This window comes from Polyodon spathula, chromosome 6 (genome assembly GCF_017654505.1).
Source record: "Polyodon spathula isolate WHYD16114869_AA chromosome 6, ASM1765450v1, whole genome shotgun sequence".
In the NCBI taxonomy this organism is placed as follows: domain Eukaryota; kingdom Metazoa; phylum Chordata; class Actinopteri; order Acipenseriformes; family Polyodontidae; genus Polyodon; species Polyodon spathula.
The window spans coordinates 1,468,588-1,612,766 of NC_054539.1; the positions used below are offsets into that span (position 1 = coordinate 1,468,588).

The 144,179-nt window shown below is 41.7% G+C and overlaps 3 protein-coding genes and 1 long non-coding RNA gene across 10 annotated transcripts in view; 2 read left to right on the forward strand and 2 right to left on the reverse strand.

Annotated features, from left to right (window-relative positions):
* Nucleotides 1–13,218: 13,218 nt before the first annotated feature.
* Nucleotides 13,219–65,938, forward strand: LOC121316675 (protein phosphatase 1B). 3 transcript variants are annotated; one of them, XM_041251724.1, is made up of 6 exons: nt 13,219–13,634; nt 50,307–51,167; nt 55,989–56,106; nt 60,109–60,220; nt 62,005–62,062; nt 63,205–64,734. In XM_041251724.1, the coding sequence occupies exons 2-6, from the start codon at nt 50,322–50,324 to the stop codon at nt 63,424–63,426; spliced, it is 1,356 nt and encodes a 451-aa protein (XP_041107658.1). In that variant the 5' UTR covers nt 13,219–13,634; nt 50,307–50,321; the 3' UTR covers nt 63,427–64,734. The 3 variants fall into 3 exon arrangements, with proteins under 3 accessions (XP_041107658.1, XP_041107659.1, XP_041107660.1); XM_041251725.1 differs by lacking the exon at nt 63,205–64,734 and adding an exon at nt 65,151–65,938 and having other exon boundaries at nt 13,221–13,634; XM_041251726.1 differs by lacking the exon at nt 63,205–64,734 and adding an exon at nt 62,525–63,040 and having other exon boundaries at nt 13,221–13,634.
* On the reverse strand, nt 54,385–55,019 carry LOC121316676. 3 transcript variants are annotated; one of them, XR_005950436.1, is made up of 4 exons: nt 54,959–55,019; nt 54,547–54,852; nt 54,473–54,511; nt 54,385–54,423 (listed from the first exon to the last, which is right to left on the reverse strand). It is a non-coding gene; the product is annotated as an uncharacterized LOC121316676 (long non-coding RNA). The 3 variants fall into 3 exon arrangements; XR_005950435.1 differs by having other exon boundaries at nt 54,920–55,002; XR_005950434.1 differs by lacking the exon at nt 54,959–55,019 and having other exon boundaries at nt 54,547–54,885.
* Nucleotides 65,939–80,618: 14,680 nt separating the features above from the next.
* prepl (prolyl endopeptidase like) lies at nt 80,619–101,186 on the reverse strand. Of its 3 annotated transcripts, XM_041251727.1 has the most exons (15): nt 101,102–101,186; nt 100,583–100,806; nt 99,415–99,543; nt 98,955–99,021; nt 96,118–96,330; nt 95,608–95,734; nt 94,122–94,338; nt 93,419–93,607; nt 86,670–86,876; nt 85,943–86,118; nt 85,400–85,616; nt 84,585–84,734; nt 84,187–84,313; nt 81,010–81,098; nt 80,619–80,911 (listed from the first exon to the last, which is right to left on the reverse strand). In XM_041251727.1, exons 2-15 carry the CDS (start codon nt 100,751–100,753, stop codon nt 80,837–80,839), a joined length of 2,154 nt encoding a protein of 717 aa, XP_041107661.1. In that variant the 5' UTR covers nt 100,754–100,806; nt 101,102–101,186; the 3' UTR covers nt 80,619–80,836. The 3 variants fall into 3 exon arrangements, with proteins under 3 accessions (XP_041107661.1, XP_041107662.1, XP_041107663.1); XM_041251728.1 differs by lacking the exon at nt 100,583–100,806 and having other exon boundaries at nt 101,102–101,180; XM_041251729.1 differs by lacking the exons at nt 80,619–80,911; nt 81,010–81,098; nt 84,187–84,313; nt 84,585–84,734; nt 101,102–101,186 and adding an exon at nt 84,928–85,038 and having other exon boundaries at nt 100,583–101,089.
* A 76-nt stretch (nt 101,187–101,262) lies between these two features.
* The window catches only part of camkmt (calmodulin-lysine N-methyltransferase), a 186,522-nt gene continuing 143,605 nt past the window's right edge, over nt 101,263–144,179 (forward strand). The window contains exons 1-3 of the mRNA XM_041251730.1: nt 101,263–101,644; nt 102,940–103,127; nt 105,678–105,742. Coding sequence (XP_041107664.1) covers nt 101,549–101,644; nt 102,940–103,127; nt 105,678–105,742 — 349 coding nt within the window. The 5' untranslated portion in view covers nt 101,263–101,548. The remainder of the gene's footprint in view (nt 101,645–102,939; nt 103,128–105,677; nt 105,743–144,179) is intronic.

Sequence of the window (144,179 nt, forward strand, 5' to 3'; positions counted from 1 at the left end):
GAGGTAAACGAGAGGCAGCTGCAAGTAATAAGGCAGCTGCAACCGTTTATCTCGATATCATGCGGGATTACATATAGGGGCCAGGGTAACGCTGGTCTTTTCCTTCGTTTGGGTAAATGTTCGGAGAGAGAAGGAGCGAGAGAGGAGCTCTCGTTGTTGCAGAGAATTACGTGTTGTGTTTTGTTGTGTTTGTTTTGTAATTGTCTGCGTTTTGCACCACCAGACAGTTAACTCACCTGTCCGGAGCTGTCGACCAGGGTCAGCACAATCCGGATCACCACTGCACGGAACCGTCACAAAATACAGTGTCTTCACCCACCACAAGCACGTCTGCACTCACCCAGGACTGGTGACCGTGTGTTCGTTTTGTTCGGGACTGTGTCTGTGTTATTGCTATCCCCGTGCTTTACACATTGTTGTGTATAGCCGGGGATTTATTATTTAACGGTCACCAGACCTGGATTATAAATAAAAGCACCTTTTCACTGGAAACTGTTGTCTGCCTGTCACTCCTGCATCGCATCACCGTTACACCTGTTCCCCTCCACTAGCCACTTTGCCACGGCCTCATAATCTCAGCTGAAACCATTCATTTGAAGCTTTTTGAATGCCGTTGAATAATTGTCCTGTCCCACGCTAATAGCAGGAACGACCCCCCCCTCCCCTCCCGTAATGCAGTCCTGCAAGTCAGTATATTTTCTTCTTCAACTCGCCACGTTTATTGTTATATTTTACTCTCCATTATTTTTCTTGACACGTGTTTGTTTATCTTTAATTGGATTTGCTCTCTCTTATCTGTAACATACGCACATTGAGCTGTGCTGAGTGCTGTGCCTTGCTTGCGACTGTATTCTGTGTCACTACCTCAGACCCAGGCCCGCTGTGGACAGATATTAATTTTTAAATAAATAGAAGTGGTAGCATCACTCTATATTGTCATGATTCTGATAATTGAACTGGGTGCTGAATTTGCAGTAGCAACAGGCAGTACATCACTAGTGTAGCGGCCACTGCTGAGCAATGCACTGCTGTACGAATTCTGACCCCTGCAGGTGAAATAAGGTTAAGAGCTCCATAACCGTGTGTGCAAAAGAGCCTGTTTTTTGTTATAATAATAGCTTAAGACCACCAAACCTATTCAGTTGCCACCAAAGCCATATTTAAACCTAGTGCACTGCTACACAGCTGTACTACCATTTTTAAATATACTGTGTACTGTAACCTAGGAGTGTGCTGCTACTCGTACTGTAACCTAGGAGTGTGCTGCTGCTCATACTCATACTGTAACCTGGGAGTGTGCTTCTACTCATACTGTAACCTAGGAGTGTGTTACTACTCATACTGTACCCTAGGAGTGTCCTGCTGCTCATACTCATACTGTAACCTAGGAGTGTGCAGCTACTCATACTCATACTGTAACCTAGGAGTGTGCAGCTACTCATACTCATACTGTACCCTAGGAGTGTGCTGCTGCTCATACTCATACTGTAACCTAGGAGTGTGCTTCTACTCATACTGTAACCTAGGAGTGTGCAGCTACTCATACTCATACTGTAACCTAGGAGTGTGCTGCTACTCATACTGTACCCTAGGAGTGTGCAGCTACTCATACTGTAACCTAGGAGTGTGCAGCTACTCATACTGTAACCTAGGAGTGTGCAGCTACTCATACTGTACCCTAGCAGTGTGCAGCTACTCATACTGTAACCTAGGAGTGTGCAGCTACTCATACACATACTGTAACCTAGGAGTGTGCAGCTACTCATACTGTAACCTAGCAGTGTGCAGCTACTCATACTCATACTGTAACCTAGGAGTGTGCAGCTACTCATACTCATACTGTAACCTAGGAGTGTGCAGCTAGTCATACTCATACTGTAAGCTAGGAGTGTGCAGCTACTCATACACATACTGTAACCTAGGAGTGTGCAGCTACTCATACTCATACTGTAACCTAGGAGTGTGCAGCTACTCATACTGTAACCTAGGAGTGTGCAGCTACTCATACTGTAACCTAGCAGTGTGCTGCTATTCATACTCATACTGTAACCTAGGAGTGTGCTTCTACTCATACTGTAACCTAGGAGTGTGCTGCTACTCATACTCATACTGTAACCTAGCAGTGTGCAGCTACTACTCATACTGTAACCTAGGAGTGTGCAGCTACTCATACTCATACTGTACCCTAGGAGTGTGCTGCTGCTCATACTCATACTGTAACCTAGGAGTGTGCAGCTACTCATACTGTAACCTAGGAGTGTGCAGCTACTCATACTGTAACCTAGCAGTGTGCTGCTATTCATACTCATACTGTAACCTAGGAGTGTGCTTCTACTCATACTGTAACCTAGGAGTGTGCAGCTACTCATACTCATACTGTACCCTAGGAGTGTGCTGCTACTCATACTCATACTGTAACCTAGCAGTGTGCAGCTACTCATACTGTAACCTAGGAGTGTGCAGCTACTCATACTCATACTGTACCCTAGGAGTGTGCTGCTGCTCATACTCATACTGTAACCTAGGAGTGTGCAGCTACTCATACTGTAACCTAGCAGTGTGCAGCTACTCATACACATACTGTAACCTAGGAGTGTGCTGCTACTCATACTGTACCCTAGGAGTGTGCTGCTACTCATACTCATACTGTAACCTAGGAGTGTGCAGCTACTCATACTCATACTGTAACCATGGAGTGTGCATCTACTCATACTCATAATGTAACCTAGCAGTGTGCAGCTACTCATACTCATACTGTAACCTAGGAGTGTGCTGCTGCTCATACTCATACTGTAACCTAGGAGTGTGCAGCTACTCATACTGTAACCTAGGAGTGTGCAGCTACTCATACTCATACTGTAACCTAGGAGTGTGCAGCTACTCATACTCATACTGTAACCTAGGAGTGTGCAGCTACTCATACTGTAACCTAGGAGTGTGCAGCTACTCATACTCATACTGTAACCTAGGAGTGTGCAGCTACTCATACTCATACTGTACCCTAGGAGTGTGCAGCTACTCATACTCATACTGTAACCTAGGAGTGTGCTTCTACTCATACTGTACCCTAGGAGTGTGCAGCTACTCATACTCATACTGTAACCTAGGAGTGTGCTGCTACTCATACTGTAACCTAGGAGTGTGCAGCTACTCATACTGTACCCTAGGAGTGTGCAGCTACTCATACTGTAACCTAGGAGTGTGCAGCTACTCATACTCATACTTGTAATTGCCTTTAATAAGTGTTTATTGGCACTAAAGAACGTGTTGACAAAAAAGCTGTTCTTCCCTCGTCTTAACAATTGATTACCGATCAAAGTCAATTAGCTTCTGCATTGTTTTAAAAGCCAATTAGAAGCAAATGTTCCTGTCACTGATATTAAAGTGAAGTGACTATAAAGTGACAATGAAATTATGAGTATGTGTATCCTGAGTTGTCCTTTTCTGCCTGTCATTCTTGTAAATGAGATGCTCTATCTCTGTTAGTCTGCCCGTGTTAATGTTAACACTTTAGTAAATACACCTTGCTTTGTAGGAATCTTCATTTATTAACACCTCTCTCTCTCAAATTCAAATTCAAATTCAAATTCAAAAAATCCTTTATTGGCATGACAAGTGAGCTCAGCTATTGCCAAAGCTTTTATAATACAAAACAGAAATAATAAAACAGAGATAAAATTACAGAACATAACAAACACAAAAAACATCCCCCCCCCCCCCTCATCAGCAGTAACCCATGGTCATGTATGCAGGGTGTCTACACACTGTCCCTCAGGTTGTGGCAGGCAGACACATATTGTGCTGCTAGATTTGTAACTGGCTCCTCTCCCAGAAGGATGGGGATTTTACATGGAGAGGAGGTTGAAATCTGCCATTTGGGTTTTAAATTGGGGGATATATCTCTCCTGTATCTCTGTGTATTTTGGGCTGGACAACAGGAAGTGCAGCTCTGTCTTGACCTCTCTCAGATCATAGTGACAGCACGGCCTTTTTTCGTTGGCGATCCAGGTTTTTTTTTTTGTGCTGGCCAGTTTCAATGGCCAGGCTGTGGTCACTGAGTCTGTACTTGGTCAGGATCTGTCTGTGTTTTGTGTTTTTGACCCTGACCAGATATTCTGCCTGGGCAAATTCTATTTTTAGGGCCAGATAACATTGTAATGTATTGTTAGATTCAATTTCATTATTCCAGTGTAGTTTGTAGTTGTTTTCCAGATTTAGATGAGTTTGTTTCATTTTTTGTGCTGGGAGTTTGTAGTTGGTGGTGTTCTGAAGCTCGCTGGTGTTTATTTGGCTCAGGTGGCTGAGCTTCAGTACCACTCTACGCAGGGGATTCTCTTGTGGGGGCTGTGTGCAGCTCCGTAGTGCAGTGTGGTGGTAGGAATGCGGATCAGCCTGCTGTAGATGGACCCAGTAGTTGAGCGCTCATTTCTGTATGGAGTGGAGTAAAGGGAACCGGCCCAATTCAGCCCTGCAGGCGATGCTGGCTGCACTCCTGTGAACCTGCAGGAGGTATTTACAGAATTCCAGATAGAAATTCTCTATGGGACTTTGATTCCATTTTTTATAATGGGGGTTCATAAGGGGATCCCAGACTTCACTACCATGCAGAAGGATTGGCTTTATTATGCTGTCGAAAATTCGTAGCCAAATTTTTATTGGTAGTTTTATTTTGTATAGCCGATTCTTTATTGCATTTATTGCACGTGCTATCTCTTAATGCATTTCTATCCAGGTTGAAGTTCAAGAGACTCACTGATTTTTAGACCCAGGTAGTTGTAACTGGTGCTGTGCGCCATGGTGTTGTTTCCCAGGGTGAAGCGGTACCTGTTTCCCAGAGATCTGGCTTTCTTCTGGAATACCATGACTCTGGTCTTGTTCATGTTTACTGTCAGTGCCCAGGTGTGACAGTACTGCTGTAGCAGTGCCAGGCTGTGCTGCAGACCCCGCCCTGTGGGGACAGCGGGACCAGGTCATCTGCTTAGAGCAGGAGTTTCATTTCTGTGTCATGTAGAGAGAGGCCAGGGGCTGCAGACTGCTCCAACACTGTGGCCAACTTGTTGATGTGGATGTTGAACAGTGTTGGGCTCAGACTGCAGCCCTGTCTCACTCCACGCCCTTGGGTGAAAAACCTTGAACTTTGGTTTCCAATTTTCACACCACACTTGTTCTCTGTATACATTGACTTAATGATGTCATAGACTTAACCCCCTCACTGCTCTCAAGAATTCTAAGGAATAGACCTGGATGCCAAATTGAATCAAATGCTTTTTTAAGTCTATAAAACAAGCAAAGATTTTCCTTTTATTTTTTTGGTGGACATGTTTATTTAGAAGGGTGTGTAGGGTGTAAACATGGTCAGAGGTGCAATAATTCGGTAAAAATCCAATCCGACTCAAGACACTGTGTTTCGTAAGGAAGGCCAGTATCTGAGTGTTAATGATACTGCGGAACACCTTCCCCAGGTTACTGCTCACACAGATGCCTCAGTAGTTATTGGGGTCGAATTTGTCTCCACTTTTATATATGGGTGTTTAAGCCTGTGGTTCCAGGTCTCAGAGAAATACCCAGCTCTCAGTACGAGATTGAGGAGTTTGAGTCAGGCCTCCTGCAGCTCGGGGCTGCTGCGTTTCAGCATCTCAGCATTGGTGCTGTCGGGCCTGCTTGCTTTTCTTGTTATGAGGACCTTGAGTTTATCATGCAGCTCCTCTGCAGTGATTGGGGTGTCTAGGGGGTTCTTATTGTCCTTAATACAGGATTCTAACTTTTTGTTTTTGTTTTTCACAAGTGGAATTTTGAGTTTTTGTTCTTTGTTTTGTATTTCTTTGTAAAGGTTTTTCAAAATGTTTTTGCCAAATGTTTCCATTTTGGATGGCCAATTCTTTAGTTTTTTTTTTTTTAATTTTAGGTTGTTCCAGTTTTCCCAAAAATGATTTTGCTTTATTGACTCCTCAATTTCGCTCCCCCCCCCCCCCCCTCTCTCTCTCTCTCGCTCTCTCTCTCTCTCACTCTCTCTCTCTCTCTCTCTCTGCTCTCTCTTTCTCTCTCTGTCTTCAGCTCAGGCAGCTCCAGTGCTTCTCACTTCAAACAGGGGGTATTTAAACCTGCTGTATCCTGTTAGGCCCAAAATAGCCAGACTCACCGGTCGGGGGTCTCGTGAAGTGACATTTAATAAAAGCAGCTCCCCTGTTCCAGTGCGGGCTGCCCCCGTGAGCTCTGGCATGCTGCCTATTGATCTGGGCCTCCCTTCGAGCCAGGCCAGGCTGTGACAATCATCATTAAAACAGTCCATTGATTGACTGCAGGCATGATGGGCAGCAGCCCCCAGAGTACTGATACACTTAGCAATCCGCGACAACTGCTAGCAGGGACAGGAAGAATGGGGCAGGCTATAGAGCATTAGCTCATCACAAGGCGTTTCATTAAACACTGTGCATTTTTAAAGAGGAAATAACTTTGAATTGCACTCTTTCTCTTTCCTTCGTATAGGGTTTATCATCATTCAGAGCAGTTGTAATCATGTTGACTCTGTGTGTGTTTTTTTTAGTTTACCAATTATTATTTTTATTTATTTTCACCTGAATTTGGAATGCCCAATTATGTTTTTTCTCCTCACAGCAGTGAGTCCCCACACAGCACAGACGTTCTGCGGGTGGGTGAGCTTCCTCCGATCTCACAAGCCTAAAGCCAGAATCGCTTTTATGCCGAGCAATCCAGAGCAGGGGTGGGCAGGCAGAGGTGGGAGATCAGCCCTGCCTCTTATACGCTCTGAACGTGCTCAGTGTCTGGGGTCGCTGTTGCACGATGAAGAGCCAATGTGAGACCCCTTTGGAGTCCCCAGCAAAGTTCGGCCTCTTTGCACAGCCTGGACGTGAATCATCCAAGCTGTGTGCCTCTTCCTGCGCTCCCAATAAGCCACTCTGGGATCCCTGTGTGTGTGTGTTTTTTATTGATGGTTTCAGTAATGAGGTAAATGCCCCTCTATAGATTTCTCCTTCAGCGTTTCAGGGTGTTGTAGAAAGCAGCTGAATACATTTAAGTCAATATCCTAGATTAGAGAAATGTATCCTTCAGTGTTGTACTTAAACGTAATATAGAAGGTGTATTATTCAACCAAACCCTGCTCTTCAGCAGGAAGCTACCTGCCATAGATATCTGTAACATCGGCTAGATCAGTATCTTCATAGTAAGAGCCATCACCATCTGTCACTTTGGATCAAGTTTCCTCTTGTTTTACTGGAAATATATTGGTATGAACTTTAGGGTGCTGGCACTAATATAAAGAATACATTACAGATCAACAGGCTTTCTTTACCTTTCCAGTCATGGTCTGGGGTCAGGTCTATAGTGTAACAGGATTCCAGGGTGTTCTATAGTGTAACAGGATTCCAGGGTGTTCTATAGTGTAACAGGATTCCAGAGTGTTCTACAGTGTAACAGGATTCCAGGGTGTTCCATAGTGTAACAGGATTCCAGGGTGTTCTATAGTGTAGCAGGATTCCAGGGTGTTCTATAGTGTAACAGGATTCCATGGTGTTCTATAGTGTAACAGGATTCCAGGGTGTTCTATAGTGTAACAGGATTCCAGGGTGTTCTATAGTGTAACAGGATTCCAGGGTGTTCTATAGTGTAACAGGATTCATAGGTGTTCTATAGTGTAACAGGATTCCAGGGTGTTCTATATTGTAACAGGATTCCAGGGTGTTCTATAGTGTAACAGGATTCCAGGGTGTTCTATAGTGTAACAGGATTCCAGGGTGTTCTATAGTGTAACAGGATTCCAGGGTGTTCTATAGTGTAACAGGATTCCAGGGTGTTCTATAGTGTAACAGGATTCATAGGTGTTCTATAGTGTAACAGGATTCCAGGGTGTTCTATAGTGTAACAGGATTCCATAGGTGTTCTATAGTGTAACAGGATTCCAGGGTGTTCTATAGTGTAACAGGATTCCAGGGTGTTCTATAGTGTAACAGGATTCATAGGTGTTCTATAGTGTAACAGGATTCCAAGGTGTTCTATAGTGTAACAGGATTCATAGGTGTTCTATAGTGTAACAGGATTCATAGGTGTTCTATAGTGTAACAGGATTCATAGGTGTTCTATATTGTAACAGGATTCATAGGTGTTCTATAGTGTAACAGGATTCCATAGGTGTTCTATAGTGTAACAGGATTCATAGGTGTTCTATAGTGTAACAGGATTCCTAGGTGTTCTATAGTGTAACAGGATTCCAGGGTGTTCTATAGTGTAACAGGATTCCAGGGTGTTCTATAGTGTAACAGGATTCCTAGGTGTTCTATAGTGTAACAGGATTCCAGGGTGTTCTATAGTGTAACAGGATTCCAGGGTGTTCTATAGTGTAACAGGATTCCAGGGTGTTCTATAGTGTAACAGGATTCCAGGGTGTTCTATAGTGTAACAGGATTCCAGGGTGTTCTATAGTGTAACAGGATTCCAGGGTGTTCTATAGTGTAACAGGATTCCAGGGTGTTCTATAGTGTAACAGGATTCCAGGGTGTTCTATAGTGTAACAGGATTCCAGGGTGTTCTATAGTGTAACAGGATTCCAGGGTGTTCTATAGTGTAACAGGATTCCAGGGTGTTCTATAGTGTAACAGGATTCCAGGGTGTTCTATAGTGTAACAGGATTCCAGGGTGTTCTATAGTGTAACAGGATTCCAGGGTGTTCTATATTATACTACTATTTTAAGCTGTTTTTAATAAAACTCAAATGACACCAATTTAGCTAATCGTGGCATACAGCGAAATACAGACAGCGTTTGGCACTAAAAGTAAGTAGTAGGGTTCTGAACAATATAACGCCCCACATCCCAACGTATTGCTACAACTGTTTAAATAACATACCTGTCATTTTTCTTTTCATTGTTAACATCTGACCATTTTTTACACTTTGAAGTATGATTCAAAGCTTTTTTCAAAATGCCCACCTTGTCAAACAGTTAGCACAGCAATAACTATTCCGTGATGCGGTACGGAACAGAAAAGCAAGAGAACTTGTCATGTTTGTTTTTTTTTAATTGCTATTCCTGCAGTGATTTGGAGGACAGATCTCAAACCCCACTACAGCAGTTTAGCGTTATAAGTGTAAAAAGTTGTCAGGATGTTGATGTTTTTTGGAACCCCGCTACTTACTCTTTAATGCAAACATAAATACAAAGTGACTGACTGAAAGAGAATTACTTCAAAAGTTTTCTTGTATGTCGGTTCATCGGTCTACATAGTCAAACTTTTATGTAAAGATGAGCAAGCTTTTTGAATAATAATAATAATAATTTTTAAGTACAACACAACCCTGAGAGATGTGCTTCAGGAATTGAGTCCTCACTGTACACAGGGGGAGCAGTGAAAATGATGCTGATGCCACTCAAGGGTTAAAGCTGTTCAGTATAGCACCCCTGCTAGCACTGGCTGTTAGAAGGGTCAGTGTAGAGTGAAGAGAGAGTGAAGAGGTTCAGCTATATAAAGCAGAGGGCTGCAGCCAATGTGGAACAAGGTGAAGCTGATCATTAATGTCATGCTCTGCTCAGCGGTGGAGACAGGAGTACAATGTCGGGCAGCCGTTCTATATTTACCAGGCAATTTCATGTATCTGCTGGCTGGCTGCCTCCCCGGTGACTCACGGTGACTCATCTGTGCAGATGCCTGGCTGCCTCGGCTGTAATTGCTATCAGAGAAATGTGATTTCGTCTCCCCACACACAGCAGGCTTCTTCTGCACACATTCTCTTTTATTTTTAAAAAGCTTTTCTCGATTTGTGCCAGTACAAAGGATCTGGATTGATAGCACTCGAGACTAAAGGAGACACTGTATTTATCCACAGAGAAGGTACACAAGCACCAAGCACTGTATTCCCTACCTGTGCAGTCCTCTGCTCCAAGCAGGCTCTGAAGGAAACATCCACTCAAGGGACCGTCACTATAGGCATTAAAGGCCTTTAGTACAGGTTTAGTCTGTGTTTATATCACCTACATAACGCCTTGAATCATCTTACACTGCACTTAAATTAAGTAAGAATGCGTGCAACTTGCAGCGCCTGCCTGCAAGTTTTTTAAATAGACAGTGAAACATTTGCAAAAGACCTTTTAAACGTGCACTTACAGTGGTTGTAGCAAACACAATAATTCCATAACTCAGATATAGGGTACACCACTAGATTAAAGAAAGCTTGCAGTTTGCTTGCTTTGCTTTCAGGAACTCTGCTACTCTTTCACTTCCCAGGTTAAAGCATGTTACTTACTGCAAAGCATGTCAGTCAACAGGGGAAGCTGCTGTTTATTTAATGACAAGAAAGAAGGCGTTGAAGGGGTAGAGACACGCTCACTTTCCAGGTGACAAGGGAAATGCAGGAGTTACAAAAACAAAGACTGCAGGAGTACTAGATATCATGTTTCCAAATGAAGATGCATACGAGCTATAACACGTATAGCAACAATACTATTTCTAGAATGATTGTGTTAGCAGCAAAGGTTAACGACGCTCATGATATAATGACTATTCTGTACCAGGATCTTATTAGCTGTGTATCTGAAGCAGCTTCCTGTGTTGCAGTATGTGAAAGTCCCTACACTTTCAGTTACACCGCAAGCTTCTGATGTGGAAGCTTTATGGGCAAATCCACATTCCTTGGGCCATGCGTATGCCAGATTTGGTTTAAAGGTGAGAATAAGCATTAGGCAGGCATCATAGTGGTATGTCTCTAACAGAACACAACTGTTTTAATTAAGAAATCATTAGGGCTGTTTTTGTTTTCTTGTTCTCAAATATACATATTTTAATGTTTTTACATGCTTATTAAACACATAGCTCATGTTCCCTTTTGCTGCCTAATTTGCAGGCATGAGTGTTTTCTGCTGTCCCTAATTAAGCTGAGATGGCCTGTGATTCTGCTCACTTGTGTGCTGATTTAAGAATCACATTTGCATGTGTTTATTGAAAGCTTCATTGGTTAGCATGACCTGCGCATTCTGTGTGGACCTTATTGATTGACCAGTTTGTTTACATCATACAGAGGTTGTTTCAGCTGCAAGGGCAGAAGCTTGATCCTTGCCCTGGAGCCTGCTTGTCACAATGTGAGCTGCACAGTTAAGCAGGGTGTTACCAATGGCATCTGCAGGCTTTTACAGAGCCACAATGCCATCACACTGTCATTACAGACATTCACTTTTTAACACACCACTTATAGCCATGCAATAGTTAATCCAGTGTTCCTCTGTCCACTTCCAGGAGGCTCTCCAGCTTAAGATAAATGAGTATATTTTTCAGTTGATATAAAGTACACGTTTTGGGTGGTTCCAGTATTGAAAAATATCTCTATCTTTTTTTTTTTTAAATCTAAAATCTAAAGATTCATATGATGCTAATTTCTAGCGGGACATGAGTTCCGGTTTATAAAATCAAATGGATTTCTGTAGGTATAATAAACTTTCCTTTTGGCAGTGTTATCTCTGCTTGTCCTGAGTCTGTCATGGGCACAGTTACCTCTGCTAGTCCTGAGTCTGTCATGGGCACAGTTATCGCTACTAGTCCTGAGTCTGTCATGGGCACAGTTATCTCTGCTAGTCCTGAGTCTGTCTGTCATGGGCACAGTTATTGCTAGTCCTGTGTTTGACTGTCATTTTGGATTCTTGTGCAGACAACCAGGGGTTGATGGGAATGTGGTAAAGAGTTAAAGATGTATCAGACCTCAGAGTAGGACTACCACATACATATCACACCATGATTATATATAATATATAACAGTATAGTTATGAGGTTCACCCTCTATCTCGCTATATATGCATGAGTACATGAAACAGTCTAGAGGCTCGGCTCAAACTGGCGATCCCACACACCACAAGGGATTGTCTTAACCACTGTGCAAAAGAGCTGGGCTCCTCTGCATTTGTGGTTTTACATTTTTTACCCACATCTCATCGCACCAAGATTACAATCCATAATGGCAAAGTGTAACACAACACTGCCTGTTATATAGTTAAGGTCATCATATGACTCCATGTACACTAGGACAGTTTGGGACAGTTCAGGCTTTTCAGCTAACATCGCAAATGCATTCTGGTAAGGGTAGTCCTGCTGTGAAAGTTACCTGAGACAGGTAAAACACAACTTTCACAACAGGACTACCCTTACCAGAATGCATTGGGGTGTGAGTTGAAAAGCCTGAACTGTCCCAGACTCCTAGTATACATGGAGTCACATGGTAACCCTGCATACAGCGAACCCAAAAACCAGACCATCATACATACTACCCCAGAGGTCCGTATTGTGTAGACTGGCATTTATCACATAAACAGGACTACCATATTATATCAAAAATAAAATTGGTGATATCACTAATTATATATGAATTAAATAATGCGCCCATCTGCCCCCAAACGTGTGGTACTGCACCACACACGACGCCTGCTAGCCAGTTTCGCTTACACTGACACAGCTTAAAAAACCCACTTGTTTTGGTTTTAGCGATGACGTAATGTGTTTGTTCGGATAGGCTGGCGATGACGTCACTGAGAGCTGTATCCGGGGGTTTCGTAGGAAAGGTTGTGCCTGTCCTTAAATTCTGTCTCACCGTTTCAAATCTTCGTAACGGTTCACTCAAACATATAGTTTCACAAAAATAAATATGAGTTGCTAAATCCTAACGGTACCGAAGCGGTTCGCGAGAGTCAATAAAGTTGTACGGTATATACTATCAGGGTTTAGCGAGCGAGGGGCGGTTAGACACAGTTTCCCTGTACTCGCCATTTTGGCTCCACATTTCTTACACTTATTACGCGATTCTGCTTCAACTGCTGAGCCACAATGTCGGCGTTTTCACCATGCCCGCAAATAACCCCTCTTCACTGCAATAAAACACACCACATACAGCTGGCTGCTTCGCCGCAGACAGCCCTGTTTCCAGGACTGGCAAGTCAAACAGCCAATGAAGTTTCGAAAATAAGACGAATGGGGCGAGGACTTTAAACCAACCAGCCAATAGAAGAAAAAGCACATGGGCGGGATCTTCGTTATCTCACCAACTGGTTTGTTTGACAGACGCTTTGACCAAATAGATTGAAGTATTTTGACAACCCAGCAACCAATCCAAACAGAATAAAGGCGGGCCGGCGTTAAATAATGACAGTCAGTCGAAATCGCCAATCAGAAATCCATCCCGTGTCTGCTTCTGACCACTGAACCGCGAGAAGGAGTAGAGCCCGCCCCGCTCCCTGTCGGTCGGGACACGCAGTGGAGTCGAGGAGGGAGAGCTGGAGGTATTCAATGGAGGAGAGAACGTCATCTGTATCTGATGTTTAATTCAACTTTTTATTTTTCTTTCTCATGCCTTATTTTTTGTTTTGTTACTTTTAGCGGTTCAGGCATATAAATTAAACCGTCAGATTGTATCGTCCAAGCGATTTAGCTACCAAAATGTTTAAAACCCCAGACCGCCAGAGCAGAGAACCATTGAAAGGGGAATTATTTGTGTGAAATGCAATCTTGATTGAATACAAAATAAATAAAAAAAGCAAAAGATAGAGCGATATAGAGAGTGAAAAGGGGACACATTACCGTCCAGAAAACACAGTCTCCGGGCAACCACCAGCTTGTCGTTGGAGGTGCAGTCTCCGTGTGAAGACGTAAGTATATTTATCGTGTTTTGCATTGTCGAAGATTTTTTTTAATGGAGTGCACCGTTATTAAAAAATATCGACAAATACATTGCTTTGAGGTACATTGTGCGACAGAATTGCGCGTTAAAATTGTATGCGGTTGTTTTGCAAATAAATATTGTTGAGCAGTTCCTTGTCGGAGACCAAATCGAGTGTGATCAAAAACACACAAAAACACCGCGACATCGGTTCTGGTGTGGTGGTCGTTTAATAGCTGGTTGTTATGTAATAATATTGCACAGTCTTTTGTACTGTAATATTGATGTACGTAATCTTTTTTTTTTCTTTGTTCTTGATTTTAATTAACACGCACAGAGAGAGAGACTCGGCGATGTGATGATAATAAACCCGTAGCTTTCACTGGGCACCATAGTGAATTCGTGTTTGCACTATTTGCACTATTTGGATTTGTGTATGCGGGTGATTTAGCATGGAAAACGTCACCCAGCAACCTAGCACGCTCGCTCTTCAGCTTAGTTTACCACCCTCCCCCAGTTCGCTATTTAAACGACAGTGGAGTAAGCATTTGGAAATCTTCACCAAGGATTATTACCATAAAGCCGACGTGTTTGTGTGTGTGTGTATATATGTATGTATGTATGTGTGTGTGTGTGTATATATATACACATTAGCAGAATGTAAACACTGTAAAACAATTATTTAGCAGGCTATAGTGGAAACAGGCAATGCATACGTTTTATTCATTTAAACCTCATTGCTTGTTCCATTTTGCCCGTTAGGATAATGTGTTTTTGAAGCGACAGCACATTTATTTTGCAACGATGTATTCATGTCTCATAGTTTGGCCGTGTTTTAACATGCCTCTTGAATGTGTGAACTATATTGATTGAATCAGACTATATTCAACTTTGTGTACACGTACTAACTTGTGTCGTTTTTACGTCATCGAATACATGGGTGCCTGCTAGTCCCCCGCCACCCCCTTCCCCCCCACAGCAGTACAGCATCTGCAGTGCCTGGAATGGGCACACACACACACACACACAAACAACCCCATTCAAAACAGACTCCAAGCCTCCATTTTGAAGAGATTCCTGAAACCCCCTGAATGGACAGGTGGCACTTGATGTACGGGTTATCAGTATGATTTAGGGGGAATTGGGGAGATGTAGCCTAGGTGCACTTTTTAGCGTTTCGTGTAACAGAGAAGGCAAGCCCATTTACAGTATGAATAAACTCTCGATTTACTGGTTAGGTCAGTCCTCCTAGGCCCAACATGCACTAGAAATGTGTTGCTAGGGGGCTGAAGTGTTAAAGCGATTTGTTTTGTTACAGGTATATAGTTACAGTATGAATGTTATAGTTATAATGCTTTTGTTTTATAGTTAACTGTTTTCCTTCTTTATTACAGTTCAACTAAAAAAATATGCGCTTACAGAACTTGTTAAATATAAGCTAGTTAACGAGAGCACTCTCTATGTTTGAAGTTACTTATTTTTACACTCCAGTGTGACAATGGCCCTGTTCTCTTTTCCTTGTCAAGACTGTCAATGGAGAATACTGTCACCACAAAGGCTTGAGATGATGGTGCAGCAGCCAGATCTTCAGCAACACACAAAATTGAAAAAATAATTAAATCATTTCTTTAGGATTTTATTTGTTATTTAGTTATCTTTTTACACAATTTTTATTTCTACAGTTACTATTAACGAGTATGATTTATTTCCATTAATAGATATGTTATAGTTAACTAAAAACACTGATAGGAACAATTAAATAGGACAATAATAATAATAATAGTAATAATAATAATATAATCTTAACCCACTACCGCATGGCATTTTTTATGTAAAAAAATGTTTACTTATGTTCAGTTTTTCAAATTGTCTGATTTGTTTTTCAGTGTATTTGACTTGTTTCTCTGGTATTACATATTTTACCATCTGGGTGTTTTTATAGTTATGGATAAAATAATTATAGTTATGGATAAAATAAGAAAAGAGTAAGTCACCCCTGGAGGGAAGGACTGGAATGGCTTTTATTCATTTTATAAATTCCATTCCTATATTACAGTGTTTATTGCCTCTGAGATGTCAAGTTGTAATAAAGAGTTGCACCTACAGCCTGGCATGTATTCACATAGTCTGTTCATTACCAAGGTCATAGCTTTCTGAAATACTAGCAGTACAGCCCTGGTGAGGCACATGTACTGTGGAACAGTAAGACAATCTCAAAGAAAAGCTGTGGAAAAAACAGTATTGCGTACAGTCTTCTTCACTGCACTTTTGGCTTTAAAAGAAAAAATTAAATGATGGGATTTGACCTCTTTGAATTGTTTTCAGAGGTAGAGATTGAGCAATATCCTCTTGCACATGGCTTAGTATAGCATGTTATATTGAGCGGTATCCTCTTGCACATGGCTTGGTATAGCATGTTATATTGAGCGGTATCCTCTTGCACATGGCTTGGTATAGCATGTTATATTGAGCGGTATCCTCTTGCACATGGCTTGGTATAGCATGTTATATTGAGCGGTATTCTCTTGCACATGGCTTGGTATAGCATGTTATATTGAGCGGTATCCTCTTGCACATGGCTTGGTATAGCATGTTATATTGAGCGGTATCCTCTTGCACATGGCTTGGTATAGCATGTTATATTGAGCGGTATCCTCTTGCACATGGCTTGGTATAGCATGTTATATTGAGCGGTATCCTCTTGCACATGGCTTGGTATAGCATGTTATATTGAGCGGTATTCTCTTGCACATGGCTTGGTATAGCATGTTATATTGAGCGGTATCCTCTTGCACATGGCTTGGTATAGCATGTTATATTGAGCGGTATTCTCTTGCACATGGCTTGGTATAGCATGTTATATTGAGCGGTATTCTCTTGCACATGGCTTGGTATAGCATGTTATATTGAGCGGTATCCTCTTGCACATGGCTTGGTATAGCATGTTATATTGAGCGGTATCCTCTTGCACATGGCTTGGTATAGCATGTTATATTGAGCGGTATTCTCTTGCACATGGCTTGGTATAGCATGTTATATTGAGCAGTATCCTCTTGCACATGGCTTGGTATAGCATGTTCTTTGTCTAAATGATCACAGTGTGCATTTGCAGTCTTGATCAGGTCTGCTCTTCTGTTGAGCTGGGTAGCTGTGGTTTTTATTTGGGCTCTTCCACTTCTATTCATGTTAAATGATCTCCACACTGTGCTTCCAGCTGTCTGAGACAGGTCCTGTGGTTTTAACCCTTTCACATATGGCAATCTCATATGGGGTCGGATACAAAAAACTGCTAGTCTTTATATGGGGACATATGGAAGACACAAATGCATGACAGACTCATATGAGTGCCATTTATTCCATATGTAAAGCAATCAGGGGAAAATTGTATACTTATATTTTATGTGTCCAAAACTACTTTTTTCAGCTATTTTAACTATTTCATTTATGAAAGGGTTAGATGTCAGTGTGAAAGGCAGGGGAATCTGCTCTCCTTGTGTGTCAGGAACCTAGATGACTTAAAGGTGCTGTTGTCTTCCTTCTTGGAGGGGTGTAAGGTTTGCAATGTTGATCAAACAGGTCAATTTGGTTCATGAATACTCATAAAAAGGTAAGGGACTATAGGACTGCTGGTACTTAATGCCGGGGTTTGAAAATGTGTTTGGACATTAACAGCTTTCCATTGCATTACAAGGCTAATTAAAACAGCAAAATGCAGCGTGTGGGTAAATGATTAACATTCATTTACAAGTGCAAGTATGACCTCGTAAGTTATTTAGTTGGCAGAGGTTGTGAAAATAGTCTTGTTTTTTTCCCTCCCACTAGTAATATTGACCCATCAGCATCCACAGTAATGTGTTATTTGTGAATACATTTCTGATGGAAAAGCACACAATGGGTAATTTATTTCTCTAAAGTAGTAGTTTGTAATATTGATCTCTGTGACTGTAAGTAGTTATGTTAAATGCCCGATTGATTTTTAGGGGTTGAGTTCTCAAATTCAGATACTACTGATAAGTATTATCCCAAAATATCTTAATACCTGACTTAGCTGCAAGTGGTAGTTCCCCAAGTTAATGTGAATCAAAATAAGTCAATATTCTTATTGTAATTAGTGTATCGGATGCACCAACAAAGTGGAATTGTATTTTAATCCAAGATCAGAAGGCAGCCCACGCTCACTTAAAATATCACAAATTTCCAACCTCAAAAAACAAGAAGACGGGTGCCTAAAAACGGGGGTGGTGCAAGGTGTTTTGCCCAACCACCCCCCCTGACTAACTGGTCAAGAGTATAGTATACCATTGACTTTTCATATCTCTGTCTTGCTTCATAACGACTATTTAATTGAGTTTTACATGCACGTACATCTTTACATATACAAGCATTGTCAATAGTCAGATAGCAAAATAAAGGGGCAGCTCAAATCTTGTGTAGTGTGTACGTGTTTTTTCATTGCCAGTCTGTTTGAACTGGTTAAGTTATGGTACAGAGCTAAGGACACCAAGGTCAAAGGTTTCTGTTTGTCCAGCACGGCTGTGTTGAGACGTTTCAACAGCTGCATCTGAACCCTGCACAAAGCGCCAGATGGCTGGCTTTAAAACATATGACCTATTAAAGCATCAAGGAAAGTAACTAATTTCAGGAGCTTTTCATTAGATTTGGAGGATTCCGAAGGTTGCGACCCGAAATTCCAATAGAAGGCAGTGTGTGGCTTCTAAATTTGAAGCAAACGTTTAGCCATGTGAGGACAAACTCGGCGTACAAATTCAATTCCGTATTCCCGGAAACTTTCATTTTTAAAGCTTCATCTTGAAATGGAGACCTTTTTATTTGTGGTGGATGGTTTGTGGAGTTAGGGGCTCAGCCTGATTAAGCTACAATGTTAATGTACATTGTGTACACATCACGTTCTTCACTAATGTCCCAATGTCTTACTGTAGCCCTCTGGGTGAAATTGTCAGCAGTCTGATTTATAGCTAGATCTCCGGTGAGGTCTTGGTGAACGTTAAGGGACAGCAGCTTGATTCAGCCTCGTCTCTCCCATTGATGGCTAGAGCTAGTTCTTAAGTCTTCTGAGGCTGGAGAATGAGCATTGTGCAACTCAGGATGAAACACTGCAGTCAGAAGGACTCTTAGATATTTGCAGTACTCGGGGTAGCATATTCCGCAAGTACTCATTTCTTTCAGTTTTTTAACCCTTAGTGGTCCGTTTATTCAGCGCCTGTCAGGCATGTCGGGTCCAATTTATTTTCACACGCGTGGTTTATTTTACACTCGCTGTTTAAAAGTAATTCAAAGTAAAACAGGTTTAAAAGGTACTGCATATCCTTTGTTTGCTGTATGTCACATACCTCTTAATAGCATACTGATAAATCATCTCCTAATCACTCGTTTTACCACCAAGCTCCTCAATAATGCGATCCAAGTCATTTATTTTATTACTATAACATCTTAAAAAGCTCTGCAGATGTCTGCTGGATGCGGAAGCAGCTGTCGTGTTTGTTTATGTCCGTGTTATGTCTGTAGTGCAGGGACTGTGTATTGCTCAAATCCGCCCCTTTTTTTCCTTCTGCTTCTCTCGACTCCTGTCGGTCTCGCTCGACCATTGAAACGTTTTCTCGGCTTTTTCCGTAGAAAATGACTAGAGACCTGTGCTTGACATCTTTTTTTTGATGTTGGACAGCCGAATGATGCCAAAAAAAAAAAGGTGCATCTGATAGCACCGTGCACCACAGAGATAACACGGACATAAACAAAGGAGATAGCTGCTTCTGCATCCAGCGCTCAGAGAATATCACAGACTTCTGCAGAGCTTTTTGAGATGTTACAATAATAAAATAAAGACTTGGATCGCATTATTTAGGAGTGCGGTGATCAAACGAGTGATCAGGAGAGGATTTATCAGTATGCATGTCTATAAAGAGGTATGTGAAAAATACAGCGAACAAGGGGTGGCGCTTGGTTGGAGATGCAGTACTGAGTGTACTTTTTCGATTCCGTGCCTTTTAAACCTGTTTTAAACAGCGCGTGAAAAATAAAAAAACACGTGTGAAAATAAATTGGACCTGACGCTTCTGACAAGTGCTGAATAAATGGACCGTAAGGGTTAAATGACATATTTGACATTTTAAGAATAATGCACACCTTGGTATATATGGTTCCAGGTGGTGACAAGCTTAGGAGAGCTATGCTTATAGCCTGGTGGTCTCCAAACACACAGCTTTGAGATTTCAGCTTTAGATGCAAAGCCTGCGCTTGCAATAGAATCGCTTGCTGATGAACGGCAGCAGTGCTGTTCTAGAATGTGACGGGACACATGGGGCAGCTGAGTGCTTCTCGTTAGTGAAGGGTTAACTGCGCTGTGTGTGGAAGAGATCTACACAACAGGAAGGGGGAGGCTGTGGGTTAACAGTTGTTCTCTTGCCCAATGAACAGTATCCAGGCTATGGCAGGAAACAGTGCATTTTCATGAATAGCCTGTACAGTGTCTTGCTGTAGGCACACAACTTTATGGATAAAACTGTCTTTGATAAAGATTATATCTGTTAAATGATTACATTTTAAATGATTACTTTGCTGAAGTAGAAAAGGAAAATTGCAGACTGTTATAACAGAGCGTCCCTTTCCCCTGTCTAAACACACCCATAACACATCAGGCTATTAACACAGCAGATCTATTTTAATCTCTGGTGAGTGCACATGATTATGATGGACACATGACTGGCTGTGTTAAGCAAACTCCGTTCTGGTCTGGTTCCCAGCCTTGTTGATTAGTGCAGTGTATGATGTTTTCTCTTTTTAACAGACTCCCAAGTTCAGTTTTAGATCCAGGTGAACTGTAACTATTGTAGAGCGATCCAAGGACAGGCTCATCCTGATTTGGTTTGGTAGAAAACCAGCTTTCTAGCCATAATGCCAGACTTGTCAATTGTGTGACAAAGCTGTCATCCACACCTCAGCTAGCTGGTATTGTGGACAGTACTCTACTGAGCTCCCGCTGTCTTGATTAGTGACTGGCCAAAATTAATTTCACATACGCTTTTGAAGGAGGCTGGGTGACTCAGCAGATTAATGCACGCCTTGTTTTGTTTCTGGGTCCAGCTTTTGTACCAAGACATCAGTGGTCTCAAACACCATTAAGATCCAGTCTGTGCACAGTTACAGTAGCTGTGTGTGCTTAGGAGGGAAAGCTGTGATAGCTGCTGTAAATAAGAGGTCAGGCTGTGCATTAGCATTAGTTGAGCTTTGCGTGCAGGTTTACACTGTAAAGCCAGTGTGTTCAGAAGCAACACTGTTCACTGAAATTGTGCCTAAGAGTTTATAGTTTCTGTGCATAGCTCTGATCTGCACTGGACCGCACCTACAGGAAGCGTTTACTGTAGGACCTTCAGCTGAGTCGGTGACCTTCACTGGGGAGCCAGGGCTTTGCTGCCTGTTCTGAGCTGACGGCCATGGTCATTTTTACATTCAAATTCACACCAAGGACGATCGTTTCAGAGAGAGTTTCAGAGCTCTGTGTCGAATCTAGCAGGGCGTGCTATTTACAGGAATGATGCCACGGCTTAGTTCTAACGTATTTGCCATTTGATACTTTTTGAACTGATTTGATCTTTCAGGCCAACAAGACAGGGCCGTCCATTGCCAATCCTTCCAGAAGGCAGAATTCCTTTGGTCTTTGTACAGTAACAAATCTGAAGGGTTTTTTTTTTTATGTATTTTTTTTAATATCTGTTTGTGTGCTACAGGGGGGTGCAATTTTTGAAAAAAAACCCCAAAAAAATATTTTTGTCCAAAGGACAAAATTCTAGAAAAATCTACTTGTCCTTCTTACAAATCTACTTGCTCCTCACCATCGCACAGAAAACACACACACACAAAAGTAGAATATCTATCACTCAATCAATCCATCTTTATTTTATATAGCGCCTTTCATATTGGACCACCGTCACAAAGCACTTTACAAGATGCAGTAACAAGAAAATCCATAATACTAAAATACAGAGAAATACATGATACATGCTATACAGTGAAAAATGCATAATACACAGTAGTATAATACGTGCAATAGTAGCAGCAACACAGCAGCTAATAGCAGATATCAGGCTTAAAGAGCACGGAGAGCAAGAGAGAACAGGTGGGTCCTGAGAGCTGATTTAAAACGAGCGATGGTGGGAGCATCACGAGCCAAAGCTGGGAGAGAATTCCACAGAGTCAGAGCCATGAAGCTAAATGAGCGTTCACCAGCTGTGCTGCACTTTTGCTTGGGGATAATGAGCAGACCAGGACCTTAGCTTGCGGGCAGGGATATAGCGGGTCAGCAGGTTGAGGAGGTACTCGGGACCTGTGTGATGAAGGGCATTGTAGGTGAGCAGGAGAGTTTAGACAATAATCCTGAACTTTACAGGTAGCCATTGCAGCTGAGCAAGACGGGGTGATGTGAGCACGTTTGTTTACATCTGAACTAACTGCAGTCGGTTTATGGTGTGTGCCAGGTGACCACAATATAGAGCAGTGTTCTTCATTGCAAGGCCCGCAGACCACTGGTGACCCCTGGTGGACTTCAGTGTGGCCCCCGACGACACACAAATGTGAAAAAGGCAGTGTGGTGGCCCTCACACTGATGTCTCATCGGCGAAGGTAGCTCTCCTCTGAAAATTAGTGAAGAACACTGACATATAGAGAGTTGCAGGAGTTGAGAGGAGACAAATGCATGACAAAGTATCTTCACATGCGTGAGGGATTGGTAGGGACAGACTGGAGATACTTTGAAGGTGGTAGAGGGAAGATTTGACCACCGAGGAGATGGGGCATCAAAGAACAGGTTGCTGTCAAGAAGTACTCCAAGGCTTCGTACTGTGGGTTGGAAGGCAGCAGCAGACAGTTTGAGGTTCAGGGCAGCTATATTTAGATTCTCAAGCTGAGTTTTAGATCCTACTAGGAGTTCAGATTTGCTAGTGTTCAGCTGAAGAAAATCGGCAGACATCCAGGCTTCGATGTCTTGAATGCAAGCTGAGAGCTGGACCATGGCAGAGGGGCTAGCAGGGTCGAGTTTTAAGGAGAGCTGGGTATCGTCAGCATTGGAGTGAAACATGAGGCTGTGTTGGCGGATGAGGTGACCCAAGGGAAGCATGTAGATATTGAAGAGAAGGGGCCCAAGAACAGATCCTTGGGGACGCCAAGTGACTGGGTTTACAACGGCACTGCATCCAGCATAGAAAACAGACTGCATGCGTCCAGATAGGTAAGAGGACATGCAGCAGACAGGTTCTAGAGATTCCAGCATACTTCTGAAGGCGGTCATTTAACAGTGAACACAATCAATCAGTTAGTGATTAACAGGGGTGGATCTAGCCTTGCAGCTTGACGGGTTCACTACATTCTTCAAGATACACAAAAGGGTCCCTGGGACCCCACCTCACCTCAACAACGTTATAGCATACTTTAAGGAAATGTGCCTTTCAGTGCAGTTTGGAACACATTTGCTTGTAAATGTAAGCAACATACTAAGAGTACAACTATAATAAGCAATATTTGAGAGTTATTCAAACATAAAAAAATAGCTTCTGCCTATTTTTCTCTATAAGCTGAATCCAATTCCTGATGTACAGGTGTTTTAGTTGTTGCATCACAGATTTGAAATGATTACTGCTGCTTTTTGTGGAATTCAGATTTTTCTTGACGTTCTTTTAATTTCAGCTGAGCCCTGTGTTTTTAAAGGATTTGTTTTATAACCTGTCTGCTTTCTCTGCATTTTGTACTGTTTTTCTATCAAAATGCACACAGTATTTACAATAGGCTCCATCAAATTCTGCAAAGACAAAATATGTTTTTTCTTTTGTTTATTTCTGTTATACAACATTTTACAGCTATTTTCCCTCATCTCGCATCTTGTCCCGTAATGGCTGACTGGAACACTGCTGCAGCAGAGGGATCCTGGTTTCACATCCCGATAGATTGGTTTTTTTTGGGAGACGACATTCTTTCCTTGCGCTACTCTCACTGAAAAATAAACACATAGATTAATTATACAGAACACATTGCCATGAGATTTACAGTATATTATTTTAAAATAATAATAAAGTATTGTACAGATCATCTCATTAGCATTTCATTTCTATCTTTATCAACATATTTGTCAATCTTCATGTTTTAATAGTTTCAAATTGATGGATTGCATGTCCAAAAAGTAACTCATATCATCACTTCTGTTCAAATCTAGTGTAAAAAAAGAAACAATGTAATAGTGTTTAAATCTAAAAAACAATGTGGCAAATAGCAAACTGCGTCAGCAACACCGAAACCGAAAGAAAAAAAATCCTTACGTTTTTTGCCAGAGAGTTTGTCTTGAAATGCTTCTAAACAGTAAACGCTGCTTTTTTTTTTTTTTTTAAACATCCCAACAAGTACAGTACACACTTGACCACAACATGATTTTTTTCTAATCTGCTAATACCTTAGTTTTAGAAGTTTTTTTTTTTTTTTTTGAAACTTTGCTAGATTGCTGCATTTAAATGTCAGGTCAGTGCATTAAGAAAGCAGTGTCACTTAATTTACAAAATATATACGTAATACCTTAAATGTTAAAGGCTCAGTCTGCATTTACCCACAGCTAGCCAATCAGAAGTGATAGGGGTGGGACGTAAACACTTTTTAAAATGTTTGTGTGTAGGTGCCAGACTTCCACATTTACATCTGTAAATATCCAGGATCATGAATCAGTGAAGTGCAGTTAATGTACGATTTTCTAGTCTGTGTTATCGGGGACTGACTGAATTTGTGAATTATTGCAATGCGAAGGAAGATTGAGCAGTGTTGCACAGTAATTGCTAGCTTGCATTTAAAAGAGCCACAGTTCTCTCAGATTGCAACAAGAGAAGACTTAATCAAGCTGTGGACTGTTTGTGGAAGTTGCTTTAAGGGTTAAATGTTACTATGACAGGCCATGCCTGGTTAGTAACACACAGCCTTTGAGAGCTGTTTCTCTCAAAACAAGACCTTGTTTTTTATGAGTCGTGCATGAGTTCTGTATATTGGTTCTGATTTGTGAGGTCCATAGGACACAGTAACTGATGCACAGCAAACTATGATTTTTCTAATACAGCTGTCAAATAACAGATGATGATGTTTTCATAAACCTTAATTTACAGTAAGTACTGTACAGCATGCATACATCAAAAACACTCACTCATAGTTCAGTGCACAGTAATAACTAACTTCAGTGTTTACCTACTTGACTTCGTTTCACATTTACATGTGCTGGCCTTTTTAAAATGTGAATTTCTAGTCCTGACAAAAAACATGACCGTTTTAATCAGCTTTTAATAATAGAATAATAATAACACTATGTAACACAATTTTTGTTCCTGGGTAGTAAGTGTTATTTCCTAATTGCTTATGCCTCAAAAGTATAGAAAATGGCTATTATTCCCCACAGACTTTGCTTTTGTGACCAGGACAGTGATATTTTGAAATTTACCTATTTCCAATGAGAAAACTGTCTTTTCGTTCACATAAAGTCAGAAAAAAACAACATATGAATCCAAATTAACATTAATTTATACTAAAGTAATACAAAAATGACTACAAAAGATTTAGAAGTGAGTAGTTTTTTGAGATTTATGATTATACTGTAAATCACTTTCACGAATCAGCCCCCAAATGTAGTCTCCCATCATGTTCTCGTTATACTGTCGTTGGTAGCAGCGTTCAAAGTCCAGTATATCCTGGTGGAAGCGCTCGCCTTGCTCCTCCGAGTATGCTCCCATGTTCTCCTTGAATTTATCAAGATGAGCATCAAGGATATGGACTTTGAGGGACATCCTACAGCCCATTGTGCCGTAGTTCTTCACCAGAGTCTCAACCAGCTCCACATAGTTTTCGGCCTTGTGATTGCCCAGGAAGTCCCGAACCACTGCGACAGAGCTGTTCCAAGCTGCTTTCTTCTTACTAGTGAGCTTCTTGGGGAATTCATTGCACTCCAGGATCTTCTTTATCTGTGGTCCGACAAAGACACCGGCTTTGACCTTTGCCTCAGACAGCTTAGGGAAGAAGTCTTGAAGGTACTTGAAGGCTGCCGACTCCTTATCTAGAGCTCTGACAAATTGTTTCATAAGGCCCAATTTGATGTGCAGTGGTAGCTAAGCACCTTCCGGGGGTCCACCAGTGGCTCCCACTTGACGTTGTTCCTCCCCACAGAGAACTCCGTCCGCTGTGGCCAGTCCCGCCTGTGTTAGTGCGCCTTGGTGTCCCTGCTGTCCCAAAGGCAAAGATAGCAGGGAAACTTGGTAAAACTGCCCTGGAGACCCATCAGGAATGCCACCATTGCAGCCTCTTGATGCCATCTCAGAAAAATGCAGATATGTATCCACTTAAGCAGCTGGAACTAAACTGAACTGGTGGGCTTAAGGCCCCTGTATTTATACTACTATTTATATTACTGGAAAGTTTTAGAAAGTTCTAGAAGTTACTCCAAGTTTACTCAGCACTGAATCTATCTGGAATGTTCTGGAAAATTGGTAAATTTCAAAATATCGCTGTCCTGTTCACAAAAGCAAAGTTTGTGGGGAATAATAGCCATTTTCTATACTTTTGAGGCATAAGCAATTAGGAAATAACACTTACTACCCAGGAACAAAAAAAAAAAAAATAATTTGTTACACGGTGTAATAATAATGATGATGGTGATGATGTACACATTTGTGAAATGTAAACAAACCGGACCGTCATCACTGTCTGTTTCCCATCCAATAGTTTTGATGGTATTTTAAAATCTCTTTATATTCTTTCCTTTCATTAGCACTTGTACTGGCAGAATTGAGTTTAATATGTTTTGGTTTTTCAGTTGTTTTCAACCTGACCCGAACCCACAACCCACAACCCGCTGGAACATGCAACCTGACCTGAACCTACAACCCGCTGCAACAACGTCTTCTTACCCGCGGTCCAACCCGCTTCAGTAAGAGCTGCAACCTGACCCGAACCCACAACCCGCTGCAACACCGTCTTCTTACCCGCGATCCAACCCGCTTTAATAAGAGATGCAACCTGACCTGAGCCCACAACCCGCTGGAACATGCAACCTGACCCGAACCCACAACCCGCTGGAGCACCGTCTTCTTACCTGCGATCCAACCCGCTTTAATAAGAGTTGCAACCTGACCCGAACCCACAACCCGCTGGAACACCGTCTTCTTACCCGCGATCCAACCCGCTTTAATAAGAGTTGCAACCTGACCCGAACCCACAACCCGCTGGAACATGCAACCTGACCCGAACCCACAACCCGCTGGAACACCGTCTTCTTACCCGCGATCCAACCCGCTTTAATAAGAGATGCAACCTGACCCGAACCCACAACCCGCTGGAACATGCAACCTGACCCGAGCCCACAACCCGCTGGAACACCGTCTTCTTACCCGCGATCCAACCCGCTTTAATAAGAGCTGCAACCTGACTCTAACCCACAACCCGCTGCAACACCGTCTTCTTACCCGCGATCCAACCCGCTTTAATAAGAGATGCAACCTGACCCGAACCCACAACCCGCTGGAACATGCAACCTGACCCGAACCCACAACCCGCTGGAGCACCGTCTTCTTACCCGCGATCCAACCCGCTTTAATAAGAGATGCAACCTGACCCGAACCCACAACCCGCTGCAACACCGTCTTCTTACCCGCGATCCAACCCGCTTTAATAAGAGCTGCAACCTGACCCGAACCCACAACCCGCTGCAACACCGTCTTCTTACCCGCGATCCAACCCGCTTTAATAAGAACTGCAACCTGACCCGAACCCACAACCCGCTGGAACATGCAACCTGACCCGAACCTGCAAGCGTTTGTCCCTTACCTATTGCCTGTGCCGACTGACGCTCTCACGCTCTGACGTTCACACACAGATATCTCTACCATTCTCCACAGATTGAGTTGACACAATAGGCTATACAGCGTGGCAGCTTACTCTAGTGGTCTGGATATATTTTAACATTGTAACATGTTAACTATCTGTACTCACGTTACTATAAAATACCTGTCTATTCCTTTCGTGCCACCAGTTGAAAGGGAGCTTCACCTGTGCTTTTATAAAGATGATGTACCAGTTTTGTGGCTGTCATTCACAAAAAACATAATGACAGGTTTTACAAGCAATGGATTCAGTCACGTTTGTTATTTTCAAAATAATTCCACACTTCTGATTTTCCTCTTGAACTACATTGTATAAACCCTCTTTTGTTTCACCTTGTTCACAAATATTTTTAATATCACCAAGCAGACGTGATAAAAGGATCTTGCGACGTATCAGACAAGCGAAAACAACACTGCTTAGTCAGCTGACTCCTTCGTAATCACCTGCTTTAGTGCAGGAAATACAGGTACATTTACCTTCGAGTACGTTATTATTAAATACAGGTACATTTACCTTCGAGTACGTTATTTGGGAAAGGGTTGCAGACAGGTACACAGATAACGTTTTTGGTGATTCAAATTCAGATCTGAAAATTATTATTTTTGACCCAAACGATGAAAAAATTCACATTCTGACCCGAACCCGCTTTGGCGGGTCATCCTCAGGCCCCGCAGGTATCCAGTCCTATGCAGAACTCTACCATACTTTAGTTTAGGATATACCTACAGCATATATAGAGACTTCCAAAAATGTTTTGAAGTTTAAATGCATCAAGCGGTGTGACCTGCTGTACAGAAAGCCACTCGGAAATGGTATGATTTTAATTATCAGATGTGTTCTTTTTAAACATCTCGGTTCATGCATTTTTAAAAGGATTGCTTAACTCTTCGCAGTCCATTTATTCAGCGATTGTCAGGCCCAGTTTATTTTCACACGTTCTGCTTATTTTACATGCACTGTTTAAAATATGTATTTCTTCAGAGTAAAACAGGTTTAAAAGGCATTGAATCTCCAAACGACACTCAGTTCTGTATCTCCAGCCAAGCCCCACCCCTTGTTCACTGTATTTTTCACATACCTCTGTATAAACGTGCATACTAATAAATTGTCTCCTGATCACTTGTTTTATCACCAAAAATAACTTGATACAAATGAAATCAGAACTGGGTTAAATTGGTGCATCATCAGGGATGGAAATAAGACTTCCATTTCTCACTGCAAGTGTAATGGCACCTGAGCTTGTTACCTATACACTGTGGCTAATCAAGCACATGTTCAAGCCTGGAATGGGTGAATCTGCTACGCAACAGGAGTCTTATTTGCATCCTGGAGTGGCAGTCATTGGGGGAAGCAGCTGGTTGGTTACTAACAGGAAAGGTGTTGAAGGGGTGAGACAATTCCACTCTCCAGGGGAAATGACCACGGGAGTCCAAGACAGAGACCAGTTTAACCCTTTGCAGTCCATTTATTTTAAAAGGTTTAAAAGGCACTGAATTGCAAAAGGACACTCAATACTTTGTCTCCAGCCAAGCCTCACCCCTTGTTCGCAGTATTTTTCACATACCTCTTTATAGACGTGCATACTGATAATCCTTTCCTGATCACTCGTTTTATCACCAAACTCCTCAATATTGCGATCCAAGTCATTATTTTATTTCTATAACATCTCAAAAACATCTGCAAATGTCTGTGATGTTCTTTGAGTGCCGGATGCAGAAGCCGCTACCTCCTTTGTTATGACCGCGTTATCTCTCTAGTCAGTGCATGTGGTTAAATGTTATTTTATGTGTCTTCACAAAAGATGATCTTGATTTGTTCTTCTTTCGGGGCCTGTGTGGTGCTGTGCGTGGTTTCAGATGCCAGCTGCTGCTGGATCCAGTTCATGGAAACAACAAGCTTTTGTTTGCCAGCACTACCTCAGGATCAGGGATTCACAGTGCTGCTTGCAAGTGGCATCACAGTTTGATAGTGGGCAGGACCAGAGCAAAAGTGAACTAAAACCAATACAAAAAGACAATTCCCTTAACCTGCATGTACTGTACTGTACTGGTTGTCTTTCAGTACTTGGGTGTTCATTTTTCATTGTATGAAATAGGAACAGTTTGGAGCTGAAAAGGTCAGTTTTACTTCACTGTTTTTGTAATGGAGTAATAAATGAATGTAGCATTATGTTGTGTGTTGTTTTTAATGGTATTTTTCTGCTGTAGCCGCTTCTAAGCGATGCAAAGTTAATAAACCAGTATGTCACGATGAATATTCCTGTCCTCCAGTTGATTTTCAGGACACACCCTCCTGCCCACATGCAGCACATGCAGTGCTGTAAACAGAAAACAATATTGAAACTCAGCTGCTGGACTAGTGATTTGTGATCCACTAGCTCCCCACCCTGCTGATTACTGAAGGAGAGCTGTCTAGCTGTCAGCAATCTTAAAATGGCTCCCGACAGCCTTTTCCAAAGTTTGCCTTCTGGCAAAGAGTGGCAGTTGCCGCTTTTGAACTTTAAAAGAGTTGTGCCTCATGCATTCTTTTGAAATGTGTAATTGTTATGATACAGTGAGTTGAATTTTTCACTTAAAAATCAGATCTGCAAGTGTTTCCTGTAAGAACAATTCCCCCTTTCCCTTTCTCTGCGTGCATTGTTTTCCTGAGCTGCAGTATGAAACAGCACTACTGGGAATGTATAACCCTCTCCTCCTGCTGCTGCTGCTGCTGCTGCTGCAGAGCTTGTGTGCCGGCACCCAGAAACTCTTTCATCAGTGCACTCAAACTAGACATCCAGCAAGGCTTTGTTTCTGGTGAGGCACTGTTTCGTGCACAAACACGTTCAGGATTTAAAGCAAGGCTGCTCAGTCACTGTGTACACAGTGGATAAGTTGAAAACAACCTGAATTGGCAGCTATTTTTATGAATCAATGTGAAACCACACACGTCTTCACAGCCAAAGAAACTCCCAAACCCTTTGGCGGCACTGAGCTGCACCGCATTGCTCCGCTGCTGTGCGTATCTAATTGTGTGTTCGTTAACCAATGGGTTAGCTTGTTAAAATGTTTCCGCTGTCTGTCTGTAGTACTGCACCGCACCTTGACGTTTAAGCCAAGGTTGAAGATGATGTCATCCATGGAGAACGCAGATATCCCCCCACCCCCATAGACACTTACACACAAGTAATCTGGGAAATACTGCAAAGACTTAAGGAAGGGCATATTGTAAACAGTCAGTTGACATAAAACTGCACATTTTCTATACGTTTCCTGGAACTTTTAATTTTCTAATCACATTTGAACAATGAAGGTTTGTTAATCAGTCTTGGTCTTGTGTCAGTATTTTTGCTGTCATTTCATTTGCCACAATTCTGGCACATAGACTGGTCATGTACTGTTTTTACTAGTGGTGGTATTTATTATTTATTTTCTAATTACAATAATTGTTACATTTAAAATATACTTTTTTTTTTTTTCTTTCTAATTCGGTCTTTTGCTATGAGATTGTAAACAACTCCCCACTAGTAGACTAATTGTGGGTGTCAGGATTACGAGAAGAGGAGTAATAATAGCAATGAAATCAGCCGCACTGTTTAAGGCATGCATGCCTGAGAGGAGTTTATTAGGCAGGATGCCTGGGAGTTGTACAGTGGAACAAGCAAGGGAACAGCTCTGAAATGGGCAGGTCTGAGTGCAGGACCCACAGAACAAGCAAGGGAACTGGAGCTCTGGAATGAGCAGGTCTGAGTGCAGGACCCACAGAACAAGCAAGGGAACAGCTCTGAAATGGGCAGGTCTGAGTGCAGGACCCACAGAACAAGCAAGGGAACTGGAGCTCTGGAATGCTCTGAGTGCAGGATCTGGGCAGGTCTGAGTGCAGGACCCACAGAACAAGCAAGGGAACTGGAGCTCTGGAATGGGCAGGTCTGAGTGCACAGGTCTGAGTGCAGGACACAGAACAAGCAAGGGAACAGGAAATGGGCAGGTCTGAGTGCAACAGGTCTGAGTGCAGGACCCACAGAACAAGCAAGGGAACAGCTCTGAAATGGGCAGGTCTGAGTGCAGGACCCACAGAACAAGCAGGGGAACTGGAGCTCTGGAATGAGCAGGTCTGAGTGCAGGATCCACAGAACAAGCAAGGGAACAGCTCTGAAATGGGCAGGTCTGAGTGCAGGACCCACAGAACAAGCAAGGGAACTGGAGCTCTGGAATGAGCAGGTCTGAGTGCAGGACCCACAGAACAAGCAAGGGAACTGGAGCTCTGGAATGAGCAGGTCTGAGTGCAGGACCCACAGAACAAGCAAGGGAACAGCTCTGGTCTGAGTGCAGGACCCACAGAACAAGCAAGGGAACTGGAGCTCTGGAATGAGCAGGTCTGAGTGCAGGACCCACAGAACAAGCAAGGGAACAGCTCTGCAGGACCCACAGAACAAGCAAGGGAACTGGAGCTCTGGAATGAGCAGGTCTGAGTGCAGGACCCACAGAACAAGCAAGGGAACAGCTCTGAAATGGGCAGGTCTGAGTGCAGGACCCACAGAACAAGCAGGGGAACTGGAGCTCTGGAATGAGCAGGTCTGAGTGCAGGACCCACAGAACAAGCAAGGGAACAGCTCTGAAATGGGCAGGTCTGAGTGCAGGACCCACAGAACAAGCAAGGGAACAGCTCTGAGTCTGAGTGCAGGACCCACAGAACAAGCAGGGAACTGGAGCTCTGGAATGAGCAGGTCTGAGTGCAGGACCCACAGAACAAGCAAGGGAACAGCTCTGAAATGGGCTGGTCTGAGTGCAGGACCCACAGAACAAGCAGGGGAACTGGAGCTCTGGAATGAGCAGGTCTGAGTGCAGGACCCACAGAACAAGCAAGGGAACAGCTCTGAAATGGGCTGGTCTGAGTGCAGGACCCACAGAACAAGCAGGGGAGCTGGAGCTCTGGAATGAGCAGGTCTGAGTGCAGGACCCACAGAACAAGCAGGGGAACTGGAGCTCTGGAATGAGCAGCTCTGAGTGCAGGACCCACAGAACAGGAATTACATTCTGTTACATTCAGCTGGGTCTGTAGTGACTTTGAAAACTTTGTTTAGGTTTTGGGGATGTACATTCTGCAATATACTGTACTGTTACAATGTGTCTGCTGTACAGTAATTCAGCCAACTTTAATGAACCAGCACACTTGAAGCAGTTTGACTGTCTTGAGATGTTTAGTGGCTGTTGAAAGCACATCATATATCTGTATCAAATCAAACTTTATTTATAAAGCGCCTTTCATGGCGAGCCATCCCAAGGCGCTTTTAACAAAAAAAGAACATTCAGAAGAACATTTAGTACAATAAAAACAATATAAACAATAAAAACAGCAAAAGAAAAGAACATTAATATGACACTGGGAGGCTTTAACTACACAGATTACTAAGTCTTATTTTAAAAGGCTGTCTGGGATGATTTTATATGGAGCAGAGTAGTGCTGTGAGGCACCTTTGGATTTCTGTGCAGTCTGATTTATGAAATGCCACTGCGTTGTAGATGCTGCTGGGTTAGTGAACCACTCGCCTGCATGGTTCTGTGAGGATGCACTATAGTTTCCATGAACTATTGTGACTGCTTACAAAGGTTTTTCACACCATAGTTCTTCTGCTTGATTAGAAATTATTCAGCAACCAGTCACTGTGCTCACATTGTTTTGTATGGGGTCAGCAATTCTGTTGTTGCTTTATAATGGAATGACAAATAATAATACTGTACTGTAGGTGATCTTGTTCCGTGGACTGGGTAGACAAGGATTGTAAGAGGCATGTGTCTGTGGTCTTTGAGGATTGCGAGCTCATTGAAAGACAATAGCGTCGATCGCTTCTCAATTCTGAGATTTTTTTTGTTCTCATTTTGAGCAGCCTCTTCCTGAAGGACAGTGTTTTTGTGACTTTGTGGTTTCTTCATATTCTGTTGCTTGAAATGTTTCAGCCTTAATCCTTTTGGGTAAAGGGACAAAGGTGTCCCACAAATAAAATAATACAAATTTTCTTATTTTTGCAATGAGGTGCATGAAATTGGGTTTCAGATTTACTGACAGTTGTTGGATCTGGCTATCGAAATTGTTAGTTTTCTCGTGATACTTGGGTCACTTTCTCAAATGTATTTTAAGATGAAACTGTTTGAAGTGCCCTGTGTACCTTAAGGGGTTCAAAATAAAAAAAAAAAAAAAAAAAAAAAAAAAAAAAAGTTTAATGCTAATCATTTAATGAATCTATTTACTTTAATTAGTCTTAATTCATTGGTTAGTAAATCATCCGCTAATTAATCTAATCAACCAGAAAAAATAAATATATATGAAATCTATGCTGTGACTGCTGCATTATTCGATTTGAATGGAAAGGCAGAACAAGACTCCTGTTGTATAGTGGATTGCTATCTACCTTTTTTATCAAACAATGTTGTTGAATTGAAATAAGTTTTATTGTATTGCGGTACTGAGTAAAAAATAAAATAATGAAACTCAGCTTGCAGTAGCATAGTGTACGTGCAGCTTTGAACGGGTATGAATTGCAGTTTTCCTTTCAGTGGGCTGCAGAGTGGGGATTCCAGACTTGCACGTGAGCATGGTTGACATCATCATGCTGGTTGTGTGTGTGTATGTAGGGGTTGCTGCAGAACAAGGGCACACAGCACAATCCTCAACAAGTAGTACGCTGCTTGGCAACCCACACAGTCTATTTTTGGTTGTGAATTAACTGTTCTTGAACACGGCAAGAAAAAAACAAAACAACCTCTGATGTTATGAAATGATGATGCTGTATTGAAAACATATGATGGAAGTAATCTCTGGCTACTTTTGAAGTGTTCATCTGTGAAAGCTGTGTTTAATTTCCCCTTGGTAAGTACTGTGCTGCTGGAAATCCACAGGTTCTCGGATACAAAGCGCTGCTTCCCTTTAGGCCTGCCTTGCACTCAGTGCATTGTGAATGCAGCCCTTCGTTCCTTGGAATTGGTTGGGTATTTGTAGACCACAACAATGCTGTATTGTTTGGCAGTCGTATCGCGCATCCTATGGGATGAGGTTGATCGTGTACTGTACACAGCATTCCTAACAGGCATACTGTTGCAGTGCCAAATATATTAAAATGGGTTGTAATCACTAACAGCAGGAAATGTTTATTTTAGATCATTTTACAGTAAGTGTCTCGAAAGACAGATTTATTATAAAACTATCCTCTGCATGGTGAAATTGCCTTACATTTTTACTGTTTTAGTATTCGAAAAACTGTTGATTTTATACAAACTTCCAAACGGATGGAAATAACACTCTTATTGCATTACAGTTTCACCCATTCCAGGCTTTCTTACAAGCTTGATTAGTCACAGGGTACAGGTAACAAGCACAGGTTTCTCTTATTAACCCTTTGCGGTCATTACAGTTTTCCCTACCCTGTCCCACATCATCAAAAAAAAATAAACAGCATGTGTAAAATAAACAGCATGTGTAAAATAAACAGCATGTGTGAAAATAAATTGGACCCGATGTGCCTGACAAGCGCTGAGTAAATGGACCAAACAGCTATGCAATGGAAGTCTTATTTCCATCCCTGCCTAACGTTGACGTGATAAGAAGACACCTCCCAGTGCGCATGTAAAATAGATGCTTCTCAAAGCAGCACAGTGTCTCGCTCTCTCTGAACACTACTTGAATGGTTATGTGTCAGAGTTTTAGGGGTTTGACTCCTAGTGACCTCCTGAAGCATGAAGCAGGTGAAAGCCAGTGTCCTGTATAAATCAGTTAACATTACTTGAATGGTCATGTGTCAGAGTTTCAGGGGCTTGACTCCTGTTGACCGCTGAAGCACGAAGCAGGTGAAAGCCAGTGTTCTCTATAAATCAGTGCTGTACCTGGCAGCTGGCTGACAGTAAAGTTTGTTCCCTCACTCCAGATGTCCTAAAATTATACTACTGATCAAGAGTTTGGAAGAGACAGTGATATTCATAAAACTGAAGTCACAGATGAAAACCAATACCTACTGCATTATTGAATTGGCAGAAAGATAGAGAATACTTGACATAGAATCACGAGTAGAAACTAAAACCATGCTTTCTCTGTTTCTGTGTTATGTCGCGATTGACAAGCTGTCTTTGTGTGTCTTTGGCATGTTGCTTTAAATAAGAAATTTTAAGGAAATGTTGGTATTAAGAGTTTTGTTTCTTTCACTTTTGAATTGAGAGTAAGTTGTTTATAGTCACGTTCATAATCATTTCAGTAAATACAAGTTTAGAATACAATTAAAGTCATGCAAGTGAATTGCGAGCGACAGCTTCCCACAATCCTTTCATTGATGAGGTCAATAGCACAGTAGACTGTAACCCCATCCTATATCCTCTGGGGGTGTCAACTGATCTTACAGCTGTCAGCATCACCAGGTTAGGCTGAGAGCAGTTATGGTGTGAGCAGATCAAGAGATATGAAAGAACAGCGTGCTGGACTTGCAGTTTTCAATTCTGTGGCTATTAACTCCGGTAGCCTCAAAACCAGTAAGCACAGAAAAAATTCTAAAATTTTATAAATATTAAATAAAAAGAACAGCATTAGAACTGTAATTATGATGTTATTGTTAGTTGTTCTGTGTTTTTGTTATTTTTATGCGCAATACTGTTAATTATACTAATTTAATGTGTTACTTGAACTAATAGTCTAGCGTTAGTGAACTGTACAGTATTGCGCACTGGAAAGCAAGTTGGATTTTAAAATCACATGGGTTGCCTGAACGAGATTAGCCCTGTACTGTAGAAGATTGGAGACCCGTCATGCTTCAGCTTGTGTTTCTAAAAACAGACTTGAGTTTGAAAGTGGGATCTGAAGACGACGCTGGTACATGCTCTAGTGATTTTGAAAGAACAGAACACATGGTGCCATGCTGCTAAGCTTTTGATTTCCATTGCAGTGTAAGGTGATCGTTTTGAAATGCTAACTAGGCCCACATGTACTGCAGTTCCGTGTTAAAGCATCGCATTTGTTGTGTTTTTTTAGGTGAAAATGCTCAAGCTGTGTAATGTGAGTCGTAATACATGTAGTGATTTTTAGTATCCATTTTTCGTTCACTGTGTTCTTTGTACACGTGATGTGTGGTACTGTGTTAACCCTTTGCAGTCTTATGTCGGACCAGGTCTGACATTACAATTTTCCATTTCCAGTCCGATGTCGGACCCTGGCCGACATTAAAAAGACGTCAAGCACGGGTCTCTAGTCGTTTTTTCTCCGGAATAAAGCAGTGAAAACCTTTCACTGGCCGAGTGAGACCGATAGGAGCCGAATGAAACCAGAAAAATGGCGTATCTGATAGCCCCATGCACTACAGGGATAACACGGACATAACGAATAGCTGCTTCTGCATCCAGCGCTCAAACAATATCACAGACATTTTGCAGAGCTTTTTGAGAGGTTATAAAAATAAAATAATGACTTTGATTGAATTATTGAAGAGTTTGGTGATGAAACGAGTGATAAGGAGAGGACTTATCAGTATGCACGTCTATAAAGATGTGAAATGTACAGCGAACAAGGGGTGGGGCTTGGCTGAAGTTACAATACTGAGTGTCCTTTTGCGAGTCGGTGCCTTCTAAACCTATTTTACTCTGGGGGGGGAAAAAAATAAATAAATAAAAATAAATTGGACCTGATGCGCCTGATAAGCGCTGAATAAATGGACTGCAAAGGGTTAAACCGGTCTCTGTCTTGGACTCCCGTGGTCATTTCCCCTGGAGAGTGGAATTGTCTCACCCCTTCAACACCTTTCCTGTTAGTAACCAACCAGCTGCTTCCCCCAATGACTGCCACTCCAGGATGCAAATAAGACTCCTGTTGCGTAGCAGATTCACCCATTCCAGGCTTGAACATGTGCTTGATTAGCCACAGTGTATAGGTAACAAGCTCAGGTGCCATTACACTTGCAGTGAGAAATGGAACTCTTTATTTTCAGATCCCTGGTGATGCACCAATAAGCCCAGTTTCGGATTTCATTTGACTCAAAGTAAACATGGTGATATAACAACCACTAGTGATCAGGAGACCAATGAGACAATTTATTAGTATGCACGTTTATACAGAGGTATGTGAAAAATACAGTGAACAAGGGGTGGGGCTTGGCTGGAGATACAGAACTGAGTGTCGTTTTGAGAGTTAAAGACTGGAGTAATTGCTTAGAAAGCAGTTTCCTGCAGTTGGTGAATATGTTTTAAAACTTGGCAGCCTATCTTAACTTGGCAACAATCTCTCAATGTCTTTCCTTTCCTCTGCCAAATTGATTAATTCAAGGCAGCAATTGTTGAGTTGCCAGAATTCAAAGCAGAAATTAAGATATTGGTTAATTTTTTCTTGTAAAAACAACAATTTCACAGATTCAGTGACTGGATTTTTTCTTTCTCTTGTTCTGTTTTGTACAGATTAGCTGAATAAGGGCAGTACATAGCAGTTTTACAGTTTCATGTGACATGTATTATTTACTAGAAATGTCTCAGAAGGGGGTCCCCAAGTGGCTCACTTGGTAAAAGCACTCCTGCATGGCGTGCAAGTGAGTCATACAACCAACCAGAGATCTTAACTTGGAATCCTGTTGTGTGAAGCAGCTTGTCTTCCTTGGGGGGGGGGGGGGGGGGTGCCCATTGGCGCTCCCGGGGTTGTGGAGGTGGGATCCAGCTCAGACTGTTTCTCTTCACCGCTCAAAGGCAACCCCTACAGGCCAGGTGCTGAGTGAGCTTGGGGGCGGAGATTTGCTAGGCTGGTCTTTGTCCTCCAGAGGCCGGTAGCCTGCATCCGCTGTTGGGTTTCTGGGTGTAAGAAGATGCCCACTGAGCCTCAGGTTCCTGAGCTGTGTGGGGAATCGCCGTGGTGAAGGAGAAATAATAACAATTGGGCATTCCAGATTGGGAGAAGAATCGGGTGTAAAATAATTGGAGATTCTAAATTTATTTAAAGAACAAAAAAAAAAAAGTTACATCTCGGAAGGTCGGTGAGCCCGGTAAGATCGTTCACTTTACAGCAGTTTCCTGGTGTACACTGCCTCCAGAAGCCGTCCTCTCTTTAGTACAGTATTACTAGATGGAGAATTCTGTGTGTACTGCTCTGTCAGCATTGCGTATAGCAATAGATGAAAAGTAACAGTTAGAAAAAAATGTTGTAGTTAAACAAGCACTATGTTCAGCTGTGCGAATCTCGAGTAGGACTCGGTTTATTGACAGTCTCGCGTACAGTGCAAGTTCTTCAGCTGTGAGAATCTCGAGTAGGACTCTGTTTATTGACAGTCTCGCGTACAGTGCAAGTTCTTCAGCTGTGCGAATCTCGAGGACTCGGTTTATTGACAGTCTCGCGTACAGTGCAAGTTCTTCAGCTGTGAGAATCTCGAGTAGGACTCGGTTTATTGACAGTCTCGCGTGCAGTGCAAGTTCTTCAGCTGTGCGAATCTCGAGTAGGACTCGGTTTATTGACAGTCTCGCGTACAGTGCAAGTTCTTCAGCTGTGAGAATCTCGAGTAGGACTCTGTTTATTGACAGTCTCGCGTACAGTGCAAGTTCTTCAGCTGTGAGAATCTCGAGTAGGACTCTGTTTATTGACAGTCTCGCGTACAGTGCAAGTTCTTCAGCTGTGAGAATCTCGAGTAGGACTCGGTTTATTGACAGTCTCGCGTACAGTGCAAGTTCTTCAGCTGTGAGAATCTCGAGTAGGACTCGGTTTATTGACAGTCTCGCGTACAGTGCAAGTTCTTCAGCTGTGCGAATCTCGAGTAGGACTCGGTTTATTGACAGTCTCGCGTACAGTGCAAGTTCTTCAGCTGTGAGAATCTCGAATCTCAGTAGGACTCTGTTTATTGACAGTCTCGCGTACAGTGCAAGTTCTTCAGCTGTGCGAATCTCGAGTAGGACTCTGTTTATTGACAGTCTCGCGTACAGTGCAAGTTTTTCAGCTGTGCGAATCTCGAGTAGGACTCTGTTTATTGACAGTCTCGCGTACAGTGCAAGTTCTTCAGCTGTGCGAATCTCGAGTAGGACTCTGTTTATTGACAGTCTCGCGTACAGTGCAAGTTCTTCAGCTGTGAGAATCTCGAGTAGGACTCGGTTTATTGACAGTCTCGCGTACAGTGCAAGTTCTTCAGCTGTGAGAATCTCGAGTAGGACTCTGTTTATTGACAGTCTCGCGTACAGTGCAAGTTCTTCAGCTGTGAGAATCTCGAGTAGGACTCGGTTTATTGACAGTCTCGCGTGCAGTGCAAGTTCTTCAGCTGTGCGAATCTCGAGTAGGACTCGGTTTATTGACAGTCTCGCGTACAGTGCAAGTTCTTCAGCTGTGCGAATCTCGAGTAGGACTCGGTTTATTGACAGTCTCGCGTACAGTGCAAGTTCTTCAGCTGTGAGAATCTCGAGTAGGACTCTGTTTATTGACAGTCTCGCGTACAGTGCAAGTTCTTCAGCTGTGCGAATCTCGAGTAGGACTCTGTTTATTGACAGTCTCGCGTACAGTGCAAGTTCTTCAGCTGTGCGAATCTCGAGTAGGACTCTGTTTATTGACAGTCTCGCGTACAGTGCAAGTTCTTCAGCTGTGCGAATCTCGAGTAGGACTCTGTTTATTGACAGTCTCGCGTACAGTGCAAGTTCTTCAGCTGTGAGAATCTCGAGTAGGACTCGGTTTATTGACAGTCTCGCGTACAGTGCAAGTTCTTCAGCTGTGAGAATCTCGAGTAGGACTCTGTTTATTGACAGTCTCGCGTACAGTGCAAGTTCTTCAGCTGTGAGAATCTCGAGTAGGACTCTGTTTATTGACAGTCTCGCGTACAGTGCAAGTTCTTCAGCTGTGCGAATCTCGAGTAGGACTCTGTTTATTGACAGTCTCGCGTACAGTGCAAGTTCTTCAGCTGTGCGAATCTCGAGTAGGACTCTGTTTATTGACAGTCTCGCGTACAGTGCAAGTTCTTCAGCTGTGAGAATCTCGAGTAGGACTCGGTTTATTGACAGTCTCGCGTACAGTGCAAGTTCTTCAGCTGTGCGAATCTCGAGTAGGACTCTGTTTATTGACAGTCTCGCGTACAGTGCAAGTTCTTCAGCTGTGAGAATCTCGAGTAGGACTCTGTTTATTGACAGTCTCGCGTACAGTGCAAGTTCTTCAGCTGTGCGAATCTCGAGTAGGACTCGGTTTATTGACAGTCTCGCGTACAGTGCTTCTACTGTCCTACAGTAGGAGGAGGTCATGGTCATCGCTGTCTCTGTTTATTTACAGCTGATGCAGCCAATGTGTGTTGCTGTTATTTGGGTATGTTTATCAGATCTGTCAATTTCATCTGGCTCTTGGTTTCTGTGTTGTTGTTTTTATTTCCCTTCAGGGTTTTGACGTGTTTAATTATTTACTATGTCCTGAAGTCAGGCAGACAAACAGGAAGCTAGCATTTAGGCTGTTTGAAAATACACTGCTGGCAGTTCTGCATGTTGTGAGCTGAGAAACTGTATCTAATGTGGATTTCAGGCAGGGTCAGCTTACATAGCCTGAAGAGTGCCTGCAACCTTGAAAACCAGGAAACTGCCACTCCAGCAGGGTAACCGTGCCGATACAACCCACTGCAGCATCTTTGTTACCTTAACTGCTAGAAATGTTAAGCAGCATTTCCTAGTGGTTTCAGTTCTAGTTGTTGTATTAAAAGGTTTGTCTGTTAACTGTTCTGTCATTACAAAACTAAATCTACAGGCAATCACTTTACACATTTACGTACCATTTAACAAGCAAATTTCTTAAAAGCACACACTCACACATGGGCATGTTAACATTTGCAACTTTTTTGCATTTTTTTGGTAAAAGGATAATGATACAGACTGCCAAGAAACACTTAAAGATGCATGGAGTTCTTAAATTTTATACTGGGTGATTTGAGGCATAATTGGCAAAATAACATGGGTTAAATTGATTACAAAAGAAAAAAAGAACCAAATTCCTTGTTGAAATTGTGAATTCCATGTTGCTCCTCAGTGAAAGAAAAAAAAATCGTGAAGTGTGTGCTGGACCAAAATACGGATAGGATATCCGATCTTAAAATAATACCAAACAATGACCGAGCCACAGAAAACCAGAGTTGGGTTGGTTGCAATGAGGTAAGAAGTAGAAATGACTTGCTGATGCAGGGCGTTCAGTTCATGCCTCGCTGTCAGATGTTAAAATTACTAGCAATCGAGGAGAAACGCTCATGTAATAGGATGGGAAGTAGGGTCACTCTGGAGCCAACCTCAACACACCTGAACTCCTTCCGAAAACAGATCAGAGTCGCAGCTTCAGAGCCTTGGGTGTGTGTTTTATTAGCGCTAATGCCTGGTCTGTGCAGAGGATTTGGATAGCATTAGACATGCATTTATGATGATACATTCTTTTTAAGCTGTTTTGTTTTCACAAGTTCTAATAATGTGACGTGATCAAAGGCTAAAACCTGGAATAGGTGAAACTGTAAATAGGAGACTACTTTCCACCCCTGTGGAATAGATTATTGTGGTGCAATACTCTGAAGACGAAGACCTGCAGGGACTGTCGTGCTTGCTGAGAGGGAGCGAGTGTGAGAATACATTAAGAGAGAAGGCAGTGGCAAACTAGCAAGTCTGTGAGGTTGGTGAAACTGTGGATCAGGCTGTGCAGTTCCTGTGCTGGAGTAAACTGTGTGTTTGTCCTGAAGTACTGCTGATCACCCTTTCTGTGCTAGTTGTAATCCAGCAATGACTTTTATAATCTAAACGTTTCCAGTTGGAAATCTTTACTGGAGGGGAGTCTGCAGGCACAAACCAAAGCGAGCTCAGAACTTGGAGCCCAGCAGTGCCCCAGGCTACAACACTTAAAATATCTGGAAGCGGTCTGTCTTCTCCCCCCACCCCAGATGGCTTAGTCTCCGATAGGGAATCCTCTGAATGAACTGGGGGCCGGTGTCCTGTGGCACAGCGGAATTTGAAATCCAAGACTTGAAATAAAAATAGCCGCTCCATGCCATAGCGTGTTCGTAGAAGCTGACAGCTGGGAGCAGTAGCGTAGCTAAGGGGTGGTTTAAGGGGTTTGACCCCCCCCCCCCCGAAATGAATGATTGAACTACGTGGGATGGTAAAAAAAAAATATCAGCAATGTGCAAGAATGTGCAAAAAAAAAACAGTTACACCCCACCCCACCCCCGCCGCAGATTTAAAAAAAAAAAATAAAAAAAAACATCGCAAATCTGTTACTCTGTCACCCGTTCAACACAAGGAAACGACACGGTGGTTGAGGTGAAACATTTAGCTTTATAACTTGTTATTTCTAATTTATCATTATCTCCTTAATGCTACGTACGCTGAGTGGTGAGTGCGTGCCAATAGTTAAGGAATAAAATATGAAAAGGCCTTTTGAAACCAAACAGAGCTTTTGTAAATGCATATCCAGAGGGCACAGTAGTTGGAAGCTCAGAAGTAGAAGAGCTGATCTCTCTGTTATTCTGTTAATATGTAACATACATTTTAAAATGTTTGTAATGATATTCTGTTAAATACTCACACTGTTCTGTTGTTAAAGTACTATTCATATGGTAAACCTATGTAAGTCTTGTTCAATGTATGAACGTTAAGTTAGTTTTGTTTTTTGTTTTTTTTAATTGGCACTAGGACACTTAAGTACAAAACTAAAAGAACGTCAAGAAAAATCTGAATTCTACAAAGCAGCAGTAATCATTTCAAATCTGTGATGCAACAACTAAAACACCTGTACATCAGGAATTGGATTCAGCTTATAGAGAAAAATAGGCAGAAGCTATTTTTATGTTTGAATAACTCTCAAATATTGCTTATTATAGTTGTACTCTTAGTATGTTGCTTACATTTACTAGCAAATGTGTTCCAAACTGCACTGAAAGGCACATTTCCTTAAAGTATGCTATAACGTTGCTGAGGTGAGGTGGGGTCCCAGGGACCCTTTTGTGTATCTTGAAGAATGTAGTGAACCCGTCAAGCTGCAAGGCTGGATCCACCCTGTTAATCACTAACTGATTGATTGTGTTCACTGTTAAATAAAACCAAAATCCTACAAGCTGTATTCTACTTTGTTTTTGTGTTGTGTAACATGGAGGGGGCAAGTAGATTTAAGAAGGACAAGTAGACCGTGCTGCTTTCAGGGAGTTTCTTTAACTCCTGAACTGTAGCAAAGTGATCATGTTGTTAATTCTGTCTTTGTTCTGAGCTGGATTTCGTTTTAGCCCAGTTTAGAAAGGTAATACATTTATGCCGTCTATTTTTGGAAACGGATAATGTTCTTAGTTCAGGTTCATGGAAAGCAGCTTAAAACTGCTGCATTCATGAGGTCTGATGAGGGTTAGTGGGCATGATTAATTAAGTGCATACAGTGTCAAGGTACATGTTGTCAGTTTAAACAATAATCACAAACCTACTAGAACACTGCTTAATTCTACAAGAAATGCACATGATGAGCTAAGCAAGTTGAAATTGTGCTGATGAGTAAAGAAACCTGACTTACAGCAGGTGTGCTGGAGTATGTGTGATGACTTGCCTGACTGGAGAGGTAAAGGGCAAGTATTACGGTGTAGTAGACTGGTAAGAAGAAAAGTATCTAACTTCGAGCTTGACAAGCCCATGAGTAAGAGCTGTGTGCTTCTCATTTCCAGAATCCTACTGACAAATGACAACATAGTGTGGTTGAGATTTCATAAGACTATCAGTACACCAGGCTGGTACCAGCCATCATCCAAATTTGAGAGAGATCAAGGGGTGCTAAGTTAAATCATCATCCATAACCCAAAAGCCACAACATACTAGGACTTCATAGAGTTTTGTAACTAAATTGTATCGTTTACAGTTTTGAAAATTTATTTGTGGCAAATTCACAAAACCATATAATTGATGTACAGTATGTAGGATTCGCCAATTATCTCACTGTGTTATTATATACTGACTGCTCTACATATCGGACCACAGTGGTTTGCGTCTTTTAGACAGATGTAATTGGCTAATTCACTTTTTTAGTATCAGTACTTCCTCGCATGACAAATAAAAAGTTGTAACTAGGCACAGTCTGCAAAGAAGCCACTGTAGCTGCATCTACCGTGACACATTGTCTACAGGCAGGTCTAAAGTACAGTACTTTTAAAGGGCCTATTTACATGATTCTTGTAAATGTGACATTGTAGTCTATGAACTGAGTGGTTTTGAAGTCATGGATGAAATGCAGAGATACTTGAGAAACAGAATATGTCCTCATACCTTAATCTTTTTAGATGTGGTTAAACTTTATAACTGGAAAATGAGACACATTATTTATATTGCAGGAATAGTTCTGGTTTTATTATAATAATAATAATGAATTAATCTTTTGCATGTTTATATAAAAGTGTTAATTGTGCCTGTCATTGCTTTTGGTTTTGCTGCTCGCCAATTTCCTGCACCTTTTTTATTTTTTTTTTTAATGAATTTGGGGACGGCCCTGTGGCAGAAGATAAATGTTCGGGTCATGCGTTCATATTTCATTGGGTCATGCGTTCATGTTTCATTGGGTCATGCGTTCATGTTTCATTGGGTCATGCGTTCATGTTTCATTGGGTCATGCGTTCATGTTTCATTGGGTCATGCGTTCATATTTCATTGGGTCATGCCTTCATATTTCATTGGGTCATGCCTTCATATATCATTGGGTCATGCCTTCAAATATCATTGGGTCATGCCTTCATATTTCATTGGGTCATGCATATTTCATTGGGTCATGCTTTCATATTTCATTGGGTCATGCCTTCATATTTTAGTGGGTCATGCTTTCATATTTTAGTGGGTCATGCCTTCATATTTTAGTGGGTCATATTTCATTGGGTCATGCCTTCATATTTTAGTGGGTCATGCCTTCATATTTCATTGGGTCATGCCTTCATATTTTAGTGGGTCATGCCTTCATATTTTAGTGGGTCATGCCTTCATATTTTAGTGGGTCATGCTTTCATATTTTAGTGGGTCATGCCTTCATATTTCAGTGGGTCATGCTTTCATATTTTAGTGGGTCATGCCTTCATATTTTAGTGGGTCATGGGTCATGGGTCATGCCTTCATATTTTATTGGGTCATGCCTTCATATTTCATTGGGTCATGCCTTCATATTTCATTGGGTCATGCCTTCATATTTCAGTGGGTCATGCCTTCATATTTTAGTGGGTCATGCCTTCATATTTTAGTGGGTCATGCCTTCATATTTTATTGGGTCATGCCTTCATATTTCATTGGGTCATGCCTTCATATTTCATTGGGTCATGCCTTCATATTTCATTGGGTCATGCTTTCATATTTTAGTGGGTCATGCCTTCATATTTCATTGGGTCATGCTTTCATATTTTATTGGGTCATGCCTTCATATTTTAGTGGGTCATGCTTTCATATTTTAGTGGGTCATGCCTTCATATTTTATTGGGTCATGCCTTCATATTTTAGTGGGTCATGCCTTCATATTTCAGTGGGTCATGCCTTCATATTTTAGTGGGTCATGCCTTCATATTTTAGTGGGTCATGCCTTCATATTTCATTGGGTCATGCCTTCATATTTCATTGGGTCATGCCTTCATATTTCATATGCCTTCATATTTCATTGGGTCATGCCTTCATATATCATTGGGTCATGCCTTCATATTTCAGTGGGTCATGCCTTCATATTTCAGTGGGTCATGCCTTCATATTTCAGTGGGTCATGCCTTCATATTTTAGTGGGTCATGCCTTCATATTTTAGTGGGTCATGCCTTCATATTTTAGTGGGTCATGCCTTCATATTTTAGTGGGTCATGCCTTCATATTTTAGTGGGTCATGCCTTCATATTTCAGTGGGTCATGCCTTCATATTTTAGTGGGTCATGCCTTCATATTTTAGTGGGTCATGCCTTCATATTTCATTGGGTCATGCCTTCATATTTCATTGGGTCATGCCTTCATATTTTAGTGGGTCATGCCTTCATATTTCATTGGGTCATGCCTTCATATTTTAGTGGGTCATGCCTTCATATTTCAGTGGGTCATGCTTTCATATTTTAGTGGGTCATGCTTTCATATTTTAGTGGGTCATGCTTTCATATTTTAGTGGGTCATGCCTTCATATTTTAGTGGGTCATGCTTTCATATTTTATTGGGTCATGCCTTCATATTTTAGTGGGTCATGCCTTCATATTTTAGTGGGTCATGCCTTCATATTTTAGTGGGTCATGCCTTCATATTTTATTGGGTCATGCCTTCATATTTTAGTGGGTCATGCCTTCATATTTTAGTGGGTCATGCCTTCATATTTTAGTGGGTCATGCTTTCATATTTCATTGAGTCATGCTTTCATCCTGATTTGCCTAGTCATGCTGAGCTCAGTCATGCTACGAAGCTTTATGACTTTTGACAGAAGAGCACGCAGCAATAGAACTGGCGCTGGGTAAAAACAAAGCCCTGCCCTGAATGTTGAAACTTTTGGCACGTGGCTTCCACATTAGCTGGGAGTAGGAGGATGTGGGAGCTCGGCTAACGAAAACAAACCACTGCTGCTTGATTGTTTTCCCCTCGGGGGGTGCAGCAATACTGCCTGCTTCAGAGCAGCAAAACTACCTCCTTATACCTCTGGGGACGTGGCCAAGAACCGAGGTGACTTGCTCAGTTTAAAATGAGTAAGCGCTGCCCTCCTATATTTCACTTTTCTGTTAGTCTTATAATCACAAAAAGCCTTTCACTTTTATATTTGTTTCCTTTAAAATTCAGATGTGCTAGTATTAGACCCTTTTCTGAAGGTACAGTAGTTCAGCTAGCTAATTATATAGCTGGCTGCTTTTAATGTTTTACAAACAGAAGTGACCAAACTTGATTTGCTGTGGGTTGGCAAGTTTTAAGGATACAGTATTCAAGTTTAACATTTCTCCCAGTGCTGTAATTTTGGGAGACCAGAATGGATGATGTTTGGGGTGTCTTATTCTGGGAGTGCAGCCCCAGCCCACACAGGCAGTTTAATGTGTGTAAATTAGAAGAAAATGCATCCAACTGAAAGCACCAACCCAGGTGTTTTTAATGTTTTCTATGCATTTGTCAGGACAGAAACAGCCTGTTCTTTCCTCTAATTCTAGAACATAGTCTTACTCAGAACGCCTGGCTCCAGGTTCCAGTGCTGCTGATTCAGGCTGTGCCTGGCCTAATGATGTCCTGTGTCTGTCATGTGGATTATTTGCGGTCATTAAGCCAACTGAAGTCAGAGTTGCTCATGAAAGAGTGATCTGAGGGGTCATCCCCAGACAGTGCTGTAGAATTAGCAGTGAACAGCTGTTGTGACTCTCCCTGATCTGCTGCTGTCTGAGATCACTGACGTGTCATGGCCTTGAAAGTGTTGACCTGGCATTGCTACCCAATGCCATTACGTAATGTGTTGACATTGCTTCATTTTTCAAGTCACACTTTTTTTTTCCATTAAAAAGATGCACTCATTCTGGTAAATGGGAGTTTTAAAATAACTCAAAGCCTGACACTTTTCGGCTCTCATAAGTATCTAGTCACTACGAATGGACACAAGGGCGATGAGTGCACAGGTAAGATTTGAATGTTGGGTAAGATCTGCTGCAATTATTGACTTAGCTCCAGGTGCTTTAAAGAAACCCCCAAAACTATTGCTATGGTAATGGAAACAATATTATAACTTCCATAAAGCTAGGACTTATTAGCAGTTGGGTTGAGAGGGCTGTTGCATGGTCACTGATATCAAACTAATGGCATCAAGTTCAATACCTTTTCCATGTTGTGGAATGTCCCTGTCAATCAGTTTGATATTGATGCTAAATGCTACATTTGGACTGGCCCAGTTCAGAATGAATGTGAACTGTGCTGATATTTGTTTAATTGGGGTATATCACGCCATTGTAATCTACTGCACTGGTTTGCATTGTTTTTGGAGTTACTTTGCTCTCATGAGGTTTACCCAGACATTGCTTATTTATTTCTGTAATGAGGAACGTGACCTCAGCACTGAACTGCTGCCCAGGGCATGTTGCCAGCAATGTACAGGCTGTATCAGGGCTCCGTGTAAGGGAATCGCTGTGCACTCTTCACAGCCTTGGCAGTAAATGTGTAATCATTACCAGCTCATCCATCCAGCTTTAAACGACCTGGTCAAAGATATTCACTAAATAAACTGACACTCTTCAGTCATTATCAGTGTCTTAGCCCATGGTAACCCCGGTTCTAGTACACAGTAAGATCAAACCAAAGACATGTACAGCGTGAGCACTACAGCACTTCATCCTGGGTCACCAGTGCAAACCTAGCATTCACAGCAGTCTTTTGTTGAAGAAACAGAAATGCCAAGAAGCTTTGCTTTTTACTTCTATTGTCTAAGCATGGCTTTGGAAAGAAGTGTTCAGTGAAGTTAAGATGACATGTTCTTGAACTTGTTTGGTAAGCTAAAATAAAATGCTGGTAGGTTAATACAGATGTGATGTGGGATGTATAACTTGATTTTACAGTCTGTTAATTATTACTTTTTAAATTTTAGACATTTTGAAAAACGGAAGTACCTAGTATTAACTAAAAACAAAAAACAGCACTGTAAAAAGGGTTATTTTGAAACTAAACATGGTGTAGCTTCCTTTTGTTTATCAGTGTTGAGCATGTAGGGAAAAAAAACTATTGTGAAAAAAGTATTTTAAACACAAAGTTTTTTTCCTAAAACTAAAGTCTCAAAAAGGGGGGAGCGACTTTTACGTCAGTGCAACCTATACAACGATTTTTATGGTAGGTAACAAGTTCAGGGGTGTGTCATTAAATTCATAGTAAAAACAGGAATGGATCAAACTGCTGTGGTAGTCTTATTCCCATCCCTGGAACAGTATATTGTGTAGTTTGTTCAATTTGCAACTTCGCTGCTACTGTACCTGCAGGGTATCCTATGAAAATGATTACGTAAAAGCGCAAAATGCTTGAAATTCGTAGAGTGTCAATTTTTGGGACAGCTACACATTTGCTGATCTAATCCTAAGCACTGACCCAGACACAACATTACACATTCTTAGACCTAAACTGCCTAAACCAGTGCTTGAGACATTTCTTACTGGTGAAAATGTCAATCATCAAAAATACGCCATGCACAGGTTTGGAAAAAGCAGAGAAAACCTTTCATGGTCGATTTGAGACCGATAGGAGCCGAGAGAAGCTGGGGGGGAAAGAGAAAAAAAAAAAGTCAGACATAGTCCGTGCACCACAGACATAACACGGTCACAGACAAACAAGATAGCTGCTTCCGCATCCAGCGCTCGGAGAATATCACAGACATTTGCCAAGCTTTTTGAGATGTTATAGTAATAAAATAATGACTTGGACATAAAATGAGTGATCTGGAGATGATTTATCAGTATGCACGACTATGAAGAGGTATGTGATCAATACAGCCAACAAGAGGTGGCGTGGAGCTGGAGATGCAGTACTGAGTGTCCTGTTGATATGCAGGGCCTTTTAAACCTGTTTTACTATGAATAAAATTACTTTTAAACAGGTTGTATAAAATGAACAGCGCGTGTGAAAATAAATTGGACCCGACGTGCTGAATAAATGGACTGCAAAGGGTTAAATGACTCTGTACATCTCCTTGGGAACTGTTGATTGCAGGATTGGGCATTTCTCCTGCTGGATGTGTAAAAAGGATTTTGTAGTGGGTTAAATTATTTCTGTTAATGTGTTTTATGTGTTAATGGCATGTAACGTACGGTTAAACTAAGCTGAAACTGCATCTTTTAAATTTATTTTTTCTTTTTTTCCCCAGGAGAAGCATTGAATCATGGGGGCGTTTTTGGACAAGCCGAAGACAGAGAAGCACACAGGTCACGGTTCCGGGAATGGGCTGCGCTTTGGGCTGAGCAGCATGCAGGGCTGGCGCGTGGAGATGGAGGATGCCCACACAGCAGTGCTGGGGGTCCCGCATGGCCTGGACAACTGGTCCTTCTTTGCCGTCTATGACGGGCATGCCGGCTCCCGGGTCGCCAACTACTGCTCCAAGCATCTCCTGGAACACATCACGGGCAGCGAAGACTTCTGGGGCACGGAAAAGCCGGGCTCTACACTGGAGCCCACGGTGGAGGGCGTCAAGAGCGGCATCAGAACTGGCTTTTTGAAAATCGACGAGTACATGCGCAATTTCTCGGATCTGCGCAACGGTATGGACCGCAGCGGCTCGACTGCGGTGGCCGTGCTCCTTTCTCCGGAGCACCTGTACTTTATCAACTGCGGAGACTCGCGGGCCGTGCTGTACCGCAACTCGCAGGTCTGCTTCTCCACGCAGGACCACAAGCCCTGCAACCCCCGCGAGAAGGAGCGCATCCAGAACGCGGGCGGCAGCGTGATGATCCAGCGGGTGAACGGCTCGCTGGCCGTGTCGCGCGCCCTTGGGGACTACGACTACAAGTGCGTGGACGGCAAGGGCCCCACAGAGCAGCTGGTGTCCCCCGAGCCCGAGGTGTACGAGATTCCCAGGTGCGAGGAGGACGAGTTCGTGGTGCTGGCCTGCGACGGAATCTGGGATGTCATGAGCAACGAGGAGCTCTGCGAGTTTGTCAAGTCCAGGCTGGAGATAACGGACGACCTGGAGAAAGTGTGCAACTCTGTCGTGGACACCTGCTTACACAAGGTACACAGCATGGCTGCCACTGCAGGGATGGGAATAAGACTGCCATGGCATAGCAGTTTGATCCACTCCTGCTTTCACTATGAGTTTAATAAGACACCCCTCAGCTTGTTTCTTATACACTGTGGCTTATCAAGCTTGTATTAAAACTTGAAATGGGCAAAACTGCTGTGCAATAGGAGTCCTCTTTCCATCCTGCTGCACCACAGAGTGTATGGAATTAAAAAAAAAAAAAAATCTCTGAAATTTGGATTTGGTAATTAAGTTGCTTAATACTTCAAAACTGGTCTTGTTCTAGAATGCTTCACTTTTTACTTTGTACCAGTCCCACTTGTGTGGCCTAGTTATAGTTTTATTAAAACTTCAGGTTTGCCAAGAGTATTCTCCAGTGCAAAGTTTGTGAAGTAAATAAAATAATAATATTCATAAGGCTTTAACTCATAAGTTGTTTAAAGAATGTTTAAACTTGACCTCTCTCACTCAAGTGCTCTGCTCATCTATCTGCGTATATGATCTGCGGCTTGGGGCGAAGTGCAAGTGGATCTGGAGTACACTCTGCCTTGCTGGCTCCCTGTCTGTATGCTCTTATTCAGATTTTACTGAACTCTTCTACCTCTGCCCCATCACAGGACTGCAGCTGGATGGAAGCAGTTCAGCAGCAGAGATAAGAACAGAGTACTTGCAATCCATTAAGTCTGCCTCTCAGACTGTCAAAAGGAGTTTTCAGACTTGGAGAAGTGTTCAGACTGAATGTAGTGTCTCATACGAATCCAATTATTATTGCAATCAGGTTAATTACTCTTTCAGTTTCCACCACAAACGTGAATACGTGAGTTTGTGTGGTTAAGTGATATTCTCAAGCCAGCCGTGTACTACATGAATCACCCTTGCTTCATTAGTTACCAGTTGGGAATGTGTTCTGTACGTACAGTGCAGAATGTTATACTTCCAAGTGTACGCTTCTTTAAAGAAGCACTTGTGCAGTTTTGTTGAAACTTGGTAAGGACTTTAGTAGAAGGTTTTGGGAGGTGTCAGTCTGTGTTTGTACTTACATGATAGTCTGTACAGGATTGAAAAAACATAGGAGGTGGTTTTGGGTGGAGGGTGCTTGGAGAGCTGGAGGTCCTGGTGGGGGTTGAGGGGGTCCTGGTGTTGGATGGCTGTAGGGGGGTCCTGGTGCTGGGAGAGCAAGGGGTCCTGGTGTTAGGGTGGTGGTGGGTGGGGCGTTGGGGGGGTCTCTCACCCCCCAGGATCTCAGGGGGAACTAGGTCCCCCAGGGATCCACCCCCCTACCAGAGCAGGCAGGGTGGGGGGGTCGTTTGCCCAGGGGGGGTTTGCTGGGAGAGCATTGTATGCTGTCCCAAGCATACTGCGGTTTCGAGTAGGACGTAACACAAGGTCAGAGCGGATACCTACCTACAAACCCAAGCAGCTGTTTCTTCACTTGTTTCACTCTGAATGGTAAATGAGCCTGCTCAACACGTGTGACCCTCGCCTGCTTGTCAGCACCCGAGTTAGGTAGAGGTCTCAATCCAAATAATTAATTTGTGCAGCATTATACAGTAGTACTGTACTGTGGATTCCAGCCCTAAACTTGACCTCCATTCTTGTGTGTAGTTTGGCCATACGGTAAACAGCAGCAATCTCATTAGTTTCTGTTTGTGACTTGGCTACAAAAGCCTTCTTTACTATTCCAACAGGTTCCAAGGGGGAAACAAAACAGCAAACGGTAAACACAGTTTGTGAAGTAAATAAAATAATAACATTCACAAGGCTTTAACTCATGAGTTATTTAAAGAGGTGTAAGGCTGCTGATTTTCCATTAGGCATTGGGAACGGAATTGGCATTTTGGGAATGGAATTCCACTTTGCAACTGCACCTTTTTAAAAATAAATAAATAAAATATGCAAACAGTCCTTTTACCGCTGTTATTCTCCTATAAAAAGTAATGGATTGCTTTGAAAACTACAGTACCCAGAATCCCAGCGATGACACTTGTATAAACGTTTTTGTATGTTTATTTGGATCATTGGATAACGAGGAAACAGGTGATTTTTTGGGCACTACGCTGATGGACTGTCTGACCCTCTTGCGGTGCTGCCTGTGTGCGAGTTGTTTAGAAAAGCAACTAGCTGTTTTGTGATTTCTATTCTGTGGAATCATTTTGGAGTTGTATATAAAAAAAAGTCAAAAGTACTGGAAAAATGAGTCAATTCCCTGATTTAAAAAAAAAAAAAAAAAAAATACTTTGAATTTGTGTTCATGTATTTAGTTATTATCACAAATTCTTTTACTCGTGCTGCTGTAACATGGAGCTCTACTGTAGCTAGAACAGAAAACAGTGATGGTGAACGAGTGGACCAAAAAATACTTATTTAATTTTACCAGCTGTACCAAATGCAAAGCCAATGAGTTTGTTGTGCAGTGAATGTGTGTCAGCGGTTAAGGAATACAATGTGAAAAGGCATTTTGAAACCAGACAAGGAGCTTCTGTAAATATGTATCCACAGAGCTGAGCAGTTAGAAGCTCGCACACATTTTAAAATGTTTGTAATGATACTCCGTTACATGCTCACACTGTTCTATTATTAAAGCACTATTCATATGGTAAAATGTGTAAGTCTTATTCAATATATGAACATTATAGTAAAATACAGTGGGCTGGCTACTCGTAACTTTTTTCCAGTCTGCTCCCCTTAAATAAAAAAAAAAAAAAAAAACTAGTTGAAGAGCCCTGCTCCTACGAAGGCATCTCTCTCTGTCCAGGGTATACGAGAAACACATGCAAGCAGCTTTACAGCAAGTACAGCATAAACCAGTCTGCAGTGTTGCAGATGAAACTGCATATGGGAGTGATAAGTGTCCTGAACATTGTGTTTAATTTGTAATTTCATGAAAATTGTATATATTTGTAATAATGCCCAATCGTTTTCATCTAGTCAGTATATTGTAATGCCAGCAATAAGCTGTCTTTTCAAAACCCCTTTATTTGTTGACTGACCTACAGTACATTGTTACTACTGGATTGCTTTAAGAAAGAGTTTTCCTGAAAACTACAGTATCTCAGGGAAAAAGAAAAAAATGAATTCCATAGATTTTTACTGTAAAATGTTATTTATGTTCAAAAAAAAAAAAACAAACAAACAGAATTGGTCATTTTGAAAAACAGAATAAAACCAGAAAAAAAGGAAAAAACAGAATTGCCAATACCTGAGCTACCTGAGCTCCTTCTGCTTGCACATAATCCAATACCAATACCTGAGCTCACATAATCTGCAATGCACTCCTAAATAGCCAATACCAATACCTGAGCTCCTTCTGCTTGCACATAATCCAATACCAATACCTGAGCTCCTTCTGCACATAATCCAATACCAATACCTGAGCTCCTTCTGCTTGCACATAATCCAATACCAATACCTGAGCTCCTTCTGCTTGCACATAATCCAATACCAATACCTGAGCTCCTTCTGCTTGCACATAATCCAATACCAATACCTGAGCTCCTTCTGCTTGCACATAATCCAATACCAATACCTGAGCTCCTTCTGCTTGCACATAATCCAATACCTGAGCTCCTTCTGCTTGCACATAATCCAATACCAATACCTGAGCTCCTTCTGCTTGCACATAATCCAATACCAATACCTGAGCTCCTTCTGCTTGCACATAATCCAATACCAATACCTGAGCTCCTTCTGCTTGCACATATCCAATACCAATACCTGAGCTCCTTCTGCACATAATCCAATACCTGAGCTCCTTCTACTTGCACATAATCCAATACCAATACCTGAGCTCCTTCTGCTTGCACATAATCCAATACCAATACCTGAGCTCCTTCTACTTGCACATAATCCAATACCAATACCTGAGCTCCTTCTACTTGCACATAATCCAATACCAATACCTGAGCTCCTTCTGCTTGTACATAATCCAATACCAATACCTGAGCTCCTTCTGCTTGCACATAATCCAATACCAATACCTGAGCTCCTTCTGCTTGCACATAATCCAATACCAATACCTGAGCTCCTTCTGCTTGCACATAATCCAATACCTGAGCTCCTTCTGCTTGCACATAATCCAATACCAATACCTGCTCCTTCTGCTCGCACATAATCCAATACCAATACCTGAGCTCCTTCTGCTTGCACATAATCCAATACCAGCTACCTGAGCTCCTTCTGCTTGCACATAATCCAATACCAATACCTGAGCTCCTTCTGCTTGCACATAATCCAATACCAATACCTGAGCTCCTTCTGCTTGCACATAATCCAATACCAATACCTGAGCTCCTTCTACTTGCACATAATCCAATACCAATACCTGAGCTCCTTCTGCTTGCACATAATCCAATACCAATACCTGAGCTCCTTCTGCTTGCACATAATCCAATACCAATACCTGAGCTCCTTCTCCTTGCACATAATCCAATACCAATACCTGAGCTCCTTCTCCTTGCACATAATAAATGTTGATTTCAAAGATTTTTTGTTTAGTTATTCGCAGGGTGTTTTTTGAATTGCCTTTAACTGTTCTAAAGTGCCCACTTGCCATGCCTGTATAATGTGGTTCTGTGATTTGAAATCCTTTAGGGATGCATGTTGCTGCTGTTCATCTGAGACCAGCGCTGGTTAGATCTGTGGGCAGACTGTGGAAAGCTGATCCAAACAAAACTGCAAGTTTTGTAATTTGTACTAATCCAGAGCCCTTGGAGAAACATTCTTCTGTAGTGACAGGTATCAGAGGGGCCTCTTTTATAGGCTGTGTTTGACTCTCCTTTCTCTTCTCTCTCTCTCTCCTTTCTCTCTCCGCAGGGAAGTCGTGATAACATGAGCGTGGTGATAGTTTGTTTCGCGAACGCTCCCAAGGTTTCGGAGGAGGCAGTGAAGAAAGATGCTGAGTTGGATAAGTACTTGGAGTCACGTGTGGAAGGTAAGATGAGCTCATGTTTTTACTGCTTGTGGCCTGTGACTGAGACAGGGGGACAGTGGTCTTTGAGCATTTCAGCAGCTTTGTAAAGAGCCGCTTGCTACGGGTATGGAATAACTACGTTTCTGGTTTATTCCCAATTTTACCCAAAGATTTTTTTTTTTAAATGGGTATCGGTTTTTACTGATTTTATACCTGATTTTTGTCCTATTCAATATTTTCTCCATACAATTTCCAAGGAAATGCACTGTTTTGATTAAAGTGCTGTTTTATCTTGACCCCGACATTGTAATAAGCAGCCCTACATTGTATCCTAGGATACAGCAGACGTTTAGATGTAAACATGGTTCTCTGTCACTTCAAACACATTATCACCTGATTGTTGGCCATTCAAAGTCTGATTATTGTGGCAGTTGCTGGGCTTAGTAATTACTAGCTTGATCAAAAAACAAATTGAAATACTTGCACAAAAATATAATATTTTGAGTGGATGAGGAATGTGGAGAAAATGTAAATCAGTTCATGAATATTCAAAAGAAAGGTAACGTTTCAAAGTATACAAAAATAGCAGAAGTGGATCAGATGAGGCAGAGGATGCAAATACTGCTGCACTGAGGTACATGTTCACACTGACAATAAAAGAACGTACTGAAAAATAAGAGACACATTAAAACAATAAATTGAACTGAGAAACAAGCAAGCCGTTTGTGCGGCTTTTACACACACTTTAATAAAAAGAGAGCGCAGAATGACTGTTAATGAGTTTGTCAGAGTGCTGTGCTTTGCTAGACAGCAGAGGTCTGTATTGGTGACTTCATGTGACAGTACTGTCTGTCCGTCAGCTAAAACACTGCCAAACACAGACAATCTTAATCGTAAATATTTGACAGAAAATGGTGATGCTTAGTTGGTAAACTTATATGGAATGCATTGATGTAAATGTTCAGTGTGATTTTCCGATGGCTTGCACCGCCCAGTCCTGTCACTTTTCTTTTTATGATTTCAAGGTTAATAAACCTGGCTTGTTTTTTGCTGGTGTCATTTTCTTACCTTCTGTAGATACTATTTCCATCAGCACAGCGACTGCCCAAACGTTCGCAAAGTACCAGCTAACTTGGGAAAATGTGGCTTCGACTTGCACAGATTCTGCTTCATCATACATGCCAGGGACATGAAACTTAATCAGAAACCAGAGCTGCTACGCATCATAATCTGCGTGTAAAGCGTGTATACTGAGATTTTTTTTTTTTTTTAAACGATGTTTCAATTAAACTATTATTTACCGATTTTTTTTTTTTTTATCCATATTATAATATATGTAAAATAAATTCAGAAAAATTCCCGGAAATGGTTTTTTAAGCTAAAAACTGAAAATGTGGAACACTAGGACTAACACGGTGTAGAGCTGTCAGAACCTGCTTTTGCGGGTTGATTTGACGAGCTGTCAGAACCTGCTTTTGCGGGCTGATTTGACGAGCTGTCAGAACCTGCTTTTGCGGGCTGATTTGACGAGCTGTCAGAACCTGCTTTTGCGGGCTGATTTGACGAGCTGTCAGAACCTGCTTTTGCGGGCTGATTTGACGAGCTGTCAGAACCTGCTTTTGCGGGCTGATTTGACGAGCTGTCAGAACCTGCTTTTGCGGGTTGATTTGACGAGCTGTCAGAACCTGCTTTTGCGGGCTGATTTGACGAGCTGTCAGAACCTGCTTTTGCGGGCTGATTTGACGAGCTGTCAGAACCTGCTTTTGCGGGCTGATTTGACGAGCTGTCAGAACCTGCTTTTGCGGGCTGATTTATAGAGCTGTAAGGGGTCCATGGTATTTCTGAATTATCATGGCTGATGAACAGTGTTCTCGTAGTAGAAGCAAGAGGGTCTAGTTAGAATACTGAAACGTTATGGTAAACATTTTAAGAATCTCAACATGATTTTCCAATCCAGATCATTTTTTTCCAGGTTTGTCTGTTTTAAATCCTCACAGTTCCGCTTTGTTTCCATCACCATTTACCAACATTTGGCAGGAGTCTTCAGTAAAAAGGCTATGTTATATAAACACTTCTCTTGAAATTAGAAGAGAGCAGTGGAATAATGGAGCCTGGGTGCTGCAAATACCAGAAGAGCTGCATTTCCCGCTTTGGTTGGAAACACATTGGCTGAACATTGCCCTGGCAGACAGTACATAACCACTGCAAGTATTCCAGGATTCCCCAGCAGGTCAGAGACTAGGGACTCCTTCCTGGCACCAGCTAGACCCACAGCTGCCTGAGGAATACCAAGTGCTTATTAGAGACTCCTTTCAATCGCAAACACAGCTCCCTGTGCGGGGTTCGAGAAGCTGTCCTTTCAATCGCAAACACAGCTCCCTGTGCAGGGTTCGAGAAGCTGTCCTTTCAATCGAAAACACAGCTCCCTGTGCGGGGTTCGAGAAGCTGTCCTTTCAATTGAAAACACAGCTCCCTGTGCGGGGTTTGAGAAGCTGTCCTTTCAATCGCAAACACAGCTCCCTGTGCGGGGTTCGAGAAGCTGTCCTTTCAATCGCAAACACAGCTCCCAGACGGGCGAAATTACAGGTGTTATTAATATTAGGTAGCTAGGTTAAGTTTACAGTTACTGTTAAAAATGTTGTACATTGCGTTTGCTGATCGTTAAGTTTATACTACATTTAACAATTTTTGTGTTCAAAGTTATGCAACAGTTAAGAGAATTGTATTTATTTTGTATTAAAATACTGAAACTAAGTATATTTACTAAAGCCTCCACTGCACTCCAGCGCTCTGAAGTACGATATTAACACATCAAGTGTGCAGTGGATTGACGGACGACTTTTTCGGATGAGGGATGATAAATGACGGAACGACCTTTAGTCATTTTGAATGTTAGACATAAGCTTTCAGACTCTGACCTCCTCTCGACCCAGACACATGTACGTGGAGGAAAACAAACAGTGGTTAAAGTGATCAGTCTTGGGAATAACACAGTAGCTGTCAGTCTCTCTGAATGTCCTTATTTCCACCCTCCCGGGCCATTGGTTTGTCAACATTCAGACTGAACCCATCCCTGGGATCAGTAGCAAACAACTATTGGTTAGAAAGCCAAGTCGAGTCTTATGTTCATTGTAACTGCAATGCTATAACAATTCAGGAATTCGGTGTCTGACTGGATAAAGTAGGACAGTCGCACAAAAAATAAAAAATGGCTTTCTCTGTGTGTGTGTGTGTGTGTGTGTCTGTTGGCGGGGGGCGTTCTGTGTGTGTGGGGATTGGTTCTGTCTGTTAGTGTGGTTGGAGGGGGGTGGAGTGTGGGGGTCTGAGGTTTGGCTTCTGTCTGTGCTCTGAGGCATTTGGCATTCTAAGTACCCCTGCATTGTATCTACCAGTGTACTGAACAAGTTTTAACTGCATGCTGACACGCCCCTGTAGCCAAAGTGTAGGAGGGGAGGGAGGAGGGGATGTGATGACTGCCGGCACCTCCCTCACTCACTCACTCCAGGCATGAAAGCGAGGTCACCCTGAGCCTGCTCTAGTTACTGTGGTCTCGCTGGGATTTAATGTTGTGGTAGCTCTGCTCTGGAGCTCCCAGGACTGTAATGTAGAGCACTACCAAACAAGGCTAGTCCTGATCTGCCTGTGCATCCAGGCTGAACGCTGTCCTAATATACAGAATTGAAAGCCACTCCCCTCCGTGGTCAAGTACATGCAAAAGAGTTTAATGAGCAAGCCCACTATGCACTGGCCCCTCTAATGTTATCCGTAGACTCCCAGGAACAGCTGGGTGGGGAAGTCAGCTGTCTGAGCCCAGGAACAACAGTCCAAAAACTGATGAAAACATCACTGTTCATCTTGAAACCACCTGTTTGTATGTCAACTTACTTAGTGTTTGGGGGCTCAGCGCCCCACCCCTTGCCGTTCTACATTCCTAGCAAGCAGGCGTCTCGATCATTTCAAATCCCTGGCTTGGCTTTAGAAATGGAAGCTCCTGCTTAAGGATTTTTCTTTCTTTTCCTCCAGAAATCATTGAGAAGTCTGGCGAGGAGGGTGTTCCGGACCTGGTTCATGTAATGCGCAACCTGTCTGTGGAGAGCATCCCGAACCTGCCCCCAGGAGGGGGCCTGGCCAGCAAGTACGACCAACCTGTACAGAGCTCTGCTTTATCACATTACCTGCATGGAAGATCACAGGCTGCATTTAATAGGAAGGGCTCCGCTTAGACCAGTCAGTCAGAGTGGACTTATTCTCAGTTAGGAACAACACCACATATGTATTTATTTATTTAGGTAGTGGACCTTGGGTCTGATTTATTAAGATTGTTACACCAAAATAGTTTGTTCCAAGTTTTGTTTTAGATTTAAATTCAATGCAAGTCTTATAAAACAAGTAACAGACAACTTGTAAGAATGATTTAAAACATGTTACTAGATAAACAACATAAAGTGTTGAAGTTGGGAAATAATCCCAGACAGCTACACACACCCCCACCCCCACACCTCTCTGCAGTGTGTTATTCAGTAATAAAGGCTCAGTGCAGGTTACAAGTGGTTCTGTTGTTCAAATGCATGCTTTTTAAACACCCACGTTTGGCTTTGGCATAACTTGAATTTGAACTGACGACCTCAAAGTTACAGGGCTCATCCTGCACTCCTGGTGGAGTGCCTTTACCGGATGCGCCACTAGAGAATAGATTAAATACATTAATATCAGCTTTGGTGGTTTTTCATTTCAATTTGATGACTTGTGTTTGTATAAAGTGTTCAGTGGCTGCCTCTAATCAAGTTGATAGTGTGACAGACCCTGACACAGCAAAGAGTGCACAAGAGATACTCATCTTGATCAGAGGTAGCCACCAAACACAGAAACATACAAAACATTTCCATAAAAATTGCAGGTAGAGTTCAGTCTGTCCTGCTTTCTACCTTTCAAACACGCAATAGAAGGTAGTGTGGAGGCGGCTACTGTCTGAAGCAGAGCAGAGTCTCTGACAGCAGAGTCTCGTGAAGGAGAGCTGTTTTTAGTGCCTTCTATTCCAGGCTGACAGATTCCAGTGTTCCTGCGGATTAAATAGAGACGAAGTGGAACAGCTGTGAGCAAACGTGCCTGCTACTAACATGATACATGACTCCAGCTATTATTACCGCTCATGTCTACACTTGAAAAGTTCTCATGTACTTAATTAATTACCCCCTGTCCCATCCCATCCACATTTCTGTCTACAGTGATATTACATTTTTTAAAAATCAGAACGGACGGGATCCCAGAGTGGCTCACCTGGTAAAAGCATAGCCATGTGGTGTGCAGGGTGAGTCCTACAGTCAGGGCAGCGCAGGTTCATGTCCTGTCTGTGTGGTGTGCAGGGGGAGTCCTACAGTCAGGGCAGCGCAGGTTCATGTCCTGTCTGTGTGGTGTGCAGGGGGAGTCCTACAGTCAGGGCAGCGCAGGTTCATGTCCTGTCTGTGTGGTGTGCAGGGGGAGTCCTACAGTCAGGGCAGCGCAGGTTCATGTCCTGTCTGTGTGGTGTGCAGGGGGAGTCCTACAGTCAGGGCAGCGTAGGTTCATGTCCTGGCTGTGTGGTTTCCAGGGTGAGTCCTACAGTCAGGAGCGCAGGTTCATGTCCTGGCTGCGCCAAGTCTCTGGTCTTCACTGGGTATTCCTGAGGGAGCGTCTCATTGGCTCTGACACTGCTGCGGATTAGGCAGAACCTTAAGGAACTGTTTCTCCACTGCAGTAAGGGGAAAAAACCATTGGACATTCTGAACTGGGGAGAGAACCAGGGGGTAAAGAAAAAAACAAAAAAGAAAAAAAAGAAACAGAAATGCTCATATGCCCTGGCTAGCCTGTCAGTAAGTAAAAGCTCTGCTGGCAGGTAAGCTACCCTGGATGCTCTCTGATGTGTCTTCGCCTTGTCTGCAGGCGCAGTGTAATTGAAGCCGTGTACAACAGGCTGAACCCACACCGGGACGAGGATGGGGTGAGTGTCTTTCCCGTTCAGCTTGTTCTGATCCGTTGTGCACTGTGTGGTTGATTAAGACAGGGCACTGCTTTTGTTTTGAATGTGTCGTACATGAGAATATGCCTAACTGAGTGTCTATATACATATATATATATATATATATTAACTGTCTATATATATATATATATATATATATATATATATATATATATATATATATATATATATATATATATAAAACCCTTTAAAAAAAAAAAAAAAAAAAAACTCTACAACAGTTTGACAATTTAGCAATTGATGATAACGAAGTTGGCAGTTACAATGTCAGCAGCCGAGTGCTTCATAAAGAATTAAATATCCCGTGGTATTTAATTTCTGCATAGTGATCACAGTGTAGCAGCTAGGCTAGGACACTGTAGCTGAGTGCTTCATAAGGAATTGAATAACCCAGGGTATTTAATTTCTTTCATTTCTGCTTAGTGATTTCAGTGTAGCAGCTAATGCTAGGACACTGCTACTGCCGCCTTCATCCGGACAGAGGTGCTGGCAGGGCTAACATTCATCTCATAAGGGGGGCTGTACTGGGTGCTAAGATTACAATAGAACAGCTGAAGAGAATCACCAGCATGAATATTCACAACTGAGAGGATGTGAGCGCTCTTCATCCAACAGTTAAGAGCATTCTAGTGCTTTTGATGTTTCGAGTCTTTTTCAGTCGGCCGTATTGATGGATGAAAGAGCTTTTCTGTTTGAAATTCGTAATAATAATAATAATAAATAATTATAATAACACTAATAGTAACAGTTTTTTTTTTAATACACACTGCAGTCTGAGATAATCAGATACAGGCTTTTTAGCAGCCCAGGTGTGTGACAAGTTCAAAGGCAGTTTCTCTTCAAGGAGAACAGGAAGACCGCCTTCATTTGTGCCGCTTTTGCAAGTGTGTGATTTTATATAAAGATTATAAATGTGTGGGGTTCCCTGCTGGAATGGAGGAATTACCTAGATTGTCACTAGCGGGGATGGGTGGGTGGGGGGGGGGGGGGGTTACCTCCTTTTTATTTGGGGATACCTCGGTCTCGCAGGGGACCCCTGTTTTAGGTTTTAAGATTTATAAACTGGTTTGTCTACTGATGCTGGGGTGTTAAATCTTGACAAGGACCCTCCTGAAGCAGAGGACGGCGGGACACCAGGCAAGCTGCAGGCTGCTCTTCGTCAGTTCAGAGTTAATCATAGGGGGAACTACGGGCCCGCCCTGCAGGAGGTGCTGACTAGTGTCAGGCTAGCTGAAGAGCAGAAGGCAGCCCAGGAAGCATCAGCAGCTTCTACTCCTTCAGCACCAGCAGGACACCCCCAGGAGAACACTGTGAGCCAGCCCTGAGACATCCTGGGAAAAACACAAGGACCTGAGCCAGGCATAGACCAGTTTCCATTCTCATAGAGCTTTGTGAATCTGACCTTTTACGAGTTCAGCGATGGCCAGAGTTAGTCCTTGTGTTGGACATTCCATTGTTCTGTTGCCAGCAAGATATACCCGGGGTTGTTAGTTCATATTTTATTTTTTTGGAAAATGATCTTTACGAAGTGGAGTTAAACAATGGTGATTACAGACGGACGGATGTCTCCACCTCTCTGTTGTGAAGATGCTGTATGGAAGGCCCCTGTCCAGTCGTACAGCTGTGAATGTTTGACTTTATTGACACCATACTCCAGGGGTATCTAACCCTGGTCCTGGAGAGCCCCAGTCCTGCAGACTTTACACCATCAATGGCTAAAGATCTGGAACACCTCCGTTAATCTTGACTAATTAAGCCAATAATTGGTTTGAGTAAGTGAGAGCTCGTTTGAAATGAAAATCAGCAGACCCAGTAGCTCTGGTAGACCAGGGTTGGAGACCCCTGCCCTGCTCTATACAGCATTAACATGCCTGTTTCAGAGAGGGTTCTTTTCTGTCCAGTGTTTTAATAAAATCATAGCTGCATTCAACAGCACAATTCTTAACTTTTTTTTTTTTACGTTTTAATAAAGCTTGTAAGCTGGGAAGGTCATCGTGTTAATGCAATATTTCATCACGTCACTGGTCCGATTGCCAAGTAGTCATTTGTATGCAGGCCGATTTAATCAGTCCAAGGCATGCCTTTGGTATTCAACACATGTCTAATGTAAACATTTTGTGTATAGTGTTGCCATAGCAACTGAAACTACATTGATGAGTGTGCAGACCTGTTGCTGCTCCCTGCATGCCTCTCTTGAATCTACCCAAAGAAATGTAATGAATGCACGAGGGAGAACAGGTGCCTGAGCCGCAAAGCCCTGGTGCACTGGTACACCCAGCTGTGTCTCAGACCTGTGCTAAAACTCCTGTCCTATTTCACTGCATACCGCCCCCATGAGCGCCCGACATGTCCTGATTACCGAAACACAGCTGCCTCGTTTGGAATTAATTTCACAAAGATCACAGAGCACTGGGAAATGAATTGCAATAGTACAGGATTAAGAAATTCAGGCAAAGGTTTAGGTTTCATGAAAAACTGCTTTTTTGAACTACATATTTATACTCTGATCATGCCCTCTGCCTTATGAGAGAAATACATGCATGTGCAAAAAAAAAAAAAAAAAAAAAGAGATTTCTCCCCCAGCAAAACTGGGTCTGTTGAGAGTACGTGCCGTCTGGTTGTGAATGTAAAAAGCAGAGTGAAAAGCGTGCAGCTTTGTATTTCCAGAGATTAAGGAATTTGGCAGCGAAAGTGGTTTTTAGTTTTATTATTCACACATTGCAGCACCACATGCTACTTTGTTTTTACCATAGACGAGGTTTACCCTTAAATATGAGCTTCTGAACTAAATAAAAGTTCAGTACATAGTGAGTCCTTTACATCTTCATTGTCTGCATAGAAGAGGGTAAAGAGTAGGGTTTTTAATTGAGATGTTCAGGCTGACCCAAAGAGATTTGCATGGAAAAAAAAAAACAAAGCAAGAAGCCTTAAGAAAAAAATTATTTAATTGAATGTTGCTTTGTAACACTTTTGCAATGTTTCATACGCAGGAGAATGGAGTGTGTGTGTATTTTTTCAATTTTCTTTTCTGTTTGTTTCTTCTCTCCAGAGTGCCGGAGATCTGGAAGACCCGTGGTAGTCTAGGGAGATGGAATTAAAAAATAAATAATGTTCTGAAATGAATTAACACAGAAGAAATCTTTATTTACATTTTTTTCTTCAATACCAAGAAGAAAACCCAAAGGATGGTTAACATTAAGTGAGGTGGATGGAAGGAAAGACGGAAGCGCATATAAGTTAGGAAAAAAAAAGTTTTTACACCAGTTTTGTTCATTTTTGTGTTTTAAGAATTAAATAAATAAGTAAATAAATATATAAAAAACCTGTTGTACTATATCCAGTATTCATTGCACACCCTGGACTTTACGAACTCATCTACTACCCAGCTGCTGCATGACAGTACCATGCGGTCAGGCAGATGAGACTCACAGTAAGACAGGGTGCCAGGGACTCCAGTTCCACTGGGCAGACACAAGCATTCTCCTGTCACAGGACACACACATGTCAAATCTCAAAGGGGCATCACTTCTGTAGGGTTTCAAGGTTGAGAGCGTTAGCCCTGTTGTTTTTCCTGGCTCAGAAGGAACTTGCATCTCACTCAAGCCCTGTGCATCCTCTCTGCACTGTTTTTTATTTTTTATTTAAAATTTTTCCCTCTGCAGTTCTAGATGTTGCCTACCTACCACTTGTTTTTGAGAAATCATTGTATCTGCCAATAAAGCAACAATGTTATATGTGCATGTGCACAGTCGAGATTGCATAGCCCTCTGTAGAACCTTCGGTACAAGCTGAACAGCTTTCATTTATGCTCACCATAATGTCAAATGCAATTTACTCTGTTCCTCTCTCTCTCTCTCAACCCCCCTCCCTCTGTCCCTTTCTCTCTCTCAACCCCCCTCCCTCTGTCCCTTTCTCTCTCTCAAACCCCCTCCCTCTGTCCCTCTCTCTCTCTCAACCCCCCTCCCTCTGTCCCTTTCTCTCTCAACCCCCTCCCTCTGTCCCTCTCTCTCTCTCAACCCCCCTCCCTCGCTATCTATCTCCCCCGTCTCTGATGCAGAAGTTGGTTCTCGCAGTCAACTTGCCTTTTTCTTATAATATTGTAAATTGTGGTTAATTTGTTTTCCATGTGGATTTTCTATATGTTAACGTCATCATAATTTTAGTTTATTATAATTACGCAATAGTTTGTTATAATTACGCGTTTTTGCTTCAAGATGAAGTCTTGTGTATTAAGGGTATTGTTTGAATTGCATTTATAACAAACGCCAAAAATGTTATAATTATAATATATATATAATATTATTATATAATATATATTATATATATATATATATATATATATATATATATATATATATATATATATATATATATATATATATATATATATATATATATATATATATATATATATATATATATATATATATATATATATATATTATGTATATATATATATATATATATATATATATGTGTGTGTGTGTGTATATATATATATATATATATATGTATATATATATATATATATATATATATATATATATATGTGTATATATATAGCAAAAAGCTATGAGATTACTTACTGTGTATAAAGTTGAAAACCCAGCAATTTGTTTTCAGTTGATCCGCGACTCTGTTTATTCTTTTAAAGGATGTGGTACAAGAGTAGTTGCTATATGATGTAAGGTACTTGAAGATTCCTAGTTTGATTCTATTTTTGCAATAACCATGCTTCTATTGAATGATTTTGAGATGTGCATGTACTGAGTCCAGGTAATGGTGGGGATGATGATTTGAGGGAAAGGGAAACATGTATCCGAGACACAGACACTGGGGCTAAGGAGAACAATGAATGTATTCATCTGTACACAATAACATGGACGATGCTGGGGATGCCTTGTAAAGATTTCTTTCTTGTTCAATGTGTTATTTCATTATGCTGTTAATCGCCCTTGTGTGTAGTTTAAGATGAGTGTCTTTAATTGGATTGTATGAACTTGAGTTCTTTGTCTTGATTATTTTTTCTTCTTTATTTTGTTGCTCCCCCATTCTGCTCGTAATTGGGTATGTGTGCTAGAACGCTGCCTGTATTATAAAAAGTCATCCTTTGTGCGCACTGGTGCCTACAGTCACCTCCCCTACCCCCCCCCCCCCCCCCCCAATTTTTTTTTTGTGTATCTATGATTATTGGTATATAATATTATTATTGCCACAATATATTTTATTTATTCATAGATTTTAGCCTTGTAAATGACAAATGTTCTAAAAAAATTAAATGCAGAAATAAATAATGTTAGCAGGTGTATTCTGTATCCTGTGATGGGACTTGTTTGGGTTGTAGGGTAGGGGGATGGAGAGTACACAAGTGGATTGGAACTAGAGTCCTTTCTTGTACTGATAGTTCCCAGTATGATATTGTAATGTTTCATACGATACAGTGGACATAACCACCTTGTTATCTTCAATAAAGGATTGCTAAAGATAGTGCCTTGCCTCCTTACTCTAACCAGTACTGACACCCTCCTTTTTAAATCAGACCAGAGGAAAATCATTTTCCAATCTGTTCGATGCGGAACGAATTGCCATGGATTGGTACTCGATTGTAAACTGTGGAAAGGACAGCTTTTCTTGTTTTGAAGTCAGCACATTGTTGAGTCTGAGGTACAGTGCACTGTATTTCCCACCTGTCTTCAGCTTGTGCATTCAGATCAGTCAGCATACTGTATTTACACTGTCGACTCCAGTGTATTTTGCAAGCTGGCAGTGTAATGAAATGCACATGTTTCCATACAGTGCATCCTTTCTGGCCACACATGAGCTCTTGTATTATTTTGTAGTCCCTTCACACAGGCACAAGGGGGTGTAAAAGCAAGTAGAGGGATCTCTGCAACACTACTGCAAAAACAGCATCTTCTATGTGTTTCTTTATTATTTAGATTTTATGGTAATAAATTCATGTTCACCCAACCACCACAATGCACCTCCTTCATTGTGGACAATTTTTCGGGAATCTTCCCTGTCCTATAAGTCAATTTTATGTGAATTATGTAACTAGTATTTTTCATATAACATTTTGATGGCACAATAGTGTATATGATAAGCATACATATAGTAAGAAAATGTGTAAAAAAAAATAAAAAAATTCCAGGACATGGTGCTCAGTAACTAATGTATTGAATGCACTGTATAGCAAGGCTAAGCACAAAAAGAGTTGGAACAGAGGCCACAAGTGGAAGGACTACCTTTAGCCACCCCTGCTCTGGACTCTATGCCAGGATTTCTCACAGTTACTGGTTTTCATTCCCTGAGCTCTCAGTTTAACTAATAATTACTCAATTAGACCTGCGTATTTGTTTTCAGCTCTTAAACAGCTGCAGATTTCAAGTTTACTGTAACATTTTAAATGTGCATTTTTTTTTTTGGAGCTGAGAACAATTAAAAGCGGATGAGCAGACGATCAGTTCAATGAAGGGTTTAGTTAAGTCATTGAGAGCTCAGTTGGAATGGAAACCAGCAGACACAGCAGGGGGTCCCCAGGACCGAGTTTGAGAACCCCTGCTCAGTTCTGCCTTCTGACCTTGACCAGCCTTCCCAATTTGTAGGGTCTCTCTTAATGAAACCACTGCAGATCTACAGTAATACCAGTGCTTTTTAACTGATAATATAATCGCTGTTCCAGCTGGTTTGGTGAGCCCCAAATGACCTTTTCTAAGCAGTTTAAGGGCAGGGGTGTCCGTAGTTGACCGTTCCACTCCTGGTCTTTGTTCCAATTTTTTTCTAAATTGTTTAATTTAACCAATTAAACCGCTATCCAGACCTTGAAGTACATAATTATGGAATTGTACCTGTTAAACCTGGAGTGGAATGGCCTTACAAGACTGATTGGACAGATCTGTTTAAGGCTGCTGTTACAATCCAGCCAGGGGTCATAGATCATCGTGAACCAATGTGTCAGAATGTTGCCGCTAATGCAAGCGTGAAAAGAAGATTAAGAACAAGTTATTCATTGCATAGAGCCCTTTGATGTATAACTTAATAAAGATGTCACTTCTGTATAATTTATAGCTATATCAGCTGTAAGTTGTTTAAGAAACAGGGATTTCGTAGTTCAGATAAGTATAGCCAGCAAAGCAGCCTGACAGTCTTGCTGATTATGATGAGTAGACAGACCTGTCCGCCAGGATGAACTTCTTAGTTGAATCTGCCTCTCCGGACTCAACACGCGCGCACGATAAGAGATTGGGGACGCCTTTTAGGAAATCTGAGAGCGGCTATTGTGTTGAAAAACTTAGCTGAGAAGCATTTCCTTCTAACCTGTGAGTGGTGTGTATTATCCGGTGTTAAGCAGATATCTTAATTGCTGCGTGCAGCTGACAGCCAGCATGCAGCTGCAAAAAGAACTAAACTGGGAAGGTATGTGCTGCAAGACCGGTCATGTCAGCAGTGTGCTTTGTGCGTTGAGAGCTGGCTTTGTAAAGCTTGGGGGGGGGCAGGTATTATTATCAATGTGTGAACAACATTTGAGAAAACGTCCCTACAAAGATAGTAACTCCTGAAAGTCTCCACTTTGTAAAACACCTTTTTAAGAACGAAATATGCCTTTAAAAAAAAAAAAAAGAAAAAAAGCCCAAATATTTAGTTTGTTGTTGGCTTTCACCCTGTGTGGAGTTCTGTGATGCTTCAGTTTTCACAGAGGTGCTGACCAGTAATGTCTGTAATATAAGCAATTATCTCAGTCCATGCCAACCAGCCAGTAATGGTCAAACAAACCTTATTTCCAGATGGTTCAGGACTGTACAGCCAAAACTTGGTCGCAAACTTTGGGATTTTTCTTAATGATCTATAATACTAATTTCATTTAATTATTAAACAAACATTTAGAAAAATATATATAAGAAAAATATATCGACTACAAGAGTCTTTGTCAAGCGGTGAATATTATTGTTAATTGGATCACAATCTATTTATACATCTTGTTGTTAATCACAATACATCAATTCATTAAGTTAACTTAGGGCTTAAATCTTTTTTTGTTTTTTAGAAGAGGACCCATATTATAACTATTGCTCTATTAATTACTTCTGAGCACGGTTCAAGAGATACTCATAATCTTACCGTCTTTTTCATTCTTAAACACTTTTGTATCAAACAGTAATTTTGAAGCTTACAAGCTGCTGAATATTCAGACATTACATACAGGTGAAATTCAGAAATACATAATAAATCCTTATTGTGGTAATTGATGGTAACGTACTGACAACACACAGATACATATCCAGTATCCAAACATATTTGGAATTCACACTTGATCTGATTACAGTTAATTAGAACTCACAATTTGCCTAATAACATAATAATTATCATTAAATCGCATACACAAACTTTTTATAATCACTTCAACAAGAATAAAATTAAATAATGCTTTGTATATATCTTCATTGATGCATTTACCTTAGATGTCAATTACAGGTATGGACTGAGGTGCGGATTTTCATTCAGACCGTGCAGTTCCATTGTTTTCAATGTAGAGATCCAATATGCTTCCCTTCTTAAGAATAGTTTAACTGCATTTCCTCCTCTGTCCGTTACTACCACTCTTTCCAAGCCAATACATTTCACTCTAGAAGCAGCCTTGTTTAATCTTTTGCTAGCGTCTGGCAATTGCATCATCCAGATTATTGTTCCGAATGGCTGCTTTATGTTCTGCTGTTCCAATTTGTAAGTTTTGTTTTGCTTGTCCAATATATGCTAAGCCACATGGGCATTTCAACATGTATATAACATGAGTGGTCTTGTAATTAATAAGACTTTACCATTGAATCCATGTACATTTTATTCTGTATTGAATGGTTACGCCTATTTCTCATAACCTTGGAACAAAGTAAATGGTGTGACCATCACTGGTAAATTTCCACAGGAATTGGCTAACAGTTAGGTTGTCACCAAGTGGTGGTTTCTGTGATGGAAGACAATACTGAGTCTTTAGATTTCTACCTCTTCTGAAGCAGAATCACAGTGGGGGTAGCAGATAGTGAACTAGTGTATCACATTCTAATATTCTCCAGTGTTTCAACATAATGTATTCTGTTTTCGTGCCTAACCACTCTCTACCTCTTTAGAGATGGCTGGGAATCTGGTTTCCGCTCTGCTTACTCCACAAAAACTGTTCTTGACTGTCTTAATCACTAAACTGGGCTGCCTCTCTCTCTCTCCTCTGTCCTAATTCCTCTTGATCTTGGCGAGCTGCCTTTACTTGGACCACTGTCGATCATCTATGTCTTCTCTCTTGCTGACACCGGGAGTGGTCTTGAACCACTTGCTCTAGCCTGGTTCTCTGACCTCTCTGACCGCATCTACTAGGTAACCTGGTGTGGCTCAACCTCCATACATCACCCTCTGTCAACAGGTGTCCCCCAAGGATCAGTCTTGGGTCCTCTCCTGTTCTCTCTCTACACCCACTCCCTGCGCCCCCTCATCGCATCCTATGGTTTCTCATACCATTTCCATGCTGATGATGCTCAGATCTTCCTCTCCTTCCCCCTCCCCTCTGACCCCACCACCCCCTCCCGTATCTCTACCTGTCTGTCTGCTATCTCCTCCTGAATGCACTCGCATCACCTCAAACTCAACCTCTCTAAATCTGACCTCCTTTACTTCCCATCTTCATCTTCCCCCTCCTCTGATCTCTCTATCTGCATTCCTCTGGAATCTACCACGCTCTCTCCCTCCTGCTCAGCCAAGAACCTTGGAGTAACCCTGGACCCCTGCCTCTCCTACTCCCAGCACATCTCCACTCTAGCATGCACCTGCCCATTCTTCCTAAGCAACTTACGAAGAATCTGACCCTTCCTCACCAACTACTTCACGCTACTCCTCGTCCAGGTCCTGGTACTCTCCCGCCTAGACTACTGCAACTCCCTGCTGACCAGCCTCCCTGCGTCTGCTAGAACTCCGCTGCTCATCTGGTGTTCTCTCTGCCTCACTTCTCCAATGCTAGTCCACTACTCCGCTCACTCCACTGGCTCCCAATCACCGCTTGCATCCAGGTCAAAACTCTTGTACTCACCTATCAATGCCTTGACCAGACTGCACCCAGCTACCTCAGACCCTCATCTCTCCCTACACCCCGACCTAACCTTTCCGCTCCGCCTGCACTAGAAGACTGGCTGTACCTCCTCTACACTCCCCTGCTTCCAGAGCCCGCTCCTTCTCCACCCTCGCCCCGCATTGGAGGAACGACCTTCCTATGGAGGTCAGGACTGCCCAGTCCCTGACCACCTTCCGACGCCTCCTCAAGACACACCTCTTCAGACAACACCTGTAAAACTCAACTCTCCCCTTCTGGACAATATAGCACTCTGCCTTTAATGCACTGATCTGCTCCCTATTTTACTGTATTTAATCCTGCACTGAACCCAATCTGTAGTACTTTGTATTTCACTTGCACTCGTATCTAACCCCGATGTAAGTATTAACACTGTTATCTGCACTTGACCTGCCCGGCATAAAGTCGTACTGTCTTTTGTATTTGCACTTATTAGAACTGAAGTCGTTGTATTTTGTATCTTGCTCTTAATTGTACTGTAATTCTTGTATTTTTTGTATACAACTGTAAGTTGCCCTGGGTAAGGGCATCTGCTAAGAAATAAATAATAATAATAATAATAATAATAATAATAATAATAATAAATAACAATAATAATAATAATTAGCTATTTCACCAGAGACTGGAAATTAGCTGCACCAGCCTAATAAATGCTTAGGAAGCTATGAACCAGGAAACAAGAGGGTCAGACACGTTTACTGTGAATCCTGAAGAATATCCCGGCTGAGAGCAGCAGGATCTGTACTGTGCTTTCAGTCAGGTGCTGTTGAATATCTTGGTACTTCGTACAGGTATAATTGCTCTCTTGGTTAGCTTTATTGAAAAGGTGGTATGTTTTAGCTAGTGAGGAACTACCTCACCTGTAACACCTTTGATTCAACAAGGCCTGCAGTATTCTGTTATTCTCAGTGTCAGTGTGCTTTCACAAGTATCGATAGACTCATCCTGAGCACTAATTGTGCAAATTGCACTTGGTTATAAGAATCCCAGTTTATTCAATTCATCTAAATACAGTCAACATTTAAATATGAAATTGCTGGTAGCACTACACTCACTGTTAAAGACAAAAACACACAAGAGACTCCCACCCACTTCAAGATCTTAAAGTCCCTTGATTGACTGATTTACAGTGCAGCAATTACCAATCAGGTCTAACCCATCAGGTCTCTCCAAGGCCAGATTACACACTAGATGGGGTGCCAGTCCATTGCAGGGCAACTAAGGGGCAATTTAGAGAGGCCAATCCACCTAGCCAGCATGTCTTTGGACTGTGGTAGGAAACCAGTGATCCCAGAGAAAATCCACGCAAACACGGGGAGAACACGTAAACGACACACAGACAGACCCAAGACCGGAATCAAACCCAGGACTCTGGAGCTGTGAGGCACCAACACTAACCACCGCACCGCTCCCTTCCAACTATAATTCCAAAATGACTAAGAAATCCCAAGCTCCTAATTGACTTGTTTTTATGTAATAAACAGACAGCTTTGCATACGCTGTCTTGCTTATCTATTACCCAACTAACCATGTCATCACTTTACCTATAAATGTTAACTATTAATGATGCAAAGGAGTGTGTCTGTGTCCTTTGATCTTTAACCTAGGTAGTAAACCAGGGATAGAGGAGGTGGCACATTCTGCACAAAACTCGTTTTTCAGTGTGGGGGCAAAGGGATACAAAAATGTCTAATGACAAGACCAGCAAAGCTGTCGAGATGCACACCAACCTTGGGGTCGAAAATAAAGGTTTTGACCAAGAGTGCGAGGATGGGAGCAAACCGGCCGAGGAGAAGGTGAAACAACCAACGTGCAGCTACATGCATTCGAGGCTGGAGACAGGCTGAGCGAGCTTGACTATGCCCAGATCATTCATTGGATGCCGAAGGAAGTCTAGCTGCAGTATTCCACCCAGACATGCTACAGGCTACCCAGGAGATCCTGTTCTGGCTTACCATGCTCTGAAAGCTGGCACTGGTGCCTGTCAATGCCACCATCATAGCGCTGTCTCCCCAGTGCCTGAGCTGGTGGCAGTCCTCCTCTGTGTATCAGATATATCCGCTGTCGTTGCAAGACTCCGACCAGGACGGGGTCGGGGGTCTTAAAGATGAGGCCATTACTGACTGCTTGTTGTATGGGGTATGTGTCCTGCCAGCGCAACATGTTCTTACACACCCACTCACCAAAAGAAAGACTGCCTCAGCCCATGGCAATAATAATTAAACGTGTCTGAATCATTTTCCCTTTAAGATGCATTGATTTTATTTACTGTGGTTTGTGACACTTTTGAATGAGAAAATCGGTTTTTCTTCAAGGGAGCATCATTCATTGTTAAGATAGAGATGCATGTAAAAGGGTAGCCTACGGAACTGGCTATAGTGTTTACATCAAAACACATTACTTATTGTTGCCTCCTGTGCTCTATGTATTTTTTACATCATCACATTGGAGATATATGAATAAGCAGCTGATACTGTGTGAATGTTCATATTGTAGTTTTTCTACAAATGAGGCGAGCAGGTTGTCTATGGCCATCGTCGTGAGAGAAATGAATACAGAACTGCATAGACGATTAAAGGGATAGTTTTCAAAATGAGATACGGTGAAAGTGATATACTCTCTACAGTACTGAATAGTAAAAATTAGAAATGCTGGAACTTAAAAATATTAAAACAATTGTGATCATGTTGAAACAGATATCACAGCATACAGCACAGCAGGTAGCAGTGGTAAGCACAGTGCTTTGATGTAAACACTGCAGCACTCTCAGTAATGCATACAGCACAGCAGGTAGCAGTGGCAAGCACAGTGCTTTGATGTAAACACTGCAGCACTTTCAGTAATGCATACAGCACAGCAGGTAGCAGTGGTAAGCACAGTGCTTTGATGTAAACACTACAGCACTTTCAGTAAGCCTTTAGTGTATTAGTCATTCGCTTTGTTAAGTAAGAAATGCAGTCTATATGATGACAGCAATGCTCACAAAGCTTCAGTCACTAGGAAAACTAAACCATTTAGGTTATCATGTACTGTTCTGCACAGTGTTATCCTGTACTGTTCTACAGTGTTATCCTGTACTGTTCTGCAGTGTTATCCTGTACTGTTCTGCAGTGTTATCCTGTAGTGTTATCCTGTACTGTTCTGCAGTGTTATCCTGTACTGTTCTGCACAGTGTTATCCTGTACTGTTCTGCACAGTGTTATCCTGTACTGTTCTGCAGTGTTATCCTGCTGTTCTGCACTGTTATCTGTACTGTTCTGCAGTGTTACCCTGTACTGTTCTGCACAGTGTTAGCCTGTACTGTTCTGCAGTGTTATCCTGTACTGTTCTGCACAGTGTTATCCTGTACTGTTCTGCAGTGTTCTGCAGTGTTATCCTGTACTGTTCTGCACAGTGTTAGCCTGTACTGTTCTGCAGTGTTCTGCAGTGTTACCCTGTACTGTTCTGCACAGTGTTAGCCTGTACTGTTCTGCAGTGTTATCCTGTACTGTTCTGCACCTGTACTGTTCTGTGTTATCTGTTCTGCACAGTTATCCTGTACTGTTCTGCAGTGTTATCCTGTACTGTTCTGCAGTGTTATCCTGTACTGTTCTGCAGTGTTATCCTGTACTGTTCTGCAGTGTTATCCTGTACTGTTCTGCAGTGTTATCCTGTACTGTTCTGCAGTGTTATCCTGTACTGTTCTGTACTGTTCTGCAGTGTTATCCTGTACTGTTCTGCACACTGTGCAGTGTTATCCTGTACTGTTCTGCACAGTGTTATCCTGTACTGTTCTGCACAGTGTTATCCTGTACTGTTCATGCGTCCTTCACAAAGACAAATCTGCCCGACTCCAGCCTTGCTGAAGCATCCCCAGATGAGTCCAATTTTCAGCTTTGCCCAACACCTGGTCATCTAATAGTTAGACGGAGACCTGAAGAGGCCTACAAGCCACAGTGTCTCACACCCACTGTGAAATGTGGTGGAGGATCGGTGATGATCTGGGGGTGCTTCAGCAAGGCTGGAATCGGGCAGCTTTGGCATGAATCAAGCCAAGTACAAGGTTGTCCTGGAAGAAAACTTGCTTCCTTCTGCTCTGACAATGTTCCCCAACTCTGAGGATTGGTTTTTCCAGCAGGACAATGCTCCATGCCACATAGCCAGGTCCATCAAGGTGTGGATGGAGGACTACCAGATCAAGACCCTGTCATGGCCAGCCCAATCTCCAGATCTGAACCCCATTGAAAACCTCTGGAATGTGATCAAGAGGAAGATGGATGGTCACAAGCCATCAAACAAAGCCGAGCTGCTTGAATTTTTGCGCCAGGAGTGGCATAAAGTCACCCAACATCAATGTGAAAGCCTGGTGGAGAGTATGCCAAGATGCATGAAAGCTGTACTTGAAAATCAGGGTTATTCCACCAAATATTGATTTCTGAACTCTTCCTAAGTTAAAACATTAGTATTGTGTTGTTTAAAAATGAATCTGAACTTACTTTCTTTGTATTATTCGAGGTCTGACAACACTGCATCTTTTTTGTTATTTTGACCAGTTGTCATTTTCTGCAAATAAATGCTCTAAATGACAATATCTTTATTTGGAATTTGGGAGAAATGTTGTCAGTAATTTATAGAATAAAACAAAAATGTTCATTTTACCCAAACATATACCTATAAATAGTAAAATCAGAGAAACTGATAATTTTGCAGTGGTCTCTTAATTTTTTCCAGAGCTGTGTGTGTGTGTGTTTGTGTGTGTGTAAACATTCTTGAAAACAAATAAATTCTTTATTTCAGCAATTTCTTTTGCAAAATTCCAAAAATGCTAATTCAAAAGTATTCATACCCTGACAAGGAAAATGAAATGAATAGCTAGTTGAGGCATCTTTAGCAATAATAACCTAATTGAAAAAAATAGGATATTTGTCAATGAGCTTTTGGCATACTTCTTTTGTGATTTTTGACCATTCTTCAATGCAAAATTGTTCCAGTTCATTCAAATTCATTTGTGGACAGCCTTCTTCAACTCATAGCAAAGATTCTCGATCGGATTTAGATCAGGATTTTCACTAGGCCATTCAAGAGCCTTGATTTTGATGTATGCTTTGGATTGTTGTTGTTTTGGAATGTCAGAATTTTTGTAGCAGAGGGTTTTAAATAATTGGCCAATATCTTTCGGTATGCTATGGAATCCATTTTACCATGTATTGGAACTAAATGTCCTGTGCCATTAGAGGAAAAACAGCCCCATAGAAGGATATTACCACCTCCATGCTTGACAGTAGCTATGGTGTTCTTTTCTTTTTACACCTCACCAGACTTTCTCCAAACAAAACGACTATCAGCGTGACCAAATAGCTCGATTTTTGTTTCATCACTCCACAAAACCTTTGATCAGAACTCATATCCGTCAGTCAAATGCCGTTTTGCCAACTTTAAGCGAATGCCTAAGAGTGGCTTTTTCCTTGGCCTGCAACCATTGAGACCTTCACCATACAATAGTCGACCTATGGTTGAAATGGAAACCCCAGTCTCACTTGCAGCCAGTTCTCTTTGAATATCTTTGGCAGTGAAATCTCAGACTGTTATCAACCTTCCTTACAATTCTTTTTACTTGTTCTTGGTGAAAGAACCTTCTTTCTCCCAGACTCGAGGGAGCGTTGTGACAACACCATGAGTCTTGTACTTCTTGATAATAGAAACAATAGTTGAAATTGGGATATTCAGATGCTTGGAAATCTTCTTGTGTCCTTCTCCAGCTTTATGACAATAAATAATGTTATGCCTAAGGTTTTCAGATAGCTCTTTACTTTTTCCCATATTGACTTATTGGTAATGACAGCAATCATCCTATGCCTAACCCTTTTATACTCTGTAAGAATGTTCACCTACAACCCAGCGTTTTCTAGACTTTTCTAGAATGAGGTTCTGCATTATCATATTGAAATTTCTAGCACCTTGTAGACAATACTATCATAGCATCAAAGGGTATGAATACTTTTGAAATAGCATTTTTGGAGTTTTGCACAAAAATAGATTTAAAAAAAAAATAGATTTTTCCTAAAATTCTGTTTGAGAAATTAGAAATTTCCATTGGATATGTAAACTTTTGTGGTAGTCAGGCGTACAAAGAAAAGAACACCATACCTACTGTCAAGCATGGAGGTGGTAATATCCTTCAAGGGGGCTGTTTTTCCTTTAAATGTACAGGAAAATTAGTTCCAGTACATGATAAAAATGGATTTCATAGCATACCAAAAGATATTAGCCAATCATCTAAAACCCTCCACTACAAAACTTGGTTTAAACGTAACTAATGTGAAAAAAGTTCCTTTTTGATGTCACAATCAAACTAGCTTGAGCTAAAACAATTTGTCTAACTCAACATGTTCCGTTTTCAACATCTAGCTGACACCAATGCTCAAAAAAGCTTTTATTAGACAACAAGAAAATGTAAGCACATCTAATAATACCATATCTGACTTCGCACACACTGGCAAAACCTGAGCAGAGAATAAAGAGGGCAGTGAACCAGGCACAATGCTGTCTGTTTCCCCAGAGACAACAGCACAGCACAGCAAACTTATCTTAATTTTGAACACGATATGCAGCACTACTTGGTTATAGAAATATCTGTTTGCAAGCCATGCTTTCAGCTTGTGTTGCAATGCTTGGTCACCTGGAGGGAGAAATTATCCCCACCCCTTCAATACCTTCTTTCCTCTCATTAACCAGCCAGCTGCATCTGCTATTGATTGACATGGTTTCAGCCAGTAACATGCTTTGACCCAGAATACACTGCTGAAAGTGCAAATGTAACAGAGATCCTCAGAATAAGGCATAGAAACAGAAGCCATTCTTTATGGGTACATGGGTACCAGTAGTGTCCCCAGATTTGTGTCTATTAGTGGCCATGGAGACAAGTCTTAATTGCTGCAGGAAAGAATCCAACAGAAACTGGCAATTTCAAAACATCTTAATACACCTTACTCAGGCGACACAAGTAAAATGTGCTTCCAAGTACATTAGGGTACGCATACAATGCTTAAATTACTGCTGAATAAGTATGAAAAGCAATAAAAGCAAAATCTAATTAATATGTTCTCATACAGTCCAGCATTTCAGGAATGTCTTAGCTGCAGTTACTGTAGCTACAAACTGCCACAAACGTCCCTGTTGCATAAGGACTTATGAAAAACTGTTTCTCATTGCTAAGTTCAGCTGCTCAAACTGATCTTTTTAATATATTTTAAGTGCCACTGCAGATCTGTTAACACTGAGATTCTCAAACATATTTTGCAGGATTTGAGCTTCTTAGTTCTCGCTGTAATGAATCCAGCAGATGGAGTGGAATATAGGTTTCCAGTGTATGCACCAATACCCAGCAGGAAGGTGGTGATTTGAGTTGGCAGTAGGATGTTGCAGTGACTGTGTGCTGCTGTCTCTCTGAGAGAACATCACATCCCATTCCCAGCTGTATCATGACTACACAGACTCCCAAGGGGGGTTGCGTGTTATACTGCAGGGCTGGCGTCAGGTCATGGATGCGTACAGCACAGAGCCATTGAGATACAGGTACTGCTCTCAATGCTATGCTGTTCGCAGCTGAGCTTTGGCAAAGTCTCTGTTAGCTCCGTTCACAAGCATTAAGCCTCTCTTCTTAACACCTGCTTATTTAACATACAGATTATTTAACCTGATAGTTCAGCAAGGAGCTGATGACTGTATTACCATTTTTCTGAATTGCTTTAACTGTGGGTTTACCATATTTTCTTTTTTAATTGGATTTCATGTGATATTGACCATTATACAAATCTGAACTTTGAACCACTTGGGTTAACGACATGCTTTAAAGCAGCTTTTTTTTTTTTTTTTAACTAAAAGGGATGGAAATAAGACTCACATTGCATAGCAGTTTGCTCCATTCCTAGTTTTACTAGGAGTTAATAAGATACACTTGAGCTTGTTACCTGTACACTGTGGCTAATCAAGCACATATTAAAACCTGGAATGGGTGAAACTGCTATGCAATAGGAGTCTTATAACTGAATCATTGTAAAACAGGCATGTTGCTCTCCAAACTGATCCAGAATTACTGAGCTACATTAGTGTGCTATTGTCACTTTGATGTATTAAAGCACCTCTTTTGTTCAGAAAGGAATGACAGCAGCTCCCCGCTGGCTCTGTACCGCACTCCGAGTGCCCTGCATGAGAGCGAGCTGTCCCTGCACTGGGGCTGGGTGTGTTTGGTGTGGAGCGATGCAGACGTCTTTGCCTACGTCAAAGAGCTGGACAGCTTCGGCACAGCCTTCCTGATGGTGCTCAACTTGGGCAACAGCAGCACCAAGGACCTGACCGTCGCAGTCCTGGAGCTCCCAGGGAGACCAGCCTGGCTGACATCAGGACAGAGAGGAGAGAGAGGCTGGGCTGGAGGGTGTTTTTTATTTGAAACATACAGGTTAAAAAAATAAACAAGACACCAAAAAATATCTGCAACCTTAAATCTGAAATGTTATAAAAATAAAGTCGATTTTCATGTATCATCTTCTGCTATTGCTGCCAGTTCTGTCTTCAGTGCCTGTGCTGGGGCATTGTTCAGAATATCCCCCAAGTAAACCTCAGCCACCAGATTTCACTGAAGTACAAATCTATCTCCTCTTCCTTTTAAGGTGCTTCACATCAATCCCGAGTTCTTTGTACAGGAATGAAAACTGCCTGGCGGTCTAACAAATAAAGAAAAACAAATGCTAGATAAATCCAGATGCCTAATAGGTACAACCCTGCTCTTCAAGTCTCGGTATCATATGTGAATTGTGCTTACCTGACAAATCGATTCTTCCAAATCTGTTGGGCCAAAATGATCACTCCCTGGCTGAACATCTAAAATGAAGCTGGGCACAGGGTCCTTATCTGGAACAAGAAGCAGAATGTGCAAGATACATTAAGACCCAATCTGGTAAGAAGTGGAAGGTGTATGGCACCACAAAGACCTGCCTAGATCAGGCCGTCCCTCCAAACTGGATGACCGAGCAAGAAGGAGACTGATCAGAGAGGCTACCAAGAGACAATGGCAACTTTGCAAGTGTTACAGGCTTTTATGGCCAAGACTGGTCAAAGTGTGTATGTGACAACAATATTCCAAGCACTCCACAAATCTGGCCTGCATGGTAGGGTGGCAAGAAGGAAGCCATTACTCAAGAAAGCCCACCTTGAATCCCGTTTGAAGTATGCAAACCAACACAGAGGAGATTCTGTAACCATGTGGCAAAAAGTTTTGTGGTTTGACAAAACTAAAATTGAACTTTCTGGCCTAAATGCAAAGCACTATGTTTGGCACAAACCCCACACAGCACATCACCCAACGAACACCATCCCTACTGTGAAGCATGGTGGTGGCATCATCATGTTATTGGGCTGTGTCTCATCGGCAGGGACTGGGGTACTTGTCAGGATTGAAGGGAAAATGAATGGAGCAAAGTACAGAGAAGTCCTTGAGGAAAACCTGCTGCCCTCTGCAAGAAAGCTGACACTGGGACGGAAGTTCACCTTTCAGCATGACAACGACCGGAAGCACCCAGCCAAAGCTACACTGGAGTGGCTAAGGAACGAAAAGGTAAATGTTGGTAGAGTCCTATCCCAACAGACTCACAGCTGTAATTGCTGCCAAAGGTGCTTCCAACAAGTATTAACTCAGGGGGGTGGAGACTTACCCAATTATGATCTTTCAGATTTGTATTTTAAATATATAATTTTTTTCTCAATAAAAACTTTTTTCCCCTTAACAGTGTGGAGTATGGTGTGGAAATAAGTGGAAAATGACTTTATATAGGCACTATATACAGTGCCTTGCAAAAGTTTTCAGACCCCTGACCAATTCTCTCATATTACAATTACAAATGGTACACTGAAATTTCGTCCTGTTTGATATTTTATTTTTAAACACTGAAACTCAGAATCAAATATTGTAAGGTGACATTGGTTTTATGTTCTGAAATATTTTTAAGAAAAATAAAAACCTAAATATCTTGCTTGCATAAGTATTCAACCCCTGTGCTGTGGAAGCTCCCAGTTTGCACTGATGAAAGAAATTGCCCTAACGAGGACACAATTACCTTACCATTGGCCTCCACCTGTGAACCATTAAAGTTGCTGTCACATTTTCTGGATAAAACCCCCCACTGTTGAAGGATCATTGGTAAGGCTGTGAATCTGAAGGAAAATTAAGACCAAAGCGCATTCTACAGAAGTCAGAGATAAAGTAATACAAATGCATAGATTAGGGAAAGGGTACAAAATAATATCCAAGTGTTTGGATATCCTAGTGAGCACAGTTGGATCAATAATCAGGAAGTGGAAGCTGCATCACACCACCCAGGCACTGCCAAGAAAAGGCCGTCCCTCAAAACTCAGCACTCAAACAAGGAGACTTGTGAGAGAAACCACAGAAAGGCCAACAATCACTTTGAAGGAGCTACAGAGTTCAGTGGCTGGGAGTGGAGTAATGGTGCACCAGTCAACCATATCAAGAGCTCTGCATAACACTGGCCTGTATGGGAGGGTGGCAAGAAAGAAGCCATTACTCAAAAAGTACCATCTGAAAAGCACTGAAAGCTGAAAGACTTAAAGCTGTTATTGCAGCGAAAGGTGGCTCTACCAAATATTAATGTGTGTGGGTTGAATACTTATGCAAGCAAGATATTTCAGTTCTTTATTTTTCTTAAAAATATTTCCCAACATAAAACCAATGTCACCTTACAATAATTGATTTTGAGTTTAATTGTTTTAAAATAAAATATCAAACAGAACGAAATTTCAATATACTTGAATACTTTTGCAAGGCACTGTATAATGTAATGTGTGTGTGTGTGTGTATATATATATATATATATATAGAGAGAGAGAGAGAGAGAGAGGAGAGAGAGAGAGAGAGACGAGAGAGAGAGAGAGAGAGAGAGAGAGAGAGAGAGAGGGAAGAGAGATAGAGAGAGAGAGAGAGAGAAGAGAGAGAGAGAGAGAGAGAGAGAGAGAGAGAGAGAGAGAGAGAGAGAGAGAGAGAGAGAGAGAGAGCGAGAGATAGAGAGAGAGGGATAGAGAGAGAGATAGGGAGGGATAGAGAGAGAGAGAGAGAGATAGAGAGAGAGATCCTCTCTCTATCATTCTCTCTCGCTCTGTCTCTCTGAGAGATAGGAGAGAGGAGATAGAGAGAGAGAGAGAGAGAGACATCGGAGGGTCTCTCTCTTCTCTGTCTTTCTCCTCTCTATCTCTCTATCTCTCTCTCTAGAGAGAGAGAGAGAGAGAGAGAGAGAGAGTGAGAGAGAGCGAGAGAGAGACAGAGGAGAGAGAGACAGGGAGAGAGAGAGAGAGACAGAGGGAGAGAGACAGAGGGAGAGAGAGAGAGAGAGAGAGAGAGAGGATAGGAATACTAGATGGGCTTCAATGAGTTACAGGAGAATAATTCCTCCAGGGAGACCGTTAGGTGGAGTAGTTTATAAACTGTCACAGAAAACCGAGATGGAATTATTTTCCTTTAACTCACTGAAGCCCAGCTATTATTTTTTATAATACATGGATAGACAATAAACAGGTGTTAAGGTTCAAATTGCAACTGAATTTAATGAATAATAAGGTAAATTACGTCACTATTAAAAGAATCTGAAATATAATTTATTTTTCGGTCATATCTTATACAGATTGGTGTAAAAGGCACAGTTTTAATAAAATGTAGGTAAAACTAAGTAGACTAATATTTCAGCCAGTGCCTTTATCAATACAGTGATAAGTTTCTTATAAGTTTAACTTTATTTGACGAGTGTTTAGAAGTTTTGGTTGAAAAAATGAACACAACACAACACCCCTTTAATAAAAAGTATTTGGTAGATTTGGATGGAGATATGATCTCCTGTTTGTTAATTAGGTTGTTTTTGTGACTGGCAGTGCCTGTCACTCTCTACTTAGTGCTGCAGTCTCAGTGGTTAGTGAGAGCATGATGTTGCCTTACCTGTTTTGTTGTACTCACTAGCATGCACAGCTGCTGCTGCCCTCAGCCTGCTAATGTATTTCAACAGCCCTGGCAGTGGCACTCTCTGATCCCCCTCATAGGCGGTGATCAACATGGAGGGGTATCTCTGAAAGAAAACAGGAGTGCAGCGCTCTTATTGAGGCTCCATGAACACAGTCAGTACTTTCAAAAAATGAGTAATACGTGCCAATTTGGATCCAGAATAACCTGTTACTGAAAGCCTACTATCAAAAGTGTGTGCTACATATGGCAGGTGTTATACATTTCTGTGCAACCAAACCATGCCATCATAAAAACATATATTTTTTTATGGTATAGTGTTGGAGCATGTCCCTACGGCAGCCTAGAGCAATCTGCAGAGAGAGTGTTTACAGTACCTGTGCCCGGATGTTGTGAGAGGGACAGTAGCTCTCTATACTCTCGCGGTGCTCTTGGTTAGTTAGCGGATCACCCCACTCCTCCTGCTCCTCCACAGTCAGTGGCAGAGATGGGTCCTGCATCGTCCCGAGAACATCCAGGAAGGGGGCCTGGGCAGAGATATAGACATCAGCACACACACACACACACACACACACACACACACACACACACACAGACACTCTGAGGGCTCTCATAGGTCCTTCCCATATAGACCCGTCTCTATATCTCTAGTCGTGTGTGAGTGTTGGTTGAGGGGTTCTAGATCCAGGAAGGGGGTCTGGGGAGAGATACAGAGATCAGCACACACACACACACAGGCTCCTGAGAACATCCAAGAAGGGGGTCTGGGCAGAGATACAGCGATCAGCACACACACACACACAGGCTCCCGAGAACATCCAGGAAGGGGGCCTGGGCAGAGATACAGAGATCAGCATACACACACACACACACAGGCTCTAACACTGCCACAGATACGGTTTGGGGTCTATTTTTCTCTGCTCTTAAAGGAGTGCTAAGGTTTTAAAATCCATTTTCTTATCAGAACCCTTGTATCAGACCTTTTGGTTCTTTGCTGGCTTGTTTTTTATGCTTTAAATTTACGTAACGCAAATAATAATTTTTATGTAAAAAAAAATTACAATCCATGGTAAACTATGCATGGGAAAACTGCTATTAGCGTGCAAATTTACCATAGTGAACATTTACAAGGGGATGGTGGATGGCCCCTGCTTAGGGTTAATGTGATAGAAAGCTGGTGGAATGCACTGACTTGTAAGATGAGCGCGCGGAGCAGCTCTGGGCAGCGGTTACACAGTGCTCCGGCCAGGACTCCTCCAGCACTGCTGCCTGTGAGTGCAGTCAGCCCTGGCCGGGAGACCCCGAGCTGGAACAGATGCAGCACACAGGCCTGCAAGTCCTCCAGGCCCCTGTGCTTCTGAGTCAGGCGCCCCCGAGCATGCCAGCCCAGGCCCAGCTCTCCTCCACCTCTACACAACACAAAGAGAAGCAACCAGAGAACACAGTGATCAAGTGAATGCTGACATACCAGAGAAGTGCCCTCTAGTAACAAATAAGGTGAAACAAAAGCTTGACCAAAGGTTTTTTTTCCCCACATGCTATTCAATGTTAGCTCATAGTTAATGGCTTTATTAAACGATTCTTAGTAGTAAACTAAACAGTTGAGACTGTTTACACATTTAAGAAGGTGGCAGCCTCTTCTTCTTGGCACAAGTGTTTGTTAAATTAGCTGTTTAGCAAAGTATTTCTAGCAAGGTCAGGTTGAGCTTGATATCAATTAATGAACTAGCTCTACCTGACGTGACAGTAGGCTAATGTCCAGCCCTCGTCCAACAGCACCCTGCTCTCTGGTTTGAAGGCCATGTTCAGGTCCACTCCGTACGCTCCATACACGTGAACCAGGAGGGGGCTCCGGGGCAGCTCCTCTGCGGTGCGTCTGTGAATCACAGTCATCGGGACTGCAGTGCCATCCTGAGAAACGAGCAGAAACCCCTAAACTAGCACACCTGAAGAGCAGCATGGGAGCTTGCTGGAACTGCAGGCTTCTAACTACTGTAGCTTGCAGCTATTCTGTTAATATAGTGCATTTATCAACACATTATTTCCAACTCTTGCTATTACAGTAGGAAAGCCCTTTTAATTCCAATTGGGACATTTACAAATGGCAGCCACTTCCTAAAACAAGGTAAAACTGCAAGAAACAAAGCAGAGATGGAAAATAAAACTCCTACTGAATAACAGTTCCACCCATTCCAGGTTTTACTACGAGCTAGATTAGCCACAGTGTAAAAGTAAGCATCTCAGGTGTGTTCTTTTAAACTCGTAGTAAAACCAGGAATGGATCAAACTGCTATGCAACGGGAGTCTTATTTCCACACCCTGCTAAGTTCTGGCTAGCTCCTTCATCTTAGTGTCCTGTCTGATTGACTGCTTTAAAGTTCCTAAAACCAGAACACCAAACTGACTTTACAGAAGCAAGTTTGCTACATGTCTGGAGGTATCAATGCATGTAAATCAAATACCATGCTTTGTGCCTCTGTGCGTAAGGTCTGGTAGTCAGTTCTGCATGCCGTTGCCTGCGCCTCTTGTTGCTGGTAGAGTTGATCTTCATGCAGCGAATAGAAGAAAGCTCTCGGAGGCTGGACAGGAGAGGACAGCAGGAAGTGGAAGGTGTTGCTGCGGAGATGTGAGTTCAACCCTGCCTCTAGAGCACACGCCCACTGTGGCAGCTGAAAAGAGAGACTGGCATTAGCAATGAATGAATAGAAACAGTGCACACACATACAGAGGGTCTTCATGACAATGTGTGTGAAATAAACCAATTACCAGATTATACCCAAATGCACCCTATAACGCTGGGTAGGTTGGTATGATGTTAATCCAGGCCAGGGGACACTATAGAGTCCTGACTGGATTGTGGGCACAAGCACAGAGCACAGCTATTTTAATAGTCAGATGCTTCAGACCATACCTAGCCTACCCCCACAGTACCACATGTCATAGTGTCAGGTACTTCTATTTACCCCATGTTACAGCCGAGGCATGTCTACACAGCTCTTTGTCCTCCTCTCAACTAACACAGACTCAGTACAACCCAGCAGCTTGGGCAAAATAATTAAATATGTAACTTAAAGATAAATACAAACCTGAACAGTCTTTTCAGGTATCAGTCATCAGGTAAGAATTATCACAAAAATCACAATGTTGTTAAATCATGTTTTAATTCTCATTAAGGGTGAATTTCTCTCCACTGTGTAGTTCTCTCTCTATTTCATACACCCATTTTTTGTGAAAGCCATACCACTTCTCTCTGCCACAACAGAGGGGAGAATGAATTACATTTCCTTTGCCCTATTGACTACATGGAGATTATTTAACACCCCCTGGAATTTCTTTATGGACAAGCTCAGCAAATGCGGGTTGTATAGAGGAAGAGAACGACAGGAACAAAACATCTTGATGTCTTATCCCTTTTATCTGATAAGAATAAATCAAGAACGCTTTTGCAGTTCTAAAGGTTGCTAAAGGTTTTATGATAGTAACTAAGCTGTTCTGTCAGCTGGGTACACACTGTACTGGTAAGGTTACATCATGTACTATTAATGCTTTAGCATAATCTGACACATTGTTAATTGCGATTACGTGCACACTGTGAATCTGTATTGTTGATAGCAGGGGCCTAGGGTTAGCGACCTCGTCTGGTGCAAAATAAATAAACAAAATAAAATCCTGTTCAGTTTCAAGGACAGCATCCTGCATAGTAATGTTGGGAGCACTGTATCTAAGCTCCTGCATGGTAATGTTGGGTGCACTGCACTGTATCTAAGCTCCTGCATGGTAATGGTGGGTGCACTGCACTGTATCTAAGCTCCTGCATGGTAATGTTGGGTGCTCTGCACTGTATCTAAGCTCCTGCATGGTAATGTTGGGTGCACTGCATGGTAATGTTGGGTGCACTGTATCTAAGCTCCTGCATGGTAATGTTGGGTGCACTGCACTGTATCTAAGCTCCTGCATGGTAATGGTGGGTGCACTGCACTGTATCTAAGCTCCTGCATGGTAATGTTGGGTGCACTGCACTGTATCTAAGCTCCTGCATGGTAATGTTGGGTGCTCTGCACTGTATCTAAGCTCCTGCATAGTAATGTTGGATGCACTGTATCTAAGCTCCTGCATGGTAATGTTGGGTGCACTGCACTGTATCTAAGCTCCTGCATGGTAATGTTGGGTGCACTGCACTGTATCTAAGCTCCTGCATGGTAATGTTGGGTGCACTGCACTGTATCTAAGCTCCTGCATGGTAATGTTGGGTGCACTGCACTGTATCTAAGCTCCTGCATGGTAATGTTGGGTGCACTGCACTGTATCTAAGCTCCTGCATGGTAATGTTGGGTGCACTGCACTGTATCTAAGCTCCTGCATGGTAATGTTGGGTGCACTGCACTGTATCTAAGCTCCTGCATGGTAATGTTGGGTGCACTGTATCTAAGCTCCTGCATGGTAATGTTGGGTGCACTGCACTGTATCTAAGCTCCTGCATGGTAATGTTGGGTGCACTGTATCTAAGCTCCTGCATGGTAATGTTGGGTGCACTGCACTGTATCTAAGCTCCTGCATGGTAATGTTGGGTGCACTGCACTGTATCTAAGCTCCTGCATGGTAATGTTGGGTGCACTGCACTGTATCTAAGCTCCTGCATGGTAATGTTGGGTGTATCTAAGCTCCTGCACTGTGTATCTAAGCTCCTGCATGGTAATGTTGGGTGCACTGCACTGTATCTAAGCTCCTGCATGGTAATGTTGGGTGCACTGCACTGTATCTAAGCTCCTGCATGGTAATGTTGGGTGCACTGCACTGTATCTAAGCTCCTGCATGGTAATGTTGGGTGCACTGCACTGTATCTAAGCTCCTGCATGGTAATGTTGGGTGCACTGCACTGTATCTAAGCTCCTGCATGGTAATGTTGGGTGCACTGTCCTGCATGGTAATGTTGCACTGTATCTAAGCTCCTGCATGGTAATGTTGGGTGCACTGCTAAGCTCTGCATAATCTAAGCTCCTGCATGGTAATGTTGGGTGCACTGCACTGTATCTAAGCTCCTGCATGGTAATGTTGGGTGCACTGCACTGTATCTAAGCTCCTGCATGGTAATGTTGGGTGCACTGCACTGTATCTAAGCTCCTGCATGGTAATGTTGGGTGCACTGCACTGTATCTAAGCTCCTGCATGGTAATGTTGGGTGCACTGCACTGTATCTAAGCTCCTGCACTGTATCTAAGCTCCTGCATGGTAATGTTGGGTGCTCTGCACTGTATCTAAGCTCCTGCATGGTAATGTTGGGTGCACTGCACTGTATCTAAGCTCCTGCATGGTAATGTTGGGTGCACTGCACTGTATCTAAGCTCCTGCATCTAATGCTCCTGCATGGTAATGTTGGGTAATGTTGGGTGCACTGTATCTAAGCTCCTGCATGGTAATGTTGGGTGCACTGCACTGTATCTAAGCTCCTGCATGGTAATGTTGGGTGCACTGTACTGTATCTAAGCTCCTGCATGGTAATGTTGGGTGCACTGCACTGTATCTAAGCTCCTGCATGGTAATGTTGGGTGCACTGTATCTAAGCTCCTGCATGGTAATGTTGGGTGCACTGCACTGTATCTAAGCTCCTGCATGGTAATGTTGGGTGCACTGCTCCTGCACTGTATCTAAGCTCCTGCATGGTAATGTTGGGTGCACTGCACTGTATCTAAGCTCCTGCATGGTAATGTTGGGTGCACTGCACTGTATCTAAGCTCCTGCATGGTAATGTTGGGTGCACTGTATCTAAGCTCCTGCATGGTAATGTTGGGTGCACTGCACTGTATCTAAGCTCCTGCATGGTAATGTTGGGTGCACTGCACTGTATCTAAGCTCCTGCATGGTAATGTTGGGTGCACTGCACTGTATCTAAGCTCCTGCATGGTAATGTTGGGTGCACTGCACTGTATCTAAGCTCCTGCATGGTAATGTTGGGTGCACTGCACTGTATCTAAGCTCCTGCATGGTAATGTTGGGTGCACTGCACTATATCTAAGCTCCTGCATGGTAATGTTGGGTGCACTGGGTGCACTGTATCTAAGCTCCTGCATGGTAATGTTGGGTGCACTGCACTGTATCTAAGCTCCTGCATGGTAATGTTGGGTGCACTGTGTATCTAAGCTCCTGCATGGTAATGTTGGGTGCACTGCACTGTATCTAAGCTCCTGCATGGTAATGTTGGGTGCACTATCTAAGCTCCTGCATGGTAATGTTGGGTGCACTGCACTGTATCTAAGCTCCTGCATGGTAATGTTGGGTGCTCTGCACTGTATCTAAGCTCCTGCATGGTAATGTTGGGTGCACTGTATCTAAGCTCCTGCATGGTAATGTTGGGTGCACTGCACTGTATCTAAGCTCCTGCATGGTAATGTTGGGTGCACTAAGCTCCTGCATGGTAATGTTGGGTGCACTGCACTGTATCTAAGCTCCTGCATGGTAATGTTGGGTGCACTGCACTGTATCTAAGCTCCTGCATGGTAATGTTGGGTGCACTGCACTGTATCTAAGCTCCTGCATGGTAATGTTGGGTGCACTGCACTGTATCTAAGCTCCTGCATGGTAATGTTGGGTGCACTGCACTGTATCTAAGCTCCTGCATGGTAATGTTGGGTGCACTGCACTGTATCTAAGCTCCTGCATGGTAATGTTGGGTGCACTGCACTGTATCTAAGCTCCTGCATGGTAATGTTGGGTGCACTGCACTGTATCTAAGCTCCTGCATGGTAATGTTGGGTGCACTGCACTGTATCTAAGCTCCTGCATGGTAATGTTGGGTGCACTGCACTGTATCTAAGCTCCTGCATGGTAATGTTGGGTGCACTGCACTGTATCTAAGCTCCTGCATGGTAATGTTGGGTGCACTGCACTGTATCTAAGCTCCTGCATGGTAATGTTGGGTGCACTGCACTGTATCTAAGCTCCTGCATGGTAATGTTGGGTGCACTGCACTGTATCTAAGCTCCTGCATGGTAATGTTGGGTGCACTGCACTGTATCTAAGCTCCTGCATGGTAATGTTGGGTGCACTGCACTGTATCTAAGCTCCTGCATGGTAATGTTGGGTGCACTGCACTGTATCTAAGCTCCTGCATGGTAATGTTGGGTGCACTGCACTGTATCTAAGCTCCTGCATGGTAATGTTGGGTGCACTGCACTGTATCTAAGCTCCTGCATGGTAATGTTGGGTGCACTGCACTGTATCTAAGCTCCTGCATGGTAATGTTGGGTGCACTGCACTGTATCTAAGCTCCTGCATGGTAATGTTGGGTGCACTGCACTGTATCTAAGCTCCTGCATGGTAATGTTGGGTGCACTGCACTGTATCTAAGCTCCTGCATGGTAATGTTGGGTGCACTGCACTGTATCTAAGCTCCTGCATGGTAATGTTGGGTGCACTGCACTATCTAAGCTCCTGCATGGTAATGTTGGGTGCACTGCACTGTATCTAAGCTCCTGCATGGTAATGTTGGGTGCACTGCACTGTATCTAAGCTCCTGCATGGTAATGTTGGGTGCACTGCACTGTATCTAAGCTCCTGCATGGTAATGTTGGGTGTATCTAAGCTCCTGCATGGTAATGTTGGGTGCACTGCACTGTATCTAAGCTCCTGCATGGTAATGTTGGGTGCACTGCACTGTATCTAAGCTCCTGCATGGTAATGTTGGGTGCACTGCACTGTATCTAAGCTCCTGCATGGTAATGTTGGGTGCACTGCACTGTATCTAAGCTCCTGCATGGTAATGTTGGGTGCACTGCACTGTATCTAAGCTCCTGCATGGTAATGTTGGGTGCACTGCACTGTATCTAAGCTCCTGCATGGTAATGTTGGGTGCACTGCACTGTATCTAAGCTCCTGCATGGTAATGTTGGGTGCACTGTATCTAAGCTCCTGCATGGTAATGTTGGGTGCACTGCACTGTATCTAAGCTCCTGCATGGTAATGTTGGGTGCACTGCACTGTATCTAAGCTCCTGCATGGTAATGTTGGGTGCACTGCACTGTATCTAAGCTCCTGCATGGTAATGTTGGGTGCACTGCACTGTATCTAAGCTCCTGCATGGTAATGTTGGGTGCACTGCACTGTATCTAAGCTCCTGCATGGTAATGTTGGGTGCTCTGCACTGTATCTAAGCTCCTGCATGGTAATGTTGGGTGCACTGTATCTGAGCTCCTGCATGGTAATGTTTGGTGTACTGCACTGTATCTAGTCTGACAATGCAGATGTGTAAACAGATAAAAAGCATGGTCAAATATTTCTTATCTAAACCCCTATAATAAGTGGCACCTTGCTCGATCAAGCTCACATCCAAAATCCCAATCTGTAATTATGAAGGAAAGCATGCCCTAATCACAGAGGAAGCGTGACTCATGTTTACACTGTAGATAATCTGAGCTGTTGAGCAGAAATAACTGGCCAGTAAACTTGAGTTGTAGGAGACAAGAATCGTTTTATTTCACAATTCCAGATCTATATAACAGTGAGGACTTTTTGCCTGGACTTCCTGGTTGTATTTGCAACAAACCCACAGGTTGAGAATTCAATGTGTTGCTTTTGATATGGGAACAGGTTTTAATTTAGTGACAGCTAGCAGAGACTAGCGGAATATCTCTGTCATTCCCTTTCATTGAGATTCCAAATCCTGTCCAGTATAAATATGAAAAAAAATTCACAAAGGCTCAGATTAACAGCACAGCATAGCAGGCAGACAGAGTGGAATTAGCACTGACTTTGAAAAGGGAAAGACCACACTTTTACTAAATCTAGAGTCTTATAGATATATATTGGAGACAAACACCTGCATCGCTAGTATAAAACAAACTTGTGTTCAGCAATCTCATTTCTACAGCCCGGATATTATATTATGGTATATGAAAGTTTACTTACGGGTCGATACACATAATACAGAATTGTAGAAAGTAAGCGTGTTGCTGAATGTGTTGTGTTCAAAGTAAAGAAATAGAGTGGCCCTTGTTACAAGGTCCTTGGTAGGTTAATCCTGCTGAGATTTCTGTTATTTAAACTACAAAAGGCAAAACGGTGGTAAATTTCGAACTGCAGTCTCCCTGTGTATATAAATAGGGACAGGGCATTACTGTATCTCATTGGATCCGTCATGTAAAACTATCTTTCACAAAGCACGGATCCCAGTCAGTGCTGCCCAGCCTGCTAGGTGACAGTGTCTGCAGACCCCTACCTCGACAGTTGAGACCTGCGTCGGCTCATCAAGGGGGATGATGTCTAGATAGAGTTGTGTGCGGCCCCTCATGGCCATCACGCAGTGCTTTTGAAACAGCTCCATGTCAATCAGTCTGGTGTTCACAGCCGGTTGGTACAGGAGCTGCCAGTGCTTCAGCGCCGGGGAGATCAGGGGGGCTCTCATCAGCTGACAGGAGGAGAGAGGTCATTCAAACCCAAGTGTCAGAGTGACTGTATCTTCAAGCAATTGGGCTTAACTATCTACTGCAAGCTCTGTAGCCAAGTGGCCAGTATGTGTCTTACGCTCAAGTCAGTATTATTAAACCACTTGGAGGAGATCCGTTACAACTGGATGACCAATATGCTAATCAGTCGATGCAAATAAAAAAAAAAGCTATAGAAAGTCAGACGGTGTAGGCTGTAGGAGCAGTGCTGGTACTGTACAGTATGCATCATTATCCTGTACCAATGCTGTGTCTTCCCTTTCAAAACAGCCTGAAGACAGCAAGCGTTTTTATTAAATGTTGTGCTGAACAATACAATTTGTTTGGGTGAGTCCAGTATTTATACCGTCTTGACCATCGTCTACCTTGTCACAGGGATGCCCTGTTAGCACTGTGCTCTTTAGGCATTGAGACACTCTTTCAGAGGGAGGGGCACACACTAAGATACAAGCATGGAGTCTAGGGAGGGCTGCTCACCTGGTATTCACGTGCTGGCCCCGCGTTGGTGAGGATGTACAGCTGGCCCTCGTTGTGCTCTACATGATAGATCAGCCCTGCAGTGCGAGGCTGTACCAGCACAGGGGGGAGGAGAGGGCTCCTGCACTCAACCAGGTGCACCTCCGAGCAGCTCTTGCTGTTGCAGTTAATAGTGAGGAACCTCTTGTCCTTGGAGCTCATCACCTCCACAAAGAACCTGCAAGTGCACAGGGGGAAACAATCAGCAAGCAAATGTGATGCACAGGAAGTCATTACAAGAGAGGTGCAGTAATTAACACCCAGGCAATCATGCACCGACTCATCTCATTCCACCTATTGTACAGGAGTACCACTCCAAGATGTGTTACCAATGACCGGATGCCAACACTTTTTGCTTCATCTAACTGCAGTGCCTGGAGTTATCCAAGCAGACAGGTTGCTTTAAGTGATCGTCTGCTGGAAAAGATCCATGCAAACATAGAGGGGGAAAACAATGCATCTTAACCTGTTCTGAGCACATTCACAGCATGGGCCTGTCTGCTCAGAATCCTGCACAGTCTTGGTTGTTTTACACAATTCAGTATCTCAAAGCAGGACTGGGATCGAGGCAGGGAAGCTTGTCCAGCCCTAAATGTATAGACCAAGCTCTATTCAGAGTAAAATACAAAATGAAGGCGCAGTAACTGCAGACTTACAAACAGCACTAAAAAGCAGACAAGCCCTTCTTTCCCGCACTGCCTGAACGTTCAAAGTCTGTTAGGACTCAACTGGGGTTCAATGCAGGGCTTTACCTCGGGTCCTGATCCTCACACACTAGGGTCTGTTAGAACTCAACTGGGGTTCAATGCAGGGCTTTACCTCGGGTCCTGCTCTTCACACACTAGGGTCTGTTAGAACTCAACTGGGGTTCAATGCAGGGCTTTACCTCGGGTCCTGATCTTCACACACTAGGGTCTGTTAGAACTCAACTGGGGTTCAATGCAGGGCTTTACCTTGCTTTACCTAGGGTCTGGGTCCTGATCTTCACACACTAGGGTCTGTTAGAAATGCAGGGCTCAACTGGGGTTCAATGCAGGGGCTTTACCTCGGGTCCTGCTCTTCACACACTAGGGTCTGTTAGAACTCAACTGGGGTTCAATGCAGGGCTTTACCTCGGGTCCTGCTCTTCACACACTAGGGTCTGTTAGAACTCAACTGGGGTTCAATGCAGGGCTTTACCTCGGGTCCTGCTCTTCACACACTAGGGTCTGTTAGAACTCAACTGGGGTTCAATGCAGGGCTTTACCTCGGGTCCTGCTCTTCACACACTAGGGTCTGTTAGAACTCAACTGGGGTTCAATGCAGGGCTTTACCTCGGGTCCTGCTCTTCACACACTAGGGTCTGTTAGAACTCAACTGGGGTTCAATGCAGGGCTTTACCTCGGGTCCTGCTCTTCACACACTAGGGTCTGTTAGGACTCAACTGGGGTTCAATGCAGGGCTTTACCTCGGGTCCTGCTCTTCATACACTAGGGTTCTCCGCGGCTGCTCCTCTCCAAAGACTAAAGAGTAAACCTGAAGGCTCTGGAGGTTCTTCTGGCTTGTGTAAAATAAAATGTTGTCTGTGGCCCACTCTGTAGAAAAAGAAGACAATTAAAAACACAGTACTACCAATTTATGTGAAGTTGTGCTGCCATTCTAATGTATTTTTCTCTGGACAAACTGATTGGTTTGTGTCATATGCACTTTTCCTGGCACAATGAAGTGCAGCATACCGAGACAGTTACAGGTGAATGTGTGCGAGTGGTAAAACGTTACTAACATGTTAATAATAATAAGAACTTTATTACTGTTTTTCAACAACCCCCTTTACAAACAATTTCCATTGCAAAGTTACGGAAGCCTACAGATACTAAAATAAAGCCACGCCACCTGCCACAATGCATCAGCGTTCTGCAATATTTGAATAGTATCGTAATTAGAGTTCAACATGAACTCCAACACTGAGCACCCTTACCAAAGCTGAATACTGGAGTCTGAATGTGAGTCACTGCAGGAGTGCTCCCCAGCCTCACCACAGCAAAGCCAGCCTCCTCGGACCGGCCACTCTTCACTGTGGCTGCCAAGTACTTCTCCTGTGGGGAGAGTCTGACACGCTGGAACGAGGCCTCCGCGGGGTTCGCCCAGGCCACATCTTCCAGAGACAGCAGGACCTGGGGCTCTCCCCGATCTGGGACAGCAAGGGACAGGACACAGTCTGGTGAGGAGAAACCACTTCATCTACTCCTGGTTTTACTATGAGTTTAAGTGTTAAGACACATGTGTTACCTACACACTGGCTAATCAAGCTTGTTGTAAAACCTGGAATGGAGGAAGCTGCTATGCAATAGAAGTCTTATTTCCATCTCTGAACCATATGAATCCCACTGTTCTCAACACACTTAGGTTAGAAATGTACTGCACTGCAGCATGATGTCTTCTCGTGCTCACACGTTTCCCATGTTCTTATGTACGTGGGTGTAAATGGCCTGACTGAAACTTCTGAAGCAAAACCAATCTTCTGGCCCGAAGCTTTGGGGTTGAACATGCTCTCAAATGCATTCTGAGCCATTTTAGACCACTTTTAGAAGCAGATTTGAACCTGACTGAAAAAGAAATTCAGAAATTACAACTTGTCATTTTACCAGATAGAGCAACCTGATAAATCACACACAAGCTAGTTAACAAACATAGTTTTTGAAATGTTAGCAATCAAACCATTTCACATAATATATACATTTTACAAAACCTCAGCTGCAAAAATAATACATAATCACTGCTTATTTCAATCAGATGCCGTAAATACAGGAATCACACAGTTTTCCTGATACAAATTTCACGAACTTTCCAAGAACCACTGACAATTTTCAAAGACCTAATTTAAGGAGTTTTACATTTAACAACCAACTGTAAAAATACAGCTTTTGCATTACAGTTTATTTATCTGTATAACAACCAAAATTATACTCCCTTTTCAAGCTCTGGACCAGTAAACTTTCTTATTCAGTGACACAGAGTCGGTTTTGGTACCTAAAGGTGAGTGTTTCATTCTAAAAGCAATACAACAAGTCAGTGCTTTCATCAATGCGAGAAGCAATAGTCCAAGAATTTTGTACCTCAATCACAGATGTCTAACTGTTAAAAAGTCGGGGGCAAACTGAAGAACTAACTGCGCTGAGTGTAGAGAGGCAAATGCATTCTTCAAGGGCTGACAGTGCGCAGAACGACGGGGAGAATATAAGCAAATGTTTTCATTATCCTACAATATAAGCAATGTTTTCATTATCCTACAATTTCAGGAAAGTGCCTTTAAGTTGACACTGGCTTCAAAAGAAAGACTGCGACTGTCGTTTTATATAACAAATGAGCTACTTGACTTGAAAAACACCTTAAGCAAATTCGTATTTGGTTTGATTGAATGAATAGTACACAACAAGCTTTAATATTATGCAACGTGAGATGAAAATTAATTTCAATAAAGAACAGCAAGTTTTTAATGAAAAAAACACACTAGTCCACTTTACTAAAGTAAAAAGGTGCTTCTGTTGTTTTGAAATCCGACTGATTCAGATTATTACTAGCGCTTAACAGTAGCAATATTTTATTTAGTTTTTAAACTCGTTCACGGCCCAACAGCAACATGAACCTAACTAACTTCCTTATTTAAAAAATAAATAAATAAATATAATAAGAATAAGAATAATAAGAATAAGAATAATAATAGTCTGGTTCTCTCTTGCCTTTTTTCATTGCATAGAATTTAATTAAGAGAGAATAAAACTAACTACCTAGACTATATTTAATTAATCATTTTTTGTTGTCTCCACAAACATCTGCTGTTGCATTCAGCTATGGGTCAAACCACTGTTCATGAGAGGGCATTTTATTATGTTTTTTTTTATTTTTTTTTATCAATGTCGAACTTCTGGCATCTTCTTAATGAGTTTCCGTTTTTTTTTATTACATTTTAAACCGCTTAACGGCAAAACCATAACAAAACATAGAACAACAGTGTGTATACACTGAACAAAATAGATTGCCTCCCCTGTGCACTATGGGTTAGTCGCCTATGGTCTCAATCAAGTTACAAAAATCAAGTACGTGTGAAAACATTTTACAGTCTCCCCAATTTTGGACATGGCCATTTTGACAGAATTCCCTCTACAGATGGAAAACTAGACACATACCTGAAACTACAGCAGGTTACCGTTAGCTAGACACATACCTGAAACTACAGCAGGCTACCGTTAGCTAGACACATACCTGAAACTACAGCAGGTTACCGTTAGCTAGACACATACCTGAAACTACAGCAGGTTACCGTTAGCTAGACACATACCTGAAACTACAGCAGGTTACCGTTAGCTAGACACATACCTGAAACTACAGCAGGTTACCGTTAGCTAGACACATACCTGAAACTACAGCAGGTTACCGTTAGCTAGACACATACCTGAAACTACAGCAGGTTACCGTTAGCTAGACACATACCTGAAACTACAGCAGGTTACCGTTAGCTAGACACATACCTGAAACTACAGCAGGTTACCGTTAGCTAGACACATACCTGAAACTACAGCAGGCTACCGTTAGCTAGACACATACCTGAAACTACAGCAGGTTACCGTTAGCTAGACACATACCTGAAACTACAGCAGGCTACCGTTAGCTAGACACATACCTGAAACTACAGCAGGTTACCGTTAGCTAGACACATACCTGAAACTACAGCAGGTTACCGTTAACTAGACACATACCTGAAACTACAGCAGGTTACCGTTAACTAGACACATACATGAAACTATAGCCTGTTACCGTTAGCTAAGCTCCTCCGATAAATGCAGCCACCCTCTTCGAAGTATACATGGTTTCTTCCATGCACCTGCAAGCATAACAAAGAGTTGACCAAATGGAAACTGACTTCTACCAAACATATGTATCAAAAACACTGATTACCAATTTCTGTTCTATGGCACTGCTCCTATAATGTGTTGAAATTGGGATTTTCAGTGAGACACCTGACTATGGAATAGTAATTGTGCTATTATTTTACAAAGCAAAATACTCGCCAGTCACCACCAAGAGGCTGTGTACAGTGAGGAAATGAGTTTGTTTTTATTGTTAATGCCATTTCATCCTTCATGTGACAAATGTCATTTTTCCCAGTAATGCCAGTGGAATCCTTCAATTCAGGTCAGAGCTGCTCCCCCCCCCCACAACAGAAGTGCACTGTGGCCCAAGTGGCTTTCTACCCATCCTGCACGCACTTACTCACCACTGGCCTTTCTGCCGCGTCTGCAAACTGTGCGTGGGCTGTTCTTACTTTCATTCTAAAGATTGCCTCCAGAGTTCTGTACTTCTGCAACTGGGATTTAAAATCTTCTGGCACAGAATGCAGGATATCCTGATAAAAATAAAGAAAACACAAAATAAAAGGAAAGGCACCTGTGTTTGAGGGTATTGCGAGTGATGAAGCCTTGCCCTCCAGTAGGGCTGACTGCAGTATTGCGAGTGGCCCTGATAAAGCCTTGCCCTCCAGTAGGGCTGACTGCAGTATTGCGAGTGGCCCTGATGAAGCCTTGCCCTCCAGAAGGGCTGACTGCAGTATTGCGAGTGGCCCTGATGAAGCCTTGCCCTCCAGTAGGGCTGACTGCAGTATTGCGAGTGGCCCTGATGAAGCCTTGCCCTCCAGAAGGGCTGACTGCAGTATTGCGAGTGGCCCTGATGAAGCCTTGCCCTCCAGTAGGGCTGACTGCAGTATTGCGAGTGGCCCTGATAAAGCCTTGCCCTCCAGTAGGGCTGACTGCAGTATTGCGAGTGGCCCTGATGAAGCCTTGCCCTCCAGTAGGGCTGACTGCAGTATTGCGAGTGGCCCTGATGAAGCCTTGCCCTCCAGGAGGGCTGACTGCAGTATTGCGAGTGGCCCTGATGAAGCCTTGCCCTCCAGTAGGGCTGACTGCAGTATTGCGAGTGGCCCTGATAAAGCCTTGCCCTCCAGTAGGGCTGACTGCAGTATTGCGAGTGGCCCTGATGAAGCCTTGCCCTCCAGGAGGGCTGACTGCAGTATTGCGAGTGGCCCTGATGAAGCCTTGCCCTCCAGGAGGGCTGACTGCAGTATTGCGAGTGGTCCTGATGAAGCCTTGCCCTCCAGGAGGGCTGACTGCAGTATTGCGAGTGGTCCTGATGAAACCCTGCCCTACAGTAGGGCTGACTGCAGTCTTTCCGTTGAATAGGCACTAGGTCCGGTTGCCTACACACCAGTTTTGACGGTACATTCCAAATAATAATAATAATAATAATAATAATAATAATAATAATAATAATACCGTTTTTAACATCCTGTATTCTGGTGTTTTTTTTTTTTTCTACTTCTAAATGCTATACATTATTTCTAAAGTTTCTAGATTGTTGTCATAGTGATTATTAATAGTTTAATTTCTTACCTGATTGTAGTACTTTGGTACCACGCATTGTTGTGGACTGCCAGATACTCTACAGTTTGGACTGTGAATTTGCGCTTTTCTTGCCTTACAAACAGCTGCAGTTACCTTAGTGTGGTACCTCGCCCAGTGGCAAGTGTCAATTCTCAAAGCGCACCTCAGAGCAGTTAACATCGCAACAGCAGTGTTACATCACCCTTTCAGTTTTCATGAAAGCAACATTTCACCTACAGAAATTAGAAATTCAGCCAGTGCATAACTACAGCAAGAAATGACAAAATCTGGCCATTTAATCACACATATGTGCTACTTTGTAAATCTGGGTGTCAATAATAATAATAATAATAATAATAATAATAATAATAATAATAATAAAAAAACACCAAAACATACTGCACTGCGAATTATAAACTACAGTTCTAAAAGGCACGAAATGAAATCAGAGCAAAGCACACAGGCGCTGCCAGGATTTAGTTTGTCTAAACGCGTTACACAGATTGCATGCTGCCTCGCTTTACCTACATTTAAACAATCCAGATCTGTTTCGATAAAGAAATAAATAAATCAATAAATAATCCCGGCGCTTTGAGATGGCGTAGGACAGGCTAAACTAATCAACACCAGAGTCGAATTTAATTCTGCCCAATCCTGGAGATTGACCACGTCTGTGCTCTCCCGCTTTCCCCTGATTACCCGAGTAACACGAAGTGTACGGAAGTAACATGCTTGCATGCAGCTGTACTTGCTGCTACGAATAGGAGTACTACAGTGCTGCCGTACAGGACAATACCTGTGCAGCTTTTCACATTTCATTCAGAGAAAACGTGCAATCGAAAATAAAGCTATTATCTAAAAGAAGCAGCCAGGGCACAACACACTACGCAAGTACAGCATAGCGGGTTGCACTGGCGGAGCCCAACAACAACAGGTGGTCCGGTTTACAGAGCGCCAGATCTGTCCGCTCAGGCAATGTTGACAAACAAAGACAGGTGTCCCCACAACAACAAGGATGCCACGGAGCGCAAACCCGAGGCTGCCAAGGCGCGGTGGAGTCTCCTGCGGCAGGTAAGCAGGATGCGTCATGAGCGCGTTCGCCTCATACAATACAAACAGCAGGGCATTATAATAAAGTACAGTGCCGTGGAATGACGGTGATTTATATGTGTTCTTGTTTCTTGTATTCAGTAATTTAATGTTCGTGAAGTACTGTACAGAAAATTACGTTTCAGTCGGAGGTCTGCTATAATAAAATATAAAGTTGGGTAAGCAGAGCAACAGCTGTGCATTATCAGGGACTGCAAATGGGCTACCTGTTGCACTGCATGAGAGCAGGCTGCAGCGCACCTGTCCTGCTCGTTCATTCTAAAATAAGTAAATAAATAAATAAAGCGACACCGGTAGAAAACATTGGGAGGTAGCGCTGGTGTGCCACTATCAGATATTAACGACATTATCTTTTGTGGTCCAGACAGTCGCGTATAGGCTTGTAATGTTGAAATATCGTTTTTTTTTTTTAATTAAATTAAATTAATTAATTAATTAAAATTCGTTATTATATTTACTTTAATGAAAGTAATAGCAGCGGATGCTGTGCCGGTGTAGTGGTGTGAGAGGACACTGCCACAGTGCTGTGACGATGCGTTTTGTCCATAGCCCGGCTCAGGGGTGTGACCTTGTAGGAAGGCTCGCTTCACCTTTTACTGGCTCCACCCAAAGACCGGGAATGGAATGGACTTGAAGTAGAAGGAGGACCTCTGCTGGAAATTAGATGGAAAGATTTAAGAAATGTGTGTGTTTTTTTGTTTTTTTTGTTAGACTGGAGGTACTGTATTAGTGTAGTGTTCTGCAGACACATTGCACTACATGTATATGTTTGGTCCATTGTATTTTAGGGAGATGGCAGTGCTTGTTAACACTGCAGTTTGTTTACATATCTAGGGACGTTTTAACAGTAGGGACACAAACCTTCCATTTAAAATATGCTTGTCACTAGCGGCCCATATATATTGGTGTTTAGCTGGATCAGTCATATACACTGAAAATACTTGCAGCCGGGGGAGGTTATACATCTGCATGCTGTGTTATTATGGACTAACACTATCAGTGTGTTTTGAATGAGGAGCCTGGTTAATGCTTCATAACTGGTAACTTATAGGTACACTTATAAAGTCCTTAAATTAAATGATTGTTACTGATTCTGTAAAATGTAACAGCTTTATTTTATTAGTGCAAAAAAATGGTGCAAATTGCATTTCAGTGCAGAGAGCTTGATATGAATTTGCTGTGCTTCTGTTCAGAATGCTTCCCATTTCCGTGCTGGCTGTCAGTGTTTGTGACCCCACTGTGCTTTGCTATCTCAGGTGTTAAAGCAGAGGCAGCCGGACAGTGACAGTATGCAGCAGATATCCGTGCGCAGATTCTCCTCCTTCAACCTCTTCACAAGAACCAGAGTGAAGGCGCTGGACAGAGAGGAGTCGGGAGGAGGAGGAGCGGGACAGTGGGTCCAATACACAAGTGCTTCATTTCCACAGTACAGTGCCTTTTTAAGGTAAGTCTCAGTATTACAAGCTGTACTGCTGCAGGAATGGAATTAGATTCCTGCTGTAGAGCGGTTTGAGCAATACCAGACTTTCATTGAGCACACCTGAACTCAGAGTACGATGGTTTGTCAGTGTAAGTAATATAATACCAGACTTTCATTGAGCACACCTGAACTCAGAGTACGATGGTTTGTCAGTGTACGCTTAGGCTGGATTAAAGTCTCAGTAAAAGCTGGAGTATCTTATGTTCGATTCACATACTGTGTGTTTTTGAATGGCTGAAAGTGAATTCTCATTAAGGTATTACAATCCGTTATGAATAGCACAGGCAATCCCTTATAAAAGTTCACTCTGATGAAATTGCGCTGTCATTTTTAAGTTTCCCCTTGCTTTTCCTGTGGTTCTAATTGCATTAACCATAGATTAACATGGTTGGCCGTGATTTTTTATGTTTTGCAATATGACTGGGCTTTTAAAAGCTTTCCTATGCTTTACCATGCTTTCACTGTGCTTATATGTTGCTATGCTTTTATTATATGAAACTATTATACCAATGCTCCCCATTTACTCCTTTTCTTCTGTTGAAGATTTGGCATTGGCTGTATTTTCATACTTTCATTTGTAATGTGCTGATATTACAAAAACAACAATATAGTTGCTGCTACTTCCTGGCACCTAATTAGTGTGCTGTGTACAGTACTGCAAACTGACTTCAGTGATCTGTCTGCCATCTGCACATACAGCAAAGGAACCTGGGTTTAGCATCTTTGTGTTTCAAATGTCCTGAATTCATGTAAAAACAATAGCCAAATAATAGGTCTCTGTAACACATGCTTGCAGAGATACAAGTGCACGTACAGCAGTGTGCAGATTTATTAGAACACCCCATTGCTTCTGGTGTTTTGATTGTTGTGCATGTGAAGTCAAACCACTGTGATTACTTTAATAGGCTACATATGCAATTCATTTAAAAGAGAAAGAGGAAAGGAACACAGACACAAATGTAAAATGCATGATACTTTTTAGAAGATGGTTAATTAAAGCACAAAGTGGTCTAACGTTTTCACACAAGTGCCGTTTGTTTCTATATCACTGATTACTTACCGAAAACATTAAATACTCACACGCAGAGGTAGGTATATAAAGGATATAAATGACAAATCTTGAGGTGTTTTAATATATGTGCACACCACTGTACATTAGCAACTCTGCTGTTATCAATCCAGACAGAACCTTGAGCTAATCAGAGATTTAGATTTATCCCTAGGATGGTCAAACAGGGCTCTTATTTGACATCATGAGTATCAACTTTATTGGTCTAAATAGCAGAATTTCTTCTATACTGATATTGCTTGTGTTTTTCCACCGGGTGGATTTATTGACAGTCGGTGTGTTAATATTTATTAACTAATTACAATTAAAAAAACAAAAAACAAAACAGTGAACAGCATTGTAAATGTTAGGGCACAAAATCGGACACAGAACAGTTTGTGAATTAAATCAGGTTCAAATAGAAGCTGTTTAACTGGATACAAGGAGCATGCAATAAAGAGCTTGAACCTCATTGCAAAGATTAAAAATGCTAGCATCATTTTCTTTCTGGGACACACTCTGTGCCCACCCTGAATAATACATGGTTATACAGTATATGTAATCTATCCAAATCCTCCATACACTACAGGATGTATGGATCCTCTTCTCTGCCAGGTCAGACTTGACACACTGCCTGTGTAGAATGGATGGCTGGTTTCTGCACATTGCCATCTCCCCCTTGTGGCAGGCAGCAGAAGCACACCCAGTCTGTGAGTCAACTGATTGAGAATTGTGGTCTACAGTGGTATACTGTAACGACCCTGGGTCTGCGATAATGGCATTCAGGATGGTTCTCTGACCTAGGGTCAAAAGTTCAATGGCAGCAGGTGTTCTGGGACATCGGAGACAGGAGAATCACCTCCAACCAGAAGCTCCATGTTGCAACCATCAGGGGATTGATATCGGGAAGCTGGGATAAGTTGTGAGCTGCTGAGACAAACCAGCAAAGAGGAACAGTTTGCTGGAGCGGAGAGGAACGGGCTGCTGGTGCTGAGATGAACGGGCTGCTGGTGTTGAGATGAACGGGCTGCTGGAGCGGAGAGGAACGGGCTGCTGGAGCGTGAGAGGAACATCCTGCTGTTGTGCAGCCTGTAAAATGCTGTGTGGGTGGTCTTAACAGGATACAGTTCAGTTACAAAACACCAACGTCACCACATTTTTCTTTTGCAATGCCTAATTGATAGCTCTGACCAGTCAACAATTCATGCCTTTTTTTAGATAATGACACAAACTGTTTTGCTCCAGTTAATGACACAAAACGTATTTGTCCTGTACTAAACAATATGCATTTGTTTAAATATAAAGAATGACTAAATGTACAGTATTAAAACACTGCTCTTTAATTCACTGTTAGTATCACGAAGTATGCCTGCATGGCAGTCATAATAAAGCAGGTTCATCTATCTATCTATCTATCTATCTATATATATATATATATTTTTTTTTTATTGATGTGTTTTTTCCAGCGATAACCTTGGACCTTTAAAAGTGGACGAGGTTCTCACCAGCTTCGACAACACCGGGAATGTCTGTAAGTGTTATATATTCCTATCATTACATGCCTTGTGAGCATCTGTGTGTGTGCAAGACCCTTTAAAATAACTTAATATACAAAGCTATAACAGTGCAGCATTAATGGTAACCACCCAAGCCTGCCATACAGTATATATGCAATGGTGTGTCAGCGGAGAACAGGTGCACTGTATTTAGGCTGAACGCATGTACGAACTCCTGAAGTTTGAATTATGTTGCCCCAGGTGAGTACGTTTTGCTGTGCTGTTTGCTTTCTAGGTAATGGAGATCTTTCTGTTTCTTCACATGAGAATGAAACTGCGCACAAATCCACACAATAGTATGTGTATTTATAGCAGCACTGCCCCCAGGAGCTCAGTATTGTATCGTGATTGCAAACTGCTGCAGTAGCACCCCACACCCTTGCCTGTGTCCATGTGGAAGCAGTGTGCTGCTCCTCCGAATCAGAGTCTCTGTGCCACTAGCTGGCAGCACTGCTCAGGAGATGAGTGGAAAGACTCGAGAGAGAGTTTATCAGATGCATGAGTACTCAGGGTTGTGAGGTGAAGATGTATCATTAGGAAGAATGCACCATGGCATTAAAGCAAGTGCAGACTTCATTAAATGCCCAATAGGCTGGTGCTCTGTGTCCTTGACTGACAGATTCCTGTGGTCAGAGTGTGTGGGCAACTCTTCAGAGCTCTTTATCCAGTGCTGAATGAAAAATAATAAAAAAAATACTTGTTATACAATAGCTGATAAAAAAAAAAAAAAATTCTAAAAATGAAAGTGTGATACAATAGAAGGGGGTTATGTGGGGCAGAAAAGCAAATTCTGTATTCTACCTGGGAGCCAGCTCTGGGTTTCACGTGGAATGAGTTCCCCACTACATTCACACATATGATACAAAAATGACATGTGGGATCGGAAGAGATAATGGTGTTGTGGAAGGGAGACATTGTGGAATGGTGTGTATGATCAGTACAGCCTCTCTGCATTGTGGAATGGTGTGTATGATCAGCAGAGCCTCTCTGCATTGTGGAGTGGTGTGTATGATCAGTACAGCCTCTCTGCATTGTGGAATGGTGTGTATGATCAGTACAGCCTCTCTGCATTGTGGAATGGTGTGTATGATCAGCACAGGATCTCTGCATTGTGGAGTGTTGTGTATGATCAGCACAGCCTCTCTGCATTGTGGAATGGTGTGTATGATCAGCAGAGCCTCTGCATCGTGGAATGGTGTGTATGATCAGCACAGCCTCTCTGCATTGTGGAATGGTGTGTATGATCAGCAGAGCCTCTGCATCGTGGAATGGTGTGTATGATCAGCACAGCATCTCTGCATTGTGGAATGGTGTGTATGATCAGTACAGCCTCTCTGCATTGTGGAATGGTGTGTATGATCAGTACAGCCTCTCTGCATTGTGGAATGGTGTGTATGATCAGCACAGCCTCTCTGCATTATGGAATGGTGTGTATGATCAACACAGCCTCTCTGCATTGTGGAATAGTTTGTATGATCAGCACAGCCTCTCTGCATTGTGGAATGGTGTGTATGATCAGCAGAGCCTCTGCATCGTGGAATGGTGTGTATGATCAGCACAGCCTCTCTGCATTGTGGAATGGTGTGTATGATCAGCACAGCCTCTCTGCATTGTGGAATGGTGTGTATGATCAGTACAGCCTCTCTGCATTGTAGAATGGTGTGTATGATCAGCAGAGCCTCTGCATTGTGGAAGGGCTTTCACAGAGAGCTGAACTGTAGAATGGAACACAAAGGAATTACATTTTAGTGTAAAATAGATTGTGGGATATTGCAGCTTTAAGCACAATGTTTACCTTATGTTTACATGGGAGTGCAGTAGTTATTCTTTTGTCCTTCTGTAGCACTTAATGTGTAATTGGTGGCCACTTAAAATGAAACATGTTACCCAGTCCCTGGCTGAAGGTTGTTAATGGAGCTCCTTTTTGGCTTTCACAAATAAAGAGGTGACCTAGAATTAATGTGGTAAGAGTACAGAGCAGATTTTTGCTGTTCCAACAATGGGAAAATAATGCAGACAATCAGATACCTGGCTATAAAAAGATTCACCACGAGGATACAGGCTTGCGATATGATTAGTGGCAGTAAGCGTAAACTTCGAGATCTTGTACCACCACTTTACTTGCTATTACAAACTGAAAGCTGGTATTATAGACGTGCAAGTTAACCTGGATATTGGGAGTGAAATCCACTGTGCTTTAAGGGCATGTGCTGCTTTTTTCTTCTAATTTTGTGTTAAATCTACGGCACTTTACTTCTAACCTTGTCTAAATCCTTTGTTCAATGACTTGCACCAGGAGTGGCATAAAGAGACTGGTGGAGAGCATGCCAAGACGCATGAAAGCTGTGCTTGAAAATCAGGGTTATTCCACCAAATATTGATTTCTGAACTCTTCCTAAGTTAAAACATTAGTATTGTGTTGTTTAAAAATGAGTCTGAACTTATTTTCTTTGCATTATTTGAGGTCTGACAACACTGCATCTTTTTTGTTATTTTGACCAGTTGTCATTTTCTGCAAATAAATGCTCTAAATAACAATATTTTTATTTGGAATTTGGGAGAAGTGTTGTCATTAGTTTACAGAATAAAACAAATATATATATATATATATATATATATATATATATATATATATATATATATATATATATATATATATATATATATATATATATTACTCAAAACATGAAATTGCCTAAAGTTCAAGCAGCTCGGCTTTGTTTGATGGCTTGTGACCATCCATCTTCCTCTTGATCACATTCCACTGGTTTTCAATGGGGTTTAGGTCTGGAGATTGGGCTGGCCATGACAGGGTCTTGATCTGGTGGTCCTCCATCCACACCTTTATTGACCTGGCTGTGTGTCATGGAGCATTGTCCTGCTGGAAAAATCAATCCTCAGAGTTGGGGAACATTGTCAGAGCAGAAGGAAGCAAGTTTTCTTCCAGGACAACCTTGTACTTGGCTTGATTCATGCGTCCTTCACAAAGACAAATCTGCCCGATTCCAGCCTTGCTGAAGCACCCCCAGATCATCACCGATCCTCCACTACATTTCACAGTGGGTGCGAGACACTGTGGCTTGTAGGCCTCTCCAGGTCTCCGTCTAACCATTAGACGACCAGGTGTTGGGCAAAGCTGAAAATTGGACTCATCAGAGAAGATGACGTTACTCCAGTCCTCTACGGTCCAATCCTTATGGTCTTTTTATACTTTTCCTCGTTAAATAAGATTTGGTTCAGGTGATCCCCTGATCAGTACCTCATTCAGTAGAATGAGGTGTGCCTGTGTTGGAATTCAACAGGCACTGGAATGGAATGGCTGCCATACATGTAGAGATGCTGATTTAAGAAAAATTTGCAGTGGTCTCTTAATTTTTTCCAGAGCTGTATATATATATATATATATATATATATATATATATATATATATATATATATATATATATATATATATATATATACACACACTCACAGTTGTTCGTTGGTTCGTTTTTGAAAAACTGACCACAGAAATGGAGGTTTAAGCGCTTACGTGCATGTTTAATAATACAAAATAAACACGAACAGAATAAATGCCTAGCTCCTTCGGAGCGCTAACTACACATTTATACAGGTCCCTGACCAGCTCCCAAGATGGCTAAGCTGTTTACCTGGCATAAAACAAGAAAAAACACATAGTACTCGCAGTCATGACTGCTCAAGAAACAGGGTACACCTCTTCTGCTTCCTTCTACTCAGCAGCCTAGAACAGTTTTCCTTTTAAACTCTGCACCTGGCTTTAATTTACAATAACTGCCAGGTACAGTTGATAATTAACAGTTACATTAACAATAACAATAACACACAATTGCACATGTATTTGGCAGTTAGCATTTTAATCCCCTCCCTGCTGTGCTACAATATATAAATGTAAACTTCATAATCTCAATGTAGTCAAAAGTTTACATATTCCAATAGAAATGTTTAATTTCTAGAAATTTCTTCTAAAAATGATTATAGGAAATCTTTTGTAGCAAAAGTTTTTTGCTTTTGTGGATGAGGAAAAAAAGTAATTTGTTAGAATTTTTTTTTGTATTTGTATATTTATAAAAATAATTTTTGCGTTTTTTCCTGTGGTATGTCGGACAATGTCTGTTAGGTAAACTGTTCCCCTACTGCTACCACTAGTTTAGTGAAAATTAATTTGAGTTTGTTTCAAAGGCTCTGACTCTGACTTGAGACTCAAAGTCAAGGATGATAGTGATGATAGGACAAATGATTGTGACTCGGACCCTGATGACTTGGACTCGGATTCGGATCCCAATGACTCTGATTCGGACCCAGATAAGTCTGACTCGGTCTCGACACCCGAGACTCGGACACAGACTCAATCTCGAAGTTTGAGGACTACCGACTATAGGCTACAAGTCCTATATATATATATATATATATATATATATATATATATATATATATATATATATATATATATATATAATTTTATGTTGCTGGAACTTGGTGTGAAGATCTGTTTTCTGCTTGCTCCAAGATAGTGCCTTCTGATTTCTTGGTTGCTAAGAATCATGGGTGACAACTAGATTAACCATGCGACTCAGGAGTGAGTTCCAAAGGCTTCTGGGTAATCGTTACATTGTAAAAACACACTTATTTTTTACTTATGTTTTAAATTTTAACAGATTTTGTTGTTTCATTGAAAGGGAAAGTCAAATCAAATCTGAATTTTGCTGCACAGTTAACCCATTATGCCACCCAAAGCCCCCCCCCCCCCCCACCACAAAAGATTTTGCTGTGTCTGCCATATTATGATAAAATCACATTTTTTATTACAATATTTCACAATGATAATGATACTGTACAGATGTAACTTTGAGATGATGTAGTGTTTATTGAGCCAGTAAATATAACACATTATATTTTGAAAAAAATAACCCAAAAAACAAACAAAAAGAAAAAAATGCTGTAACATTTTCAATATTGTAATTCCATGCTTTTGCCTCTGGGAAAGGTTGGCGTCTTTTCTTGTCTGCAAACTGGTCTTTAAGTCTGAACGGTATTAATGTCAGGAACTGGAGTCACTGTACTCCTCTATCCTCGGAGCCCCTGCTGCTTGGTAAAATGCCATCTTCGGCAAGGATGGAACTTCTTGCCTCCAAAATCATCTCTCAGCCTTTTGCCTTTCAGCAAAACACAAAGGGTAATTGAATGGCTGTGCTCATTTTCTCATAAACATTTCTCAGCCCTGCAGCTTGATACCAATACAGCGCAGTGATACAGGCTGGTCACCCCTCCCAACACAGAGGACACATGAACTAATGCGTTGTGTCTCTGCGGCTGTATTTTACCAAGCGGTACACACAGATGGACTCGAGTGGGAGAAGGGAGTGGTGGGGGGTGCTTTGTAATCTGACAGCTTGTAATGTAAAAGTAATATGTTTGTGTTTGGAAAGAAGTACATTGTCTGCACTAAAACACCATCCCCAAGCCATGTCTTCCATGTTGTCTGCTGTCAGTCTATCAGTCTGCACTCTGTTCTGTGTGTAAAGATTAAATACCAAAGTGGCTGTACTTTAAATATCCCAGCTTTGTCTGGTAGTTAGTGGGAATGCATGAATATCTTGGGATAGTTTAGGTTGCTTGTATTCTTAAACGAGTGCAAACCAAGGCTTTCAAATACATGTTCTTGCCTCGTTTTGCATTAGCAACATTCCCACTGAACCCTGCGTAAGATCTTTGAGTTATTAGATGTATTTTCCTTTATTTGGGGATACTGTATACAGACTGTGCAGGCACTGTCCCGTACCAAAGTTTATTGGTAAATGTGTGAAATTATGAAGAATAGATTGCTTTCCAGACATTTATTGCATAATTGAGCAATTCAGCATGGAGCTGAACAGTATTGTGATCCACTTATGTAGAATAACCGACATTCTGGTAAATGCGCATATAAAACAATTCACTATGGTGTTAAAGGATATTGTACTCCAAGTACGTAGCAGTTTGATGAAAAATAACATTCTGTTAAATGCAAATTAAATAATTTAGGACCTTTGTTTTTTCAACAGAAAATCACACTTTGGTTATGACACAAAACATCACAGTGACACACACACACAAATATATATATATATATATATATATATATATATATATATATATATATATATATATATATATATATAATATACACATACACTGCACAATGGAGTAGACTCTTGTGGCACTTACATTTACACAGAACTCCTGAAGCCTTACAATGTGTGAAAGCGAGACATTCAGTGAATTCAGTGGTTATTCTTGAGATTTACAGGTAACTGTCCGAAATAAAGCATTATCACATTTATTTGGACATTTACCGTTTTGCGTGGTATAAAAAACAGCAGGGGTTTGATGCTGCTTTTCCAAGGTGCATTTCAATGTGACTGGATTGACGTTTTGGAATACCTAATTTGAGGTTCCACGATAAATTATAGCAGAGTGCTGAAAGTTAATCTCTTAGAGGAATGCAACAGCACATGAATGAATACTTTGTAACAAGAGCCACCGGAGAGGCGATCAGGCGGAATAATTGTCCAGCTCCTGCTCACTATTGTTCACCATTGAGATTTTGTAATAGTAACAGGAGGCTTTAGCAGCCTGACATAGGGCAATCTTTACACTTACCTTTGACCCCCATATCACGCTTGCCCAGCCTTTGACTCTAAACTTAACATGCCTGTGCAAATACGGCTTTGGTTTCAGATAGCAGAAAGATAACTATCTGGATGCTCTGCCGGATTATGCAGTGAGAGGGTCATTCTGCTTGCCCTGTGCCTAAAACCAGGGTCAGTGTGCAGGTTTGCCAAATCACCCCTTCAAGCACTTAATTGATCGCATGCATTAATAGGCCTAGATAGCTCAAAAGGTACTCAGCGGTTTGGAGCTTTTCTTGTTTGGAATGTTCATTCAGTACCTGCCCCGCCCCTCCATCCTCTGTCTAGTAAGTCCACCTAATGATGGTACCTGCTAAAACCCCATGTATTCTATTCTTTTTCACCTATTCATAAATGATGGACACATGCTCACTGTAGATTAGTGCACCAATATGTGGTTTAAGGTAATCCACACTCCAAATTAAGTAGATCATGAACACCTTATTTTTCTATTGTTTTATTTATCAGTGCAGTAATGCACTCCTCTGAATATTTAAAAGGCAGCACATTTTATCTCTGTAAATATAAATATAAGTTATTAATATAAATACACCACCCACTCGATATATCGTGGGTGTCGGGGTCCAAACTAAATCTGCATTATATTGAGGGCTGCGATGTAGCGAGAGACCCATAGAAAAACAAATAGGCTAACAAATACTGCACAACCCCTCCCTCGTTTTATCGGAGGCTTCCGAGTCCAGTATAAATCCTCTATGCAACTTGCTTTTTCTCATTCTCCATATAAAGAGTAACACACCATTTTAATTTGTATGATGGAAGGTAATTTCATGAGTCTTCCTCTCCTTTCACAAATGCAAAAACCCGCTGCATTTCAATAATCCATTCACAACATAGGAGGCTTGTTGCTAGGGAGCTGACGTCACTGCCTTGTGGCTTTTGCTAGTGCATTGCTGCCACACGTGAACACCTCACTGACTAAAATAAAAACCGCTTCAGCAAGTAGATATTTAATTTGTTTTGTGTTATTGTGCAACGCGTGTGTATATGATAACAGTACAATATCAATGCTTTGTTTTTAATTGTTTTGTAGATTGTTGTTTGTGATGTGCAGTATGAAACAAAATGAACAGTAATTCTAAGTGCCAATGTATATTGCAGCTAAGACATATATATATATATATATATATATATATATATATATATATATATATATATATATATATAGATAGATAGATAGATAGATAGATAGATAGATAGATAGATAGATAGATAGATAGATAGATAGATAGATAGATATAGGACCGCGATATATCCGAATCCACAGTATAGTGAGGGGCGATATAACCAGGGGTGGTTGTATTTTACTACTATTAACTGCATGCTGTTAACCTTTTCTATTTTTTGTATACAAAGTGGAAACTTGCCTGTAGTTTCCTGAATGCCTTTGGCGGCTGAATGCTTTTTGATGTTGTAACTGTTGCAAGGAAAGTGTGTCGGGCCTAGACTAGATGAAACCATTGTGCATCTGTAAGACAGTAAAAATGTAAGCAATTCAGACCAACAATTTTTATATTTCAGTTTTTGTGACTGTATCAGATTATTTCAAATTATTAGTTTTTTTTTCTATTTAAGGAGGATTTGCTATAGAATAACCCACAGGCCTAAATCATCTGTACAATACACAAAGCAGGGAGCTTAGGGTTGTTAAATGGGATTTACTCCTGGCTGACGAAACGCAGACAATTTGAGCACACAATATGGATTAATGAGTATGTTTGTTCCTCTTATTTTGTAAAGGAGCATTTATTTTCTTTACATGGCTTTATGCTCCCCTTTTGTTGTATTTCTGTTGATAATAGGCTTCCATTGACAATGATATTCAGGAAAGTCTTTGCTTGGCATTTCAGTTTGCTGTTTGCGCTGCTTCTAATTGAACACATTACATTATGCTGAGCCTCCTTATATGCAATAAGAACATTGTTTAGGCTCAGACTTCATCGGTTCAATAATGACTTTGCAGGCAAACCCCTTTACAACCTCAAAAAGGAAAGCTTTGACTCCTTTAACTAAGATCCTCCGTAAATGCCTCTGTAATTTGTTTCTTTTGGAAAATGGGGCAGATAGATACTTTCTTAATGCGGTTTTGATCCCTTCATTCATTTGGCTGCTAGCAATGTGTCACTCTAATGTGTCACTCAAATGTCACTCTTCCACAGACTTGGATTATAAAGCTTGGTTATATGTTCACAATGTATGCTTTTCTAAACCAAAGCCTGACCAACTGTTTGAACTGCATTTTTTTCCAACAGAAAGTGTTAATGTTACGGGTGCACCACGTTAACACTTTAAAATCCTTGTGTCGGCCAGACCCTTAAAAACCAAACACCCTCTGTTTATTTTATAAAGGGTATGCAGGGTGAGTCTCAGTCCGGGGAGCACAGTCCTGGCTGTGTGGTTTGGATGTTCTTAGCTGGGGAACACCACAGGGGTCATTGTGCTGGCTCTCCAGTATACTAGGGAGACGAAATCAGCAGGGACTGTTTCAAAATGGACACCTGCTGGGCTAGCCTTTGTCCTACATGGACTGGTAAAGAGGCATCTGTCTTGGTCGTAAGATCGGAGTACACCCACTAACCTTTTTTTGTGGGGTGGGAGTTATGTTTTGGTTGGCTTCTGACAAATAATAAAGACTTGAATGCATTATCTGTGAATTGCCTGGCCTATCTGCTCCAGCCTGGCCTCAATCAGTTAAGACCCAGAGCACTACACCCCCCACCCCACCACAGATAAAATCTGTGAAAGTTCCTGGCCTGGCCACTGGGCGTGCTGTCACCACACTGACAGGCCACAAACAGGCTTGTTTGTTTATAGGCAACGGGGGCAAGACAATGCGTCTCACCTGCTGTGCTAGTGAATTCCAGCCTAGTGCAGGAGGTGTGTTTGTGTGGAGATGTACCCCCCACGGTCCCCTAGCTCTCCTGTTAGCATCATTATGCTAATCTTAAACTCACATAATACTAATTATATCCTGTTAGACAATAGCTTTACTGAGGAACTGAGGCAGTTTCAGTCTTTGTTTACAGTACCTTTGTATTGGTGGCAAGTAATTATCGCTGATGTTTCAATATAGCGGCACCTCCTGGGATAAACACTGGAATTCGCCCGCTACTGACAACTGTCCCTCTGTTCAGATGTGTCCAATATTCATTTTTGTAAAACTGAAATGCACCAAAAATATTAGTTCTTGTGTGTGGATTTTAAAACATGCCAGTGGCTTGTTTTCTTCTGTAAAATGCACAGCACAATTGTTTATTTCCTTTTTGTTCCTATAAGAAGGACGTGCTCTCACTGAAGTGTAATGGTTCACACATAACTGGTCAGATAGCCTTGCCTACCAAAGCTCTTCCTCCCACGATTACAGAATATGTATGTTTACAAATTAAACGAAAACTTAACAACCTTATCTGCAACATTAACAACAAGCAGTGTTCCAGTAACCCAACCTTGACAGGAGTGGCATTCTGCAGCAATGGCTTGTGCTATTGAGTGGAATGCACAGGTGACAGTGAGGTCCGATGGTTAGGGATAAGCCTTTTTTATTCTGTTGGCTCTTTGGTCCCGGGTTGCACTAATGCCATGTTGATCCAGAGCTGAAGAAAGATAACTAAATAAAATGAGGGATGAGGGAGTGTTTTCTACGAGTGACTTAACCTAATTGAACAGAGGATCAGGCCTTTCCTTCAACCAAATGCTTAAATAGCTTTGACTTAGAATAGCACAGTTCCTCATCACCAAATAACATGCAGATTATAAAAAGTAAATTGTTCATTATTTTGAAATAAAAAAAAAAAAAAAAAAAGAAAAATCGAGAACTATATTACCGAACCCAGATTATTTGAACACCAACTGTCCCAAAGTGTTTGAAATTCTACCCTTGGCACTGTTTAGGAAAATGTATTCCCATGAAGTGTAGTGTTATACTTGGAAGTTTAAACCCTGGCAGTAGAAACTAGCCACTGTCTATCTGAAGCCGCCTTGCATCTTTTCTACCAAACTTTGGGTTGTTTTGCATCCTGACTCAACAGGAGTCACAAGAATCTACCATTTTAGGAACCTGGCTAAGATAACACCAGCGCTGTGCTGGGTCGCTAATTCATGCATTCAATATGTTTCAGGTCAAATTCAATATGTTTGAGGTGAAATTCAATATGTTCCAAAATAAACTGTGCGAAGATGATTTTGGAGTATGTTTCAGCTCATCACTGTTGTAAAAGTTGAGATTATCCAAAGCAGGGTTAGTGGCAGCGTTAGTATTCAGACTCCAAACTTCTGGTGCCAGGGCATTTACAGTAGTTGTTTTGCCGAATGAATGGCCCCTCATTGCAGACTTAATAGAAGTAATAGTGTAGAATAAAAGAAAAATCAAATCCAGACATCTCTGTTCAGCCTGAGTGCATCTTTGCTCTGCTCTTTGGGTTGGCATGAAATATCAGATGGTGGATTTATTGACTGATTAATTGATTGGTTGATTAAAGTTGACTGTGCATATCTGAGCTTTGTGGCAGTCCACCCAGTAACGCTAGATGTTTTTCCAGTATGGATAATCATTATTTTAAGACGATAATGGGACTAATTATCATGCCTAAATCGTGGAGAAGAAAGTAATAACACACACACACACACACACACACACACACATATACACAGTACTGTATATCAGAATTCCTAAATACAGCAAGCGCACGTTACCAGGCTTGGCATCTTTACTAAGTAAACATCCCTCTGTTAAAAGTAACCCTTCTGTCAGGTTCCCTGCACTCTGTGTTTTTTTTCACGATCTCTGGAAGCAGGGGTGTCTGCGCTACAGATTTCCAGGTATGCTGTCTGTGTGTCTGTGTGTGTGTGTGGAGTGTTTGTTTTCTTCTGTTGCACGGTCATTTGAAAATTCAAGTGGAACGTTTGAGAAGGCACTAATGATAATTACAGTGATGGTGGGGAGGATGAAAACCCTCCTCAGAGTGCAAACAGTGCAGTGCTTTAGAATGTGGTCAATGCCCCGACCCCCCTCCAGTTTTGTGGACAGTAGCAATTGCAGCCCTCAGCCCCTCTCACTTCCCGTTTTGTTGCGAATGTTTTAATGCTCCACTCAGCCCTCGAGATCCAGTCTTTTGATTTAATTAAAGGGAATTGGTTGTATTGCTTCTCCCTGGCCCCCGAGAGGATTTTGTTTATAGCTTACTCTGCTCAATAAAGCTTCAATTCAAGGCCCTCAAAGATGCTGGAGAAATAGTCTGAAACCCCGATCTCTGAACTACCCTGAGCAGAATTGGGGGCCGATTTATTTCCCTCCAAATAGTATGGTTACACTGTGAAAAGTAAATGACCAGTGGAAAAAAGCTCACAGGGGCGGCATACCCAGCAGCAAGGAATTAACTAGGGAAAATGAGATGGAATTAGGGAAGGAAATTAATTATTTTTTTAAAGGGATATGCGGCAGGGCAGACATCATTGTAAGACGGGTAATAATGTGGGTTAATGAGAAAGTAACTTGTGTGTTTTTTTTTTTTTTTTGCTTGGTACCTTTGTTGCACTGTCTGCCTTCTATGCCAACAGGTCCTGGATAAAGAGCCCATGAGTTTGTTAAATCTGCATTCCAGCATGTCAGTCATTTTATAAAACAATCCAGTCCTGTAAACTACTGTACTACTGCTATTTGTTTCCACTATGATAAAACTGACACACATGCACTTGCCTTCTGTTTAATAATGGATTATCGGTGCTATAATTAGTAGTAATATTAGTGGTATTATTGTTCGTTTGTTGAGTTGCCCTGGTTGTACAGCAAAATGAAAGTTACTGGAACAGTGGCAGAATGGCTCATTAGCTCTGGAGCTAGTTGGGCAGATACACTGTTTCACCCAGCAATACGTGAACTAGAAGAAAGAAGTCAAGCAAACAACTGTTTGCAGCTTCTAGCTTTATTGGTTTAGTGAGTGCAGCTACTTTGTGATGATGAGAATTATTTGGAGGATCAACACACTTGTATTGGGTTTTAGTTTCCACAGTCTGTCCCTGCAATGACAGATATATAGTGTGCACCTTAACACACACAGCATTGCACCTGTGTATTTTAAGAACATAAGAACATAAGAACATAAGAAAGTTTACAAACGAGAGGAGGCCATTCGGCCCATCTTGCTCGTTTGGTTGTTAGTAGCTTATTGATCCCAAAATCTCATCAAGCAGCTTCTTGAAGGATCCCAGGGTGTCAGCTTCAACAACATTACTGGGGAGTTGATTCCAGACCCTCACAATTCTCTGTGTAAAAAAGTGTCTCCTATTTTCTGTTCTGAATGCCCCTTTTTCTAAACTCCATTTGTGACCCCTGGTCCTTGTTTTTTGGCAATTTTGGCAATGAATGATTTGCCTAGCAACCATTGCATATCCAAATGAGCTGTTTTTAAGCTTAATGTACATCGTGATATTTAAAAACAAATACATCATTAATCTGATTAAATTCTTGGATGGGAGTGCGGTCCTCAAAGCACTGTGTATCATTTATTACTGGGCAGGAATCCAAAAAAAGAGTCAAGCATGGCATTTGCAGGCTAGTTTTGGATTTGTAATGCCCTGAAACCCGTCAAGCGCTGAACAATGTTTATGGCAGCTTGGGTGTAATAGTCGGCATGATCCATTCCGATAGAAAAAGGCTTATGAAAACAGTTCAGCTAGGGGGATACGTTAAGCTAGGCAGATGTTCCTTGCATGCCATGTAAATAAGACTTAAGTGTGATATTACTATAATACCTCTGTAATGCCCTGAAAAAAAACATTAGTCAAACATTGCCATCCCAATACAACAACGTCAACACAGTGGATTTAGAGAATATTCCATATGCATTCCTCCTGGTTAGGTATGATAGCACTGCAGTGCATACTGCTTCACCACTGACAAGTCAAAAGATGACAACATTTACCTCTGTGGTGTCATTCTACAAATGATTAATGCCACTACAGATGCTCTGACAGCTATCCCTCTTTAACGGGCCATTAGATACTCATTCATTACACTATGTAACACAATTTTTGTTCCTGGGTAGTAAGTGTTATTTCCTAATTGCTTATGCCTCAAAAGTATAGAAAATGGCTATTATTCCCCACAAACTTTGCTTTTGTGACCAGGACAGTGATATTTCAAAATATCACTATTTCCAATGGGAAAACGGGCAAATGTGTGTTTTTTCGTTCACATAAAGTCAGAAAAAAACAACATATGAATCCAAGTTAACATGTATTTGTACTAAAGTAATACAAAAATTACTACAAAAGATTTAGAAGTGAGTAGTTTTTTGAGATTTACGATTATACTGTATTTTTGTATTTACAGTATAATCGTAAATCTCGAAAAACTGCTTCACAAAGTAATACACTCTCTACATAAGCCACGTATAGCCATGAATGCTCAGAAAATAGCAGCATATCTACGTGCTGAGGACATGTTAAATGTATTGCTCCTCCCACGGACCTCTACACAAAGACAGACATTCTCTACCTGAAAAAGGGCTGTCCTCTGCTTTTTATTTACAAGCATTTTTTGTAGTTTGACCAGTTGACGACATCAAACCTTAAATAAAGTACCTATGCAGAGTCATTTTTCACAGTCTCAATGTTTCAACAGAAGTATACAATCTCACTTCTTGTTCCCTTTACTCCTTTCCTGCCTAAGCAGAATGACCATATACAGGCATGAGTATGACCCCTTTGTGTTCTAGCGCTTGTAGTTTGGCAATCTTAAATCAGAAATGAAAACCCAATGCATCCACAGAATGGCCTTACCTAGCTGTTTCCATTGGTAGAATGTATTTTGTGGTGGAACGTGTTTCAATGGTAGAATGTATTTTATTCTGGAATGTGTTTCGGTGGTAGAATGTATTTTGTGGTGGAACGTGTTTCAATGGTAGAATGTATTTTGTGGTGGAACGTGTTTCAATGGTAGAATGTATTTTGTGGTGCAACGTGTTTCAATGGTAGAATGTATTTTGTGGTGCAACGTGTTTCAATGGTAGAATGTATTTTGTGGTGCAACGTGTTTCAATGGTAGAATGTATTTTGTGGTGGAACGTGTTTCAATGGTAGAATGTATTTTGTGGTGGAACGTGTTTCAATGGTAGAATGTATTTTGTGGTGCAACGTGTTTCAATGGTAGAATGTATTTTGTGGTGGAACGTGTTTCAATGGTAGAATGTATTTTGTTGTGGAACGTGTTTCAATGGTAGAATGTATTTTGTATTTTTTTTTTAATAAGCCACCTCCGCCAAAAATTCATAGAAACATTTAGAATTTTTTATAATTTAAAAACTGCCAAAAAAATTAGGATGTTACTGTTTTTCAAATAAAGAACCTGATTTTAAATTTCTTCTATTGAAGAGCTACAAGATTTTGTCTGAGCCGCGTGGTCTGTGTGACAAAACGACCCTGTTTATAGGCACTGCCAGCTGTTTTATGGAAGTAGTCCAAGACGACCCTGTTTATAGGCACTGCCAGCTGTTTTATGGAAGTAGTCCAAGACGACCCTGTTTATAGGCACTGCCAGCTGTTTTATGGAAGTAGTCCAAGACGACCCTGTTTATAGGCACTGCCAGCTGTTTTATGGAAGTAGTCCAAGACGACCCTGTTTATAGGCACTGCCAGCTGTTTTATGGAAGTAGTCCAATGGTAGAATGACTAAGCAAGAATGTATCACAAAGTAATGGTAGAATGTATTTTGTGGTGGAACGTGTTTCAATGGTAGAATGTATCGTATTGAAACATTGTAACAAGGTAAATATTTTATAAATGTTTCAATGGTAAAACGAATAAATGTATTTTGTTGTGGAAAAATGCATTTGTTTTTATGAAATTATGTAACGTGTTGAAATGGTAGAATGTATTTTGTATTTTTTTTTTAATAAGCAATAAACATTTAGAATTTTTTATTTTGATGTTACTGTTTTTCAAATAAAGAACCTTTTTAAATCAAGAAAAATCATATTTTCAACGAATAGCAAATACAAAAATAAAGTCTATAGAAAAATTAGCTATAAATGTCGAGAAAGCAGTAAACCTAACTGTACTGGGCTACTGCAATAAATGTGGCCACCACTGTAAAGTAAACAAATAAATAAATGCATTTCATTTTTGGCACATAAATATAATGTACTGTATATTCCTGACTTTCAGTAGACTGTCAGTATGATGAGAACATCTTATTTATATACAAAAGTTATAGACTTCATAATAGCCACAATGGAAACACTAACAACAAAAAAAAAGTCTATAGAAAAACGAACTATATGGTGATCTAAAACAGTAATTGTAAAGATATTGAGGTGATGCAAGAAATGTGTCCGACACTACAAACATACAAATAAATAAATAAATTAAAAGTGATTTAGTGTAGTGTACGTACTGTCAAGTACAAGCCTCCTCTCAATCTTGTCCTCTTCCACTTCAAATGTATGCGCTGGTAGACGTGCTTTCTGTGTTTGCGCTTTTGAAGTGTATCGTCAACACTGGCATGCAGGGATACAATTTTTTTTGTTACTAGTGCCTAGCTTTTTCAATGACAAGGCTCAGAAAGACTGATTTGATTGCTCCATAGCTTATTATTGGCGTGAGCCATCCTGCTTAGCTGAGCGCGTCATCGGTGCTTAGGCACTGCAATTAGAGCGGTCCGGTGTGAAGGGGTTAATACCATGGCTGAGGGAACACAAAGCCGCATTTTCAGGAACCTTGAAACCTGGTTCCAGAATACCGGGAGACCTAGTTTGAGGCAACTTTGCTGTATCAAACCCCAAGTCACTCCTGGTATGCCGTGTAATGGCCTGAAACCTAGTCTCCTAAAGCCAAGTTCCAAGCCACAAAGTGGCTTCGTGTTCCCTCAGCTTTACAGGAAAAATGCATACCTCAAACTATAATGAACCTTGCAATATGAAGACTGCTGTACAATAGATACTGAGAAGAATTTTCTAATGACACGTCCTGGAATCTGAGAACGGTGTTCCAGCCTCCATCCTGTGGGAATCCAGGTGGACCGAGCCAGGTGCTCTCTCCTGGGACGGCCCGAGCCAGGTGCTCTCCCCTGGGACGGCCCGAGCCAGGTGCTCTCCCCTGGGACGGCCCGAGCCAGGTGCTCTCCCCTGGGACGGCCAGAGCCAGGTGCTCTCCCCTGGGATGGCCCGAGCTAGGTGCTCTCTCCTATGACGGCCCGAGCTAGGTGCTCTCCCCTGGGACGGCCCGAGCTAGGTGCTCTCTCCTATGATGGCCCGAGCTAGGTGCTCTCCCCTGGGATGGCCCGAGCTAGGTGCTCTCTCCTATGACGGCCCGAGCTAGGTGCTCTCTCCTATGACGGCCCGAGCTAGGTGCTCTCCCCTGGGATGGCCTGAGCAGCTTGTTTTTGCTGTTTCTGGGAAAGAGGAGAATCCTTGTTGCTCTTGTTTGTTTCACTAATCTTACAAGGTTTAAGCCTTTCTGGTTTTGTTAATCTAGTTAAATGTATTTATACAGGTGAGTGTAGCATCTCGTGGCACATCCTGTTAGGAACAAGCATGAAGAAAGGGCACAGAAATACCATTGATGGTGTCTGTAGTGTAAGGTGTAGTGTAATAGTATAAAACAATAGTGGATACACAGTTACACCCCCTACCCAGTTAAATGCAGATTATTAATTTTTGTCTGGCATTATTTGTGGTACATTAAGTTTGCATCATCTGTCACTATTAAACACTCAGAATGCTAAAATGTAGAAATACTAAAAGAACCGTAATCAATTGAATGTGTTTAGTTGTTTCTAAAAGTACTACAAGAGACACACCATTGAGTACAATGCCTAATGCAGAACCAGTACTGCTTAAAGGAGTTTAAATGTTTGCACTGTCACTGGTAATAAGGGGTTACTCAAACAAATGATTTTGCCCTTAATTTTGAATTGTCACTTCCATTCTCTTTTAAAGACCCTTTTTTTTTCCAATCTGGAAATCTAAAGAGAGACTAAAGAGAACGACTTGACAGCACACACATTCATCTTATTATAGACCCCTTAATAAAGCAGCGTTGTAATACCATTGTCATTTAGAAACTTAAAACTGCCTGGCACATTTCCCTGCAGATTTGGTTAAAGTTATAGTTTTCTCATTTAAATTAGTGTTCTGGTAAAGTTGTGTAATTGGGTTGTTTCGTAGTGCTTTCACTTTTCAGCATCCATGTGACCCATGCTGTGGTGCTTTTATAGACAGTGCTTTCCATCCTTGTCTTCACAGTGCTTACTCCCTTCTCTGTGTTGTACTAACACTAATGTAATTAAATTTTATTAAAAAAAAATTGCTTGTATTACTTACATGAAGTGTATTTTCTGATACACTGTTATATTAATGCTGCAAAAAAACAACAAACGTTTTATTTGTTTCCAGTGTATTGAAAAGCAATCAGAAATAGACATCAGCAATGTTTTAAAAGTACAAGTTTGACATTCACTTGTTTATTTAGTATAATCAACTGCTATTTTTAATAGTAAAATTGTGATTCTGATCCATAGTATAATAGTGATCTAAATTAAAGGGGTTGCATTACAAAAACATCTTAAAATATCCCCTTCAGTCACTCGTTTTTTAATTTAAGTTTTAGAAATGTTTAAAACTGTTTATGTGAACGTTATAGTAGTAAATAATTGAAAACTCAAACATGCGTAATACAGTTCAGATAAACTTAACATGGTACTTTTGTACATGCAGCAACCTCGCTAGTTCTGGCACATGTTTCTTGTACTTCAAACTTATATTTGCAAAACGCATACAACTTCCTTTTACTGTTTTCAAGTTCCATCCATTTCTTTAAGCTCAATGATTTCATTCTCTCAAGGTGATATGGTTATGTACAGTAAAGGATGTAACTGAGTCCTGCAGCCTGCACAAAGAACAGGGATGCAGTCATACTGTGCATGATAGACACATTCATAAAGATCTAGATTGATCTTTATGTGATTGTTTCATCAGTGCTGTTCTGTATACAGTAAGGGCAGCTTAGGCTGCTCACTACTGTCTCTCCCGAATACAGTAGTTCACACTGCTTTCTGGTCAGAGCAGGGTCTGAGTACAAAGAGGGTCCGTTGTACTGTTTATCAGGGTAATGCCAGACCTGTGATTGCAGATTAAATTATGGTTAAGTATTCATGCCCATTTGTAACCGCAATGTTGACGTTTTCTGAAGCAAATAATCTGTTGCCAATTTTCCAAACTAGGAGGAGTTACTGTAGTTCTTCTGTGCAAACAAGACCTATTACAACAAAACTACAAATACGTATAGTTAATTAATAAAGGAGGGGAACGAGGAAGCACTGCTGAAAAAATAAAATTGCACGTACAATGAAACTTTACTGAAAAAAAAAAAAAAGAAAATCTTCAAGAAAGAAAATAAGGGCCTGGTATACAAATCCTTCCTCAAAGAGAGCAGAAAAGTGTCACAATCTGTAATAAGTGAGGGTGCACTTCAGTAGTATGAATAGATTTCAGTTTCCTGATGGGTCACCTTTAGGGGTCAAGTCATAAAACGAAAACCAATACACACACTTCATCAACACTGTGGAATGGGAAGGCCAGAGCAGAGAGAAAGGAGAGGATTGCAGGCCAGCCAGCCAGCAGTGCTGCTCTGCTCTGCACACAGAGTAATTGGTGGATGAACATGCCCCCGGAGCAACGATTTTAAGGTCATAGCGATCTCACTGAATAGTGCTGACTTACGCAGTGTCTCAATGATAGCTGATCTTACCAGTGAGCAGGTTAGAGCCATTCAAGCCTGAACTTTCTTCCATGTGCCTTGAATGTGTCAGCAGGCACTGTTCCTGACATCTTTTGTGTTTGTCCAGTCAGCTCTGAATCCCGGGATTGGGCCCTTGCCCGCATAAAGACCCAGGTGGGAGGAGGAGGAGAGAGAAAGAGAAGTAATTATTTTCAGTCATTGAGGTCTGAGGATCTCAGTGTTAATTGCGGCCTTGTTACAAACTCTGCCAATTCAACTGTTAAAAAGTAGGAATGTTTATGAAACTGGCTTGAAACATGACACCGTAAAGCCCCAGACCTTGTAAAGCTAGAAGCAAGATTAAAAACACACTGCCCTCTCCTTGTGTATTACAACTCTATTCCCCCACCCCTTTTAGATGCTTTAATCTTCTCTGTTTTTAGTCAACATACTGTGATTATCTCTCCCCAATCAAGGGATGCAAAGTAGTCCGTTGGAGAGTTTTATCTCTTCACGCTTGAGTTTTTCTTGTTCGGAAGCAGGCGTTAATATCACACAAAGACACATTCTGCAGGTTTTAAAACCACACATGTATTGTGTACCCTTTTGGCCGCGTGGGCGTTGAATGGGGATCGTTTTCATACTTTAGATGGGAAAAGGGTTCTGGAATATAAACAGAGACAAATACTGAATATCTTTATATATATATATGTGTGTGTGTGTGTGTGTGTGTGTGTGTGTGTGTGTGTGTGTATGTATGTATATATATATATATATATATATATATATATATATATATATATATATATATATATATATATATATATATTGATATACTATTACACCATTGTTACTGCAGTATAGCCTGAACATAGACAGTGTGCGATTTAAAGGTTTGGTCTACACTACAGTACTTTTTTTTCGAAACTGCAGAATAAACGGCTTTACTACGTTATTAAAAGGTTCTACACTATAGGGGTACAGAAGGGCTCTGGATCAGCATAACAAGCTGTAAAAAGGAGCTCTGAAATTTAGAATTTAAACTGAACTGTTTTAAAAGATGCAAAATGACAGCAGGGTTTATGAGGTTCAATTGCCGTTGGTTACAGGTTCTTTACCTCTTAAAAAGTTGTGCACTGTTAAAAATGGCACACATACTGTGGCAGAGGGGGTGGCGTATGCTCTCACAGTCTTTCCGTCTGCCTCTTTTGAGCTTGTGTGCTTGTTCTGTTGCGGAGAAACTAGGCGGATTTGATCCCATATGAGTTGGCCTGTTAGGCAATAATCTTCTGCAAAAAGGAAAAAGTCATTTATTACAACTCTGAGTTTTATGCTTCACAAATTGTATTGAATGAAATATAATAAGCACAGCTTGGAATTAGAGGAGTGTTTTTTTCTGGAAAGGATTACGGAGAGCTTTATGTTGAAACAAGCTCTGGTTTAAAGTTGGAAGGGCTGTCCCACTGTGTCTTTCATCAGGTGAAGCAGACTTGAGTTCCTTCTTTAATGAACATTGGCGGTGCAAATATAAAAGTTAGGGTTTAAACTTCAGCCGTCGCATTTCGTGGGGGTTGGAGTTTGGGTTGGGTTATTCCCCCCCCCATTTTTACATTTTTTTTTCTGTAATTACAGAGTGTACCAGCCTACCTATCAATGGAGGGCATTGTCACACAGCTTTTACATGTTTTGAAGCCCTGTCATCTTGACTCTGCACCAACGTGGAAGTGCAGAGTTTCAGCCCCATTATTCCCTCTCATGTATTCTCTTGTGTTTCGGCTGTAGGTGTTTTTGCAGGTTTGTAAGTGGGCTTTTTGCAACTGTACACAATGGAAATACTAATTACTTTTTATATGGAGAGGTGGTTAATTGATCAGTATAATGTCCTAATTGGGACACACTTACTTGGCCGTGCAGAAACATTGCATGGGTAAATTTCAAATTACTTGTTGTTTTGTTATAGTGTTCATAATTTTTTTGCATGTACACAAAAGGTTTAAATGATTTAAAAAAATAATAATTCTTTCAGATAAAAGCCCTTCTTCCGCTGTGTAAAAAGACACAGCGCAGTAAACCGGTATAAAAGAAATCCATTCTTTCTGCTGCTACATGTTGTGACATGAAGTGCAAGCAACAATACACCAAATAAATAAAAAACAACTAAATTGAAAGGCTGTATAGGTTTTACTTTGCATTATTAATACATACATTTTTAATACATTGTATTGCTATACAGACTATTTTGTTGTTTTTGCTCTAGAGAGTATTCTAGTATAGGTTAGGGGTGCAAATGCAATGCCTTGGAGGTGTATTGTTTTGAAACTAGTTTTTAAAATGTTCATAGTACTGTTTGCAGTACTTCAATCAGTGCCGATGGTGGAAACAACAGATGTGCACATAAAACACCGTGCGAGCCCTGCTTTTTAAACTCCTCTAGTAAATCAGTCAATCTTTATTTTATATAACACCTTTCATAGTGGACCACCATCACAGAGCGCTTAACAAGATGCAGCAACAACAGGAAAATCCATAGTACTTTAAATACAGAGAAATGCATAATACATAATAATCAGTAAAAAAAAAAAAACTATGCATAATACCTTAAATACAGTGAAAAATGCATAATACTTGACATAGTAGCATAATACATTAAGCAGTAGCAACAACACAGCAGCAAATAGCAGATATCAGACTTAAAGAACATGGATAGCAAGAGAGAACAAGTGGGTCTTGAGAGCTGATTTAAAGCAAGCAATGTTGGGAGCATCATGCATCAAAGCTGGGAGAGAGTCGGAGCCATGAAGCTAAACAAACGTTCTCCAAGTGTAGTGCACTTTTGCTTGGGTATAGCAAGCAGTGGTACTTGGGACCTGTGTGATGAAGGGCATTGTAGGTGAGCAGGAGAGTTTTGAAAGTAATCTTGAACTTTACAGGTAGCCAGTGCAGCTGGACAAGTTGGGGTGATGTGGTCACGTTTTTTACATCTGGTAAGGATCCTGGCAGTGGCATTCTGAACTAGCTACAGTCGGTTTATGGTTTGTGCCGGGAGACCACCATAAAGAGAGTTGCAGTAGTCGAGTCAAGAGGAGACAAATGCTTGACAAAGTATCTCCACATCTGTGAGGGAGAGGCAGGGACAAACTTTGGAGATGTTTCAAAGACGGTAGAAGGAAGATTTGACCACGGAGGAGATGTGGGCATCAAAGAAGAGGTTGCTGTCAAGAAGTACACCAAGGCTTCGTACTGTGGGTGGAAGGCAGCAGCAGACAGTTTTCGAGGTTCAGGGCAGCTATATTTAGGTTCTTAAGTTGAGTTTTAGGTCCTACTAGAAGGAGTTCAGATTTGCTAGTGTTCAGCTGAAGAAAATTGGCAGACATCCAGGCCTCGATGTCTTGAATGCAAGCTGAGAGCCAGACCATGGCAGAGGGGCTTCCAGGGTCGAGTTTTAAGTAGAGCTGGGTGTCGTCAGCATTGAAGTGAAACATGAGGCTGTGTTGGCGAATGAGGTGACCCAAGGGAAGCATGTAGATATTGAAGAGAAGGGGCCCAAGAACAAACCCTAGGGGGACACCACAAGTGACTGGGTTTGCAACGCCACTGTGTCCAGCATAGAAAACAGACTGCATGCATCCGGATAGGTAAGAGGACATCCAGGAGAGAAAGTATGCAGAGATCTCACCATACTTCTGAAGGTGGTCAAGAAGAATGCCATGATCTATGGTGTCAAAAGAGCCTGTTAGGTCAAGGAGGACAAGCACAGAGGGAGCACTAGCATCAGCATTGAGCAGGAGATCATTCACAATGTGGAGCAGAGCAGTTTCAGTACTGTGATGCGACCGAAAGCCTGACTGTAGAGTTTCAAGCAGATTGTTATCCATGAGATGTTTCATCAGCTGACTGGCTACAGCCCTTTCTAGAGTTTTGGAGAGAAAAGGGAGATTGGAGATGGGACAGAAAAGAGATAAGTCAGCCGGGTCAAGAGAGGTTTTTTGAGTACTGGCGTAACTCGGGCAAGCTTAAGGGCAGCAGAAACTGAGCCAGTCCAGGGACAGGTTGAGAGTGAGCAGAATGGAAGGAGGAAGATCAGAAGCACAGAGACAGACAAGGTTAGTCGGCCAGGGGTTCAGGGGGCATGTGACAGTAGTTAATTTCCACAGTAAGCCGGAGAGAGGCGAGAAAGAGGAGAAGGCAGGAGGGGCTACCGGAAGAGAGTCAAGGTGGTCAAGTAGTAGACTGGGTTTGTGGCTGGAGAGCGTAGAATAGATGTTGTCAGTTTTGTTCTGAAAGAAAGAGGAGAAATCATGGCAGGTAAGAGAGGAGGATAGACGGGAGTTGGATCTGTTGTGGCTGGTTGTAGAATTTGGTCAGTGGTCTTAAAGAGAACATTGGTAGTGGTGAGCGCATGCCTGTAGCTATGAAGATGGTTGGTACAGATCTCTCTGTGAACTGTAGACCAGACGACCTCCACTTATACTCAAGCTTGCAGCAGGCAGACTTAAGCAATCAAAGTTAGAGGGTGTACCATGGGGAGTTTCAATTTTTGACGGTTCTGTTGGTAAGCGGGGCAACAGTGTCGATGATATGAGTAAGGGTGACTTTGTAGAGGGTCACTACATAATCAACTGAGGACGGGCGAGTACCAGTTAGAAGGGATGAAGAGACACATTCTGAAAGTTTCAGAGAATTCAGAAGATTCTTGGGATGGAAGAAGATAATGGTATCAGTAGCGGAGGAAGGAGCAGGGAGATTAATATTAAGATATCAAGGCCTCTGGTGTCCTCGGGTGTGAGTGGGGACCTTGACAGATTGAGAGAGCCCAAGACAGTCCAGAAGAGTGTTGAATGCGGTCACTAGCAAGGATGAGGGACATAGGAGAGGGGAGATTGATGGCAAGTTGCTCAAATGAAGAAAAGGCAAGCAAAGAAAAAAATGAGGAAGAGAGCAAGAATTAGCAATAACAGCAGTGCCCCTGCCTCGGCCAGTGAGGCGAGCTTTGTTAACGAGGGAATAGCCGTTTGGGGTGGCTAGATGCAGCGAGTACATGTCATAGACAGAGAAGATCAAGATTGGTATCAGTTATAAGTTTGCTGAGAAGCAGAGATTTGTTAGTCAGAGAATGACAATTGAAAAAGGAGATTTTCAAATTTGTAGTAGGCAGCTTAGGGGGAGAAGGAGTTAGTAACAGTATGTGCAGTAGGTCCTTACCAGTGTTCATTCTAGGAGTGGAGAAAGAGTGAGCCTGCTGTGTCCAGGGGATCCAGATATTAGTTGTCAGAGTTGAAATGAGGCCTCTAGTAGTCATTGGGAGAGATTAGGAAAAGGTCCTCGCGCCACCTGTCCTCGCTCTGACTGCCACAGCTCAGACTCCCCTTGGTCGTGTGGCCCTTAGATGACTAGCACTTAGAACGGCTGGTGTTGTAAGACACTGATGGCATTAGTAGCCCACAGTGAGCATGTCTGCATGACTCAGAGTGACATTTTGTCACACCGGATTCAACTTGGGTCTCAAGCTGAAAAAAAAACATGGAATGATGTAAACAAACCATCAGCAAGCAGGCTGTGCAGATTGTCTAAAGTGCTAGAGAAAGAAAGCTCTCCTTCCAGTTTGCAGGACACTCACATGGCAGAGGGCTCAGAGACCTCAGCTATGATCAGCAATCTCAGAGTAGCCACTCTTTTTCTTTTCACAGTTTCCAACCACTGAAGAAAATGTTCAGTAATTGCTTTGCCTTTATAAAGACTGCCCGATTCAACTGAGCAGGAAACTGCGATGTACTGCACAGCCATGTTATCTGCTGGAGCACATGGAGTGTGCTGGGGTCTTGATTACTTCCCTAGATTACATCCCCCACCCATATCATTTGAAAGAGAAGTTCATCTATTTGAGAAGCCTTATCGAGCAATGGTGCATCATTGTTGTTGTAATGATTGTCATTTCTGTGGGGTGCATATCTCCGGAGACTAGGATATAGTGGAGGCGCGCTGTACGTACTGTACTACTTCACTCAATGTGTGGAGCCTGGTACTCATCCAGCTGCAGGACTACCTGCATTGAGTTGTGCTGCTTAATGAACTCCCATACAAAACCCTGACCACCAAGGCACTGGAGCCAAATAACTATCAGGGCAAGATACAATGAGATCTGTGTGATATTGTGGAAGGGGCAGTGGCAGGGTGGTTGTGAGTGCATTTTTTTTGTTTTAGCTACTTAACCATTTATTTGTAATGCCAGTGCTGTCCAGAAAACATTAGTATTGTAGCAAATGTTTCCATCTGTATAAACAAATAATCTTCAGGAGTTTAAATTAACTCTGTGAAAGTGCTTTTGTATAACCTCTAGTGCAAACTTCATAAAATCAAGAGCCCCCCACCCTTCAAAACATAAAAACCTGAACAAGGTCAGGAAGATACAAACGATTGTGATTCAGTTCAAGTGAACCATCTCATTTTAAAATTAGCCTTGAGGTTTTGTAAAGAATTCTGAATGTGTAATGCACATTGCCCAATTGTGTATGTGCATTATTTAGGTTCAGTACCTATAGTGCTTTGACAGGCCATTATAAAATATAATGAACAGCCTTTCTTTAAACAGAATAAATTCATGTTGACATCTTGGCAATGAAATCCAGCTAGTGGCATCATTTGTGTCTTGTTTGATAGGTAGATTGGGGTTTCTTTTTGGCTGTTAGGAGCTGTATTGCTTACAGCCTTGATAGAAGAAACATCTCTTAGATTAATTGTATCAAGCACAGTGCCTGTAGTTGCACTGAGCATTCCTAATGAGGCCTCTTTTATATATATATATAATATATATTATATAATATATATATATATATATATATATATATATATATATATATATATATATATATATATATATATATATAATCTGCCACATTCAACCGAACAGAGAAAATAAGGCCCTCATTCACAAACTGCTGCTGCTCAGTTGATGGTATAACATAGGAGACGATAGGCCTGCTCCATAGCGAGGCTGCACGCAATGCTAGTGTCATTGAGTTTGCATGGATAAAACACTCGACACTTACACTGCCTGTCCTTCCTTCAGGTGCATTGAAATAACTGTCCATTAATAGACCTTTAAACCTATGATGGTAACCATTATAGGTGGTTGTATACAGCAGTGTGCACATTTATTAGAACACGCCATTGCTTCTGTAGTTTTGATTTGTTGTGCACATGAAATCCAACCGGTAAATTTTATCATTAACAGAAAGGGACGTCTCGGTTTTACAAAGGTCTTTAAAAGTTGTTTAAGATGCCTAATTAAAGCACAACGTGGTTGAACATTTTCACACACTAGTGCTTATTGTTTACATATCACTGATTACTGTGCAGAAATTGAAATGAGTTTAAAATGAAACAGCTTAAAATGACAGGCAGGCCCCTACATGCCTGAGGTGTTTATTTCAGATTTTGTTACTTTTTTGGGTGTGGTTTTCATTTGTGAAAAAAACTATTTGAAGTAATGAGCTTGAGAACCCAGCCTATAGAGTGGTGAACAAAGTAGGTAGAAAGAACCACAAGGGCACATGCAGAGTGGCTGTATCGAACATATTGTAGTGGCAATAAACATGCTTTTATAGCAATTGGAGCTCCACTCTCCAGAGGAACACTTAGACAAAGTTTACCACAGTATATATGCACAGTAATTTTGTAGTTTCCTCCCATGCTTTCCTCATGGTTATAGTATGCATTTACCGTAGTTTACCATGGTTGATGTTACTGTGCTTTACAGGGCTAACCTATGCTTTACCATGCTTTCACTGTGCTTTACAGTGTTTACAGTACCTATGATTTCCCTATGCTTTATCACCCTTTGCTATGCTTATATGATTAATATCAGTTCCAATAGATGATTGCTTTTAAGATACCAGCTGTATTAAATAATAATTTGCCTGCAGAGCATATTGAGTCAAAACCTATACAGTCCACTATCATCCAGGGTGGTCATCCAGTCTAACCTATTGCAAACAATGCCATTTTAAATAAAGGTGTAGCAATCTTATTTATGTTCATAGTTAACAAGAAAACACCAGCATTATTTTTTTTTTTTGTTATTTATTTAATCTGTTTTAACTTTAAAGGTGTCTTTGTCCTGCTGTTTGTGGATGTTGGTGTAATTGCTGATAAAACGTAGTTCCTACCGGGCTATAAAAAGCAGGGCTGTGGGCATATGCAGTCAGGGCAGATCAAGTGCGTATATGCAGTCAGGGCAGATCAAGTGCGTATATGCAGTCAGGGCAGATCAAGTGCGTATATGCAGTCAGGGCAGATCAAGTGCGTATGTGCAGTCAGGGCAGATCACGTAACATGTCAGCGGTTTGGACTTCCAACTGGGAAGCACTAGAATGAAGCCTAATGCTAGGGTGATGCAGTTGGAAGGGAGTCCAGTACGGAGCCGTGTGGTAGGAGACAGACTCTCTTTGCTCAGTTATTATGAAAAGCACTGTCCTGGTATCATTCTGAAACCGAGCGCTGCTGCTCTGCTAGCAAGAGCTGCATTTGACAGCAGGCTATGACACACAAAGTGCCTGAAGTTCAGAGGGCATGTTCTGCTTTCTCACAAGCCCAGTGAGGTCCAGCGATCTTGCCACTGCAATAACCGAGGCAGACAACCGTACAACTGACTTGAGTTCAAATGAAAATAATGGACTAAGCCAGGTGCCGGGGGTGGTAGTTACAGCGAGTGCACATCAATAAGCACCGAGTGTTGTTCTGTGCTAATGTTAGCCTGATGGATCAGCTTTCTCTTTTAGCCTGGAGGACCATTAGGCTGTCGAAGCTGGGTCAAGCTTATACAGCGGGGCAGACAAAGCTATCAGTCCGCAATAGCAGTTAACCAGCGCTAATCCCTGCAATGTTGCTGCCGCCACACTAAGAAGGTCAATTCTTAGAGGCTGCTGGTTCTCGTTTTTACTTCTTTTTCCTACAGAACAGTTTTGAGAAAAATGCTTCACTCGAGTGAGTGTTAAGTGTTTCCTGTGGTATTAGGTGTTATTTCAAAACTTTCAAAAACATCAGTTGGGAAACTTGGCTGGAACAATGTTTTAGTTGATCTGGGGTTTTAACTGATCTGAAATGCTTCGAATTCGGCAGCTGTAAAAGGGATACATGTGAGTCGAGTGCTGGGCCTTGACCAAGGTTTTCATTTAACTGCAGAATGTAATCCTGAATCAGTATGTTCATACTGTGAACTGACTTTCAGGGAGCGGGGAGGGATCGAGGGACATTTTGACAAAGGTATCGAATCCTGTGAGCTGCTTTTATTCTCTGAGTCTGGTACAATAAACTTAATAATTATTTTCTATAAAGTATATTTTTGCACTTTTCTGTCTGCGCAGACCCGTCATGTTATTGTGTCGGATTTGTATTTTAAGCTTGTCAAAGTCTGTGTTTGAGTAAGATTTGGACCAGAGGGAGGCTGTTAAGCCAGTGTAAGGGCCTCTCGAGTTGTTGAATCAGTGTAAGAACCTCCCTTGCACAGAGCACAGAGAGCCTGCAGGAGCACTCACTCCACTCCCACGTTGCAGCAGCACACTTCCTTTAGCCAGAGAGAGAAATCACACGCTACCCGAATCGGAGGCACTGACATGAGGATCGTTAAGAAGAGCACAGTCCAACACGCTTGCAGCGACCAATGCTGTTCGTAGACAGGAGATTTAACATTGTGCTGATTCATCAGGCTGGTCATTGTATCAGTATGCAGCCAGTCTTTCTATACAAGTGGTTTTAAAGACAGGGTTGGCAACAGTAGAATATAACGTATTCTTCAGTTAGTGATTTTTTTTGTGTGGATACATTTTTCACCAAAAAAGGATCCTTAAACCTGTTCTCCAGAATATTGGCAGATTAAGAGTCAAAGGAATGAAAATGAGACTCCTATTGCAAATCAGTTTTACCCATTGCAGGTTTTACTATGAGCTTGATTAGCCGCAGTATATAGGTAACAAGCTCAGGTGTGTCTTGTTAAGCTCACAGCAAAATCAGGAATGGATCAAACTACTGTGCAATGGGGGTCTTTTTTCCATGCCGGAAATTGTGTCATGAACGCCTTCATTCATAATTAGCACAGGTTCATTCCTCCTCAAGTCAGGCGGTTTGTAATTAAAGTGCCATTAATTCCAGTACTTGTTTTGAGATTCAAAAGCACGGAGGCCATCAGCATGAGGACAGTGACTTCTCTATCAGGGGACCTGGCTGGCAGAGCTGTGCTGTGAGCTTTACAGTATTCATTACAGCAGAGATATAGAAATTGACATTGTATTATGTTGTGTGTTGCATTATTTATATCTTCTACTGTACCTTACACACTGCAGGGCTGGTAATAACAAAGTCACTGGTACAACAAGCTCAAGATGCATTGTGGGGCTGACAACAATAGCACAGAATTCCACAAATGCACTGCGAAAGTACAGAAAGGCAGGTGGTGGCTGAAGCTACTGGCTTAACCTCCCTGCCTCCCCAGGGCAGGATTTGAACTACTGACCTCATGGCCTTATGGTGAGTGTCCAAACCCTCAAATCCAATTAGCCTTGGACACTCGGCTCTGGAGCGTACATCCGAGGGGGTGGGGAGACTTTCTTCTTCCCGCAGCAGAATTCCATCTCTAAATGCTGCCTTTCCTTCCCACTATCACCACGGGTCAGCCTGGAGGTTACTGTAATGGAAGTCTTTGACAACTTAATTGACCAGAATAAAAGGGTAAAAAGAAAAAAAAAAGGAAATATGCAAATTGCAAACGGATGCTACAGCTTACATTCTCTGCGGTATTTTTAGTTTGGTGTCACGTCAATTTACAGAATTTCCTCGTAATCGGATGTTTCAGCCAGAAAGCTAGGACAGCTTTGTCCTCCAAATACGTTTTTCATACACAGCCAGTAATGTTGCCAAACCAGAAGCAAACACTCCGACATCCAACACAGGCAGTCTGTCAGCAGTCTCAAGCGCTACATTGTTCGATTTAGAATTGTAATGTAACCCATTTACCGACCCAGGAGGACCGGAGCTGAACGGACTGCAGCCCCTCTTTTCAGCTGACAAACCCAAGCAAACATACAGGTCCAAATTTGGTTTAATTTAAAAACCAAACAACATCAATACAAGAGAGGAACAATATTTCACTGTTCCAGTATTATAAAATACAATAGGAATAATAAACCCTGGTGTTATGTAAAGCTTTAGGGCTCACAGGGGTTTCTTTTCTTCTAGCGTGCAGTAAGCAGCTGCTCATAACACAGCTGGAATAGCAAGCTGGCATTCATACCATTTAGGAGAACTCACTGCAGATTTTGCTGTGCATTATTCCTGTCTTGACGTCGAACACACATTGACCTTGCAATGTTGAAAGTAGACAAGTGAAAATTACGTGATGTCTGTAAATGGGCAGGCAGCAGTCTTTCATTCTTTTAATCCGTTTTAGGTCGGGATTGAGATATGCTTTCCTGGTATCAGGGGGTGACCACTGCGACTCTAGCCTTATGAAAGGGTGCGGGGAGACAACAAGTTAACTGATTCCCAGTTAGGAAGCTCAACTTATCTATTTATTTATTTATTTATTGCATTTATATAGCGCTTTTTAGACAAAAGTATCCCAAAGCACTGTACGGTACATAGCAGAAAAAAAGGACAAACCACAGCAGCCCCACATCCTGTGATGTGGTTTGGAAGATACAGGGTCAGTAACTCCTGCAAATAACTAGGTGCTAATCCATTCAGGGCCTTGTAAGTTAACAGCAGAATCTTAAAACCAATTCTATACTGCACAGGGAGCCAGTGTAAGGAGGCCAAAACAGGGGTAATATGTTCACTTTTTCTGGTTTTAGTCAGAATTGTAGCGGCGGCATTCTGAACAAGCTGCAAGTGGGATACCACGCATTTTAGGATACCAGAAAAACGTGCATTTCAATAATCAATTCTAGATGATGTATTAGTCTCTCAGCATCGGATACAGAAATAATTGGTCTAAGCTTGGCTATATTTCTCAAATGGTAAAAAGATACTTTAGTAACTTCCTTAATATGAGACTTAGATGATAGATCAGGGTAAAAGATGACCCCCAAACTTTGATGAGAGACTGCAAGGGTTGAGCTCATGTAATCCCACATTTGCTTTTAGTTGGTTCCATTAGCATAACCTCTGTTTTATCTGAATTCAACACTAGAACATTTGGTGACATCCAGTGCTTGATGTCCATAAGGCAAGTAGCTAATCATACCCAGCCAGAAGAAACTTCTGGCTTTAGGGACAAATATAGCTGGGTATCATCAGCATAGCAATGGAAGTTCACTCCGTGTCTGTGGATAATGTCACCTAATGGTAGCATGTATAATGAAAACAACAAGAGACCTGGAACGGAGCCCTGTGGGACACCACAGACAACTTCCGATAATGCTGATTTTACCACCCCAATAGAGACAAACTGAAACCTATCAGAGAGATAAGATTTGAACCAGGATAGGACAGACAATCCTCCTGTGCTTTCAAGACGATTCAGTAGGATGGAATGGTCTACAGCAACACTTAGATCTAGAAGAATTAAAACTGATGGAAAGCCTGAGTCAGAGAGGGCCATCTCGGTGCTATGTGCAGCACGAAAACCAGATTGAAACTTCTCGAATATACCATTAAGAGAAATTCTTGTAACTGAATCGCAACAACTCTCTCTAGACCCTTATCTAAGAATGGTAGGTTGGAGATTGGCCTATATTTATTGAGAACTTTAGGGTCCAAATTATGTTTCAAGCAAAGGCTTTACCACAGCGACCTTAAGAGCTGAAGGAAGTATACAGGAGGAAAGTGAACCATTTATAATGTTTAAAATGTGCGTATTAATAACATCAAGAACATCTTTTAATAGTTTTGTAGGAATAGGATGAAGAGAGCATGTAGTAGCTGTCATATGTTGAACTAATTGGGACAGAGATGCCGGTGTAATAGAACTAGTAGCTCTTGTGTTTTTTTTTTTTTTTTTTTTTTAATATAATTTATTAGTAACTTTGGGTGGGCATGTAGGAATTTTAATCCCTGCTTGCTGCATTACAATAATGATTTTAATCATAAAGAGCTGGGCTTGGCTGTCCTAAGCAGGAGTAGAAGTCGGTCTACACAGGGACAGAGTTAAATCATTGGGTCAGACTGGTCGCAGCTGCAGAGTGGAGAAACAGGAACACAAAGATGCAGTCGTTTCTCACTGGTGCATATTAATTACCTCCGACCACAAGCTTATGAGACAAAGAATGGTACAGCTGGTACTGACCTGAGAGGGTAAGGCTGCGTGATGAACTGTTATGAATGACATGATCTTATTGTATTGTAAAATGTAAGGCCATGCCAGGATAGCCCCTGTGAGATTTAATCACCTTGTTTTCTAGTGGGTCCTGATCAAAATACAAATAAAACAATTAAAAAGCGTACTTTTTACATTTAAATTACTGTCTGAAGCTACCTTATGATAGAACCAGCACATGTGCAGTATAAACCATTGAAACAGTGCAATCGCTTCTCAAGCCATGGGTCACACACACACACACACTACACACGCACACACACACACTACACACACACACACACACACACACACACACACACACAGTCCTAATGCCTGCTTGACCACCGGTGTTACCAGACACAGCATTGATTACAATTCCACCTCTCAATCAGTTCATTTCCAGCTTTTCTGAAGTAAGTGTGTTTTATTTGGGTGCTTTAGTGCAGTGATGCGGTAGCTTTCATTTTCCTCTCGAAGCAGCACTGAGCAGCAAGTGAGACTTCACACGTCCCATAGATTATCTGTCAATCTCCTTCAATGCTTTATTGGTAGGGTTCCAGTTGGTGGATATTAATAGGCAGATTGCTGTTTCTCACCCTGCTGCACAGTGGAATTGAATTCCTCTACTGTATCAGTCTGTGGAGTGCAAGTCTGATTAATGACTGTTAAAGCAAAGAGGAGGAGGTCCTGGGGAGTGTTTCTCTACACAGCAGTGTCACCCCTGATTTACATGCTAAGGACCTCAATTATCAAGTACAAGTCAGATGGCAAATAACATCATGGTTTTTAAGCACACTTGAAACACTAGCTGTAATCTCCCATATTCTCCCATATGGTTTAGTCATGAACTCTTCCCAGCTCTTCTTTTATCATTATTAATTTGCATATTAATTACCAGGCCAGAGCAATCAGCATCTACAAGTGGGGGAGATTTTAATTTTTTTTTTTTTTTAATAGTAATCATTGTTATTGTAAAATCAAATTTCAGTGATTTATTAGTCTTCCTACATAATGCACAGCAACCACCACAACAAAAATAAATGCCCCCGACATACTCTGTAGCTGTCTATTCACTTGGCTTCTTCGATGTCTTTGGGGCAAAACTGCAGCAATTAGAGTACAGGGTTCAGTAGGAATCCAGTTAATATAACATGACTGAACTTGACAAAGAAAGTCCATTTTAATTCCCCGGGGCCGTGGGGCTCTTGAGATAAATTGTATCAACACAGAGACAGGTTCATTTTGTCTTTTTTTTGTTTTTTTGCTGTAGAAGCCCTTGTAGCTGTGTTCTGCAGGTCTGGAAGCGTTCCAAAGTGCAGTGCTGTTGTGTTTCTGTATGTCAGGGGTGTGGTGGCTGATTGTGTGTTCCCATTTACTGGTAACGGTGCTTAGGCTGGTATTGGTGATCCTGTTTTAAGGTGATTCTTTTCAATAACACCCAGGTTTAATTTTACCTGTTGCTAATAAAGAGTTACTGTAATAAAGGAGTTTGAGGTTACATATTGTTGAATTTTTTATTCCACTGCATGTTTTAACAAATTCTCTGTAGTTTTGTTTTGCTTTCCTTTGTTTGCAATTACAAAATAAGAGACAAGTGCATACTATTAAATCCCATTCAATAAACCTTTTAACTGCATCCATGTTTTCTAATATATTAAGTTTATCACCACTCACTCGTTCTCGGTCATTGTCATTGGATGGGTTAGTCGACAGTTATAGTAGTCTTTTAAAAAATACCTTTGATACAATAGCCGTGGTCAAAATTCGCACTGTCCCCTCTGAACAAGTTTCCCCTTGGGTAACTGCTGACATAAGCCAGATGAAAAGGGAAGGTTTTACATTGGAACGCAGATGGAGGACAACAAAATTGCTTTCCCATTTTGATATCTGGAAACGGTATTGCCCTGTACATTTAAACAGCTACAGATTATTAAGCAAAGCTACCTTTTTAAAAGTTTACCATAGTGAAAGCATGGTAAAGAATAGGTAAGCATTGTAAATAATAGGTTAAAGCATATTAATAAACATGGCAAACCAGGATAGACTATGGTAAATGCATGGTAATATATTCCTCCTACATTTCGTTACAGTCATCATCCTCTTTCTTTATCTATTTTGTTTTGTATTCTCTCAGCCTCACAGCTGATTTTCTGTGCTTGCATATTTTGTATGTTCACAAGTAGCTCAAAAGAAGACAGCAGTACTTACTTTGAAGGCAGAAAAAGGTCACATTCCCATGTGGCTAAATGACGACTCAGGACTTGTGAGTGCTTATTTACTCGCGAGGTGTATTACTGGCAACCTTCACACACAATCGTAGCCGTCGTGCCAGCACCGGCCACATCTTTGCCTGGCTTCTGTGATGGCCTGTCCATCAATAATATTTTTCACATTGCAGCTTGTCATATTAGCCTTTGAGAGGGGCTCAACCCTAACCCTAACCCTAACCCTAACCCTAACCCTAACCTTGGCAAATTAATGACCCCCCCCCCCCCCCCCCCCTCTTGTTTTTATAATGATACTTTCAATACACGACAACAATTCAGTGGTTGACAAAGGTTGTGTGTGTATGTGTGTGTTCGGTGGGCATATGAGATTTCATGGTTAATACTTCTAGGTATATTGACATATTGGTATCGCAGTGTAGTTTGAAGACAGGGTTCTTACATATCTGGCACTGCACAATCTAGTTATCCAATTGAAGCCCTATACAGTCAGCACTCACATTTCGCCCCCTGTACAGTTTGGACTTCAGTGATGGTTAAAAGAGTGTGACACATATCTCATTATTTCATTTTGGCCCCTTCCAACCCTTGTCTTCTTTTCAGGGAATACAAAAAAGATACAATGTCAAACATACATATCTGAAAGGACTGTTTTAAAATAAGTAGGCTTCCATTTAGAAGTACTATAGTTGGGTTTTGTTGGTACAGTACTATATTTTCAGCAGACTTATTTTAATTCAGAATAATATGATTCTGAAAATATCACTGGCCATAAGAGACGAGAAGTGGACTGTAATACAGGAAAGGGCAATGCAATTTGGCAAAAGATTAAAAAAAACAACAATACTGCATTTTCCAGAATTAAAACAGTATCCAAAGTCAGTATTCAAAATTGCAGAATATAGTGCTGGATAATGCCCTAATGTCACAGTTCACTTGCAAATGAAAATGCACAAAAGCAACAAAAGATCACAGATTTAAAAAAAATACAAACTGCATCACAGTATCTAAAACTGTTTAATGATTAACTGTTTTACATTACAATTTCTGGTCTCATTCGCTTTGTTGCTGCATTTCGTCAGGTGATAACTGTTTTATAATTTTATTCTTAATACAAGGTCGGTAAAGCGCGACTGACGTGTTTCTGGGTAACGGATATCCGAGTGCTGACTCTGTTATGAAATTGGCAGAAGTGTAAGATGGAGAAACTAACCTAGATGATCCCTAATACAAGGATGGGAATGAGGCACCTATTGCATAGCATGTCACCCATTCCATGTTTTAATACAAGCCAGATTAGCCACAATGTGTATGTAAGAAGCCCATGAGTGTCTTATCAAACTCAGACACCAGGAATGGATCAAACTGCTATGCAATGGGAGTCTTATTTCCACCCCTGCTAATACCTCAGGATATAACCTGACACAATGTGGACACCACATCTAAGCACTTGCCAGCTGTAATGGGTATAAAGACTAGCGGTGAACACAGGGGCATTTAGAAAAACAGTAAGTACAAACAGTGAAGTTTCCATTTTCCAGTTGGCCTGTACTGGGTGATTATAGTTGTCAATAGAAAACTAAAAAAAAAGAACTAAACAAAACTAAGCAAAGTTTGGCATATCTGTTCATCGCCCTTCAGTTTGAAAAAGCCCTCCACCTTTTCGGCTGATTGTGTCTGATTGAAAAATCTAGTTTTTCAACAAGCATTTGCCGGGCTCTCTCTGACCCATTTAGTACAGCTCTAGCGGCTTGCCTTTATATGGCACAGAAGTCATTAAGCTCTTGTATTGTCAACTGCTATTTTTATGTGCATTGCTCCGTATTAGTGCAATTGTGAAGCACTTTGACTAACCCGTAAAGTGCCACATAGATAAATAAATGATTGCAATAATTTGGTGTAGTAACACTCATGGAGTGCCGTGTGTGTGTGTGTGTGTGTGTGGGGGGGGGGGGGGGGGGTTATAGATTCAGCACCTGCACAGCACACACGTTTCTGTTCATTTTGTAACATCATGCACTATTTCTACCTCTTCAGATGTGTTTGGCAGAAACACATCTGTATTTGTTTTTGCTCTAGCCTCTGTTTTTAGTATGCATAAATAGCATTGGTGAGTGCTGGGAAATTGCATTTCAATGTTCAGTCTGGGAACCCTTTCTATGGAAGTATTTATATTCTGCTGCTTGTATCTCCCCTCCTTCCCCCCCAGCATGACCTTGTATTACCGCTATGCTGTCCAAGCTGCTTGTGAGCTGCCCAATCCAGACCGGAACTCTTACATTGTGACATTTTTGTCAGAACACCTGAGCTTCAGAAGGGAACCCATCTGATTAGGATAGAGTCTAACTAGTACACATAGAACTAAAAAAGAAAAAAGGCATTGTTAAACAACCGCTTCAACGAGAAGATATCAATAGCTTTCCTGACAAAAAGGACAAAGACTTTTTGTCGAAAAAGTTGTTAATTTTATAATCAGATAAATTCCCAGGACTGAATAATAAAATACAAAACTGAAATTAAGAGCCATGCTTCTGGGTTATTTAGATAAAATAAAGTAGAATATTCAAGCAACAAATCCACAGTGTCACTGGCAGTGAAAAGAAAAGTCTTTAAGCAAATCTTTCAACTTTGTCTGTTTCAAGTGATGGGTGGAAAGACACTAAAGATAATGAACTAGGGATGTTTCTGTTGTCTTTTGCAGGAGAAACATTACGACACTGACAAGCAACCAGCCAAACCTGCCTGTCTTTCTAAGACCCAAAAGGTGATATCCAGAGTTCAGACAGTGTCCTGTGCACTCGATAAAGCTAAATGTGTGTCTCAGGATCCATGTGTGGCCCACAGTGCTTATAAAGGGCTACACTTTGAAGTGTTATTAGAGGTCTGTATGGAACCCAATACCCATTTAAAAAATAACCATTCCTGTAATAAAGAAACAAAAAAACAACAAGCCTTAAGTGTTACATTAATCTCAAATGTTGATCTTTCACATGCATAATATATAGTTCAATACAATATATATTACACATACCTATCCTCTCCTGACCTGTAGACTTGTGTAGCCTCGCACTGAAAACTAAAACAGTTCTGGATTGAATAAAGTTAACTGCAAGCAGAAATGTGCTCCATGCTGTGAGATTAACTGCACAATAACTGCATTGATGTCATGTTTTCTGTAAATTGTTAAATTAAAAATGGATAACCAGCTAGCCTAAGGAGGCTGGTACCTTCAAACCTGGATACCGTGCCGACTTCTAGCTACTGCTAGATTTGTAACTAGTGGTGTGTGGTGTATTTGTTTCTTTTTAAGCCAGCGAATGAGTAAAAGTACTCTGTATAAATGAATAACAACTTCCAGATAGATTTGTGAGGGCTGCAGTTTCATACAGTATAATAATCAAAACAGGAATGCCGCTTCGACGTGCATAGGCTTTAGGAGAAACACCAGCAGTCACATACTCAAGAGCGGGGGTGC

Excerpts from the sequence above, each read along its gene's own strand:
- LOC121316675 (XM_041251724.1), top strand. The coding sequence starts at position 50,322 with ATGGGGGCGTTTTTGGACAAGCCGAAGACAGAGAAGCACACAGGTCAC. Across the intron at positions 60,221-62,004 it reads GGAGGGGGCCTGGCCAGCAA|GCGCAGTGTAATTGAAGCCG; the intron begins GTACGACCAACC and ends CCTTGTCTGCAG. Across the intron at positions 62,063-63,204 it reads CACACCGGGACGAGGATGGG|GACCCTCCTGAAGCAGAGGA; the intron begins GTGAGTGTCTTT and ends AATCTTGACAAG.
- prepl (XM_041251727.1), bottom strand. The coding sequence starts at position 100,753 with ATGTTAACTGCTCTGAGGTGCGCTTTGAGAATTGACACTTGCCACTGG. Across the intron at positions 86,877-93,418 it reads CGCAGGTCTCAACTGTCGAG|CTGCCACAGTGGGCGTGTGC; the intron begins GTAGGGGTCTGC and ends CTCTCTTTTCAG. Across the intron at positions 80,912-81,009 it reads TGGAAGAATCGATTTGTCAG|ACCGCCAGGCAGTTTTCATT; the intron begins GTAAGCACAATT and ends TTTATTTGTTAG.